The following is a 144,179-nucleotide window of genomic DNA, read 5'->3' as shown; positions in this document are numbered from 1 at the left end:
GGCCTCCCTATCCATCACCAACTCCCGGAGTTCACTCAGACTCATGTCCATTGAGTCGGTGATGCCATCCAGCCATCTCATCCTCTGTCATCCCCTTCTCCTCTTGCCCCCAATCCCTCCCAGCATCAGGGTCTTTTTCAATGAGTCAACTCTTCGCATGAGGTGGCCAAAGTATTGGAGTTTCAGCTTTAGCATCATTCCTTCCAATGAACATCCAGGACTGATTTCCTTTAGAATGGACTGGTTGGATCTCCTTGCAGTCCAAGGGACTCTCAAGAGTCTTCTCCAACACCACAGTTCAAAAGCATCAATTCTTCAGCGCTCAGCTTTCTTCACAGTCCAACTCTCACATCCATACATGACCACTGCAAAAACCATAACCTTGACACGATGGAACTTTGTTGGCAAAGTAATGTCTCTGCTTTTTAATATGCTATCTAGGTTGGTTATAACTCTCCTTCCAAGGAGTAAGCATCTTTTAATTTCATGGCTGCCATCACCATTTGCAGTGATTTTGGAGCCCAAAATAATGACGTCTGACACTGTTTCCACTGTTGCCCCATCTATTTCCCATGAAGTGATGGGACCAGATGCCATGATCTTTGTTTTCTGAATGTTGAGCTTTAATCCAACATCTTCAGTCTCCTCTTTCACTTTCATCAAGAGGCTTTTTAGTTCCTCTTCACTTTCTGCCATAAGGGTGGTGTCATCTGCATATCTGACGTTATTGATATTTCTCCCGGCAATCTTGATTTCAGCTTGTGCTTCTTTCAGGCCAGCATTTCTCATGATGTACTCTGCATAGAAGTTAAATAAGCAGGGTGACAATATACAGCTTTGACGGACTCCTTTTCCTATTTGGAACCAGTCTGTTGTTCCATCTCCAGTTCTAACTGTTGCTTCCTGACCTGCATATAGGTTTCTCAAGAGGCAGGTCAAGCAGTCTGTTATTTCCATGTCTTTTAGAATTTTCCTCAGTTTATTGTGATCCACATAGTCAAGGCTTTGGCATAGTCATGAAGCAGAAATAGAGGTATTTCTGGAACTCTCTTGCTTTTTCCCTGATTCAGCGGATGGTGGCCATTTGATTTCTGGTTCCTCTGCCTTTTCTAAAACCAGCTTGAACATCTGGAAGTACACGGTTCACGTATTGCAGAAGCCTGGCTTGGAGAATTTTGAGCATTACTTTACTAGTGTGTGAAATGAGTGCAATTTTGCAGTACTTTGAGCATTCTTTGGCATTGCCTTTCTTTGGGATTGGAATGAAAACTGACCTTTTCCAGTCCTGTGGCCACTGCTGAGTTTTCCAAATTTGCTGGCATATGGAGTGCAGCACTTTCACAGCATCATCTTTCAGGATTTGAAACAGCTCAACTGGAATTCCATCACCTCCACTAGCTTTGTTCATAGTGATGCTTTCTAAGGTCCACTTGATTTCACATTCCAGGATGTCTGGCTCTAGGTGAGTGATCACACCATCATGATTATCTGGGTCATGAAGATCTTTTTTTGTACAGTTCTGTTTATTCCTTCCACCTCTTAATATCTTCTGCTTCTGTTAAGTCCATACCATTTCTTTCCTTTATCGAGCCCATCTTTGCATGAAATGTTCCCTTGGTATTTCTAAGTTTCTTGAAGAGATCTCTAGTCTTTCCCATTCTGTTGTTTGCCTCTATTTCTTTGCATTGATCACTGAGGAAGGCTTTCTTATCTCTCCTTGCTATTCTTTGGAACTCTGCATTCAAATGTTTATATCTTTTCTTTTCTCCTTTGCTTTTTGCTTCTCTTCTTTTCACAGCTATTTGCAAGGCCTCCTCAGACAGCCATTTTGCTTTTTTGCATTTATTTTCCATGGGGATGGTCTTGATCCCTGTTTCTGGTACAATGTCACGAACCTCCGTCCATAGTTCATCAGGCACTCTATCTATCAGATCTAGTCCCTTAAATCTATTTCTCACTTCCACTGTATAATCATAAGGGACTTGATTTAGGTCATACCTGAATGGGGTAGTGGGTTTCCCTACTTTCCTCAATTTAAGTCTGAATTTGGCAATAAGGGGATAGGTTGGTGCAAATGGTTTTTGCATTGTTGAAATTTGCCATTGGTATTGAAATACATTCTAAATAAATGTGGTTATGTTATACATCATTTTAATGTACATTTATCACTATTTTTTTTTTTGCTAATGACTTACTACTACATGCTGCTTATTTTATATTTAATTTAGACTATGGAAAGCTCTTAAAGAGATGGGAATACCAGGCCATCTTACCTCTCTCCTAAGAAACCTGTATGTGAGTTAAGAAGCTACAGTTAGAACCCTGTATGGAAAAACTGATTGGTTCAAGATTGACAAAGGAGTATGACAGAGCTGTCTGTTGTCACCCTGTCTGTTTAACCAATATGCTGAGCACGTCATGAGAAATGCCAGGCTGAATAAGTTACAAGTTGGAATCAAGATAGGCAGAAGAAACATCAACAACCTCAGATATGCAGATGATACCACTCTAATGGCAGAAAGCAAAGAGGAACTAAAGTGCCTCTTGATGACAGTGAAGGAGAAGAGTGAAAGAGCCAGCTTAAAACTAAATATTAAAAAAAAACTAAGATCATGGTATCCGGTCCGATTACTGCATGGCACATAGAAGGGGAAAATGTGGAAGCAGTGACAGATTTCCTCTTCCTGGGCTCTAAAATCACTGCGGATGGTGACTGTGGCCATGAAATCAGAAGACAAACGTTTCTTGGAAGGAAAGCAATAACAAACCTAGATAGTATGTTGAAAAGCAGAAACATTACTCAGCTGACATATGTCCATATACTCAAGGCTATGGTCTTCCCAGTGGTCACATATGGTTGTGAGAACTACATCATAAATAAGGCAGAGCACTGAAAAATTGATGCCTTCAAACTGTGGTGCTGGAGAAAACTCCTGAGAGTCCCTTGGACAGCAAGGAGATAAAACCAGTCAATCTTAAGAAAAATCAATCCTAAATACTCATTGAAAGGACTGATGCTGAAGCTGAAACTCTAGTATTTTGTTCATCTGATGTGAACAGCTGATTCACTGGAAAAGTCCCTGATGCCGGGAAAGACTGAGGGCAGAAGGAGAAGAGGGCATCAGAGGCTGAGATGGCTGGATGGCATCACCGATGCAATGGATATGAACTCGAGCAAACTTTGGGAGATGGTGAGGGGCAGGGAGGCCTGGTGTGCTACAGTCCATGGCTTTGCAAAGAGTCGAACATTATTGGGCAACCGAACAACACATGGAAATGATGTTAGACAAAAACAAATTTGAATGACTTTCTTATTTGGGTTCAAACTGGGTCAAAAAGCAGCAGAGACAACTCACAGCATCAACAATGCATTTGGCCCAGGAACTGCTAATGAACAGACAGTGCAGTGGTGGTTCAAGAAGTTCTGCAAAAGAGATCAGTCTTAAGATGAGGAGCAAAGTGGCTTGCCATCAGAAGTTAACAATGAACCAATACAACATTGTAAAGTAAAAAAATAATAATAAAATAAAATCTGAAGAAAAAAAAAGAAATTAACAATGACCAACTGAAAGGATCATCAAAGCTGATTCTCTTACAACTACAAGAAGTTGCCCAAGAACTCAACATCAACCATTCTACAGTCATTTGACATTTAAAGCAAACTGAAAAGGTGAAAAAGTTTGATAAGTGGGTGCCTCATGAACTGACTGCAAATTGAAAAGATCATCATTTTGAAGTGTCACCTTCTCTTATTTTATGCAGCAACAATGAACCATTTCTCAATTGGATTGTAATATGCGACGATAAGTGGATTTTATATGATAACCAGCAACAACCAGCTCAATGTTTGAAGAGAATGAGCTCAAAAGCAATTCCCAAAGCCAAACTTGCACCAAAAAAATGTCATGGTTACCGTTTGGTGGCCTGATCTGCTACAGCTTTTTTAGTCCTGGTGAAGCCATTACATCTGAGAAATATGCTCAGCAAATCGATGAGCTGCACAGAAAACTGCAAGGCCTACAGCCAGCGCTGATCAACAGAAAGGGCCCAATTCTTCTCCAAGACAACATCCAATCGCATGTTGCACAACCAACACTTCAAAAGTTGAACAGTTTGGACTATGAAGTTTTTCCTCATCCACCACATTCACCTAACCTCTCACCAACCAACTACCACTTCTTCAAGCATCTGGACAACTTTTTGCAGGGAAAATGCTTCCACAACCAGCAGGAGGCAGAAAATGCTTTCCAAGAGTCTGTCAAATCCCAAAGTGTGAATTTTTATGCTACAGCAATAAACAAACTTATTTCTCACTGGCAAAAATGTATTGATTGTAATGGTTCCCATTTTGATTAATAAAGATGTGTGTGAGACTACTTACAATGATTTAAAATTCACAGTCCAAAGCCATAATTATGTTTGCACTGAACTAACAACTTGCCTAAGTCACAAGCTTCAACAAAATTTCCAAGCAATAAAAGATTTAATTAATGCCAATGAGGAGCTTATTCTGGAAGTAAAGACTATAGCTTTATCACCCACAACTACTATCATGTGTATTGTTGAGTGAGGCTAAGAAAAATTAAAGTTATGTGTGTGCTCAGTTGCTCAGTCATGTCTGACTCTCTGCAATGCCATGGACTATAGTCCACCAGGCTCCTCTGTCCATGGGATTTTCCAGGCAAGAATACTGGAGTGGGTTGCCACTTTCTACTCTAGGGGATCTTCCCAACCCAGGGATGGAACCTATGTCTCTTTCATCTCCTACAGTGGCAGGTAGATTCTTTAACACCATGCCACCTGGGAAGCCCAAATACTAAAGTTGGTCTCTGTTAAAGCTACTGTTGAGAGATGCAGGCTTCCTCTCCATATCAGGATTCAGAATGGAAACACCGTCTTCCATGTTATGTCCATATCTGTCAGCAGCCCTTTGGCTCCTCAAACTACAGCACTCACACTGCATAAATGATTGGTCTTTGGCTTTTCACAGCCTGGCTATCACTTTAGATGACAGTTTGGACCTGGGATACTATAGTCCATTGTACAGACCTCACATGTCAATGCAAAAACTATTGGGCTGTACTGTGACCATGCTGCCACCCACACTTATTCAGGCTTGATAGCACTATGGCCATATCCAAGCTAGCTGGTAAAATAACTCATCTTCATCTTGATGGCAAATTTTCTTACAATGCCTGAAGCAGCTCCTATTGGCTATTCTGAAATTTGCATAATATAGGAGGCAGTATACATGCCAGCCAGATTCCCTGACCATCAGGTGACCTCAACACATTTGATAAACATATTCATGAGGGAGAAGCATTTCAGTCCAACTGACCAACACAACCAGATTTTTACTTCAGTCACACTACTGACCTGAACTTTACTGCCAGTGACTAGTGTTCCTCTTTTGTTCTTGGCTTTGCACTGTGCTAAGCTCACACTGTTCCCTTCTACCTCTACTCCTAGAGTCCACGCTCTCACCTCCTCAGGCTATGGTACTTACACCCAATGGAAGCTTACCTTTAGCTCCTTTCTGAATTCACTGGAGGAGAGAATGGTATCTTCATCTTAGCTACTTGTCTAAAGCCTTTCCCTATCCATCTCCAGCATGCCAGTCTCTGCTGCACCATATTTTCTAAATCACACAAATGCAGCAACACCATGCCTACACTCAATATTGCTACAAATGAGTGTCAGTGTTTACAACAGGCTATCCATGCTATGGATAGCACCAAGATCAAATCCATACTTATTTATTATTTAGCTACATGTTTTAGGGAGCTGCTGATGGGTTATCTGAAGTTCTCTCTGGACCTAGGAATACTCTCTGTCTGCTCTGTTCTACTGGTCTAGGCTATAGCCCGATACATGCAACTTTCACAACCAACCTTCATTCTCTTCCAGATTTAACCATCTTCAATATTTTCCAACCCTGACAACTACCACTCCACCACCCATGAGCAAGTCCATATCTTCCTTGCTAAGCCCCACATTTCCACTCCTTCCCCCAGCTCCATTCCCATAATTTTCCCCATTCAGTTTGCAGTATCATCTTCACTCCCATTCCTGTCTCTGCTCATGTTTTTCCCCTTCTCTCAAGACCTACTTCATTTCATCATAGTAATCCCCTCCCTGTCTTGAAGGGTCTCTCCCATAATATATATTTACCACTCATCAAGCATACAGTCCAGGTCCTTTACTTCACTAATTGCTGAGTTTGACACCAGTCCAAGATAAGTCATCAGCTTTCATCATCTACTTCCAGTCAGTCTCATAGAAGAAGTTATCCTTGGCCAGTCATCCCCTTCTTAAGTACAACTCCATAAAACTAATCAGATCCTAAAATATTTATTTAAATTGCTCATTTGGTCTCTCTTTCTGATTTGTTTTACAAATTCTAAGAAAATTGCCTGCTTTGCTCAGAGCAATAAACCTACTGGCACTTCATAAGCAGGGTGTTTGCACTACCATATGCCTTAACCAGGATTCTCAAATCTCCAGTGGCTCTGGTTTCACTTTAATAACATTTGCTTGTTCCTCTGTTCTTACACACCACCATCAGGCCTTCCCTCTGATGTCCTATATATAAGGGGGGATGGGGGTGGCAGGCCACGTTTCTTTCTGGTCTCTCAGTTCAACGTTTCTTTTTCAGCATCAGGTACAAAAGAACTATTGCACATTATGATTGCCCTACTTACAGTCTTGGGGGAACACTGGCACTGCCCTGGGACCCATAATCCAGCCAGAAACAATAAATATTAAGCGCCCCCCACCAGACACATGCAGCAAGATGCCCATCCTTTGGAGGCCCACAGTGAGGAGCAACGCTTCCTGGTGACTTTAATGGCTGATAATTGCCTATTCTTAGCCTATTTACTGGAGAAGGCAATGGCACCCCACTCCAGTACTCTTGCCTGGAAAATCCCATGGGCAGAGGAGCCTGGTAGGCTGCAGTCCATGGGGTTCCTAGGAGTCGGACATGACTGAGCGACTTCACTTTCACGCGTTGGAGAGGGAAATGGCAACCCACTCCAGTGTTCTTGCCTGGAGAATCCCAAGGATGGGGGAGCCTTGTCTCTGGGGTCACACAGAGTCAGACATGACTGAAGTGACTTAGCAGCAGCAGCCTATTTACTGCCCAGCCAGAGAGGTGTTTTCTTCCTTAAAGGTATTTTTTCTTACATGTGGATAGACATAATGGGAAAAAGTTGCTCAAATAACTCAACAAATGAGACAACAGATAAGCATGTTAATAATATAATTTGCTTTTTTGAGCAAATACTCCAGACACCAGCTAACATTTTTTCACGGTTTTCAACAACTGTCTAAGGTGACTGGATACATTTGTCCAAGCTCTTTCATTTTCATTTGCTACAGAGGCATACGGGGCTTCCCAGGTGGCACTAGTGGTAAAGAACCTACCTGCCAATGCAAGAGACAGAGATGCAGGTTCCGTCTTTGGGTCAGAAAAATCCCCTGGAGGAGGTCATGGCAAACAACTCTAGTATTCTTGCCTGGAGAACCCCCTGGACAGAGGAGTCTGACAGGCTATGTCCGTAGGATTGCAAAGAGTCAGACACAACTGAAGTGACTAAACATGCATGCACAGAGGCACATGGCTCCTAAAATTATACCTAAACAAATTCAGAATTAGTTGAATAAGACAGTACAATTCCATCATCAATCGAACAGTGGGGTGAATTGTAGTAAGAGGTCTGACTCATTTTTTTATTTTTGACCACTGACAGCTTTAAAGCCCCATACTCCCTCTCTCCCCTTTGCTCCATATATAGACAAGCTAATAATGATTTTTAAAATCCATCAGTCCCCTTGGCGCCCATGGGAACTTCAAACCACACAAACCCTGGACACAGGAAGAAATTTTCACTCCAGACTCACATTTTATCCAGTCAAAATCAAGTCATCACACCACCACTTCCACTATGCTCTTGGCTTTATGGCAGAGATTGCACCTGTCCTACTGTTCCAAGAATTATTTTTTAAGTGATAAATTTTCTTCCAAATTCTTTTGGTATGTGTATCATCATTTGCCTCAATATCCAGTCCACTAATTAGGAAGGAATCCTTCTCATCTCCATGGGTGGATAGAACAGGATTAAACTAGAAATAAATCAATGAAATAAATGGAATTAAACTAGAAATAAAACTGGAAAATCTATAAATACTTGGGAAAAAAACACCATATTTCTCAGTAATCAACATATCAAAGGACACAAGAGAAGCAAGAAAATATTTTGAATTTACTAAAAGTGAAAGACAATATATCAGGTTTTTGAAGATATGCTAAAATGGTTCTTAGAAGAAATCTTATTACTTGAATGATCTAAGCTTCCTCCTTAAGAAACTAAAAAAAATAAAATAAAATAAACCAAAAGCAAATAGAACAAAAAGATAGTAAAAGAAAATAAATCAATGATATTGAGAACAGAATAAAAGAAAATAAATAAAATAAGATTTTTTTTAAGTTCAATAAAGTTAAAACATTTCTAACTATACTGAAAAGAAAAAAGAAAATACAAATGACAAAATGAAGAGACATCACTACAGACTCTAGAGATATTTAAAACACAAAAGAACACTATGAGCAACTTAGATGAAATGGACAATTTTTTCAAATTACCAAGTCTCACTCAAGGAGAAATTTATATGATACTCAAAAATCTACACAAATAATGTGGACATTTCAGTAATAGGAAAATGTTCACAAGAAAGACAGACCTCTAATTCATAGAAATTTTTATTTTTTACCATCATTTTTAAGTAGGTAATTTTTCTTTTAAATATTGACTATGAAATCAGAATGATAGAGAGCCCACATTGTCTTTTATTCAATAAGATGCTATATACTTTTTTAAAAGGCATTTCTCTATAACTCATTAAGGTAAGAAAATTTTATATCTAATTATTATTATAATTGACAAATAAGTTTTTCCTCAGGAATATTCTGTTTTCACTTCGTTTCCAGACCTGATTTTTTTAAAGTAAGTTGATCCTTTTTTAAAAACTAGAAGCTCATTGGATATTTTTATTGTCATCTAATTTGAAAAATTCCAACTAGCTATATGTAGATATGGATTTACTTTGCATTGTTTGCATGAAAAATAAATTCTTAATGTTCTTAGTGAAGTCTTTCATTAGATGAAAAGAATTTATTTTATAATTTCAATAAGGCTAAAGCTTCAGTTTTGCCAGTTTATTATTACTTTTGCTGCTGCTGCTGCTGCTAAGTCACTTCAGTCATGTCCAACTCTGTGCGACCCCATAGACAGCAGCCTACCAGGCTCCCCCATCCCTGGGATTCTCCAGGCAAGAACACTGGCTTGGGCTGCCATTTCCTTCTCCAATGCATGAAAGTGAAAAGTGAAAGTGAAGTCGCTCAGTTGTGTCTGACTCTTAACGACCCCATAGACTGTAGCCTACCAGGTTCCTCCACCTATGGGCTTCTACAGGCAAGAATACTGGAGTGGGGTGCCATTGCCTTCTCCTTTTTACTTTTGAGTTGTCCTTATCATTGGATGGCATTCTGCCTGGACCTCCAGAACAATATTCTTAATTTATCTCCAGCCACAAACTAGTGAGCAATGATGAATAAGAAATTTTCTGAAGCACATATTCTGCTATTCACTGACCCAATTACATTTTAAAGTCTCATGTAATACATCTTAAGTATTTTGCAGAAAGTTCTAAGGATTCTTTCCTCAGTTCAGTTCAGATCAGTTCAGTCACCCAGTCATGTCCGACTCCTTGTGACCCCATGAATTGCAGCATGCCAGGCCTCCGTGGAGTTCACTCCCGGAGTTCACTCAAACTCACGTCCATTGAGTTGGTGATCTTTCCTCAGTGAAAATAATTTAAAATCCTAGGAATACAGTGTGGGTAAAATATTTGTGTAATAAGCTCTACTGTATCAAGTGAAACATCACTATGGCTGGCCTTAGCTGGATTTCTTTTGCTTTTCTTTTCTTTATTTTTTGATTTTTGTTTTTCCATTCATAAAATTTATTCAGGATCTGTTAGAATCCTTTGCTATGTCACTGACAGACTATGATATAGTTATCATATAAATTAATTATGAGTTAGGTATTTTGCATTGAAAGTTATCTTGGTACTGAGCCCTAAGACATATTCCAAACAGGTCATGAAGTCTAATTAACCTTTTATCACATTCAACTACTTTAAGTTACATGAACTTGAATCTGTCCTCTAAATATAACAATATGATTTTGGCATCTCATTAATAAACATGACAGCATTTATTAACACTGCCATGTAACTAAAGTAAAACTTCATCAATTCAAATCTCAAGGAACCAGAAGTAATCAAGCTAGAACTAAACAGGAACAAATTATCTGACATCATATTTTAGCAGCAAGAGAGCTGAGAAGCTAAACAACTTGCTGCTTCTGTCAAACAATCTTGATTACTTGTCAGTGTGGAAGAAGTCAGTTGAGTATGGAATGAAAGGTTAATTTACTTGCACTCATATAACCTCTCCCTCTCTTCTTATTGACAAATAACCAAGGTCATTAACTTAAGTTTGCAAATCAATTTCTATGAATTCATGGCTCATAGAATCATGTACTTTAAATTATAAATATAATAGTATTTGACCTTATCCTTGCCAAAATATTCTATACTAGATTACTTATTTTTACTAGCAACAGCATTATTAAATTAATAAAAAATTGTATTTTTAATCTTTCATCAGAATTCTAAGCTCAAATATTTGCTTATTTGCTCTTCATTTATTCATTTATCAAATATTCCATTTTTCTCCCTCCCCTTCTCCCTTCTTTTCTCCCTTTGAAAATAAGACATTTAAAAACATTTTAGGTGCAATATAAGATATATTCCACACTTTCCTTTGATGTGTAACTACATAGCTTCAATTGCAAAGCGAACATATGATTTTCTCATTTTTATCAGGTGGGCATTAACACTGAGTATTTAGACAAAAAGAATTAAAAGCAATTAGTATTTATTTAATACACTGCGTACATATCCTCACATTTAAATCTCACAATCTTGTAAAGAAGGTATTTTCATCTCCATATTCTACAAATATAAACCTCACAGAAAGAGCACGCAGCTAGGGTTAAACACCAGTATTTTCACTCAGTTCCCCTTGAATCCAAAGTCAGAGCAGTGAAAAAAAGCAAACATACAGCTTCTCTCCAACAAATTTATTGTTGCTCTTACCCTATGTACTGAATATATTAAAAAACAAAAATTCCTTCCTTCCTTCCTTCTTTCCTTCCTTCCTTCCTATCTCCCTTGCTTCCTCTCTTCTTTCTTATATTAACCATGTTTTCTCTTTTCTGGTGCCTTGACATCTGGCGCCTTGCTGACCTTGGAAGGAGTCAACTGGTCTCCTGCTTAGGCAATTTTCGGAGACCTAAACAGCTCATCCAAGAGCATGCCTTTCAAATACAAATCAACCAATCCAGAATGTATACCCCCAACAACGTCTTTTGTCAGGATCCTACACTCTCAGGGTCACTATCAACTTGCCCTATCACTATCACCCCTGGGTCAAGTACCAGACAAACAGGGACAGTCCCTATACTCCAGAGTGTACTGAAGTTATTCCAACTAGCCAGGCCTAAACCGGCTTTCCCTGATGCACCTGCTCCTTCCCCCAAAGAAACCACAATAAAAGTTGTTGCCACAGCTTCCTCCCACCCTCCCCTCACCTCCTGAGGGGCCCAGTGCTTCCCTGTGCAGCAATCAAGGATGTAGTATATTCCCTCCACAGGCAGTATGTAACAAACTGTCTTTCCAATGGCAGTAGTCCGAACTGTTAACCTTACTGATATGAATAATAATAAAACTTATTAAACTTGTCTTTCTCTCTTCCTCTTCCTCCTTCTCCTCCTCCTTTCTCTTTCACTCTCTCCCTCCAACCTTCTCTCACCATTTTCATTCTCCCTCACTCTCTCTTCCATGTGTAGAAACTAGCAACTATTTAAATAATGTGACATCAAGTTAGCAACATGCTGTACTCTTCTGGCTGCACTATGTAAAATGAATTTTAGCAAAATGAGTACTATAAGTTTTGGATGGACATATGTTCTTTCATATTTAATAATCTTGAGTGTGAAGAAACACTTCTGCAATCTGCCTTGAGTTATCTGAACATTAGATGAGCAGGTCAGTCTTTAAATATCAGTTATATTTTTAGAAATAAGGAAAAATTATTCATCAGAACCCTTAAACAACAGCATATGTTCTTTCCTTCATATTAACTATAGACAAATACCAAGTTTAAATGTAAACTCTGTTTGGCTGCTAAGAAAAATATGGGTACAAATTTTTGAAATGGTGCCAATCACACTCTACCCTCAATGTAGAAAATATAACAGAAAAAAAGAAACTGCTGAAATCAAAGAACCAAAGGATTAATTGACTTTAAAATTATTTTCTCAGCACCTGAAGAAAAGTCATTTCTATATTAGATTTTTTTCTTAATTAAGTGGAACATACTTGTGAACTTTATTTTATTTGGACTAAACATCTTTTAAAACGTGGGTTTTAGCTTTTTTGTGTTTATTTAGTTTTGTTCCATGGATTTTCTGTTTTCACTTAAGCTTTAGTCCATTAGGTAGGAAGTTAAGCATGAGCAAGGAGAGGTGGGCTGACTGAAAGGGATACAAGGTGATGTATAAACCCCATCCCAGACACACCCAGAAGAGCTGACAGATATGCTACAAAATAACCACAGTGATTTTTTTCAACTCCAGCACATGTGCCCTAGGCTCACAGTGGATACAAACTAATCAAAGGAGCTTCTTAAAGTAACCTTTGGCATCTGGAAACCATTAAAGGTTAATAAATATCCTGTACATATATACATCTGATTATAATAGACTGAATTATGGGAAGACACACACAACACAGCTTGCTGTTACATTACTTGCAGTTGTCAACTGGCCAGAGCATATGCCTATTTGCATTTCCTTTCACTGACTTATGGTGAGTACAAGCCCTATTTTGCACAGGGCACAAGGAAAAAGAGGAGGCAGGAAGTATAAAAAGGGGGAATCCAAGAGGGATCACCAAGACGACTCCTTTGGGAATGGCCTGCTCCCATGTTTCGGGAGTGTCTAATAAAAGATATGTCTGCTTGAGCTAAACTGAGCTGTAACTTGTCTGTTGCTTTACACCCAGTAGTCTGTTCCAAATTTTTGTTGTCACGTGACAAGAACCAAGAAAGAGAAATAAACTGACCTGACAAGTCCATATCTGAGTTTCATTTTTTATTTATGTCTTCTATATTGCCCTCTCTTATACTATCACTTATTTTTCAATTTTCCAATCTCCTAATTTCCCTGTGTGCTTGTGATCCATTTACCCACCCCTTCCTTTTCTTGTGGAGCAGATACTATTTCAAACGCATTCATTTTCTCTTTTATTCATTTACCAAAATTTTTCTTGATACTTATCATCTGCCAATAATAATGAGAGGCCACAAGTTCACAAGAATGACAAAGATCATTTCTGTTCCAGAGAAAATGAGAAAAATAAAAGTCAATAATTAACTAAAAACGTGAAAGTTGTTGTAATGAAAGTATATAGTAAATATATGACAATAGTGGACAGCCTACCAAACTCAGAAGATACAATGAGGGAGGTTTTCAAAAAGGTTTTGCTGTTAGAGTGGAGAATTGTAGAACAAATGATAAATTTCCATGGGAGGAAGCAGGAGAAGGATATTCATGACACCACCAGAATTCTCCAACACAGCATTTCATTTTTTTTTTTCGCTTTCATTTTTATATTTACATGCTCATCCTAAAGATACAGGCTTCTGAATTGTAGTCACAAATTCTAGATTTTTATTTCCTGTCTTTAATTTGATTTCTAATTTTTAATATAAATTTATTTTAATTGGAGGCTAATTACTTTAAAATATTAGATTGGTTTTGCCATACATCAACATGAATCCACCACGGTGCAAAGCAATGATGATACAATATACAAAAATTAATAAACAGAAACCTCAATTAAATAGAATTGGGAAAGCAGAAGGATGAGCTCTCCCACCCTACCTTGAGAGCAGAGCCCAACAGGAAGAAGAAAGACTCCTCTTTTTCCTGCCAAGGACTCAGCCAATGGGAAGCCATGGACCCTCTGCTTGCTGAGGCTTCCAAGGTGGCATCCATGGTAAGCAACCTGCCTGCTAGTGCAGGAGACGTAAGAGACACAGGTTCGATCCCTGGATCAGGAAGATCCCCTGGTGAGGGCATGGCAACCCACTTCAGTATTCTTGCCTGGAGAATCCCATGGACAGAGGACCCTGGCAGGCTGCAGTCCATGGACTCACAGAGTCGGACACTACAGATGTGACTTAAACACACACTGTTTGCCATCGCCCTCTCCATCGCCTTTTCCCTTTGATAACAGTATTCTCCTTTCCTTGCTGTGTGGAGATTGGCAGGTAGCTGTTGCAGATCCTGAACTGCAATTCTCTAGTGATCTCAAATAAACCCATCTTTGGTGCAGAAATATCTGACAGTCTATTTGTTTGGGGCCAACAAATACAAGCGCAGAAAGGCTGCAATGCTGCTAATACTCAATTTACCCTCTTTCTACATCTGCCTGAAAAACAGAAAGTAGAAAACTTCTGCTGACCTGTCCCATATTCTAAAAGTTGCTTCTCTGGACTATCCCTCCAAACTCCTTCACCGCCTTGGTATCTGTTTGGGTTCAGCCCAGTGTTGGCACTGGCACAGAACAGGAGTGTTGAAGAAGAAAGGCGTATCACTTCCTCCCTCCCTGTTTAATTCAGCACCGCCTTTCTGGCCGTAACTGCATCCCTCCCTGATGGTGGTAGTTCCTCCCTCTTCTGTGTTTCCAATTCTCACTGGACTCCAGTTTAACTTCTTTCCTCCCTTGTCTCTTTGGCCCTAGCAGTGGCAATGGCTTCCCAGTGTTTCTACTTCTGGGGGCCAACCAATCTTTATTTGTTCAAATCCCAATTGTACCTCTTCAGATGTAGTACTTTCAATAAACACTTTTCATTTTGGTTTTTATTTATTTATTTATTTTTATTTATTTATTTTTTTAATTTTACTTTACAATTCTGTATTGGTTTTGCCATACATTGAGATGAATCCACCACAGGTGTACATGTGTTCCCAAACATGAACCCCCCTCCCACCCCCCTCCCCACAACATCTCTCTGGGTCATCCCCGTGTACCAGCCCCAAGCATGCTGTATCCTGCATCAGACATAGACTGGCGATTCGATTCTTACAGCACTATTAGTACAGCCACTATGGAGAACAGTGTGGAGATTCCTTTAAAAATTGCAAATAGAACTGCCTTATGACCCAGCAATCCCACTGTTGGGCATACACACTGAGGAAACCAGAATTGAAAGAGACACATGTACCCCAATGTTCATCGCAGCACTGTTTATAATAGCCAGGACATGGAAACAACCTAGATGTCCATCAGCAGATGAATGGATAAGAAAGCTGTGGTACATATACACAATGGAGTATTACTCAGCCATTAAAAAGAATACATTTGAATCAGTTCTGATGAGATGGATGAAACTGGAGCCAATTATACAGAGTGAAGTAAGCCAGAAAGAAAAACACCAATACAGTATACTAACACATATATATGGAATTTAGAAAGATGGCAATGATGGCCCTGTATGCAGGACAGCAAAAAAGACACAGATATGTATAGCGGACTTTTGGACTCAGAGGGAGAGGGAGAGGGTGAGATGATTTGGGAGAATGGGAAAATAAAAGCAAAGTGAAAAGACAGCCTTCCGAATGGGAGAAAATAATAGCAAATGAAGCAACTGACAAACAACTAATCTCAAAAATATACAAGCAACTCCTGCAGCTCAATTCCAGAAAAATAAAAGACCCAATCAAAAAATGGGCCAAAGAACTAAATAGACATTTCTCCAAAGAAGACATACGGATGGCTAACAAACACATGAAAAGATGCTCAACATCACTCATTATTAAAGAAATGCAAATCAAAAACACAATGAGGTACCACTTCACACCAGTCAGAATGTCTGCAATCCAAAAATCTGCAAGCAATAAATGCTGGAGAGGGTGTGGAGAGAAGGGAACCCTCCTACACTGTTGATGGGAATGCAAACTAGTACAGCCACTATGGAGAACAGTGTGGAGATTCCTTAAAAAATTGCAAACACTTTTCATTTTGGTCATCTGAGTTAAACTGTATTTCTTGTTGAACACTCTGACTAATAGGGTAATAAAATGTTTAATAATGCATGAGCTTTAAAATAACAATTATTTTCTAAAAATCTTGTTTTAACCAGGTTCAATAAAATTTTGGCTTTTTATATGTTTGTATAAACAAACAAATAAAAACCAAAAAAAAAAAAAACAGGAAAAGTGTGATGAGAGATAAGCAATTATATATATTTTTTTAATACCTGAATTCAAGACACTATTTCTGGATTTTGGAGTCAACCTTGGTTATGAACAGAAGTAAAAGGGAGGTTGATGTTTTTAAAATCAGAACTAAATACAAAGTCTTGGAGAAGGAAATGGCAACCCACTTCAGTATTCTTGCCTGGAGAATGCCATGGACAGAGGAGCCTGGCAGGCTACAGTCCATGGGGTCACAACAGTCGGACACGACTGAGTGATGAACATGCATGCAAAGTCTAGTAGAAACATTCACAGAAATACAGATTGTTAGTTCCCTAGGTGGAGGGTATTGTCAGTGTACAAAGGGAGCAAGGCACCAAAGGCAAGAACTTTCTGAGAGAAATTATTCCCGTGTCCCTTTCTCTTCCCTGCCTGACCTTGGATAATAATTCCTTGTCCTGTTCACCCAGAAAGTCAAGAAACAGCCAAGCCATCCAGAATTGCTCAAAAATGATACACCAGAAAAATACAGAAAACTAGTTGGGATGAAAAAATAGGCTCTTGGTGCCCCAACACCGTCTCAAACTCTGTTCAGGAAACTTCATTTCCTAGAATCAGAGGGCCAGTATGATGGTAAAATAAATCAAGCAGACAAGACTCAGTTCAGTTCAGTCGCTCAGTTGTGTCCGACTCTTTGCGACCCCATGAACTGCAGCACGCCAGGCCTCCCTATCCATCACCAACTCGCAGAGTTCATTCAGACTCGCGTCCATCGAGTCAGTGATGTCATCCAGCCATCTCATCCTCTGTCGTTCCCTTCTCCTCCTGCCCCAATCCCTCCCAGCATCAGAGTCTTTTTCAATGAGTCAACCCTTCGCATGAGGTGGCCAAAGTACTGGAGTTTCAGCTTTATCATCATTCCTTCCAAAGAAATCCCAGGGCTGATCTCCTTCAGAATGGACTGGTTGGATCTCCTTGCAGTCCAAGAGACGCAACACCACAGTTCAAAAGCGTCAATTCTTTGGCGCTCAGCCTTCTTCACAGTCCAACTCTCACATCCATACATGACCACAGGAAAAACCATAGCCTTGACTAGACGGACCTTTGTTGGCAAAGTAATGTCTCTGCTTTTCAATATGCTATCTAGGTTGGTCATAACTTTCCTTCCAAGGAGTAAGCATCTTTTAATTTCATGCCTGCAGTATCATCATAAATAGTACTCCCTGAGATACACCATCAAATCTGTTCCCCAAATACAACTGCAAGAATATGGGAGCATCCTGGGCTTTTGCCTCACTCCAGATACATAATACCAGCCAAGGAAATAGTAACTGATAATAACTATTAATAGTTGAAAATTAAAATAAAAATAACTGATGAGATGAAAAATCCCAAGGGTGTTTGAGCCTCCATGAGTGTATAGTGAATATCTGTATATTTATATAATAAAACATTATGAGTTCCAAGCATTATGAAAGAGAAATAACAAATTGAATAATCTACACCACAGAAAGCAGAATTAATGGCCCAGACACAATAACAACACAACTTAAGCATAATAATTGCCTCTACAGAGATAAAAGGGTGTATTGAAAATATAAAACAAAAACATTTGTATGTTTTAAGAAGAATCAACTATAGTTATGAAAAAAATACATAATTTTTCAAATAAAAGAGTCAGTGGAGACACTGAATAGAAGAATGTTTCCAGCTAGGAAATGCACCACTTACTGATACAACATGTCAAAAAATTCTTCTAAATACATCTGGGATAAAGAGATGGAAATGATGTATCAAAAAGAAAAAGGTAAGTAGGAATGAAATACTTGCTTTTATACTTATTTAAAAGCCCTGTCAGAAGGAATGGGAAAAGGGAAAAAAATGTGAAAAGGCAAAAATACTTGAAAAATAATGTCAGATAATTTTTCAGAGTTAAAGAGTCATGAAACCTCCAATTGAAAGGGTTTATAAAGAGCCAAACAGGACAGATGACAGATTCACACATACACACACAGAAATAAATATAGTTTAGTAAAATTTAAAAATGTCAAATACAATTGCAAAACTTTGAAAGCATCCAGGAAGCAAAAACATTTATATACAAAAGAACACAGTAAATGGAAAAGGTGTGAAATAATACTTGGAAACTGCTGACAATAAATAAGAACTTTGAGCCCACAATTTCATAACCAATTGGAATATCATTTAAAATAAAAGTGAACTAAGCATATCATCAAGTACATAATTATGAATAATAAACTTATTGAAATAATGATTCTCCATTTTCAAACACTTTTAGAAAAATTGTACTCAAAAAATTTGACATGAATTTTGGAAGTCCCTTACTCATAGAAAGTTAAAGATTGAGAAAACACATTAATAAATGTATGCGTCTATAAATTAGCAACAACTAAAAAATAAGATAAAATAGTATAGCAACAAAAATTCAGAACTGAAACTCCACATGACAGGAAAAAATCAAAGGGAGATGAAAATAGACCAAAGCATTCTCAATTTGAAAAAAAAGGCATATATTTTAATGATTTTAAGAAATACAGAGGAAAAAAGTAAACATAAGATGTGTCTTATTATGAGAAGAGGAACTACCAATGAATAGAAATGGAAAATAGTTGTCAAATTAGCAAAAGAGTATTCAGGGCAAGCAAACAGAAAATAAGAAAGAAGTAGTTTTAAAAGTACATTAAATAGAATGCATGATATAAGATATCAGAAATAAGCTCTACTACAAAACCAATACAGAATTGAAAACTAAAATAAAAAATAAATTAATTTAAAAAAAAGAAAAAAAAACAAAAGTAATGATAAATCTCTACTAATTTAATTAGTCAAGTAAAGAAGGATTTCTTTTAAACACCAAAATTCAGGAATAAGCTACCTATAATAAAGAAATTTAAATCAAAGAGACACAGAAAGAGTAAAAAAAAAAAAATCGAAAGAGATATACTGGCAATAATGAAGTCAAATAAAAAAGACATGAAAGTAGAAAAAACTTTATAATAAATAGGAAAGTTGCATAGTAATATTTCACATATAGTTACCCACATACAAAATCTCAAAGAGAATGACCTTACATGTCAGAAAAACTACACATTGTTTTCCAGCATATATGACATATTCACAAATGTCCTTAATAGACTAATTCTCAAAGAAAGTATCAAAATAAATTTCAAAGATTGAACATCATATAGACTATGTTCTTGTTCTACAATGCTCTAAAATTATAAAATTGATAATAAAAGCATAACTATAGAAATCCATGTACACAGTAACTAAAATATGTATTAAATAGCCCTTGCCTTAAAAGAAAATTCATCATCTACATGTAGATGGTTAAAGTATTTGCTGAAAGGAAAAGATGATATTGTGATTTATAATAAGAAATATATACATCATCTTACTCATTTCTGGCACAGAGCTCCTAAAATCCTTGGGCTTTCTTAAGTGATGAGAGCACAAAAATATGTTTTATTATATTAATAAAATGATTTTTGCCCCTCTGCCTTCCCCAGGCACCTAAGAATGGGAACTGATTACAAGAATCAAGCAAGTGACTAGAGGGTTGGAACTTTTAGTCCCACCTCCTGACCTCCAAGGAGAGAAGAGGGGCTATAGGGTGAATCAATGCCAATGGTCAAGTTTAATCAATCATGCCTATAAAATGAAGTCTCCATAAAAACACAAAAGGATGAGGTTAAAAAAGTAACATAATCTTTGCACTGAGTTATGATCATAACAATCTTAAAAAATGATCAGTATTCTCACCCTTTGACAATAGACTGAACTTTCACATATACTTAAAAGTCCCTAGTTTCACTGCTAAGTCACTACCCACCCCCAAGAGTCCTTTAAAGGCAGGTACTCACAGAGGTCGTGCAGTCCCTAACTCTGATCCTGGCTTATTCAAAAAATCCCACTGCAGAGTTAGGGAGTACCACAGTCCACTCTAGGCAATGCTGCTACCAGGACTGAGGCAAGAGAGGCTCACCTGGAGCCCCACCTTCTTTACATCAGCCCAACCTCAACAAAGGTCTCTCTGCTCCTGTTGTACTCCAGGTGTGGCCTGTAAGGTCTGAAGTCCGCCTTTTGTCTTTCTGAAATGTGTTGTGATTCCCCTATATTGGTTTTTTATTGTTTTTATTTGAAGCAGTTCCTAAGGTAGACAGTCATGACTTAGAATAAGCTTTGATCCAAAAGAATGTATTAATTTATTTTTTTAAGTCTTGACAATATTTTCTTCTGGGAAACACAAAATCTGTCTAGTAAACTTACTTTTCAAATAATGTTTCCAATAACATTTTTATTTAGTTTCTAATGAAAATTCGGAGAAGGCAATGGCACCCCACTCTTGCCTGGAAAATCCCATGGACGGAGGAGCCTGGAAGGCTGCAGTCCTCACGGTCGCTGAGGGTCGAACACGACTGAGCGACTTCACTTTCACTTTTCACTTTCATGCATTGGAGAAGGAAATGGCAACCCACTCCAGTGTTCTTGCCTGGAGAATCCCAGAGACAGGGGATCCTGGTGGGCTGCCGTCTATGGGGTCGGACAGAGTCGGACACGACTGAAGTGACTTAGCAGCAGCAGCACACCCTAACCAGATCAAGCTGTTGGATAGAATGTGCAAAATATTTTTTAAGGTATTACTGGCAACATTTTATTATGAAAATTATCAAAGAGAAAAGCTGAAAAAGTTTCCAGGGAAGACCCACTAACTAGATTTTACAACTGACGTTATAGTATACTTGATGTATCATATATCTATTCCTCCAGCCATCCATTTCATCTCTCTATGCATTTCAAAGTAAATTTCAGACACTGGCATACCTCCTCCTAAATATCTCAGCATGTATGTCATTAACTAGCATTCAATATTTGTCTACCTTTCTATTTTGTCTTTTCAGTTGTAATATACAATGCAACATGCAAATCTTGGATATATCACTCAATGAGTTTTGACAAAGGTGATCTTAAGTACTGCCAGAGGTGTAGGGAGTCTATAACTCAATGTTCTTTGGAAATAATCTGTCACAAATCCATTTTAGACACAGAAAATCACCCATAGCTTAATAAATGGCACAGAAGGACTCTCCCAAAATACATGTTTACTACCACATAGAAATGACTGTTGAAATTCAGTTCTTTTAAAGCAGAACATAAATGTAACTTTGGCCTATCCCAAATTCCCCCACTGGAAACTTTTCATATTATGCAATTGAAAATACAAGTATGTAGAGATAATCCCATTAATAGATACATAGATGCAGGGTACATTATTGCCTAATCTTTCGCTGCAATCTAATTTGGGCTTTTATTTACTTAAATCAATCTATTACTCCCTGAGTTAAACTAGGCCCTCAACCCAAGAGGGTTGATTTGTTTAAAACTGAAAGTTTGGAATGGGGACCTAGCTCAATGGTTCAGAGTCTTCCATGTCCTTAATACATTTGATTCTATCAGATATTACTCTGCTTGCCTTAATGAATAATTCAGTTAGAATGCTTTGCTTACCATATATCAGATGTTTCTTGTTTATCAAAAATTTTAAAAATAAATGGCAACTGCACTTAGAAGAGAGATTAATTCTTGATTTCAGTAATTTTTCTGGAAAACTTTTACGCTCTCAGGGTAGGTTGACCATCTGTAAAGTGTTGTTTGTTGCACTGCTTGTATTTTAGCCCTAGATGAATATTATCAAGGAGCCCAAACCAGTAGTATAAGAAATTTAGCTGCCATGTAAAAATGTACTAACTGGCACAGGGCTCCTGTTTCCAGTGTCCTGACCTTTGCTTCTGACCTAGGGAACTAACAGAGCAATTGTTGGGCAAAATACAATAAAATAATGTCAGTTTTCTCTTTACAGCTACAAAACACCCAGTGGCTATAATGGGATCTGCCCACTTTACATGTGTGGAGAAGGAAACATACCACCACCTCAAGTACAGAAATTTGGTAGTTATGCATTATTGAACCCCATAGTAGAGTTTATCTGTGGATTATCACAGGCTTTCTTTCCACAGAGCTATCAATCTGGCAGCTTTCAAAAATACTTCATTTGTGCTAAGAAAAATACCCTAAAAGGCATATTAGCAAGATATAAAACTTAAAAGAAGCTAAGTAGGCTTGACTATAATCAACAATGAATTATTTGGAGTATCTTCCTATGAATTACACTAAAAATCAGCTGCATTATACTGCAATTAAACAATAAAATAATGAAAGTATTTGTTAAAACTTTATAGATGAGAAATCTATGTACCTGTTATATTCTATTTTTGAATTCAGCTCAATTTTTCTATCAAATTACATAACGTTTCATATTATCACTTTTAAAATATTCATCTCTGGCAAAGAAAAGGAGGAAACACAGTAAACATTCTTTTTGAGAAGGGTGCACTGAGTAAAATGTTCCAAAACCAGCTATAAATGAATTAGCTCAAGGGTAGAAAATTCAATTTAAATAATAAATTAGAAACATATCAGAAATTGGACTCTTATGTTCTGAGGTAAGCTTTAAAAACGTATTTCTCCCAAGCCTGTTAATATGGCAGTGGTGTTATTCAATCATATTTAAAGTTAAACTGCAAATTACTTTCCAAGTATATATTTGATTTATATGCAGTCCATATTTGTCAATTCTCTGATAAAATTAATAGTGGAAATGTTTTACTGATAGCCATGCCAGTAGATGAATCAGTCTGAACACTTTAATAGCTTAACCTCTGATTAAAACTACTATAATCAATCCTTGACACAGAAATACATCTTGATTAAATATTTCAAATAATAAGACAATAGGGCCAGGCAATTGATAAAGCTTTAATTACACAGCATTAGTAATTTTTGCAACATAAACTTATAGGAAAAGGTTTAAATAAACTAGAGAGATCATCTACCTTCTCTGTATTTTATTAAATTTTTTGAAATGTTTTGAAGAATGTTTATAATATGAAGCTAACCATACAATAGCAACTGTGATTTCTCTCCTACAGGAAGCTTCCCTGGTAGCTCAGTCGGTAAAGAATCTGCCTGCAATGTAGGAGACCTGGGTTTAATTGTTGGGTGGGAAAGATCCCCTGGAGAAGGGAATGGCTACCCATTATGGTATTCTTGCTTGGAGGATCCCCTAGACAGAGGATCCTGGCAGGTTACAATGGGGTTGCAAAGAGTTGGACATGACTGAGCAATCAACTTTTCTCTTGCAAGTGAATGTCAAAAATGTAATGCCTATGCTAGCTAAGTGACTGCAGACTAATAGCCCAAATCATCTCAATGCTGGTTGTTTAATACCATGTGTATTCTTAAAAATATATCATCCCTCAGTAATTTTAGCACAGATGTCCTCCAAAGAGATTAAAGTATTATTTACTATACTTAGGTTTCTTTGGCTTTCATAAGGATGTTTTTAAGAGTTTCCTGTTCTACTTGTTTTTGAGAAAGAAAGATCATGAATGAAGGCTTCAGCAGGAAAATAAACAACAAAAAATCATTCTCTATTTCTGAAAGCATACCTAATCAGTTACATTTTAGGTAAAGGCTGTTAGGAAATATTTGTAAGAGGAAGATAACTCTTTCACCATTCAATTTTATCATCAAAGTAGAGAGCTGTTCTGTTGATAAGCAAGCACTCACTATCCTATATAACAAGATTGAAAGGAACACAGGCAAGCAATTAGATACTTAACAGATTCTAAAATTCTGAATATAAAATCCAAGAGTTCAAAAACAATTGTGGAAAGTAAAAAGAATTAATGAGAAATGACTAGTTGCAAACACTAGACAATCCCAATAGAGAATCACTTTAAAAATGCTAGGGAATGGTTCAAAATGGTCCTTTCTGTATAGGAAGATGAAGGAAAGCCCAATGGAAACACTGTTCAAAGTTGGACTCTGTGTATAAATACCAGAAGGTGCATTAAGACCCATGTTGATTCTTAGTGGGTCAAATAATGCCCAAAATTCTCCAGCAACGCTTCAACAGTACCTGAACTGAGAACTTTCAGATGTTCAGGCTGGATTCAGAAACGGCAGAGGAGCCAGAGATCAAGTTGTCAACATCTGTTGTATTGTCAAAAAAGCAAAAGAGTTCCAGAAGAACATCTACTTCTTCTTTATGACTACAACCAAAGCCTTTGACTGTGTGGATCACACAAACTGGAAAATTCTTCAAGAGATGGGAATACCAGACCACCTTACCTGCCTCCTGAGAAATCTGTATGCAGGTCAAAAAGCTACAGTCAGAACTGGACATGGAACAACAGACTGGTCCCAAATCAGGAAAGGAGTACGTCAAGGCTATATACTGTCGCCTTGCTTATTTAACTTATATGCAGAGAACATCATGTGAAATGCTGGGTTGGATTAAGCAAATGCTGGAATCAAGACTGCTGGGAGAAACAGCAATAACCTCCGATATGCAGATGACACCACCCTTATGGCAGAAAGCAAAGAGTAGCTGAAGAGCCTCTTGATGAAAGTGAAAGAGGAGAGTGAAAAAGTTGGCTTAAAGCTCAACAGTCAGAAAACTAAGATTATGGCATCTGGTTGCATCACTTCATGGCAAATAGTTGGGGAAAGAATGGAAACAGTGACAGACTTAATTTTCTTGGGCCCCAAAATCACTGCAGATGGTGACTACAGCCATGAAATTAAAAACGCTTGCTCATTGGAAGAAAAGCTATGATCAACCTGCTGCTGCTGCTGCTAAGTCGCTTCAGTTGTGTCCGACTCTGTGCGACCCCATAGATGTCAGCCAACCAGGCTCCCCCGTCCCTGGGATTCTCCAGGCAAGAACACTGAAGTGGGTTGCCATTTCCTTCTCCAATGCATGAAAGTGAAAAGTGAAAGTGAAGTCGCTCAGTCATGTCTGACTCTTAGCGACCCCATGGACTGCAGCCTACCAGGCTCCTCCATCCATGGGATTTTCCAGGCAAGAGTACTGGAATGGGGTGCCATTGCCTTCTCTGATGATCAACCTAGACAGTGTATTAAAAAGCAGAGACATTACTTTGCTGACAAAGGTCTGTCTAGTCAAAGCGATGGTTTTTCCAGTAGTCATGTATGGATGTGAGAGCTGAACCATAAAGAAAACTGAGTGTCAAAGAATTGATGCTTTTGAACTGTGGTGTTGGAGAAGACTCTTGAGAGTCCCTTGGACTGCAAGGAGATCCAACCAGTCCATCCTAAAGGAAATCAGTTCTGAATATTTACTGGAAGGACTGATACTGAAGCTGAAGCTCCAATATTATTGCTACCTGATGTGAAGAACTGACTCTTTGGAAAAGACCCTGATGCTGGGAAAGACTGAAGGTGGGAGGAGAAGGGGATGACAGAGGATGAGATGGCTGGATGCTATCACCGACTTGATGGACATGACTTTAAGCTTCAGGAGCTGGTGATGGACAGGGAAGCCTGGTGTGCTGCAGTCCATATACTGGCAAAGAGTTGGATGCTACTGAACAACTGAACTGAACTGACTCTTAGCGAAACTGTTAAGTTTCTCAAGCACTATCCTTTATATATACATATGTGTGTGTGTATACATACATACGTATATATATATACACACACATGCATATATATATGTTAAGGATACCCAGGAAGAGAAAAGGTCAGGTGACTGTGTTGAGCTGGGTTACATGGCAAAGGGAAAGGACAGCAGCAGAGGCTATGTGACCAGTTTATACCATATGCAAATAAAGTCTGAACAGCTGCAAGGTAACTCTTTCATCAATCCTTGGTGTTGCAAGTGCAAGTGAAGTGCTCAGTTGTGTCCGACTCTTTGCAACCCCGTGGACTGTAACCTACCAGGCTCCTCTGCCTATGGAATTTTCCAGGCAAGAATACTGGAGTGGGTTGCCATTTCCTTCTCCAGGGGATCTTCCAGACCCAGGGATCAAACCCAGGTCTCCCACATTGCAGGCTGATGCTTTACCATCTGAGCCATGGGGAAGCAACACCTTGGTGTTGAAACAAGTCTTAATCTCTGCCCCCAGAAAAAGTTGAGTAGAATAAGTGTGATATATGATTCATGCATCTTCATCTAGTTTCCCAAAACTTAATACAATTTTTACAACTTTAAGTAATATCTCTTGAAAATTACTGTTTTCAACCTTGGTTTTGACAACAGCACATGAAACTCAAACTTAAATTCTGGCTTGTGAGACATATATTTATAATCCAGGGCTACTAAATGTATTGCCTTGGCATCATTATACTTCTGAACTTGAACCAAATACATGCCATGACCTATACTGGATGCATTTTCATTTTCCCTTTGAATAACACGTCTGCTATAGTTTGGGCAGATTTGTGCATTTGGGGTTATTGATATGCTTCAGAAAAGCCAAAGATCCTCTGCATTGAGATGAACTTCCTTGAGACTACTTGTGAGTCACTACATATGTTTGTGGGCAGCTGGGTTCTGTGGCCAAATCTGAAGCACTACTTCAAGCTGGTGTATACTACCATATGGAGAAATGGTTTCCAGCCAAAACATTTAATTAACAGTGAATTGAGATGACCCTGCCTTCGCGCTGCCACATGGAAGTGCTGAACCACAGTGACAAAGCGAAGACGAGTGTACTTGCTACTAGACCAGGTCTCTGCCCCTTTCCATCTGGTCACGATAACACCCGATCTTTTTTTTACCATCCTCTCTCACTCCATCTTATTGCACTCCATATGGAGACACGCAGTAGATACACGGGAAAAGATATATATTTGGGAGCAAATATAATTTGGTTGGCAAAATTTGCCTCTTATAGGACCAAACTGAGACACCTTACCATTAAGCAAAAAATAGGGAAACGTGAAAACCATAACCTTGTTTTCTTAAGTGCAGGTGTTTTGTGGCTATTTCTATTAATGCTTTTTGAAAGGTTGCATCCATTAACACTGAAAATTCCATGGAGATATAAGGCAATGTATTAATAAGAGGAAAGAAAAGGGGAATATACCCAAAACCATACAACTGCCCATTTCTTGACATTTTTCCAGTTTTTGAAACATAATCAAAAACATGATAAATTTAAAATGCAGAAGTTATGGAACATCAAGAAGAACAAAACATCCATTATGATAAGAAGATCATTTCACGGAAGAAATCCCTAAAGTAATATCAAAAAAAGAAAATACTTATCACCACAGGTTACATTTAATAATACTACCAACAAAAAGGAGAGATCAGCCTTAACAGCTAATACCAAAGGCAGAACATGTCTCAGTAATGAATCCCAGGATATTTCCATGAACAAAAAGAACCAGAAATAACAAATGTTGTCAGTGCTAACAAAGAAAAAAGGGACAGTTCAAAAGAAGAATGTCTCCTTTAATTAACAGCATCAACCATTTTAGAATGCAAGGTTAACAGCACCACCAACCAGATCTGCATTGTCTGAAACACTTCACATTTTGTTAACCGATTTCCTACCTTAATCCAACTTTTGAAAAAAACAATACTGGACATTATTATGATCAAAGAGAATTTATTGGACCTTAAAATTTTTTCCATCTCTTTATATCTGATTGTCAAATCGACCTATATTTTTCATGATCCAGGAGGCTGCATGTAGTCTTTGAAACAAAGCATCATTAGTTCTTATACCAATTCCATCTGTTTAATATTTTTAAAAACAGTAGAATGTGATTTCCTAGATGCCTCATAACCTAATTAAAAGGTATTTAACGCAGTCATTTGTTTTTGAATTACAGAATGTCAAGTAATATTTGCTTGTCTTGCTTTTCTATTTTCACTACAATGAAATTTCAGTAAGGGCTTTCCAGGTGGTGCCACTGGTAAAGAATCTGCCTGTCAGTGCAGGAGATACAAAAGACTTGGGTTCAATCCCTGGGTCAGGAAGATCCCCTGGAGGAGAAAATAGCAACCCACTCCAGTATTCTTGCCTGGAGAATTCCATGGGCAGAGGAACCTGGCAGTCCATGGGGTCGCAGAGTTGGACATAACTCAGTACACACATCTCACCAGAATGAACTATGCATAAATGTTGGGTAGGCATACTCTGAGATGATGACAACATTTTTTTTCCCCAAGTTTTTCTGGGAAATTACAAGTAAACAATCTAAAAAGATGGTTTTCATTAAAAAGGCATTGTGGTTAAATATCAATTACATGCAGATACACTCACAGTTTTGGGTAAACGGCACATTTTAACAGCAATGATCAGAGATGTCTGTCTGCTTCAATAACCCTATTCAGTGAGTGGGACTGGTGTTCCTCTCAGTGGGAGCTGCCATCTAACAACACTTCACAGTAGGGGCCCAGTCGGATGATACAAACTAGGACGGAAAAGAATGTCTTTATGTTCAAAAAGATTCCAAGCTCTAGTGAAAGAGTCCCATGATTTATCTTTAGAGACAAGCACTTTGTTAACTGAACAAGTTCTAACCAGATGTTAATTGAGCATAAAATTACAAAACTTGGCTAGCACCATGGCAGATTGTAAATCCACTGGATAGAAGCTAGGTTGACCTCTGTGTCCTACATGGCACCTAGCATGATTTGAGTGGTCTATAAATACTGAATAAAAGGAACTGGGAAGTATTTGGAGTTCAAAATTAACTTCTAAAAAGAATATTCCATAGCTAGTCTTATATTCTTCTCACTAGTATGTTACCATTAGTGATTGTTACCATATTCTGCCACTTACAAAATACTTTTAAGATGTGTTAATATAGCTAATCTTTGCACCAAATACAAGCTAAGTACTATTTTCCTTATTTTCCTATAAAGAACCTGAGACCCAGCAAGCTTTCCCAAAAAAGTGTGATATGAACTAGTAAAGTTATTATGTGAACCATACATACTATGTGCTCAGAAATTTCTCTGAGGAAAATCTCTCAGAGATAGTCCCAATGCCCTTTTTGATCTATTTTGATCAGTAAATTCATACACATACTCAGCTAGAGTTGGGTCAGTATTAATATCAATTAACCCACATATTATATTTATTTGATCCCCAGAACAGTACTAGATGCTTTTAAAGAATGTAGGTCTAGATCATTTTCTTAGCTATGTTTATAGATAGGCCCAGGACTATGACAAAGACCCTTCAAATATCCTTACTGAACTCTGTTCATCCTTTTTGCTTCTTAGCTCTTAATATACATGTTGAGAGTCTTCAATACCCTCAGCCTCCAACCCGCCATCATCTCCTCTCTTTGAACTAATTCCCTATTTTGTAATTGCAACCACCATCCTTCTACTGAAATCGCTGCTTTAAAAGCACTAGCAATCTTTGAGTCAACAAGTACAAACATCTTGTCTTGGTCCTCATCTTTCTAGGCCTTTCTACATCTTTTAACACTTGTTGATTCCTTCTTGTTAAGATTTTCTTTTCTGAATCCTCTGTAAAATGTTTTTGTTCCCTGTGGTTCTGCTGCCTACCTGGTGGCCTTGCAACTTTGCACCCACAACTGTAAACTCTCTACTCAAGATGCTTCTTTTGAGCTGGATAACCAGCTTCAAATTCAATAGAATAGAACATAACTTGTCCTCTACACTAAAGACTTCCTTCCTTTCTGACTTGCCTATTCTAACAATAGGTTTATTATCATTCCAACAGAGTAACTGAAGACTTTGTAGTTTCTCTTCTGGCTTCCAAGAACCACAATTTTTTTCTTCACAGTTGCTGACCTTTTTTACAACATCGTTTGAGCACATCTTGTTCAAATTACTATGCCAAAAACACAACTTAGTGGTACAATCTTAAAATCTCACTTACAACTATTCAGAGTGCTCCTGTCCACTTCTCACTCCGATTACCTAGTAGGAATCTTTTAACAGTCTTCTGACATCTTTGGAAAAATTCCTTATTTCATTCAAGACAGCATGACGTAAATAAGGAACTTTGATATTTCAGATTCTCTCCCCTTTGCATTTATGCCTGAATTCACAGCTTCTTTAAATTAGAATGCATTAATCTCACATAGGCTGCACTAATAAATCATTCTGAAAGAACCAGAATAAATGCTAATTTCCCACGTGGTCTTCCCTGATTTTCCAAATGAAAAGATACATCTCTTCCCTATAAAGTCCTTTAAAATTTGGCTATACCATTCACATATTATAGATTTTTCTTCCTTTTTGAATTATTTCTCAATATGCATCTGTGTACCTATCTACTAGGTTACTTTATATAGGTCTATTTTTATGCAGGCCTATGTATCTATCCATCATTTTATCATTATCTTTCTTTAAAATATTGATTCCAGAATGTTATACACTTCTTAAGGTGAAGAATTTCCATTCATGCTTACTTTTTTTTTTACACATTTAAAAGCACCTTACATATAATAAACTTCTAATTTGATGTCTAAATAATTTAATTGTGTTTGAATCGGGAGAAAAATGTTTATGAAGAACATTAAAAGTGGCAGAATTCAAAGGGCATAGAAACACAAAAGGCTCATCAAGGGGATCTGAACACTAACATCAGAAAACCCAGAAGAATTCAGTTCTAAAAACTAAGGATCAATGACCAATCTAGACGTCAATGAGCCTACGGATGAGTAGAAAAGGATAGACAGAAACAGAAGTCATGTGAAGGATTCAACAATCAAAGAGGAAACACGGTCAGGGACAAGTCCAGAAATTCTAAATGAAGAAGTAACATGACAACGTTTCGAAGCTAGCCGAAGAGCCAGTTCTCTAGATCAATACCGGCTAGATCCAGACTTTGCCTATGATTCTTCCTTCAGCCTTGTGCTCTTATATCTTGACAGTGTCACAATTCAGGGAGACCCTTAAAGCATCAGTTTCTTCTAAGCATCCTTCCCCCCACCCCTCCCATATTTCTTCTGTTAGCAGAACAGGACTGCTAACAGATACATGTAGGATGTGGTTCTGATGCCAGTTCATGATGTGGTAACTACACATAGGGACTGAGGACACTGACTAGAGCCCAAAGCTGGGGTCAACAGTACCCAAAGGACACAAGTGACATGAAACTGTAAGTGAATTTAGCCACTGATTTATCCTTTTAATGGTAGAGCATATACCAGACATTGAGCTGAAGTCCATATATAGAGCAAAATGAGTCAAGCACGGACTGCTCTCAGGGAGCATGCAGTGTGTTGGAGGATCTTCGCAATAAATGGACCCACACAAAAATGTGCAGCTAAAGGCTGAAAGTACAATAGAAGAAGCAATCAAGGATGCAGAAATACGAGATGGGTGAGTGGGGCAAGTTATTGGTGTTTAAAGAAACTTCTTCAAGAAGGTGATAATTGAGCTGAGATAAAATATGAAAAGCTCTTTGATACAGGAAGCATGTTCTAGTTAAGAAAACATCATGAGCAAAAGTGGGAAAATTAGTTCATTCAAGAAATCTAAACAAAGCAACTCATTTGCTGGATGGTGAGGCAGAGGGAGTATGGCTGGAGATAAGACTGGCCAGACAGGGAATATTCAGATATCTGGATGAAAGAGACGGACAATCACAGAAACAATTAGAATTAGCAATAAAAGCCAAAGCACCTTTACATTTATATACCAAAATGATGTGAAGCTGACTTTTAGGAAAATTGAGTTGTCAGAATTCAGGCAGTCTTTAACTAAACACATTACATGACCTATAAACTCTGACCTTACATTATATCAGACCACATTACATACTCTGACTGTATTGTTATCACTAATAGTAACTATAAATACTTTATTTTTGGTTTGGATAATGGCTTATGAGTCACCAAAACCAAATGCAGTCTCTCCTTACCTACCTCCAAAACTTTCAGACTTGGTCTAATTTAGATGCACTCTTCAGTCACTTTCTTTTTTAACTACAAATTTCTCTCTCCAGAAATGACATTCAGTTAGCATCTTTGCTTCTGAAACACATTCTGAATTCAGGGTCACAGAGATGTCATTTTTAACACCACATTCTATCTCAGAGGAAATTCTGAGTGTCTGTTGGGTTAATTGCTTCCAAAAGAGAGAGAGAAACGAGATGTTCCAATAATATGGAGGAGCAGTTACTCCTTTACTTGTGAAGTATGTTCAGCTTTCCGCCTTTGGGGTTGCATTTCTCAGAGAACAAGAAACGCATTCCCTCTCTGAGGCCACAGGAAAGCCAGGGAGGACACTGAGTCCAAAGGCACGGCGAGAATCCAGAGGACCTGCAAAGCCTTCGCTCTTCTTCCTTGAGGGGCAGCATGTTAATCATTAGCACACTGTCTTTCCCCCTTTGACATTCCTGCCATCTGCCTGGGAGGGAGTCTTGAGCAGTTGAGATCCTGGATGCTCTGATGGCTTGCTGACATTGGCAAGCTTGGTCTCCTGGCCGACAGCTCTCTTTCTGAGAGATTGGTTTTCACCCTGAATAGAGAGCTAGAGTCGAACACATAAGTGTCCAAGAAAAATGATACTAAAAATTCCAGAAAGCTATTCATGCTGCAACCTCCAGGAAGAGCAGAAACTAGAAGATTTCACTGAGGATCATAAATTAAACGAGGGCCTTAAGTCAAACCACTAGGCAGCAGCCAACTACTAAGGTTCTCATTTTTAAACTTTACTTGGTGTCAAAAATTCTCTCAAGAAAGAAATCATTTACAGTGCATTAACTTTGGAGAAATGACATCTGTTCTAGATTAGAGTCTGGTGTTCCTTCTCAGTCTCTATGGTAAGATGGGATAGGATTGTATTCACTTTATATATTATATTTTGTGTTCCATATACACATTGGGGCCCAATTTTAATCCTTAATTTGTATACAGGCATGTTGTCTGGATATCATCATCAAACACAATGGTGGAACCACAAGAAATATAACTAAATAAGGTTTCTTTCTTTTCTTTTTTTCTTTTTGCTGAAAAATGTTTGGTTTTCTCATTAGTGAATGGAAAGGAAGTGTGATGGGGAAATAAGTCCTGATGTACAGTCCAGAGAACTCCTCTCTGGATCCTAAGGACAATAACCTGGTTTTCTCCCAGGCTCTCTGGGGCAGAGGGAGCAGGCTACATTTCCCTGGGATTCGAGAGATCATGTGGGACACAGCACTGGAAACAGGATGGCATCACACAGTCAGTGAGCTTCCACTGCTGCTGTGCTCTGAGGGTGGTCCACCTATCTCCCCCATCCTCCTCAAATGTCATCCGCTGACATGGATGGCTCCCTGTAGGAGCATGTGCATGGCGTCTGTATCTCCCCACTGGAGGTCATTATCTTTCTCCTGGAGCATGCTTCTTTGCCCTGAGGAAGGTGATTCTGACGCACGCATCATCCCTATTTTTAGAGAATCCTTGGGGGAGTGCACTTTTTGCCCATTCATGACAGAATCCAGCTGTAATATCTACTCATGCATATTCTTTACGTCATCTAGCAGTAGCCCATTAAATGCATTATTTATTAGCTTGCCCTTCTTGCCTGTCTTACTTCTCTACTTCCTTATTATGCTTCCTAAGATCAGCCTCCAAATAAACTCCCTATGTCTACATCCTTCATGTGTATCTTCTGGAAGAATCCAAAATGAAACAGTTACCTCTAGGTACTCCTCTTTAAAATCATCAGAGGGCAGTCCTTGCCCAGAGATCGCTTTTCTCACGAACAGTACATGGTAGTGATGATAACGGTGAGCACTGGACATTGACAGGAGATGTGCAGGAGTGGAACGAAAATGAATCAATAGGGACTTCCCTGGTGGTCCAGTGGCTAAGACTCAGCACTCCAAAGAGCAGGGAACCCAGGTTCAATCCCTGGTCAGGGAAACTAGATCCCACATGTCACTACGAAAGACCCTGCATGCCACAACTAAGACCTGGCACAGTCAAATAAATAATTTTTTTAAATGAATGAATGATTCAAGAGTATATATGAAACCCTTTGCAGCTAGTTTCAGGAACGTTAGAGAGAGAAAGTAAAAGGAAGCAAGGCCTAACTATGTTATGAAGTCAGGGTACCTCTGAGTAGAGTGATTTATTACTGTCAGAATAAAAGCACCGTGAGAGCTGAGGGGTTTGTGTTCAGTGCTGTGTATTCCAATAAAAGCACCGTGAGAGCTGAGGGGTTTGTGTTCAGTGCTGTGTATTCCACCTAAAACAGTGTCTGACACATGGAAAGTTTCCAATCAATATGTATCGAATTAGTGACTAAAAATGACCACTTTAGAAAATGAAGGTGGATGAAGAATGGGAAAATTGCAATACTGTTTACACATATGTATACATATGCACGAATTCTATACATTACACATAAAAGCATGCACAAATACACACATGGAAACTATGGCTCCCCAAAACACAACTTTCATTTTTAAGCAGCATTTAAATATAACACATTTTGAGCCTATATGTTTACCTACATTATTTATGCTTCAATACTGCTATTACAAATACATACACACTCATACCCCCACACTTAATGTTAATACAAATGTGCACACATATGAAATTCAGCTTATCTTTTTTCCAACTCTTCTTACTGAGCAAGAACTAAGGCCTTAAATGCCTTTGAAGCCCATCTCTGTTGGCACCGGAATCCAAAACATGCCACCGAATTTCTTCTTTGCCATTTTGTCTCCTCCCTTCCTCTTAACCATCCTGTGCAAGGTCCTCCTACACCCCCTCCTCAATATCCCAGCTCTGGAGGAAAATATGAAAATTACTCTTATCTGAAACACTTACAGTGTAAAAATGTAAAGTTGTAAACAACACTGTATATGTTTCTGTAACCTAACACTTCTAATGAACTATTATGGAGCTCAATCATTTTTTCTTCTGTTCTTGGTTAAACGGCTGCCTACTGCTATGTAGAGTGAACAGAGGACTCTAATTCCAGTTGCTTCTGATGGCTGCTTTGTGTCCCACTGGGTCATAGGCACATAGGGGAACAAACAAAGAAATGTATAACTGTCTCATCATGAGAAGCCCAGATCACAAAATAACCCATAGCTTCAATTTAGAAAATCATGAGAGCATTAGGTCCTGCAGACCTTATAACCTCTGCTATTCCTATTGCCATCAGTTCCATTTTGTTAGTTGTACGCTATCTTCCAAAGAGAGTCATATTTCCTCTGAGTTAGAAAGATCATTTCATTGTCACGCTTGTTCATCCTCCCTGGAGCAGGAAGTGGTGTAATATTTGTGTCTAAGCTTTAATATACTATTTTCTCTTTTTTTTCTTTTTATGGTTTCAACCTTGACCTCTGACTTGAGAGGTCACTGTTTTAATCACCAGTGTTTCTCCAGATCTTAAAGCAGAAGTTACATGTCCCATACTTATGCAGAATGACCTTGGTAAGCTACATATGCCACCTATTAGCAATCATTTTTGTTTGACATGGTATAACCGTACCCAGCATCAAATCAGAACCCATAAACCAATAAATTGTTTTGCTACTTGACTGTTAGCAGAATGCTAAGAATGCTAAAGCACATCTCGAGCAAAACTAAGCTGAAGTTGCATTTAAAGCAAGTTCCCTCAGTTAGGGGGGAAAAAAACACTAGATATATTAATGCCCTTCTTAGAAGATGAGTTCATCCTATCTAATATGCATTAGAAATAATCTACTCATTTGATGAAAGGTTTGTGAGGCATGAATAAAGGGCCAGGCTGCTTGTCTACAGCAGCAATTAACAGAATCACACAAAGCCCATTTCAGTGGCCTATTTTCTCAGGCCAGCCATCAGTGTAATTATCTACATTAGAGGAGTTTTCTGAGCTTGAGAAGAGGTTCACAAGTCAAAGGGAGCTGAAGTTCACTCTGGAATTTAAATAACTGTTTGGTTTTAATAATTCTTCATCAAATAATCTCTAAGGTATCAAGAGAAATTATTCCCTCTGGTCTCTATAAGGAATCATCATTTTGGTGTTGCACTGGCATCAACACAAGGTGGTACGAAATCACTTCAGCATTTTTAGGCAGCCTCTCCAATGGGATTATGCAGATCACATTCTTGGTAAAGAGGGAATAATTGTGCCCAAATTATGAGCATGGGCGTAGGCCAAAAAGTGAAGTTCTCTGCCCACATTTTGATGAAGGAATTATGTACCAAACAGGTGATTCACAGGTTTACAAATGCAGTGTTACAAAAGCAACTTTCTCTCTTCGCCTTATACTCATTTTTCTTACTGTGAAACTCACTGATCATTAATATGGCTAACAGTGGAGGAGTCACTGTATAATTCACAAAAATAATGAATTAATGAATATGCACATACAGCCCACACATATCACTTACACATGGTATTTATATGAAGATACACCAGCCATGATGTATACATTTATATCTATTTATCTTATTTCACAGGGACGGTCCTTTTGAAAATGATGGGGAATGTTAGAAGGTCACAGTGAGATTTATATACATTCCTGTGTGTGTGCAAGTGTATGTATATGTGCAATTTTCCTGTTGATATCACATCCCTCCTTTAACATCATTATAGTGGCTCAGCATCAGTGAACACTGAAACTGCCCTTATTAAACTAGTAAAAGAGACCAATCTTTTCGTAGATTAGATGATTAGATTTAGACAGGCTTTTTCCCAGGCATTTCAGATCAGCAACAGAAAAGCCTAAGAGAAAGATTTTTCACTGTTCCTATTATAAGTATAATGAAATGAAATATACTTCTGGCCAATTTCAACAAAGTGCAATTGGTATTTATGTAGGAAACTGGCATGAAACTAGTCTTTTAATGATGCACTAAGTGAGGTCTTAGCCCAAGACTTTAAAGTCCTTGAAGCCCTATGAAAATCTGATTCCTAGAGTAACTGCACTTATATTAATTATGGAGAAAGGACACCCTGCCACACACACCTCCACCCCAGCTATACTTCAAGCATCACTGAGTTTCACAGTGTGAAAACTAGCCAAAAGATGAAGAAAGAGTTGCTCAAATCTTTCTTTACCCTCTACATATTGGCCCAAAGGTGCCCTTTTTTTTAGATGAACTGAAGGATGAAAAGTGATGATGAGGGGATGGCTGATAATAGTGGATATCCATATACTGCTGAAATTATTCTGATCAACATATCTAAGAGATAGGGAGCATAATGTACACTCCTGTACACAGTGAGTGGTTTATTTTGAGATGCAAATTGATCTCATCTTTGATTACCAATGGTAATTTATGGTGAAAGATATTACAATTCAATCACAGACAAGGGAGTAGTCATTCTGTAGCTCCAGAGAACTGATGCTTTTTCAAAATGCCATTGCTAACACTATTGTGTGCATTCAACAACAAACCAATATCCCTGCCACATTTACAAAGAATTCATGGGGAAACATGGAACTCACTTCTACATGCCAGGTAAATGAACAGAACTGAGACTGGCAGACAGAAGTACTTCTGATTTCCAAAGCTCATCTCCATGACTGAACTCTCATGTGTGTGTGTGCACATGCATATATATGCACAAGCACACATGCATATACTTGCACAAACACACATGCAGAGCTAGGTTTACCTAGTGTTCCCTGAAAGTTAATTTAATCCTTTTCTACTTCCATCAACATTCTCTGCTTAGTTGGTTATTAACATCTTTTCATTCCTATTCACCCACACATGTACCAGCACACAAACAAAAGTAACTGGAGTGCATTTTGATCATTTCCACTCTCCTGATGCCCAAGGCAGGACTGACTCAACCATGATTATCAAAATTAGTGAGAGAGGTACAATGAGCACACCAGCCTTGCTGGAGTTCAACAAGACATCAGATTTTCAGGGAGCAATAATTAAAGCTTTTAATATTTTTCAGATCTATCAAAAAAGTTGTTTCAAAAAATGTAATATAAACAATGTTTTGGATGATGTGACCATTGTTCTTCAATTTATTTTCTAAGAGAAAGTTTGACAATGACCATGTGATGGTCCATAGGCTTTTGGTCAGTGGATCCAGCCCCACCCATCAGTGGGCTGACATCAGCTTTGAGATTTCTAGGTCCCTGCAGACAGCCATGTCAGGAACCAGCCCTATGCACCAGCAGGTCAACAGTATATCACAGAACCAGAGTCCTGCAACCAGCCATGATAGAAGCTGGCTCTGCACACCAGTGGACCATCACCAGCCCTGGGACTCCCAGGGCTCTTAACCAGTTGCCTCTTAACCCAGGCCTGCCAATCAGCAGATGCCACCTCCACATAAAGCAGGGCCTGGCAACAAACCTGACTGGGAGCCAACCACTCCTATCAGACCAGCCACTTAGTCAGCCCAACATAACAGGACCCAGGTAGCCCCATAGGTGACATCTCTAGAACATACAGCTCTGGAAATGACAGCAGAGTGCTCTGCTGAGGTACACAGGACTTCTCCCACAGCAGATCACTTTTCCAAGGTCAGAAAATGTAATCAACCTATCAAACACACAGAAATAAAAACAGCAAATCAGGAAAAAGGAAGAAACAGAATATGATCCCAACAAAGGAACAAGAAAAACCCCCAAAAGATCAAAATGAAACAGAGATAGGCAATCTACCCAATAAAGAGCTCAGGGAAATGATCATAAAAATGTTCAAAGAACTCAGGAGAAAATTGGATGAATGGAGCAAGAAGTTAGAAGTTTTTTAAGAGTTAGAAAATATAAAGAAGAACCAAAAGGAGATGAAAAATACAATAACTGTAGTGCAAAAGACACGTTAGATATCAATGGTAGATCAGATGATATAGAAGAAAGGATCCATGATCTGGAAGATGGAGTAGTGGAAATCACTGAAGCTGAACAGAAAAACAAAAAAAGCAGCAGCAGCAGAAAAGAGGAGAGTTTCCTGGTGGCTCAGACAGTAAAGCATCTGCCTGCAATGCAAGAGACCCAAGTTCAATCCCTGGGTTGGGAAGATAGCCTGGAGAAGGCAATGACAACCCACTCCAGTACTCTTCCCTGGAAAATCCATGCATGGAGGAGCCTGGTAGGCTCCATGGGGTCGCAGACATGACTGAGCAACTTCACTTTCACTTTCAGGACAAAATTAAACACTAAAATTGACATTATAGAAGAAGGAGAAGAGGAGGAGGAGAGAGGAAAAAGAGAAGGAAGAGAAAAAAGGAGACACAGGGAGAGAGAGAGGAAAAGAATGTATCTGAAGATATAATAGGCAAAAACTTCCCTAACCTGGGAAAGGAAACAGGCATCCAGGTTCAGGAAGTATAAACAGTCCCAAACAGGATCAATCTAAATAAGACTACACCAAACACATTCTAATTAAAACAGCAAAATATATATATATATATATATATATATATATATTAAAAGGTCCTGGATTAAATTTACATCAAAATAAACATTACAATGAGAATCTGAAGAAAAATAATATAGTTTGAAAGAAAATTTGAAAGCTGGGATACATGAACTCTAAATTCAAAAATCCCTAAATCTTCAAATAACAATGTGACAATAGGCACTTAGCGTGTAGAATCTTACTTTTATTTATTTTTTTACCCTATATAGAACAGAATCACTAGTCCCTATTTTATTCATTCTTCATTTCATTACAGGACTAATTGTGAAGCTAAAACAATGTGAAAATATGTGAGAGAAAAGGCATGCACAATATATTGTATACCCTGCCAATCACATGTACACAAACATACAAAAGGATAGTCATGATATTTCTGATGAATTGTAGCATTTCAATACCAACTCATCTTGTCTATTTTTATATTTTTTTATTCACTAAATCTCATTTTAAAACTGTTTGATATATCCTGACAGATGTTCCAAGAAAAAGTAAAGAACTCCTGTCCAAAAGTTCAGGACATAAGAAACCCTATTCCTTCTGAGATATTTATCAAGCATACTAGCTAAAGTCTGAGAAGCCCTATAACCTAAAAAGTGTTTCAATTTTGATTCTCTCAGAGTATCCACATTTCTTTGACTTTGCAACATGCTTTTTGGATGTGCTATTCAGTTACATCTCATCTGATATCGAACTGCTAGGTCCCATCGGACAGTTTATGAAACACTGACCTACATTATTTCTACCATTCTCACTTCCTACTTTCTCTCTCTGTATGACTGTATTATGGTAATAACAAATGCACCTGACTCAGTACATGCAAACTTTGTTATTTTTCCTGTAGAACTGAAGCAGGAGGCAGATAGGTGCCCCAGGGTAAAGCGATTAGAGATTCATTCCTATGAACTGAAACTCCAAGACAAGCATACCAGAACAATTAAGGGAGGAGGCTGGAACTTGCTCAGACCATGTATTACTTGTTCCTGAAGTCAGGGGACCTCCCTGACCACACATGTGCAGAAAAGGAATCTTGGAGGCCAAAGGGAAGTTATGTCAAGGGATGTTCTACCCAGATGACTTTTCAGTAAAATCTATCTTGGGTAAGAGATGCATGTGCATACATGGGAGAATCCTGAGATATACCAAATATGGACTGGGAGCCAGGCAAATCAAAATGACTGGCTAAAAGAAACCCAGAAGAAACACTCCGTAAAAGTAATACAAACTGCCTCGAGGGTGCGACTCAGGGACTCTTCCTGAGTTCCCCATGTGTCTGTCCACACGTACTGTGCTCTTTTCCTCCTAATGAATACTTTACTTGCTTTGCTACTTTCCATCGTTGTGGGAATTCTTTTCCACAAAGCCGTAGGGCCAGGAGTCTTGTCACTGAGCACTGGTCTAGCAGCCAGGATCTAGTTCTTTTACCACCACAACCCAACCCAGTCTCTGGCTGGGAACCTAAGCCCTCCTCCAGGCATTGCAGGCCGAGGCCACCAGAGATTAGAACTACACTGTCCAAAAGAATAGCCAGTAGTCCCTGGAAATGTGCCAGTTCCAAATTGAGATTTGCTCTAAGATTTGCTCTAAACACATAGGGCTTCCCAGGTCGCACTAGTGGTAAAGAACCTGCCTGCCAATGCAGCTTAGACATTAAGACACCCCGGTTTGATTGGGAAGGTTGGGAAGATCCCCTGGAGAAGAGAATGGCAATCTCCACTCCAGTGTTCTTTTCTAGAGAATCCCATGGACAGAGGAGCCTGGCAGGCTATAGCTCATAGCCTGACATGACTGAAGAGAGTCATGACTGAAGCAACTTAGTATGAAACACATAGCCAACTGTAAAGGCTTAATGGAAAAATAATTGAGAATATCTCAATAATTTTGTATAGATTACATGTTGAAATGATAATATCAGATTTATTGAGTTAGATAAAATATATTATGAAAATGATTGTTCAGTCACTCAGTTGTGTCTGACTCTTTGCGACCCCATGGGCTGTAGCACGCCAAGCTTCCCCATCCTTCACTAACTCCTGGAGTTTGCTCAAACTCATGTCCCTGAGTCGGTGATGCCATCCAACCATCTCATTCTCTGTCGCCCCCTTGTCTTCCTGCCTTCAATCTTTCTTAGCATCAGGGTCTTTTCCAATGAGTTAGCTCTTCACATCAGGTGGCCAAAGTATTGCAGCTTCAGCTTTAGCATCAGTACTTCCAATGAGTATTCAGGGTTGATTTCCTTCAGGATTGACTGGTGTCATCTCCTTACTATCCAAGGGAATGTCAAGAGTCTTCCATCAATCTACCTGGTTCTTTTTTTTAGAAAACTTAAAGTAACACATGGTTTATATTTTTGGCTCATTATATTTTTAGATGTTCAAGCTGATTTTAGAAAAGGCAGAGGAACCAGAGATCAAATTGCCAACATCCGCTGGATCATCGAAAAAGCAAGAGAGTTCCAGAAAAACATCTGTTTCTGCTTTATTGACTATGCCAAAGCCTTTGACTGTGTGGATCACAAAAAACTGTGGAAAATTCTTAAAGAGATGGGAATACCAGACCACCTGACCTGTCTCTTGAAAAACCTATATGCAGGTCAGGAAGCAACAGTTAGAACTGGACACGGAACAACAGACTGGTTCCAAATAGGAAAAGGAGTACGTCAAGGCTGTATATTGTCACCCTGCTTACTTAACTTATATGCAGAATACATCACGAGAAATGCTGGGCTGAATGAAGCACAAGCTAGAATCAAGACTGCTGGGAGAAATATCAATAATGTCAGATATGCAGATGACACCACCCTTATGGCAGAAACTGAAGAGGAACTCAAAAGTCTCTTGATGAGAGTGAAAGAGGAGAGTAAAAAAGTTGGCTAAAAGCTCAACATTCAGAAAATGAAGATCATGGCATCTGGTCCCATCACTTCATGGGAAATAGATGGGGAAACAGTGGAAACAGTGTCAGACTTTATTTTTCTGGGCTTCAAAATCACTGAAGATGGTGACTGCAGCCATGAAATTAAAAGACGCTTACTCCTTGGAAGAAAAGTTATGACCAACCTAGATAGCATATTGAAAAGCAGAGACATCACTTTGGCAACAAAGGTCCGTCTAGTCAAGGCTATGGTTTTTCCTGTGGTCATGTATGGATGTGAGAGTTGGACTGTGAAGAAAGCTGAGCACCGAAGAATTGCTGCTTTTGAACTGCGGTGTTGGAGAAGACTCTTGAGAGGCCCTTGGACTGCAAGGAGATCCAACCAGTCCATCCTAAAGGAGATCAGTCTTGGGTGTTCATTGGAAGGACTGATGCTAAAGCTGAAACTCCAATACTTTGGCCACTTGATGCAGAGAGCTGACTCATTGGAAAAGACCCTGATGCTGGGAGGGATTGGGGGCAGGAGGTCAAGGGGACAACAGAGGATGAGATGGCTGGACGGCATCACCGACTCAATGGACGTGAGTCTGAGTGAACCCCAGGAGTTGGTGATGGACAGGAAAGCCTGGCGTGCTGCAATTCATGGCGTTGCAAAGAGTCAGACACGACTGAGGGACTGAACTGAACTGAAAGTTTTGATACTGCATTCAAGAGAATTAATGGAATTCTGGACTCCATATTTTCTTTTTTGAATTCAATTCTGTTTAGTCACTCAGTAGTGTCCAACTCTTTGCAACACCATGGACTGCACCACACCAGGCTTCCCTCTTCATCACCAACTGTTGGAGGTCGCTGAAACTCATGTCCATCTAGTCGGTGATGCCATCCAACCATCACAACCCGTGTTCCCTTTCTACCCCTGCCTTCAATCGTTCCCAGTGTCGGGTGCTTTTTCAATGAGTCAGTTCTTCACATGAGGTGGCCAAAGTATTGGAGCTTCAGTTTTGGCATCAGTCCTTCCAACGAATATTCAGGACTGATTTCCTTTAGGATGGACTGGTTGCATCTCCTTGCAGTCCAAGGGACTCTCAAGAGTCTTCTCCAACACCACAGTTCAAAAGTATCAATTCTTTGGTGCTCAGCTTTCTTTATAGTCCAACTCTCACATCCATACGTGACTACTAGAAATACCATAGCTTTGACTAGATGGATCTTTGTTGTCAAAGTAATGTCTCTACTTCTTAATATGCTGTCTAGGTTGGTCATAGATTTTCTTCCAATGAGCAAGCATGTTTTAATTTCATGGATGCAGTCACCATCTGCAGTGATTTTGGAAAAGACTCTGATGCTGGGAGGGATTGGGGTCAGGAGGAGAAGGGGACGACAGAGGATGAGATGGCTGGATGGCATCACTGACTCAATGGACGTGAGTTTGAGTGAACTCCGGGAGTTGGTGATGGACAGGGAGGCCTGGCATGTGCTACGATTCATGGGGTTACAAAGAGTCAGACATGACTGAGTGACTGAACTGAACTGAACTGATACTTTTATTACTATTGGACATCATGGCTATAAAATGTTTCTAAAAAATTGTAAAATTCCAACAAAATATAAAGAAGAAAATTATCACTTTTAGTTCCATCATATATGGACATTCACTTTGAATCTTTCAGTGAATTTTCTGATGATTATTTCTCTGTGTATTATTATTACAGCATATCAGAATTAGGACCATGGTAAGTACACACACATAGACAGGTAGGTAGGTAGGTAGACAGATACATAGATACACACATGGGTTGATTCTTAGATAATAGATGGAGATCTACTAAAACCATACTTCTGTACTTTATTCTGAAGGCTGTTCATGATGTCAGACTACACACTCTGACTTTTTCCTCTTCCTTTTGTTGAGCATAAAGTCTTGAGTACAATTAACTTCAGGTCACAAAATCATCTAGGAAACAACCAGGATACCTCTGAAGTGAGTCTGGTTTTAGAGGTTCCTGGTGACCTTGGAAGAGAGGAAGACCATCTAGGCTCAAACATAAACAGGATAAGTGAGGAAGAATTCTGCTGATTTGCCTTTTGTCTAAAAAAAGGAAAAAATGAAACCATATATAAACTTATAAACCGAACCCCAGCTTGCCGCTGCCATTTATTTAACGAAGTTTTAGAAAGGCAGAAACTTTACTACAGTTGGTGATTTATTGCCAGGGGAGTTCAAGGAAACTCCCTTATGTGAGCTATTCGTTTTCTTGTTCTAAGCATCCCAAATCATCTCAGCAGGAGGGGATGTGTGTCCCTGACCTTGGTTGCTTTCTCTGGTTTGGGTTTTCATTTGCTAAATAGGTCACAGCACACTGTTTATTCTGGCCCACAGCTCTGGCAACACAGTGGGATTCCCTTTCCTGGCCCTGCCCTCTCCCTTCCTTCTTCTCCAACCCCCACCCTCTGGGACTTGCGGAAGCACTCAAGCAGTTTAGACCTGGCCTATGTCCACAGCAACAGCCAGTTTCAACTGAATGAGATCCTCTATGATTCTACTCAGTCTACCAAGCAGGCAAATGAATGGAAAATAATCACGTTGGAAGTCTGCCATTGCAAAGATTAGATAACTTCCTTGTTGACTGGATTTTTTACCTTCCAAACTATCTGTTTCAAGTGTAAATGGTTTTTCCTTTTCAGCATTATTTTTATAGCCTCTGCCTTCCCTCAACTTTTTCAGTTGTTCAGTCTCTGTCACACATTGCAGAGATAGTAATGGTATCAAAATAATCCTACTTTGTTTACATAAGGTTTTTAATCAAAAAGACCACCAACTATTTTGTGGATGATTGAGTCTTTTACTCCAGCTGTGAGGCAAGGGGAAAGGAGAGGAAGGTTTACATATAACCAGAAAAAAACCTCTGTATCTTCTTGATTCAACTTGCTTTTGTTTTGAATAAAACAATGTCAGTCTTCCAATCTTTTTATACAATGGAATCTCCCTTTCCTGCTTTCTCTAATTTTTATAATTCCATTTATCTCCTCTTAGTGCATCAATTATACTTTAAAAAAATTTAGTAGTTGCTCTAGAGTTTACAATACACATTTTTAACTAATCTAACCCACCTTTAAATGATACTATAATACTTCAAGTGTTGTGCAAGTGGTTTATAACAGACTATCTTCAATTTTTTTTCATCATTCAGTACATAGTTGCTGTTAATTTGAACAGTTCTTTTACATCAATTAAGAATAAGAAATAGATTTTGTTTCCATTTAATTATCCAATGCTCTGCTTTATGGAGATTGAGTTTGTGATCTGTATCATTTCCTTCTCTCTGAAGAATTTTTTTTTTTTTTTTTTTTTGCAGGGCAAGTCTGCTGGTGATGAATCTCCACAAAGTATGTGTTTGAGAAAGTCTTTATTTCTCTTTTATTTTTCCAGGGTAGCTTCTCTGGACATCAAATTAAAGGTTAGTGTGTTTTCCTTTTAATACTTTTTAAATATTTCACTCCATCTCTCCTTGCTTACAAAGTGTCTGATGAGAAGTCTCCTGTAATTTTCTCCTTTTCCCTAGTAAGGGATACCACCCTAATATAAGCCACTTTGCCATAATGATTATTCATAGCTGAAGGTAACAAAAACAAACAAACACAAGAAAAGATCTCTCTGCCCTCCCTATTCTGTCTAAAAGCAGGATGTAAATTGGTAAAGGTGTTCTCCCTCCCTTCTCTACTAGAACAGAAGTTAATCACAAAAGACAACACTAGACCCAGAGACTGCACCAAAGGAATCTACATAACAAATTTTAAAAACTAACCTTCATCTTTCATTAGTTTCCCTCTGGGTCTACCTTTCCACAAAATGCCACTCTATGAATTTAAAGTCCTTTTCCTTTGTCTTGTCACTTCTCTAGAACCCACTGTTCCTCTGTTAAGATGCTGTATAAGCCTAAGTTCTAACCATCGCTTTGAGTTACTCATTACTGAGCACCCATGGGTACATGCTCAATGCACATGTTGATAAAGTCATTTTTTCTCTTGTTAACCTGTTTGTTGTCAGTCTAATTTGTAGGGACCCAACCAGTAAGCCTAACATGGGTAGACAGAAAACAACTTTTCCTCCTCTGTACTCTTTAGATAAAGCAGGACTCAAACACTCTCTGGCTCCCTTGAGCTGTCTTTCATTGTCAGCAGTCTGAATATGACATGAGTGCTGCTTCTGCTGCTAAGTTGCTTCAGTCGCGTCTGACTCTGTGGAACCCCATAGATGGCAGCCCATCAGGCTCCCCTGTCCCTGGGATTCTCCAGGCAAGAACACTGGAGTGGGTTGCCATTTCCTTCTCCAATGCATGAAAGTGAAAAGTGAAAGTGAAGTCGCTCAGTCGCGTCTGACTTCTAGCGACCCCATGGACTGTAGCCTACCAGGCTCCTCCATCCATGGGATTTTCTAGGCATGAGTATTGGAGTGGGGTGCCATCGCCTTCTCCTAGTTATGTTGATTGTTTCTTCTTTCTCTTTCTGGTACTTACTCTGTTTTGTGCTGTCTGGACTTTCTGTATCTGCATTTTGATGTCTGTTACTAATTTTGGAAAAATATCACCCATTATTACTTCCAATATTTCTTCTGCTCTCCCTTCTTTCCTTCCTTCTTCTGGCATTCCAATTATAGTGATACTTGTAGTTGTATCTTAGGTTGAAAATTGTCTATTGACATATCATCAAATTCACTGATTCCTTCCTTGGCTATGCCATCTAATGATGAGTTTATCAAAGGAACTCTTCATTCCTGCTATTTTGCTTTTTCTAGTATTTTCTTATATTCTTTCCTAAAGTTTCTTTCTCTCTTTTATCACTCATTTCTTCTTGAATATAGCCTACTTTTCCATTAGAACTCTCACCACATTAATCTTAAATTCCCTGTGTCTTGGCATGACTTGTAATTATTCACTAAAAGTCAGACATGCTGCATCAGGTAATAGGATCCAAGGTAAATGGGCCATCAGTGTGTGGATTTGTCCTAATCTGTTGAGCACTGGGGCTGTGTTTAATGCTTGCTATAGCTGTAGGTACCAGAGTCTTCAACACAAGTATCCTTGGTTTTGTCTCCCTGTTACAGCCCTTGGGTTTCCCTGAATATTTTCCCTCACAGTCTGTCTTGTGACTCAACTGCAATCCATTGTTATCATATAACACTAGAACTTATTAGTGTGGTGCTAAGTTGTGACAGACAAGGTTTTTCTACAATCTTATAGAAAGATTATAGAAAAGTCTTTCACTGGGCCTGTGTCTCGGGGCTGTGATATTTAGAAGTATATTGCCAGGGGTATAAGTTTTGTTTCATTTTGTTTAAGCCCTCCATCCCCTACCCTCTTCTCTGACTTCAGTGTTTCTAGTTCCTTAAATCTCTAGCCCCTATTAACTATGAGTCCCGGTCCTTAGGTAAACAGAGAGCTAGAGGAAACCAGCATGGGAGGAAGGCCCTTATTTCCACTGTGTACAGTTGCCAGCTGTGTACAAAGAATGGGTCTTTGCTATGAAGAACTCTCTGGGTGTATATCATAATGATATTTTTTCCCTCTGTTGCCAGAGGCTTGCGGGGGTGGCAATCTTCCTCTGATCCTCACTCACTAGCACACCCCGGTAGGACTCCTGGAGGTAAAGGCCACAGAAGTATGGGGGGCCCTAAGACTGCACCCATCCAGTCTCATGCTGTCCATACTCAGACTCTAGAGATTTTTTTCACAGTTACCCTTTAAGTTTTCCTCCCAGTGATGCCTGCAGCCACTTCTACTCGAGGTAAGCAGATCTTTGTTGGATCTGCTATTTCCCCAGACTCTGGGTTGGCACTTTATTCAGCAACCTCAGTTCACTGACACATCTGAGAGAAGGCACTGATTTTCAGTTTGTACAGTATTATCTTGTAAGGACACAGTGACAACTTCCAAGATTTTTGCATATCAGAACTGAAACTGAGAGTATCTCCATAATTGAATTTTCACATCTTATTTGTAGTAAGTTTATCCTTAGGAGGATACTTCATACTGTTTGATCACAGATGAGTTTGGGCAATGCTGTCATTCAGTAATGTTAATCATCTGTCAGGTTCTCTCCTACACTATATATTCATTATTCTCTGTTAAGCAAATATTTATTGTGTGCCTGTGGGAATAAGATATATCAAGGTCCTCTTTCCTTGCTATATTCACAAAATCCTCTGAAACTAAATTTCCAAGTCAGGCCATACTAAGGGCTGGCATATTAAGTTTTACTACTAATATATTTTTAAAGCAAGTATAAGACAGTCTTAACTCAGTAGTTGCCTGTTGATTAATAAGTCAAAGAAGACATTAGAGAAGCATGTTATTTTGAATATCCATTTCCACTAAATAGATAACCGAGTGCCATGAAAACTCTGGTGAGATGCTTATCATTTTTAGATTGTGGAGCCATAGAAAAATCCTATTAAACTTTGGGTTGACACTAGAAATATTAATTCAGTTGAATCAAAATAGTGCTTTTGCCTATTGAAGTTGTCAATTTCCATCTTAAGGAAGATGAACATTATAGATTAAATCAAGAAAAATCCCTCTGTCCAGGACATAATAACTAGATTCAACAAAGAGGAAAACTGAAGGTATCCCCTCTTTATACCTAAATGGTGAATTCATCATGATGTCAAATAAAATATTTGTTATGAATCTTCTATGATCTGGTGCTCTACTGTATTTAGAGATCAAGTCATTGTTCATTCTTGGTAAGTAAAGAAAATGCAAGTTTTAGTACTGTAAATAGTAGCTTTCTATATCTTTATATATATGTGGAAAATTCTGAGAGAGATGGGAATGCCAGACCACCTGACCTGCCTCTTGAGAAATCTGTATGCAGGTCAGGAAACAACAGTTAGAACTGGACATGGAACAACAGACCGGTTCCAAATAGGAAAAGGAGTATGTCAAGGCTGTATATTGTCTCCCTGCTTATTTAATTTATATGCAGAGTACATCATGAGAAACGCTGGACTGGAAGAAACACAAGTTGGAATCAAGATTGCTGGGAGAAATATCAATAATGTCCGATATGCAGATGACACCACCCTTATGGCAGAAAGTGAAGAGGAACTAAAAAGCCTCTTGATGAAAGTGAAAGTGGAGAGTGAAAAAGTTGGCTTAAAGCTCAACATTCAGAAAACGAAGATCATGGCATCTGGTCCCAACACTTCATGGGAAATAGATGGGGAAACAGTGGAAACAGTGTCAGACTTTATTTTTCTGAGCTCCAAAATCACTGCAGATGGTGACTGCAGTCATGAAATTAAAACATGCTTGCTCGCTGGAAGAAAAGTTATGACCAACCTAGATAGCATATTCAAAAGCAGAGACATTACTTTGCCGACTAAGGTCTGTCTAGTCAAGGCTATGGTTTTTCCGGTGGTCATGTATCGATGTGAGAGTTGGACTGTGAAGAAGGCTGAGCGCCAAAGAATTGCTGTTTTTGAACTGTGGTGTTGGAGAAGACTCTTGAGAGTCCCTTGGACCGCAAGGAGATCCAACCAGTCCATTCTGAAGGAGATCAGCCCTGGGATTTCTTTGGAAGGAATGATGCTAAAGCTGAAGCTCCAGTACTTTGGCCACCTCATGCGAAGAGCTGACTCATTGGAAAAGACTCTGATGCTGGGAGGGATTGGGGGCAGGAGAAGGGGACGACAGAAGATGTGATGGCTGGATGGCATCACTGACTCGATGGACGTGAGTCTGAGTGAACTCCGGGAGTTGGTGATGGACAGGGAGGCCTGGAGTGCTGCAATTCATGGGGTCGCAAAGAGTCGGACGCGACTGAACTGAATTGAACTTAACTGAACACATATGTGTGTATGTATATACAAACATCTATTCAAAAAACATAAATTTCATCATCTCTTAGAGTAATAAATTGTATTTACTTTTTGGAAAGAGTTTATAGGGAAGTAAAGTCTCCATTTACTTATTAAACAAGGCTATGAAAAGCAATTCCCAACTAAGGGCAAACTAGTTTTGCTATGAAGGTTCATGCTTGCCCCAGAGTTTAGAATGGTAAGCCAGGAACTCAAGGGGTTTTTTCTTTCCCCTCTAAGTTACCTTCATTGATACTACTCTAAAAAAATTTGGAGGGAGTAATTTTTGCAATAGTTTTATCTCAATAACTCTTTTAAAGTGCTTGAGGGTATGGGGAACAAAACTGTCAAAATGTTGAAGCGACTCTTGTTGATTTAAGTGTAATTGATCAGGAGCAATAAAAGAAAGAGCATGATACAAAAGACAAAAGGCCTGAGGCTATTTCAGGTATTGTTTCTGGCTTACTGTACAAAACAGAGAAAGTCTCACACACTCACTCAGTCAAGGTTCCCCACTGTTCTCTACTTTTAGTATAAACAAAAGATAGCTAGTTTCTTGATGGCAGGTTTCCAGTCTTAATTGGGTTCACAGTGATATTTTAATGGTCTCTAGGGCAGAGAAGAATTGCATGGCATCTCTCACCTCCAGTCACCAGGTTCTCTGTAACTTAGTCTTTCATGGCCAAGGACTATAATAATTATTTCAATCTACATTTGTGCATGCGTGCTTAGTCATGACTCTTTGCAACCCCGTAGAGTATAGCCCACCAGGTTCTTCTGTCCATGGGATTCTCCAGACAAGAATACTGGAGTGGGTTGCCATTCCCTTCTCCAGGGGATTTTTCCAACCCAGGAGTTAAACCTGGATCTCCTGCATTACAGGTGGATTCTAAGCCAGCAGGAAAGCCCCAATTTACATTCAGCATCTCAAAATTGAAAGGATTCCATGAACAACTAAACAGCAAGTTATTTCCTGAAGTGTTTTAGTATGGATAAAATAATAAACTATAAAAATACAAATCATTAGTAAAGACTTTTTCTTCCTGGAGAACTGTATTCAGAAATTAATGCAAACATCTAAGGTATGCAAGTGTGCTTTTTCACCCATCATGTTTGTATGTATGTATCTGTGCATTCCACTGCTAAAGGAGACATGCAAAATAATATCAGATTTGCTACTATCTATAGTACTGGTTTCTTCCAAGAACTGTGTGCTTGCAGGGTTTATTCAGGAAGGTGATTGCCCAAAAACCACATCACAGTCATATCTCATCACCTTCAGCTGAAATAATTTATAATTCAATCTTACATACAGGCGTATTAAATTAGTATTACTCACCAGAACTCGCTTATTAATAAAACAAGCTGAATTAGCCACTGGAGAACATATTTGGAAATTCAATGACAATTTTACATTTTTAATAAAGACTCAGAAATATTATTGCAAAGCAGGTGGTATAGAGAACTGTGGTCAAATTTGACATGCATTAATAATTAAAGTGTGGAACGTGACAGAGGTGAAAATTGATATTGATTTCTTTTCTCTAATATTTGGAGGAGTTCTAAAAGGTAAATAAAATGAGATAACAAGATATATCAAGTCTCACTGATTTCTTTGATCACCTCCTCCCCACATATCACTCCTTCGCCTACCATGTTTTGAATAATTCAATGCCCATAGTCTTTCCAGTTCAATGCATTATAAAACACACTCAAGCTGAGTTTCAATCATATTAGACTGAAGCTGAATTTTTTATGAAGGATTATTTAAAACAAAATGCGTCTTGAGCCCAACAGCCTTTGAAACCAAACAATCCTGGGAGTTCAGTAAGGAAATGTCAACACTGTGCAGAATTTTTCGATTCAGAAAATTAAAGGAATCCTATTTGATGTATATTAACCATATCAATATTAACAACCTTCTGCTGGATTTCAGCACTGATTTGAGAGCTGAGGTAGTATTGGTCTTGTGTTTTAACTAGTTGTGAAAGCACTGAGAGAGTTGTTCTTGGGTTGAACTTGACCTGCCTCTGGGAATGTTCTCTGTTCCATCATTTAGAAAAGCTTTATTCAGGTGCATTTTCCTGCCCTCATTCTTCTCATCTGCATCCCTTTGGAAAAAGAAAGATGTTCCATATAGATGTTAATACTGCAGATGCTGTTTGGCAACAGTGTTTTTCAGCTTCCCATCTTCAAAAAATTATATTGCTGACCACCCACTTTACTGAAAAGTGATTCATTTTACTGACAGACACCTGGACTGAGATGTGGGAGGTGGGATGAAATGGGAGATTGGTATTGACATATATACACTATTGACTATGCATAAAATAGATACCTAATTAGAACCTTTGGTGGAGCTTCCTAGGTGGCTCAGTGGTAAGAATCTGCCCGCCAATGCAGGAGACACAGGAGAGGGGGGTTTGGTCCCTGGGTCAGGATGATCTCCTGGAGAAGGAAATGGAAATCTGTTCCAGTATTCTTGCTTGAATAATCCCATGGACAGAGAAGCCTGGTGGACTACAGTCCATGGGGTTGCAGAGAGTCAGACAAAACTGAGCAACTGAACACAAACACACATAAGAACTGACTGTATACACAGGGAACTCTATTCAATATTCTATGGTGACCTAAATGGGAAGGAAATTCTAAAAAGAGGGGATACATGTGTACCTATAGCTGATTCACCCTGCTTTACAGTACACACACAACACTGTAAAGTAACTATACTTCAAAAAAACATTTCTTAAAAAGAGAAACCAAAACAAACAGGTCATTTCAAACTTCCTTTTTAATTTTCAGTCATAGCTCTATGTTGCAACCCTACTTGTTTAAAAGTTAGATCATGAAAGTTCCTTCCTATGACCTTCAAAATAATTAATCAAAATAGTCTTCAAGAGGCGATATAAAAAGCAAGCAGAATATTACTAATTATCAGTCTTTCTCTTGAGTTATATAGTATCTTGTAAATTCAAGTAAAAGAAACTTAAATGGACAGTGTCACAGTAGCCAAGCATACCAGCACTGTTATCTCACCATTCATTAATTTTCTCTTCCAAGTCACCCTGACCCTTAGACTACTGAGAATGTCTTTTTAATTAATTTTTAAGGTTCTCCTCTATTTGAATTGAAAATGGTCACAATTTTACAAGTAAAATTAAAGAAAATACATGAAAGTAGGAGACCATCTGAGATATTCTAATTAGGCATTAAATACATGTAATTTTAAAACATACACAGACAAATACACACAAACACATATATACATGCACTGGGATAAAGCTCCATCCTTCCTGTCAGCTGAACATAGGTCCACTGTTTTAGAAACAGGGAATCCATTTCACAATGTAATTAGGGAAAGTGGGTGGACCATTTCTTTTGAATATAATTCCATGTAGCCACTTTTAAAGTTGTTTGAAACTTGCTCCCTTCTAGCAATCTACTCCAATACCGTGTATGTGCTCACGTTCAGTTGTGTCCAACTCTTTGCAACCCCATGAACTGTGGTCCACCAGGCTCTTCTGTCCATGGAATTTTCCAGGCAAGAATACTGGAGTGGGTTGCCATTTCCTTCTACAACACTGTGTAGTCCATCTAATTAGCTTCCTTCTAAAGCCAGATGAGAAAGAAAAAGTGAGGTGAAGAACTAAGGTAATTGACCAAAAAGGTGGAGGAAAAGGAACAAAAACAAATTCCCAAATTTCATTTTCCCCCATATTCTCTGTACTTTGCAAGAGAAAAATATTTGGGTCATCTGAGTTCTTTTCATTCTTGGGCTTCCCTGGTGGCTCAGATTCTTAATCATTGTTGGTTCAAAGTGTGAGAAATAAAAAGGTAAAAAAGAAAACAGAGAGAAGTGATATGAACCTAACAGAAGCACAAGATATTAAAATAAGGTGGCAAGAATAAACAGAAGAACTATACAAAAAAGATCTTAATGACTCAGATAACCATGACGGGGTGATCACTCACCTAGAGCCAGACATCTTGGAGTTTGAAGTCAAATGGGCCTCAGGAACCATCAGAACAAACAAAGCTAGTGGAGGTGATGGAATTCCAGCAGAGCTATTTAAAATCCTGAAAGATGATGCAGTGAAAGTTCTGCACTCAATATGCCAGCACATCTGGAAACTCAGCAGTGGTGACAGGACTGGAAAAGGTCAGTTTTCATTCCAATCCCAAAGAAAGGCAATGCCAAAGAATGTTCAAACTACCAAACAATTGTACTCATCTCACACGCTAGCAAAGTAATGCTCAAAATTCTCCAAGTCAGGCTTCAACAGTACATGAATTGTGTACTTCCAGATGTTCAAGCTGGTTTTTAAAAAGGCATAGGAATCAGAGATCAAATTGCCAACATCCGTTGGATCATCGAAAAAGCAAGTTCCAGAAAAATATCTATTTCTGCTTTGTTGACTATGTCAAAGCCTTTGACTGTGTGGATCACAACGAACTGTGGAAAATTCTTAAAGAGATGGGAATACCAGACCACAGATCTGGTCAAGAAACAACAGTTAGAACCAGACAAGAAACAACAGACTATTTCCAAGTCGAGAAAGGAGTATGTTAAGGCTGCATATATATACCTTACTTAATTAACTTATATGTAGAGTACATCATAAGAATTGCCAGGCTGGATGAAGCACAACCTAAAATCAAAATTTTGGGGAGAAATATCAATAACCTCTGATATGCAGATGACATTACCCTTATGGCAGAAAGCAAAGAGGAACTGAAGAGCCTCTTGATGAAAGTGAAAGGAGTGGCTGATTCATGTCAATGTACGGCAAAAACCATTACAGTATTGTAAAGTAATTAGCCTCCAATTAAAATAAATTAATTAATTTAAAAAAAGAAAGTGAAAGAAGAGAATGAAAAAGTTGGCTTAAAACTCAACCATTAAAAAAAAACAAAGATCATGGCATCCAGTCCCATCACTTCATGGCAAATAGATGGGGAAACAGTGGAAACAGTGACAGACATTATTTTGTGGGCTCCAAAATCACTGCAGATGGTGACTGCATCCGTGAAATTAAAACATGCTTGCTCATTGGAAGAAAATCTATGACCAACCTAGACAGCATATTAAGAAGCAGAGACATTACTTTGACAACAAAAATCCATCTAGTCAAAGCTATGGTATTTCTAGAAGTCATGTATGGATGTGAGAGTTGGACTATAAAGAAAGCTGAGCACCAAAGCACTGATGCTTTTGAACTGTGGTGTTGGAGAAGACTCTTGAGAGTCCCTTGGACTGCAAGGAGATGCAACCAGTCCATCCTAAAGGAAATCAGTCCTGAACATTCACTGGAAGGACTGATGTCAAAGCTGAAGCTCCAATACTTTGGCCACCTCATGTGAAGAACTGACTCATTGAAAAAGCACCCGACACTGGGAATGATTGAAGGAAGGGAGAGAAAGGGAACACAGAGGTTGCAAGGGTTGGATGGAATCACCGACTAGATGGACATGAGTTTCAGCGACCTCCAACAGTTGGTGATGAAGAGGGAAGCCTGGTGTGGTGCAGTCCATGGTGTTGCAAAGAGTTGGACACTACTGAGTGACTAAACAGAATTGAATTCAAAAAAGAAAATATGGAGTCCAGAATTCCATTAACTCTCTTGAATGCAGTATCAAAACTTTCAGTTCAGTTCAGTCCCTCAGTTGTGTCTGACTCTGTGCGACCCCATGAATCGCAGCACGCTAGGCCTCCCTGTCCATCATCAACTCCCAGAGTTCGCTCAAACTCACGTCCATTGCATTGGTGATGCCATCGAGCCATCACATCCTCTGTTGTCCCCTTGACCTCCTGCCCCCAATCCCTCCCAGCATCAGAGTCTTTTCCAATGAGTCAGCTCTCCGCAACAGGTGGCCAAAGTACTGGAGTTTCAGCTTTAGCATCAGTCCTTCCAATGAACACCAAGACTGATCTCCTTTAGGATGGACTGGTTGGATCTCCTTGCAGTCCAAGGGCCTCTCAAGAGTCTTCTCCAACACCACAGTTCAAAAGCATCAATTCTTCAGCGCTCAGCTTTCTTTATAGTCCAACTCTCACATCCATACATGATTACTGGAAAAACCATAGCCTTGACTAGACAGACCTTTGTTGGCAAAGTAATGTCTCTGTTTTTCAATATGCTATCTAGGTTGGTCATAACTTTTCTTCCAAGGAGTAAGCATGTTTTAATTTCATGGCTGCAGTCACTATCTGCAGTGATTTTGGAGCCAAAAAAAAAAATGTCTGACACCATTTCCACTGTTTCCCCATCTATTTCCCATGAAGTGATGGGACCAGATGCCATGATCTTCGTTTTCTGAATGTTGAGCTTTAAGCCAACTTTTTCACTCTCCTCTTTCATGTTCATCAAGAGGCTCTTTAGTTCTTCTTCACTTTCTGCCATAAGAGTGGTGTCATCTGCATATCTGAGGTTACTGATATTTCTCCCAGCAATCTTGATTCCAGCTTGTGCTTCTTCCAGCCCAGTGTTTCTCATGATGTACTCTGCATAGAAGTTAAATAAGCAGGGTGACAATATACAGCCCAGACGTACTTCTTTTCCTATTTGGAACCAGTCTGTTGTTCCATGTTGAGTTCTAACTGTTGCTTCCTGACCTGCATATAGGTTTCTCAAGAGGTTGGTCTGGTATTCCCATCTCTTTCAGAATTTTCCACAGTTTATTGTGATCCACACAGTCAAAGGTTTTGGCATAGTCAATAAAGCAGAAATAGATGTTTTTTTGGAACTCTCTTGCTCTTTCCATGATCCAGCAGATGTTGGCAATTTGATCTCTAGTTCCTATGCCTTTTCTCCAATAAGCTTGAACATCTGGAAGTTCATGGTTCACATAATGCTGAAGCCTGGCTTGGAGAATTTTGAGCATTACTTTACTAGCGTGTGAGATGAGTGCAACTGTGCAGTACTTTGACCATTCTTTGGCATTGCCTTTCTCTGTGATTAGAATGAAAACTGACATTTTCCAGTCCTGTGGCCACTGCTGAGTTTTCCAGATTTGCTGGGATATTGAGTGCAGCACTTTCACAGCATCATCTTTCAGGATCTGAAATAGCTCAACTGGCATTCCATCACCTCCAGTAGCTTTGTTCATAGTGATGCTTCCTAAGGCCCACTTGACTTCACATTCCAGGATGTCTGGCTCTAGATGAGTGATCACACCATCATGATTATCTTGGTCTTGAAGATATTTTTTGTACAGTTCTTCCATGTATTCTTGCCACCTCTTCTTAATATCTTCTGCTTCTGTTAGGTCCATAACATTTCTGTCCTTTATCGAGCCCATCTTTGAATGAAATGTTCCCTTGGTATCTCTAATTTTCTTGAAGAGATCTCTAGTCTTTCCCATTCTGTTGTTTTCCTCTATTTCTTTGCATTGATTGCTGAGGAAGGCTTTCTTATCTCTTCTTGCTATTCTTTGGAACTCTGCCTTCAGATGCTTATATCTTTCCTTTTCTCCTTTGCTTTTGGCTTCTCTTCTTTTCACAGCTATTTGTAAGGCCTCCCCAGACAGCCATTTTGCTTTTTTGCATTTCTTTTCCATGGGGATGGTCTTGATCTCTGTCTCCTGTACAATGTCACAAACCTCAGTCCATAGTTCATCAGGCACTCTATCTATCAGATCTACTCTCTTAAATCTATTTCTCACTTCTACTGTATAATCATAAGCGATTTGATTTAGGTCATACCTGAATGGTCTAGTGGTTTTCCCTACTTTCTTCAATTTAAGTCTGAATTTGGTAATAAGGAGCTCATGATCTGAGCCACAGTCAGCTCCTGGTCTTGTTTTTGTTGACTGTATGGAGCTTCTCCATCTTTGGCTGCAAAGAATATAATCAGTCTGATTTTGGTGTTGACCATCTGGTGATGTCCATGTGTAGAGTCTTCTCTTATGTTGTTGGAAGAGGGTGTTTGCTATGACCAGTGCATTTTCTTGGCAAAACTCTGTTAGCCTTTGCCCTGCTTCATTCCGTATTTCAAGGCCAAATTTGCCTGTTAATCCAGGTGTTTCTTAACTTCCTACTTTTGCATTCCAGTCCCCTATAATGAAAAGGACATCTTTTTTGGGTGTGTGTTCTAAAAGATCTTGTAGGTCTTCATAGAGCCGTTCAACTTCAGCTTCTTCAGCATTCCTGGTTGGGGCATAGACTTGGATTACCATGATATTGAATGGTTTGCCTTGGAAACGAACAGAGATCATTCTGTCATTTTTGAGATTGCATCCAACTACTGCATTTCGGACTCTTTTGTTGACCATGATGGCTACTCCATTTCTTCTAAGCGATTCCTGCCCACAGTAGTAGATATAATGGTCATCTCAGTTAAATTCACCCATTCCAGTCCATTTTAGTTAGCTGGTTCCTAGAATGTCAACATTCACTCTTGCCATCTCTTGTTTGACCACTTCCAATTTGCCTTGATTCATGAACCTGACATTCCAGGTTCCTATGCAATATTGCTCTTTAAAGCATCAGACCTTGCTTCTATCACTAGTCACATCCACAGCTGGGTATTGTTCCTGCTTTGGCTACATCCCTTCATTCTTTCTGGAGTTATTTCTCCAGTTACCTCCAGTAGCATATTGGGCACCTACTGACCTGGGGAGTTCTTCTTTCAGTATCCTATCATTTTGCCTTTTCATACTGTTTCTGGGGTTCTCAAGGCAAGAATACTGAAGTGGTTTGCCATCAGATATGACATAAATCAAATCCCTTACAATTACAGAGTGGAAGAGACAAACAGAATCAAGGGATTAGATCTGATAGACAGAGTGCCAGAAGAACTATGGATGGAGGTTCATGAGATTGTACAGGAGGCAGTGATCAAGATCATCCCAAGAAAAATAAATACAAAAAAGCAAAATGGTTGTCTGAGGAGGCCTTACAAATAGCTGAGAAAAGCAGAGAAGTGACAGGCAAAAGAGAAAAGGAAAGATATACCCATTTGAATGCAGAATTCCAAAGAATAACAGAGAGATAAAAAAGCCTTCCTCAGTGATCATTACAAAGAAATAGAGGAAAACAGTAGAAAAGGAAAGACTAGAGACCTCTTCAAGAATATTAAGATACTACAGGAACATATCACACAAAGATGAGCACAATTAAAGACAGAAATGGTATGGACCTAAAAGAAACAGGTGATATTGAGAAGAGTTGGGAAGAATACATAGAAGAACTATACACAAAAAAGATCTTCACCACCCAGATAATCATGATGGTGTGATCACTCACCTAGAGCCAGACATCCTGGAATGTGAAGTCAAGTGGGCCTTAGGAAGCATCACTAAGAGCAAAGCTAGTGGAGGTGATGGAATTCCAGTTGAGCTATTTCAAATCCTGAAAGATGATGCTGTGAAAGTGCACTCAATATCCCAGCAAATCTGGAAAACTCAGCAGTGGCCACAGGACTGGAAAAGGTCAGTTTTCATTCCAATCGCAGAGAAAGGCAATGCCAAAGAATGTTCGAATTACCAAACAATTGCATTCATTTCACATGCTAGTAAAGTAATGCTCAAAATTCTCCAAGCCAGGCTTCAATAGTGCATGAACCGTGAACATCCAGATGTTGAAGCTCGATTTAGAAAAGGCAGAGGAGCCAGAGATCAAATTGCCAACATCCACTAGATCATTGAAAAAGCAAGAGAGTTCCAGAAAAACATCTACTTCTGCTTTATTGACTATGCCAAAGCTTTTGACTGTATGCTGCTGCTGCTAAGTCGCTTCAGTCACGTCTGACTCTATGTGACCCCATAGACAGCAGCCCACCAGGCTCCCCTATCCCTGGGATTCTCTGGGCAAGAACACTGGAATGGGTTAGCTATTTCCTTCGCCAATGCATGAAAATGAAAAGTGAAAGTGAAGTTGCTCAGTTGTATCCAACTCTTAGTGATCCCATGGACTGCAGCCTACCAGGCTCCTCTGTTCATGGGATTTTCCAGGCAAGAGTACTGGAGTGGAGTGCCATTGCCTTCTCCAATTTGACTGTATGGATCCCAACAAACTGTGGAAAATTCTGAAAGAGATGGGCATACGAGACCACCTCACCTGCCTCCTGATTAATCTGTATACAGGTCAAAAAGCAACAGTTAGAACTGGACATGGAACAACAGACTTGTTCCAGATTGGGGAATGGGTACATCAAGGCCATATATTGTCACCCTGCTTATTTAACTTATATGCAGAGTACATCAGGAGAAATGCTGGAATAGATGAAGGACAAGCTGGAACCAAGATTGCTGGGAGAAATATCAATAACCTCAGATATGCAGATCACACCACGCTTATGGCAGAAAGCAAAGAACTAAAGAGCCTCTTGATGAAAGTGAAAGGGGAGAGTGAAAAAGTTGGCTTAAAACTCAACATTCATAAAACTAGGATCATGGCATCTGTTCCTATCACCTCATGGCACATAGACAGGGAAACAACAGAAACAGTAAGAGATTTTATTTTGGGGGGCTCCAAAATCACTGCGGATGGTGACTGCAGCCATGAAATTAAAAGATGCTTGCCCCTTGAAATAAAAGTTACGACCAACCTAGAGAGCACATTAAAAAGCAGAGACATAATTTTGCCAACAAAGGTCCCGTCTAGTCAAAGCTATGGTTTTTCCAGTAGTCACCTATGTATGTGAGAGTTGGGCTATAAATAATGCTGAGCATCAAAGAATTGATGCTTTTGAACTGTGGTGTTAGCCAAGACTCTAGAGCAAGGATATCCAACCAGTCCTTCCTAAAGGAAATCAGTCCTTATATTCATTGGCAGGAGTGAAGCTGAAACTCCAATACTTTGGCCACCTGCTGCAAAGAACTGACTCATTTGAAAAGACCGTGATGCTGGGAAAGATTGAAGGTGGGAGAAGTGGCCAACAGAGAATAAGATGGTTGGATGGCATCACTGACTCAATGGACATGAGTTTGAGCAAATTCTGGGAGTTGATGATGGACAGGGAAGCCTGGCATGATGCAGTCCATGGGGTCGCAAATAGTAGGACGGGTCTGAGTGACTGAACTGCACAGAGCTTATCAATTCTTTCTTTCATGGATTGTGCCTTTGGGGTTATATCTTAAAAGTTATTGCCATACCCAAGGTCATCTAGGTTTTCTCCTATGTTATCTTCTAGGAGTTTTACAGTTCTGTGTTGTACATTAAGGTCTCATTTTGAGCTAATTTTTATGAAGGATGTGAAGTGTGTGTCTAGATTCCTTTTTTTTTTTTTTAAACGGATATTCAATTTTTTTAGCCCTATTAGTTGAAAAGACTATCTTTGCTCCATTATATCCCCCTTTTTTTTGGTCAAAGATGAGTTGACTGTTTCATGTAGGTTCATTTTGGGGCTCTTTATTCTGTTCCAGTGATCTATTTGTTCTTTCACCAATATCACACTGTCTTGATACTGTACCTTCAAAGTAAATCTTCAAGTTTGGTAATATTCCTTCAACTTTGTCCTCATTCAATAAGGTAATAGATATTCTGGGTTTTTTGCCTCTTCATATACCATCTCACACCGGTCAGAATGGCTGCTATCAAAAAGTCTACAAACAATATATGCTGGAGAGGGTATGGAGAAAAGAGAACCCTCTTACACTTGGTGGGAATGCAAACTAGTACAGCCACTATGGAGAAAAATGTGAAGATTCTTTAAAAAACTGGAAATATAACTGCCATATAACCCAGCAATCACACTGCTGGACATACACACTGAGGAAACCATAACTGAAAGAGACACATGTACCCCAGTGTTCATCACAGCACTGTTTACAATAGCCAGGACAAGGAGGCAACCTAGATGTCCATCGGCAGATGATCAGATAAGAAAGTTGTGGTGCATATACACAATGGAGAATTACTCAGTTATAGAAAAGAACACATCTGAGTGAGTTCTAATGAGGTAGATGAAACTGGAGTCTATTATAAAAAGTGAAGTCAGAAAGAAAAACACCAATATAGTATATTAACACACAGATATGGAATTTTAAAAGCTGGTAACGATGACCCTATATGCAAGACAGCAAAAGAGACACAGATGTAAAGAAAAGACTTTTGGACTCTGTGGGAGAAGGTGAGAGTGGGATAATTTGAGAGAATAGCAAGGGAATATGTATATTACCATATGTGAAATAGATGATTAGTCCAAGTTCAATGCATGAAGCAAAAAACTCAAGGCTGGTGCACTGGGACAACCCAGAGGGATGGGATGGGGAGGGAGGTGGGAGGGCGGCTCAGGATGGGGGACACATGCACACCCGTGGCTGATTCATGTCAATGTATGGCCAAACCCATCAGAGTACTGTAAGTGATTAGCCTCCAATTAAAATAAATTAATTTTTTTAAAAGACCAAAAAGAAATTTTAGAATCAATGTGACAATATCCATAAAATAACTTGCTGGGATTGTGATTGGAATTGCACTGAATTTCTACAGATTACATTGGGAAAAAACTAGTATTCTGGTAATACTGAGTATTCCCATCGTGAACATGCAGTCTCTCTTGATTTATTTATTCTTTGATTTCATTCATCAGGGTTTTGTAGTTTTCCACCTATTGAGGAAAACAATAGAGGTTTTGTACATGGTTTTATTAGATTTATACTGAGGTTATTCATTTTTGGTGGTGCTAATGTAAACAGTGTTTTTTTTTAATCTATTCCCTTGTTCATTTTTTGTATATAGGAAAGCAATTACCTTTCATATATTAACTTTTATCCCGCCACCTTACCAACATCACTTATTAGTTCTAGGAGTTTTTTGGTCAACTACATCGATGATCATGTCATCTGTGAACAAAGACAGTTTTACGTCTTCCTTCACAATCTGTACACCTCTTATTTCCTTGCCTTGCCTTATTGCATTATCAAGGGCTTAAAGCACAATACTGAAGTGATAATAATGGGAGACATCCTTGCCTTTTTTTTAATCTTAGTGCAAAAACTTAGTTTCTCTCCATTAAGTATGACATTAGCTATCGATTTTTTATAGATAATCTTTAACAAATTACGAAAGTTCTCCTCTATTAACATAAGTTCCTAGATTATTGAGATCCTAACAAATTTAAACTATTAATTAGTCTTATCTAAGTGTGTTTTTTATACATGGATATACCACAGCAGACCTGAGAGAATGGATCATGAATGGTAAAGCCTGAACTTACACTTCTTTTTTTATATCCTAGTGACCCCATCACTCAATAAGTGTTTACAGTTTATGTTTTTATTAATTTGATATAATTCATTATATTCATTCATTCAATAGATTCTACAGCAAAGAGAGATTTCTAAGGAAGTAGGGTGTATCAGTGGGGTTGCAGGTTATTATAAGAAAACTATGAGTGAGTAAGTGAAAGTCGCTCAGTTGTGTCTGACTGTGCAACCCCATGTACTATACAGTCCATGGAATTCTCCAGGTCAGAATACTGGAGCAGGTAGCCTTTCCCTTTTCCAGGGGATCTTCTCAACCCAGAGATCAAACCCAGGTCTCCTGCATTGCAGGCAGATTCTTTACCAGCCAAGCCACAAGGGAAACCCAAGAATACTGGTATGGGTAGCCTACCGCTTCTCCAGCAGATCTTCCCCACCCAGGAATTGAACTGGGGTCTCCTGCATTGCAGGCAGATTCTTTACTAACCGAGCTATGAGGGAAGCCCAAGAAAAATGGAGAAGGTGATATTTGAGAAAAGACCTATGAAAGAGAATGGACGAGTAATGTAGATACTGAAGAGAACTGCAATTTAGGCAATGTGAACAGCAAATGAAAATGTCTTCTACTGTATTTGTTTTTTTTTTTTTTTCCAACACCAAGGACTAAAGAGTACAAGGTGTTTGGAAAAGAGCAAGCAAGGAGAAGAGGTCAGAGAAATGAGTCCAAGTATATAACATGGAGGGTAAACATGCAGCACCTTTCCAGCACTGTAAGAACTTCAGCTTCAACTCTGATGACAGGGGAAGACATTGAAGTCATGTAATTCATCTGATTTGTATTCTCAAAGTGTTCTCTGGCCACTATGTTAAGGACAGTTTTCAGGAGGATAACAATCAGGATGAGAGACAACGAAATCTTAATCCTGAGTGGTAATAGTAGAAGCAGTGAGAAATTGTCAAATTCTGGCTCTGTTTCTAAGATAGGGATAGGGATGACATATCTTGCTTGTGTATTGGGATGTGAAAGGAGAGAGAAAGAAAAAAAAAATCACAGATGAACCACATTTTGTAACTGAATACCAGGAAGAATGGAGCTGTCCTTTTCTGTTTTGGAAAGTCTACAGAAGAACATGTGTGTATTTGATTGGAAGTTTGGGATGTCTATTAACTAAGACAGAGATATTCTGTTAAGTAACCAGGCTTGTCTGGTGGACCCAGCTTATAAAGGACAACTATCAACCTATCTAACCTGTTCAATTTGAAGACCAAAAAAAGACTGTGGGGCATCAGTATGAAGAGGGTCGTGTGTGCGCATGTGTTATTTGTTTTGACTCTGTGATTAGGCTAAAGTAGCACTTATTCACAGAGAAAGCAATGGCACCCCACTCCAGTACTCTTGCTTGGAAAATCCCATGGACGGAGGAGCCTGGAAGGCTGCAGTCCATGGGGTCACTGAGGGTCGGACACGACTGAGCGACTTTACTTTCACTTTTCACTTTCATGCATTGGAGAAGGAAATGGCAACTCACTCCAGTGTTCTTGCCTGGGGAATCCCAGGGATGGGGGAGCCCAGTTGGCTGCCGTCTATGGGGTCTCACAGAGTTGGACACGACTGAAGCGACTTAGCAGCAGCAGCAGCAGCACTTATTCAGGGCTTTCATCTTTGGCAACTTTTTCTTACCAAAATGTATTTTTATTAGGTTGACAGCAAATGAGTATTTGCCTGATTCTTCATATCCATTGACCTATTTTCCTAGTTTGTACAGCCACAAATTTGGTTGGTATTTGTTAATTCCACTCTTAAATTTGTACACACAAATTGATGTACACCACATTGAAGATAGATTCCACCTGAGTGTGCTCAAAAGAGCATTAAAGGCTGTCCACAGGAAGGGTATGATCACAGGCTGATTGACAGTATCAGTGCTGTAGATGGATCTAACGGGAAATACCTACGGTTCTTACGCTTTCCTGCTCCTGATGATGGTCAATAGCAGGCTCTGAATCACAACGGTTGAACCCAGCAGGAATAGTGTTCCACTATATAAGGCATGACTATGCCTAGGGGCATATATCTTATCTAGCATTTATCTTCTTCTTTTATGCTACACAAATATAAGGACTGTCACTTTCTGAGAAAATAAATGTTCTCTGGCTATGACAGAGTCAAAGCAGATGACAACTTAGAAACATTTCTGAATTATGTGATTTGGGTTCCTTGACCAGGAAAAAAAACACTGTTTTTCATTTTCTCTCCCCACATTTAAACAACATAAAATAGTCTAAACTATATGACCAAAAAACAGAACTACTAAATAACAGGTCCTGATCACTGTTTTGAGATAATGCTAATGACTACAAACAACTACCAGAATTTACTAACTATAATCCAAACATTAAGAAAATATGTGAACTCATTCATTTCTTATAATAATTCCATGAGATTGGTACCATTATTTATCACCACTGATGAATAAACTCAGTTTCAGATGAAGAAAGTGAGGCACAGAGAGGTTAAAAGTAACCAACCCATAGCTGTCCTAGTCACTATGCTGGTCTGCTTCATTGACTACTGTCACATTTATTTAATTGGATTTTACATTCAGATAATTTTTCCTGGTTGCAAGGAAGTTATTTCAAAAGTCCAGAATGCAATGCTTGAAAGGCAAATCTGAGCCCAAATCTGAGAACCCTATACCATGTGATTCTAGATATCTAAAAACACTGGGTATCTATTCTGAGGCTTATGAGTTAGCATTTAAAATAACAGGTCCTATTATAAGTGTGCAAATGGAATTCTAGGAGGGAATCTGTTCAAAAGGTGCTTTAAATTCCTTCAGTGGCAATGAAAAGGTGTCAAGGCATTTCCTGTAACATTAATTGAGCCAATTTGATTTTGGTGGGTAAATACTGAACTTTGTTTACAAAACTTAAACCTGAAATTACTTTGTAAATACTCTGTTATTACTCTACTCAAAGGTAGCGTTGTTATATCCTTTAACAAATAAAAATGTTAAGATACAGTCTCAGTTAGTATGGTATAGATAAATCACTTGCAGTCTTGGGTAAACCTGTACCTTAATGAGTGTTTTCAGTTTTGGGAAGACATGAATTCACAATTGCCATTCTCTATGTATATTCAGTTCAGTTCAGTTCAGTCGCTCCATCGTGTCCGACTCGACTCTTTGCGACCCCAGGAATCGCAGCACGCCAGGCCTCCCTGTCCATCACCAACTCCCAGAGTTCACTCAGACTCATGTCCATCGAGTCAGTAATGCCATCCAGCCATCTCATCCTCTGTCGTCCCCTTCTCCTACCTGCAATCCCTCCCAGTATCACAGTCTTTTCCAATGAGTCAACTCTTCACATGAGGTGGCCAAAGTATTGGAGTTTCAGCTTTAGCATCAGTCCTTCCAAAGAAACCCCAAGGGCTAATCTCCTTTAGAATGGACTGGTTGGATCTCCTTGCAGTCCAAGGAACTCTCAAGAGTCTTCTCCAACACCACAGTTCAAAAGCATTAATTTTTTGGTGCTCAGCCTTCTTCACAGTCTAACTCTCACATCCATACATGACCACTGGAAAAACCATAGCCTTGACTAGATGGACTTTTGTTGGCAAAGCAATGTCTCTGTTTTTCAACATGCTATCTAGGTTGGTCATAACTTTTCTTCCAAGGAGTACTGACATATAAACTAATTCCAGGAAGATAAAGCTATTTTACATAGATACTTTCATAAAATGATGGCACCACTCAGGAATACTTTATAACCTAAAATGACTGGACAGTCAGTAGTCAGTGAACTATCCTAACACTGACTCATCTGAGAGGTCCTTTACTCAATGACCTTCCCTGCTATCCTTCTCATTTTGGGATTAAGAACTATGCACAAAATCTTACTTAATCTAAGGTTCACCCTTTAACGCTTCTGTCATACAACTCATGACTTTCCCCTTCATATGCTACCAATGCCAAAAAGTACTTTGGGGTCATGGAACAGGTATTTCTAAAGAGATGAACAGCTGTTCAAAAATCACTAATTCTATAATAAACATATGGGGAAATGAATTGGGGACATGACTGGAATCAACTGAACATGTGAGGGGTCAGCAGGGCAGATATGTATGTCTGTATGTGTCCTAAATAATAATGTTCTCTATGAGATAAAAAGGCTATTATTGTCCCTAACTTTAATCCAATTAATATCTAGGAATATACTTCAAGACCATCTGAATATATGTGCAAGTACATTATTTAGCATTGTATATTATTTGTATTATCTTCTCCCTTCTATTCATGGGAACATGTTGCCTTTAAAGTTTAACCTTTCTTGTTGATTCTATATATGGCTGAATGTTCACACAGTAAGATAAGTTCTAGGATTTCTTTCTCTAATACCATTGATATGAATTCCTATTACTTAATTTCCTTTTGATGGATTTGCAGATGACAGTCCAACATAGTTCTGCCAATGGAAATCACAGGAGAACCAAATATGGAAAAATCTTAGGGACACTTACAGTGTGTTTTCATGGTCTGCATCAGAATTCTACAGAAGGCTTTTGGCTAAACCAGCAGTGAAATGAGAATGGAAAGTTAATGTATCAGTTACTTGGAGTTTGATATATATTTTTTTCTACTATGTATTAGAAATTACATAAAAATCAGGAGAAGAAAAATGATTAAGAAAAAAGTATAATTTTTCAAATTAAAGACATTTGGCACTTACCTAGACTCACCAGTGCACAGAATGTAAGAGCTAGGTGGTGAGAACTAACCTTGTTCCAATTCCCTCATTTTATTGATGAAAAGCTTTGAGACTCAAAGAAGGAAGTGACCCTGCCAGAAGCATCCCGTGCATCAGGGATGAAAGGGAGACCTCTTGGCTTCTGTAAAGCCATGTCTCTGTGCACAAGGTACTAAAGCATTAAAGTGCCCCTTTGCCTCAAAACATGAAGCTTAATCACAGGGTTTGGAGTTCTTGTCTCTTTCTTTGTTTTGCCTTATTTACATCCTCAGGGGTCTTAGTTTTTAATTGTTTTCTTGAACTAGATATACAAGACATTTATTTCCTTTAGCCCCCCTACCTTTTTTTTTTTTTTTTTTTTTGGATTGGAGGTTGAATTTTTAAGAAGTTGGGTCAGGATATTGAACTCCTAAAGGTTACCTGATCATTGGCAAAGAAATCAAAATAATTATAATGCCAATTTCCCTGGGTATTCCCTATGTACTTTAGGGGTAAAAATAGTATTTGTGAACTGATTTCAAAATGTACAAATATTGCCTATGGCATATAACCTACTGGTTAAGAGCACTGACTCTGAAATCAATTTGCCTGGATCTTTTCCCCAGCTACACCTCTTATTAGTGGTGGACTTTTAGGAGTATTTTTCTTTGAAAAACGGGGGGTTAAAAACCTCACCCATTTTATAGAGCTGTGACATGGAATTAAATACATGTACAGAGCTTAGAAATCTGTGCTGCTCTTCAGTCTTTTCAAGTGAATATATTATTGTTACTATTATTATTGCTCCATAAGCTGTCCTTGAAAAAATTTGCCAGTAGCTCTCTTTTGTTTTTCTTCTTGTTACATATTCTCTACATCCCACTTAAGTTTCTCACAAACCCTATGAGGCTGTTTTCAGATATTTTACACCTCTGTACCTGTTTGTCACAGCAAAAAGGGAAAGAGTGTGGATCGGCTTGATCAGCAAACTAGGACTTTGATTTTCTCTCACTCATACACATTGGTGAACAGACATGAAAAGAACGACTCCATGGAGCTTTCAGTTTGTAGCCAAATATCCAGGTTCTGTGTAACTCTACACTATTACGCACAGATGTCAGTCCTTTAGGACCCAAAAGAATGTCAACTAAGCTATCATTATTTCAAGGATATGAAGTATGCTTTTTGTAAAGGTGAACATACAAAAAAAAAAAAAAAGGGAGAGGTGTTTTGTATCCCAACTTTCTGAGAAATGCTCATAGCTCTAAGATGTAGTTGACAAATTCCCCAGCAGGTAAAGCTGTCAAAGTTACTGTATATTTCACCATAAATACATTTTTTTCCCCAGCAATGGCAATAATGCTGTAACTATACTGTTCAATCCCTCACAGCATCAGCACTGACTACATTAAAAGGGTAAGTTAAAATATCTATCTGATTGCTTCTGACATAACCTCAAGATTACTTTTATTTCTATACTCCTATACTCCATCAATTATAATGTAGAACATGAATACACATTATTTCTAAATACTAACAAGGGTTATAGTAATAAGTGGCAGACAGTCAAGGTGAGTTTTGCCATAGTAGTGTGCTAATTTTGTTACAAGCATGAATGTAAACCCAAAGGATGTAATTTAAAGAAATTTTGTCCGGACTATCCTCTAGCAACTAGAACAAGGAGACCGAGAGAAGATGATTCTGAGTAAGTCAGGTTTTTTTTTTTCCCCTGCTCCCCCTAATTACAGCTGAATAACAAGGAGCAAACTCCCAGGGAAGGCAGTGATCTGTTTGAAGACAACTAGGAGTGTACCCTGGTGAGTGTCTTTTGTATACAGTTACTCAAGCACAGACTTGTTGATTACCTGTCAGGGATGCTACAGAAGGAAGAGTTTTGCCACAGCTGTGAGATGCAACAAGATCACTTCCAACTCTAAAACCTACAAGTGCAATTTAATCACCAACCCTAGCCATCATTAAGAATGACCTCAAATAACTCCAAATCCATGCATCTACTCACACATTCTTTTCACAACCAACAGACTTTGAATGATGACTACATGCCAAACATTATTCTAAGACACAGAACAAAGGATAACAAAGGTAACAACCTCTATCATTGTGGGGCTTTTGTTCTTTGGGAAGAAATTTACCTAAATACAAATAGAAAGCAGAGATAATATTTATTTTTATTATTATTATGTGAAATAAATAAATAAGATAATCTGATAAAGTTAGGGTAGCAGGACAATCAACGACCAAATATCTTTAAGAAGCGAGTGCCATAGAAATGAATCATTTACAGAGAATTTTTCTGGAAATGGTATTTCCAAAAAATGGGAACAGCAAATATAATGGCCCTGAAGCAAGATGAAGCTTAACTACAATCAAGGTACAAAAAGAAGCTAAAAGTTTAGGTCAGGAGATAACCACACAAATTGACACCAGCTGGTCCCTAACTTCATGTCTACATATATTCTTGAAATGAGTTATTTGTGTATATCATCCAAAAAAAAGTTGAACTGAAAATCACATTGGAAATTCTGAGTGAGATTCTTGACAAAGCCACAACCCTATTAAAGATCATAGCCATCATTCTCAAAAGGTTCACTCTGGCAATCACTTGCAGGCATTTAACAGGGGTGTTTAATATCCTCCCGAAAACATTGGGCAGGAAGAACAAACCTTCCAGCATGCCTGCAATGTGAACCTAGTGTCTCACAACTGAAAATTGGCTTGAGCTTACCCTGCTGGCTGCTTTGCCAGCAGTCCAGCATTTAAAACCTTGAATTCCTGTCCGTTCTTCTGTAGTTGTGTTTATGTCTCTCACTTAAGCAGTTTTCAACACACTTCTGTGGTTCTTTTGATATAGTGAATGTGCAGGTGTATGTCTGACTCTGCCAGGGACTGTGTCCAGATCTGGTCTTTATTGCTAAAACAGACATCTTTGAGTATCTGAATCACTGTATATGCCATATTTACTCTTGTGTAGGTAGGCCAATTTTCCTCCAGCTAAAGATATAATTTAAAATTATTTCTCCCTGCTTACTCCTCCACTTTCTCCCATTGCCTATGATAAATAATTCAGCTCACAATTCCAAAAGTGCTGTGAGTCACCCAGCCCATCTATATTCTTTCAGGGTTATAGAGAAGGTCAAAACATGCAAAAAAAAAAAAAAAAAAAGGAGCCTATATGGAACAGACTTAGAGAAAAACTGGAAAAATCTCAACAGATCAAAGTTTTTTGACTGAACCAAATTTCACTTTTATTTTGATCTCATTTCCTGGAAAAGGCACACAATTCAGGAAGACTAGTTGGGCAAGGGAGTGAAAAATTCATTGCAGCTAGCCTGCTTCTCCTCTGAAGCTCCAGTTTTGAAACCTTTGCAATTATGAACTGGAAATCCATGTGTTACATAATGCATTTCTGGAAAAATGCCCAAGACACATATATGCTCTATGAAGCTCTAATACTAACATTAATCTAATGAATGGTATATTAGAAAATGATTTGTGTACATCCTAATGGAAAGCATATTTTCTAAGCGAAGCTTGTAGACTGAAATGCAAAAAATAATCCATCCCCTAAACACAGCTTCCAGCTACCACATCAACCAATAAGATAAGTTGGTGCACCTTTGCAGAATGCTGAATGATTGCTCTGTTTTCTGTCGCCGAGGGGAAAGCATTTTCCAAATCTCATGCAGGTGTCTGAGAGAGACTACCTAAAAGGAAAGAAGCTGAATTCTCCTTTTTGAGCCCCTGGATGACTTTTTTTCATATATAAGCTTATTTTTTTTAAATATCAGTTCATTTTTCAAATGCAGCAAAATCCAAGCCCCTGTTTATCCCAGGGGGTTAATTTGGTTAAAGCTGCTACATCATATTGTGACTGGCCTCATATTTTACTCGAAAAGGCATAGCATCTTTTATCTTTTATTTATAGTGATCTTCATATTCATTTCTCAACTGAGGCAGGTATTTCAGGGAGAGCTTGCATTGATCTCTAATCTTTTTTTCTCCTCTTTTTGTAACGTACACTTTTGGCCCTTAAGAAATAGCTCTGATAGAAGTTTGCATTTTTTTTTTTAAAGGAAAAGCAAGAGTTTGAGATCATGGATTTTTTTTAACCTGCTGAAGACAGAATCAGACTTTGTCACCCAGTAGGTGATATGGCTTTAAATAAAATCTGCATCCCACTATTTTTTTAAAGTGCGTTTGTCTTCAAGAGATGGAGCTTGACCTGACTCTTTCATGTAGCTGACTTCTGATTATTAACAGGTGAGAGTGAGGCCAGGCTCTAAAGAGAGGCTTAAATGATATAGGAGATGAGAAATTAAATGCTCCTTGCCAACTACAAATGAATTCATGGGTATAACCTAGAGTCAAGACCAATAGATTCATAAATGCATTTTAAGGAATCTAAATCCCATCTAGTTGTCCTGAGAAGCAGCCAGAAGGGATTGCAAATCGAGGCATATACCTAACTCAGCTGTCTGGCAATAACAGCAGCCTCGTCTCTCATGTCTCAAGTTGCCAGTGTGTGTCTGCATGCTCAGTCGCTCTGTCATGTCCAGCTCTTTGTGACCTCATGGACTGTAGCCTGCCAGGCTCCTCTGCCCTTGAGATTTCCCAGACAAGAATACTGGAATGGGTTGCGAGGTCCTCCTCCAGGGGATCTTCCTGATGCAGGGATCGAATCATATCTCCTGCATCGGCAGGCAGATTCTTTACCACTGAGCCACCCAGGAAGCTGCCAGTACTGGTAAAGTTTAAAACTGGAGACCCTGGGGATTCAGAGTCACTTTGAGTTGAGCTATGCAGATTAGTGCACACAAATTGAGCATGAGAGCCAGCAGCTCAATTTAGACTTACAGATGCAAATATAATTAACACATGACTTTTCAACAGGTCGCTCCTCTTAGGGCCTTATTTTCTTGACAGCCAGCATTACCCTAATCAACTGGCATTTTTCTTTTCTTTCCCAAACTCCTTTCTGGACTCCACGTATCTTTTTGAGTCTGATCATCTGTTCCATTTTCTCTTCTCTAGGAGAAACATGGCTAATTCCCTCTGTGAAGCTCCAGAATCAGAGATACTCTGCAAATGATATGTCAAATGTTATTGTCATGCTGCACATAGATCTCTGGTCTTGAGTGTATGTTAAGAAACACACTTGTCTTTTACTGCTTCTGGCGCGATCACAAATTAGCGCTCTTCTAAGGGGAGCCCTAGAGAGCACAAAAATGGGAGTTTTACGAAGAGACTTTGTGATAGGAGATAGCTTGATAAAAAAGATTGAGCACAGGAATTGGGGTCCATTAGCAGCTCTGTTGCTGACTAGCTGCAAATATTTGAGCAAACCATTTAGCAATCTCATCCTCAGTCTCCTCATGTAAAATGAGATGTGTAGGGTTAAATAATTTCTGCAATCTCTTCTAGCCTTAAAACTCTACAACACAGAGAAGAGAAGGAACACTGTTTTGTTAACTCTTTCTCTAGGAAGAGATCCTTCTCACATTCCAGCACCACCTCTTGTTCTCAGACTGGATTTTCAGCAAGGTGGTGGAAGGCCTGTACAGGGTTAATTTCTTCCTCTTGTGGTTTAGATTCCTCTGGCACATTGTGTCCAGCCTTAATATTTTACACTGTTAGCCATATCATCTTTTATCTTTTATTTATAGTGATCCTCATATTAATTTCTCAATAGCAGCTGATGCGGCAGCAGGGACAAGTCATTGATCTTCCAATTTATCCACTACTCTTACATATCCTGAGATTGAGGCAGCCTGGGGAGATTGATGGAGCCCTGATACCTGCCCAGGAGCTGGGTGTTCCTCATGCATGAAAATCAACCACAGGAAACCGAAATTCAACAATTGGCAGCAATATCAGCCACCTCTCTAATAAATATAACAGGGCATTCTTTAATCATTGAAAGGGGTGTCTGGGATTCGGTAATGAAAGCACTCCTGCACAAGAGTGCCAGTGCACCTCTGGGATGGCCAGGTGGTGGTAGATTTGGGTAGAGGGAGTGGAAGTGGGGAGGCTGTTTGCAGATACCAGCTTCTCACATGGCAAATATTCTTATTACTTGAGTCTCAAGCAAGTCACGAGTAAGCATATACTCCTTCACTTTTGTAAAGCAAAATATTTCTTATGAAATTTTTTTAATTCTGCAAGAAAAACAACAGATCCTTCTCAGATCATGTTAACGCCCAATGATGACAAAAGAAATGGTCCATGGAGCTGCATACACTCCACTGGTCACAGAGACCAGGTGAACAGTTGTGCCCAGAGCTCTGAGTCATTTGCAGGCCCTCATAGGGACAAACCACTAATTGATTCTTAAGGGAAGGTCTCCATTCCTTGACACAGCTAAACAGTGGCTTCCATCAAGCCTCTTCGTGGTCTCAGTTATCTTGAGCTGCTTACCTCTTGCCCCTATCTGCTCCTCAGCTAACCTGTCCTGCTTGAGATCAGTGTTGCAGACCTATTCAATCATCAGCTTTGTGCCTGTCTGGATAAAAACCCATCCACTGAGGCTTGGTACTCTCTTCTACAATCTGTAGCTGGGGAAACAAGTACTAAATGTGGAAGCAAAGTTTCCCATGTTAGGCCACACACATGATGCTGAGGAGGCAAGTCAGCAAGAAGTCAACAGGTGGGGCAGATGTGGAACTATGTACAAGCAGAGCGTGCCCATCACTAGCCTGTAAAAATATCCCATTCTCTTGGTTATTTCTCAGCATGCATACTACATAGACACACATATTACCTCTGCATTTTTAAAAATAATAGAGTGACTAATAATGTCCTCCAGCAATAAACTGGAGTGTCAAGCTGATCAGAAATTTCAGGCACAGAATTGCCAGAAACAATTCTAACAAACTGTGTTATAAAGATTTGGAGTATACATGGGGTTTGGGCAATGTAACGATTTTCACAGACAGAGCCTCACAAAGGTTTGTGCCTGGTGTGTACCTTCTCTTCCTCTGATTAAAAGAAGCTGAGTGGATTCTTTGAGTGTTGAAATCATAATAAGCATATCCAATGACTTTGTCTCATACGGAACCACTGTTTGATATAAACTCACAATAAAAATATATATTTCTTCTAGCAGGTTTGAACACTTTATATGCTTTTGTTCTTTGGATTCTCTTTGCTCCTTGAATTTAAATACAATTTTCCCTTTTGTTATCTAATCAGGCTTTATAGTTATTTATTTTTTGTTACTGTTGTGCTTAGTTGTGTCCAACTCTTTGTGACCCCAAGGACTATAGCCCACTAGGCTCCTCTGTCCATGCAATTTCCCAGGCAAGAATACTGGAGTGGGTTGCTATCGCCTTCTCTAGGAGATCTTCCTGACCCCAGGGATCGAACCCATGTCTCCTATGTCTCCTGTACTGCAGGCAAATTCTTTACCTGCTGAACTATCAGGGAAGCCCAGCAGTTATTTATCAGTATCAATAAATAAAAATTCAAGTGGAAACTGGTTCCTCAACAAAATATAAGATATATAAAATGTAATATCATCTTGTACAAAGCATAACAAACTCATTGAAAATGATGCGCATGTTTTATGGATAGCATCTCACCATGTTATTATTAGCAGTATGGTAGAAACAGGAGTAAGAACATTACAATAGTAATAATGATATTGTGTGTTGCTGCCACACACAATCATCTTCAAAACGTCAGTAAGTACACGGTTTCCCTTGACCTTCAAAAAAATCCTGTACAGTAGACAGGCCTGGTATTCTGATTCCCATTTTGCAGATGAGGAAACTAAATTCCAGTGATATTAACTGATTCACCCAACTAAGGAGACAAAGACTCAGGCTTTCTAAGTACTAGTCTAGACCCCTCCCCAGGAACTGGTGAGACATAAAGTAACAACATTAATAATCAAAAAAGAAACCAAGAACAAAACATCCCCAGAACTCTCCTGCTAAGAAGAGTTTGAAAGTAGCTATTGTTACAAGGTAGCTATTGTTACCTAGAGCTTATCAGAAACCAAAGAGCTCTGGGGTTCAGTAAAATGTGTCAGTTCAGGAAGTGAAGTGTCAGTTCAGTTCAGTCGCTCAGTCGTGTCCGACTCTTTGCGACCCCATGAATCGCAGCACGCCAGGCCTCCCTGTCCATCACCAACTCCCGGGGTTCACTCAGACTCACGTCCATCGAGTCAGTGATGCCATCCAGCCATCTCTTCCTCTGTCGTCCCCTTCTCCTCCTGCCCCCAATCCCTCCCAGCATCAGAGTCTTTTCCAATGAGTCAACTCTTCGCATGAGGTGGCCAAAGTACTGGAGTTTCAGCTTTAGCATCATTCCTTCCAAAGAAGTCCCAGGGCTGATCTCCTTCAGAATGGACTGGTTGGATCTCCTTGCAGTCCAAGGGACTCTCAAGAGGCTTCTCCAAAACCACAGTTCAAAAGCATCAATTCTTCGGTGCTCAGCCTTCTTCACAGTCCAACTCTCACATCCATACACAACCACAGGAAAAACCATAGCCTTGACTAGACGGACCTTAGTCGGCAAAGTAATGTCTCTGCTTTTGAATTATACTATCTAGGTTGGTCATAACTTTTCTTCCAAGGAGTAAGCGTCTTTTAATTTCATGGCTGCAATCACCATCTGCAGTGATTTTGGAGCCCCCCCAAAATAAAGTCTGACACTAGATAATTACAAAATGGAATCTGTAAAAAGTCATAGAATTCGACATTTGCTTGAAAAATAATTCATATTTGGGAAGTAAAGGCCAGATATGACTTGAAACTGTTTAAAAATATAATCCCTAAAGAAGTATCCTGCCTACCTGTGTTTTATAGCCTTAGCTTCAGAGTTTATGTGAACTATTTCTTTGGCTGTTCCCATCTAAAATATTACTTTCTATGAGACAGACGCACTGCAAGTATATGACAATTTTATGGAAGAAGAGTTCTAGAGGATTTGGGGTCCATACACAGGAAAATCACTTAATAGTAAGCACATAAATGAGGAATAATAAAATGTGGAGGGTCAGGATACTTGATGTCAGTCATGAGGAAAGGGGGCTTTTTTGGGTCATAACTCTCCCTGCTGGTAGACTCTGTAAATTTCTAGGTGCTTGCTCAACACTGGCTTTATGCAGTAAAGTTGAGTCCTGGTGGTGTGGGCAGGGCAGGGGGTGGGGGTGGTGGCGGGCAGGGAGGGAAGTCAGCCCCTTCTTTCCACCTCTGAGAATCAGGATTATCAGCTGAATGATTTAGGTAGCCAGGAGATTCTACAATAAAAGTTCAACCATGTTAGCAAATCTTTGAAAAAAGTGACCAATAAAAATATATAAAACGGTTGTGTACACATGTGCAAACAGTTCAAGCTTACTGCACAAACAATTCTTTGTTTTTATCTACATGCCCTTAAGATGCAGACTGATGTTACCAAATGAATAAATCTTAAATATGGCAAAGTAAATCAAGCCATATAGAGGAGACAAAAAAAAGGGGGGGGGGCAAGAGACAATACAAATTCGAATAATGAAAAAACAAGCTTGATACATCTTTAAAATAGCCAAGAAGTCCCTGAAGAAGAAAAAAAATGAAGAATTCTAAGGCAGAACAGCAAGAAAGAGTATTTACCAACACTAAGAATATTAATAAGAACTTGCATCACTGGTTATTTAGGAACTCAGTAAATTTTCTTTGCTTTATCTGCACTATACTAAAAGCCACCTAACATAAATCCCAGAACTGCTGAAAAACATGCTTGTCAAACCCTTGCAACAGCTTGGGACTCTGTTATATAAACTTTGGGATACTATTAAACTTGAAGTAGAAAGCCTTTTGAAAATACATGTCCTTATCTGTTCTGGCATATTCATCCCCTGTAGAAGAGTTATGTGATTCAAAGAACATTAAATAGTAAAATTAAAAAAAAAAAAAAAAGCAGTTGAGAAAACACAGCACTTCAAAAGGCTTAAATCTGGAAGCATTTCAAATACAAGGTTAGGATTACCAGTACGGTTTCCTAATCTCCTAATTATTTGAGAATGAGGGCACTTTTATGTATTTCTCTGTTTGGAATCACTGGAAATATCAATTAAACATAACAAATTAAGAGACTCTCCCTTGGGATGTGAGATCATCTTATACACATGATGGCCTTCTGCTAGTGGTTAGTGATTCTTTAATCAATCCAGAGAGGTTTCCTAAGCCCAAGAAATTTGGTAAAATGATTTAGGGCTCACTTAGAGATGCTGCTATCATTAGAACTACATTTATCTTTGGAAAAAGGGATGATTTCTATATATAAGCCATGCTGTTCATAGTGATACCAAGATCTCTCAACTTATATAGAGAACATCCAATTTTATTCCACTTCTGTTCTTGCTACCCTTCCACAGTCCTTCTGTGCACAAAACATTGAGAAGGCATCTCACCAGAGTCACAGCAGCCATATGCAAACCACTTATCACCAGATACCGCTGTTGCCATTGGGTGTCATGGCAACCAAAGACATGTACTACAGCCTCTGATGGGTAATAGTGAGGCTATGATCCTCAAGCATCCTCAGTGAAGCCACAGATGTTCTGGGTACATGTGAGGTAAATTTTATTTTCTCCTTTTCTCTAATATGTTGCTAGAGAGATATCAAAAACTATTGCTGAAATTCAATGAATATGGTTTTATTACTTTTTATTAAGAGTCCTGTCTCTTTCAAGAACTGGGATGTATGTTTTGAGAGAGATAAACTATAGAAATATTCAACTGACAGAGATCATAATGGACTTAACTTTTCTGTTCTTTTGTACATTTTTGTTAAGACAAACTTCTGTTCTTGCCTTCTATTAAGGGTTCTATTAAAATAAAATTAACAATAAACTGCACATACTTAAAGAACATAATTTGACAAAGTTCTGAAATATATATATATACCCATGAAACTGCCAACACAGTCAAAAAAAGGAACATATCCATCACTTGCAAAAGTGTCTCCATACCTCATTCATAATGCCCCTATTTTCTTTCCACATTCCATCCCTCCACATCCCCAGATGACCATTGATAAGCTTTCTATCGTTATAGAAGTGTTTCCATTTTCTAAAAATTTATATAAATGGATTCATACAGTGTTCACTCTTCTGCCTGGCTTCTTATACTCAGTGTAATTATTTTGAAAGTAATCCATATGTTTGTGGATATAATAATGGGAATATAATAACATTTTGCTGAGTGGTGTTTCATTGTATGAGTATACAACAGTATGTTTATTCATTAACCTGTTGAAGGATGCTTGATGTTGTTACAATTGTATTAAAAATAAAGGTGCTATGAAGATACATGTACAAGTCTTTGTATGAACAAATGCTTTTATTTTTCTTGAATAAATATCTAGTTATAAAAAGGCTGGATCATATGGTAAGCTCTTACCATCTTTAACTTTCAAAGAAATACACAAACTGATTTCTGAAGTAACTGTACCACTTTCCTGCCAGGCTGGATGAACTGCAAGCTGGAATCAAGACTGCCAAGAGAAATATCAACCATCTCGGATGGTATCATTCTAAAGATGATATCATCAGATGATACCATCAGATGATATCATTCTAAAGTTAGAAAGTGAAGAAGAACTAAAAAGCCTCTTGATGAGTGTGAAAGAAGAGAGTGAAAAAGCTGGCTTGAAACTTAACATTAAAAAAAAAAAAAAAAAACACCTAAGGTCATGGCATCTGGCCCCATCATTTCACAGCTAATAGAAGGGGAAAAAATAGAAAGAGTGACAGATTTTATTTTTCTGGGCTCCAAAATCCCTGTGGATGGTGACTGCGACCATGAAATTAGAAGATGCTCATCCTTTTGGAAGGAAAGCTATGACAAATCTAGACAGCATATTAAAAAGCAGAGACATCATTTTGCTGACAAAGGTCCATACAGTCAAACCTATGGTTTTCCCAGTAGTCATGTACAAATGTGAGAGTTGGATCATAAAGAAGATTGAGCCCCAAAGAATTGATTGATTTCATATTGTGGTGCTGGAGAAGACTCTTGAGAGTCCCCTGGTCAGCAAGGAGATCAAACAAGTCTACCCTAAAGGAAATAAATTCTGAATATTCACTGGACAGATTGATGCTGAAGCTAAAGCTCCAATACTTTGGCCACCTGATGCAAAGAGCTAACTCACTGGAAAAGACTCTGATTCTGGGAAAGACTAAGGGAAAAGGGAGAAGGAGGAAGAGAATGAGACGTTAGGTAGCATCACTAACTCAACGGACATGAATTTGAGCAAACTTCAGGAGATAGTGGAGGACAGAGTAGCCTGTCGTGCTACAGTCCATGGCTTTACAAAGAGTTGAACATGACTTAGTGACTGAACAACAGCAGCAACAACAAGCAGTGTATAACACTTCCAATTTTTATACTGCCTCACCAATACTTAGTGTGGTTGGACTCCAGTTCAACAGGTGTGCAGTGGTGTCTCCTGTGGTTTTTTCCTTTTAGCTAATAATTGATTACACTGAGCAACTTCATGTGCTTATTTGACATCCATACACCTTGGCAGGATCTCTTTTTAAATATTTTTGCTCATTTTTCTTTTAAATTTTCTAATTACTGAGTTTTGAGTTCTATTTGTGTTACAGATACAAGTTTTTTCAAATTTATAATCTGAAAATGTTTTCTTCCAATCTGTAGCTTTTCTTCAAAGATGAAACTTAATTTATCAGTTTCTTTTCTTTTATGGATATTATTTTTGGTGTCATCTCTAGGAAATCTTTGCTTAACCAAGGTCAAACAGATTTTGTCCAAGTTTAACAGATTTATGTTTTGATCTATTTGTAGTTAATTCTTTATATGGTGTGAGGGAGGGATCAAAACCCACAGTCTTGCATATGGATATCTATGGATATTACCCATGTACTACATGTTTCCAGTGCCATTTGTCAAGAAGATTATTCTTCCTCTTCTAAACTGGCTTTGCACCTCTTCTGTAAGTTAATAGTCCTATATGTGTAGATATGTTTCTGGGATTGCTTGACTGACCCATGATATCTGCCTTTTGGTTATAATGTATCTTTTGCTGATTTCTTTTCACTTGCTCATTTAAATAGTCTCCCAGTAATAGAGCCTCACCATTTTACTAGACATACTTAAGGTATACCTGAAATGCATTTGGTAAGTTGATGGAATTTTCACTCAAACTTGAGTGCAAAATTTCCAAAGTTACTTTTGAAATGTTGAGATGAAAAATTATGGATTCTACAGCCTTCCCAATTCAATCTAATGTATTCTAATTCATCCCAGGAAGCTATTTTTCTACATGTATTGGTCTGTAGAGTCTGGGGAGTATGTGAGTGGTATACGCAGGCTATCCTAAAAGATCATTATAGAAGGCAAAGGGAACATTAGATAAAATAGGTGGGAAAACTCTTATGACAACTGTTAAAACATATCAAGTTTTTTTTTTAATATTTCAGTTCAGTTCAGTTACTCAGTTGTGTCCAAATCTTTGTGACCCCGTGAATCGCAGCACCCCAGGGCTCCCTGTCCATCACCAAACCCGGAGTTGATTCAGACTCACATCCATCGAGTCAGTGATGCCATCCAGCCATCTCATCCTTGGTCGTCCCCTTCTCCTCCTGCCCTCAATCCCTCCCAGCATCAGAGTCTTTTCCAATGAGTCAACTCTTCACATGAGGTGGCCAAAGTACTGGAGTTTCAGCTGTAGCATCATTCCTTCCAAAGAAATTCCAGGGCTGATCTCCTTCAGAATGGATTGGTTGGATCTCCTTGCAGTCCAAGGGACTCTCAAGAGTCTTCTCCAACACCACACTTCAAAAGCATCAATTCTTTGGTGCTCAGCTTTCTTCACAGTCCAACTCTCACATCCATACATGACCACTGGAAAAACCATAGCCTTGACTGGTCGGACCTTGCTGGCAAAGTAATGTCTTTGCTTTTCAGTATGCTATCTAGGTTGGTCATTACTTTTCTTCCAAGGAGTAAGTGTCTTTTAATTTCATGGTGGCAGTCACCATCTGCAGTGATTTTGGAGCCCAGAAAAATAAAGTCTGAAACTGTTTCCCCATCTATTTCCCATGAAGTGAGGGGACCAGATGCCATGATCTTCGTTTTCTGAATGTTGAGCTTTTAGCCAACTTTTTCACTCTCCTCTTTCACTTTCATCAAGAGGCTTTTTAGTTCCTCTTCATTTTCTGCCATAAGGGTTGTATCATCTGCATATCAGACTTTACTGATATTTCTCCCAGCAATCTTGATCCTGCTTCTGCTTCTTCCAGCCCAGCATTTCTCATGATATACTCTGCATAGAAGTTAAATAAGCAGGGTGACAATATACAGCCTTGACGTACTCCTTTTACTATTTGGAACCAGTCTGTTGTTCCATGTCCAGTTCTAACTGTTGCTTCCTGACCTGCATATAGGTTTCTCAAGAGGCAGGTCAGGTGGTCTGGTATTTCCATCTCTTTCATAATTTTCCACAGTGTATTGTGATCCACACAGTCAAAGGCTTTGGCATAGTCAATAAAGCAGAAGTAGATGTTTTTCTGGAACTCTCTTGCTTTTTCAGTGATCCAGCAGATGTTGGCAATTTGATCTCTGGTTCCTCTGCCTTTTCTAAAGCAGCTTGAACATCTGGAAGTTCATGGTTCATGTCTTGCTGAAGCCTGGCTTGGAGAATTTTGAACATTACTTTATTAGCGTGTGAGATGAGTGCAATTGTGCAGTACTTTGACAATTCTTTGGCACTGCCTTTCTTTGGGATTGGAATGAAAACTGACGTTTTCCCATCCTGTGGCCACTGCTGAGTTCTCCAAATTTGCTGGCATAATGAGTGCAGCACTTTGACAGCATCATCTTTCAGGATTTGAAATAGCTCCCCTGGAATTCCATCACCTGCACTAGCTTTGCTCGTAGTGATGCTTCCTAAGGCCCACTTGACTTCACATTCCAGGATGTCTGGCTCTAGATGAGTGATCACACCATCGTGATTATCCGGGTCATGAAGATATTTTTTGTACAGTTCTTCCATGTATTCTTGCCACCTCTTCTTAATATCTTCTGCTTCTGTTAGGTCCATACCATTTCTATCCTTTATCAAGCCCACCTTTGCATGAAATGTTCCCTTGGTATTTCTAATTTTCCTGAAGAGATCTCTAGTCTTTCCCATTCTGTTGTTTTCCTCTATTTCTTTGCATTGATTGCTGAGGAAGGCTTTCTTATCTCTTCTTGCTATTCTTTGGAACGCTGCATTCAGATGCTTATATCTTCCTTTTCTCCTTTGCTTTTCGTTTCTCTTCTTTTCACAGCTATTTGTAAGGCCTCCCCAGACAGCCATTTTGCTTTTTTGCATTTCTTTTCCATGGGGATGGTCTTGATCCCTGTCTCCTGTACAATGTCATGAACCTCATTCCATAGTTCATCAGGCACTCTATCTATCAGATCTAGTCTCATATCTATTTCTCACTTCCACTGTATAATCATAAGGGATTTGCTTTAGGTCATACCTGAATGGTCTAGTGTTTTTCCCTACTTTCTTCAATTTAAGTCTGAATTTGGCAATAAGGAGCTCATGATCTGAGCCACAGTCAGCTCCTGGTCTTGTTTTTGTTGACTGTATAGAGCTTCTCCATCTTTGGCAGCAAAGAATAAAATTAATGTGATTTTGGTGTTGACCATGTGGTGATGTCCATGTGTAGAGTCTTCTCTTATGTTGTTGGAAGAGGGTGTTTGCTATGACCAGTGCATTTTCTTGGCAAAACTCTGTTAGCCTTTGCCCTGCTTCATTCCGTATTTCAAGGCCAAATTTGCCTGTTACTCCAGGTGTTTCTTGACTTCCTACTTTTGCATTCCAGTCCCCTATAATGAAAAGGACATCTCTTTTGGGTGTTAGTTCTAAAAGGTCTTGTACGTCTTCATTGAATCGTTCAACTTCAGCTTCTTCAGCGTTACTGGTTGGGGCATAGACTTGGATTACCGTGATATTGAATGGTTTGCCTTGGAAACGAACAGAGATCATTCTGTTGTTTTTGAGATTGCATCCAAGTACTGCATTTCAGACTCTTTTGTTGACCATGATGGCTACTCCATGTCTTCTAAGGGATTCCTGCCTGCAGTAGTAGAGATAATGGTCATCTCAGTTAAATTCACCCATTCCAGTCCATTTTAGTTAGCTGATTCCTAGAATGTCAACGTTCACTCTTGCCATCTCTTGTTTGACCACTTCCAATTTGCCTTGATTCATGGACCTGACATTCCAGGTTCCTATGCTGCTGGGGTCCTGCCCTGGTGGATCCAGGGAATTCAAAGGAGAGATGGCGTAGGCAAGGAAAACTTATTTATTTAGAAATATAAAAGAAATTAAGAAGAAATAGTATAGTAGGAAAATTTAGTGTAGACAAGATTCTGAATAACTTGGTTTATGGGGAAAGCCAATAAAACTTCAGGACAAGAAGTTTGCACCATCTACGTTAGGCCACCGGTGCTCGTTTGAATAGCGGAGGGTGCCCTGCCTTGGGCTCCCTCTCTCACGGGACTTAAAAGCCAGGGCTAGTTAGTAGACATGGCTAGCCTCCCCATTCCAGATGGGAATTCAGTCAGAAAAGGAGAGGGAGGGAGGGAGAGGGAGAAGGAGAGAGAGAGAGAGACGGGGGAAACCAGATTTCCAAGAAACTAGTTCAAGAGACTAGTCCGAGAAACTGGTCCATCCTTTATTGTTCGAAGGCTTTTTATACTTTTTGATTGTACATAGAGATCAATGGGTAATACAAAATTATGCAGTGTCAGCAGCCCTGACTCTTATTGAGACCAGGCTTTTTCTCTGCATACTTTGTTGTATACACAAGTCTTAGGTGATTTACATCATCTTATGGCCACATGGCCAATTAACATTTTATGGCCCTTTTCTGATAAGGGTTTGTCAACCAGAAGACTTATTTGTCTTAAAAGTGTTATTCTTCCCAAAGTCTGGTGCCACTCTCAGAAAGCACTAAATGAAGTTACATTCTCACATAGCAAGGACACAACAGTTTATAACAATGAAAGAAGTACAGTGATTTATAACAAAGAGAAAAGTAATTAACTTAAAAGTCTAGTGTTGCTATCATCAAAACTACTATATTCCTATTTCTGCATCCCGATTACATTGATTAATAGCCTCCCAGGTGCCTAAAAGATAAAGGATATGGAGGCCTGGCGGCAAACATTAACTCAACAAACTCTTCACCAAACTAATTCTTAACTCTAAAAGGCTCTATATCTTTAAGATGTTTAAGCTTTGTGCCTCTCATGGTTGGGGGGCTTTAAGCAATCCACAAACTGTAAAGTTGGGCAGACCAGTCAGATAAGTTAGAAAGCCATCAAAGGGGTTTTAAGCTGAGACTTTTTTTTTTATATGCAGGAGACTGTTAACTGGAGCTCTAAGTTAATTCCTTTTAGAGGCAGAAGAGTGGTTCAATAAGGCAGGCAGACTTTGGTTTTTGGGGGTAGATGTTCAGGAAAACCCAGGGGGAACCCCTGAAGCCTGACTCGCCTTGCCCATCAGGCCTCTCCGCATGACCTTGTCATGGGTGGGATCTCCCGTGCTGGCTCCCGGCACTACGCAATATTGCTCTTTACAGCATCCATCGGACCTTGCTTCTATCACCAGTCACATCCACAACTGGGTATTGTTTTTGCTTTGGCTCCATCCCTTCATTCTTTCTGGAGTTAGTTCTCCACTGATATCCAGTAGCATATTGGGCACCTAATGACCTGGGGAGTTCCTCTTTCAGTATCCTATCATTTTGCCTTTTCACACTGTTCATGGGGCTCTCAAGGCAAAAATACTGAAGTGGTTTGCCATTCCCTTCTCCAGTGGACCACATTCTGTCAGACCTCTCCACCATGACCTGCCCGTCTTAGGTGGCCCCACAGGCATGGCTTAGTTTCACTGAGTTAATCAAGGCTGTGGTCCTAATGTGATTAGATTGACTAGTTTTCTGTGAGTATGGTTTCAGTGTGTCTGCCCTCTGATGCCCTCTTGTAACACCTACCATCTTACTTGGGTTTCTCTTACTTTGGATGTGGGGTATCTCTTCACAGCTGTTCCAGCAAAGCGCAGCTGCTGCTCCTTACCTTGGACGATGGGTATCTCCTCACCACCACTCCTCCTGTCCTTGAACATGGAATAGTGTAAATATTTTTTTTAATATTTACATTAAGATAAATAAGCAAATTATTATTAAATGAAACACAAAAATTTAGAGAACATTTCAACCTGCTTATTTTGCCAGATACAACAAGATACTAGGAATAAACAGAAGAAATTTCTAGAACCATCCTGTCTTTTGTTTTTCATTACCATAGGGTGATTGGTTGTATTTTATTCAGTGTATTGTATATGTGGGTGTGAATAAGATGGAACTTGTCTCAAAAAGAAATGAGCAAAGAATATACATTGTCAACTTGTCTAAAACACTTTTCATGTTCTGACTCATTTTTCTTTGTATTGGCATTTCAAGATATTTTGATTTTTGTTTTTTTAATTTGACTATTATAAAAATCTTGATAACTTAAGTAAAAGCTCATGAGAATAATATAAACAATTGTAATGGAAAGTGAAAAGATGATAATAGCAATCAGCACTGCAATATTTCTTGTCAGAGTTCTTTATCACTTAGAATAGTCACAAATCCCATATTAATTTGACTTTTTGACCTTTAGTTTTTACTTTGCTGGAAGAATTTCTTTTGAGAAGCAATTTCTTTGTCTTTGCTATTATTTCTTTGCAATTAAAACAATTAATAACCATACTTTGATATGATTATTTTAGAGTGGTATAGAGGAGGATAATTATGCAACTATTTATTAATCTATGGGTTCAGTGAAGTTTAAAGACTTGATGTTCGAATCTTATGGAATGTAACCCCCTTTTCCAGAGGGAAATGAACATATTCACACACTTATGTCATTTAAAATAAATCAACACAGGTTCATAGAGGCACCTCCTATTCTATGCATGGTCAGGTACAGGGAAAAGGAGCAAGAGATATACCCAACTAAGCCTGAATATACTGAGAATTAAGATGAAAGCCTAAGGGGCTTCTCTGGTGGCTCAGTGGTAAAGAATCTGCCTGCCAGTGCAGGGGACCTGGGTTAGATTCCTGTCTGGGAAGATCCCACATGCCATGAAGCAACTAAGCCCCTGAGCCACAACTACTGAGTCTGTGCTCTAGAGACTGGGAACCACAACTACTGAGCCCACACACCACAATGACTACAGCCCACACACCCTCAAGCTCATGCTCCACAAGGAGAAAAACCACTGCAGTGAGAAGCCCACGCACTGCACATAGAGAGTAAGCTCTGCTTGCCACAACTAAAGTAAAGCTTGCACAGCAATGAAGATCCAGTACAGCCAAAATATAAATGCGATTATAAAAATTAAAAAATTAATGGTAAAACAATTTTATAAAAAGATGAAAACCTAAGATGGAAGTGAAAATGTCACCTAGAATTAAGGATACACTTAGGCAGAAAGTGAACATACTGAAAAAATGCAGAAAATGGTAAAGATTTCACAACAAAAATCTATTAGAACTAAAAAACTTGGCAGTGTGTTTGCAGAATACAAAATCAGCATACACACATTACTTGCACTTCTGTTCACTAACAATTAACAATCTAAAAAAGAAATCAGGAGAACAATTTCATTTACAATAGTATCAAAAATAATAAAATATGAATAAATAAATAAATATGAATGAATGAATAAATAAATAAATAAATAAAATATTAATAAACTTAACTAAAGACATGAAAGACTTACATGCTGAAAACCAAAAAATGTTATTGAAAGAAAATAAGGAAGACATAAATGGAACGATATCCCATGTTTATGAACTGGAAGACTTAATATGTTAAAATGTCCATATTACACAAAGCTATCTACATTTTATTGAAATACCTATCAAAATCCCCTATTTTTTCAGAAATAGAAGAAATGAGTCTAAAATGTATATGTAACCAAAAAGAACTCTCAATAACCAAAGCAATCTTGAGAAAGAAAAACAAAGTTGAAGAACTCACTTTTTTTTTTTTAATCAAGTTTCCTTGTTATGCTGGGTTAAAAATCTGAAGTCCTTAAATGTCCAGAAATAATCCTCCCAAATGTATGTTTTAATTCATTCTCAGTGGCAGGGCTTTCAGTGTCTCAGTGGACTGAGGGGTCCTTCCATGTCCACATCTTGGACTTCTGCCACTGACATTGGCCTGGTCTCTCAGGATCTCAGCTGTTCTATCAGTTTGTCAGGTCTTGCATCAACCATGCTTTTAATGATTTTAAAGAGTTACTAAGATTCAATCTGGGATTACAGCATTATGCCCACAATTTTAAAAATCTCCAAAGCAAGCCAGTCCCCACTTCTAGAATAATGAAACGAGGCACATTTTCATTCCCAGAATCCAGTACAGAAATTATCAAAGAACATAGCAGAAACTCAGTGGCATTTGAAAGAAAGATAAAGTCTCTCTGATTTTAGCCTCACTAGGATGTCCATTAATCTGTGCCATTTATCTGAAAGTCCTGACCTGCAAACTTAGAACCAGGAGGACTTTCCTGGCCTAAGGTTGACTGGTCGCTATGAACTTGCCATGTGCAATGCACAGCCCTGAGCACCTGTCACTCATGGACTCTTGAGTTATCTTTCCTCTTTGATGATCTGTTCACACTGCAGTACTGACCTGATTATGGGTTCTATCCAGTAACATTATACCTCCAGTTATGATGTGTAGATTCTATGGTCCTATGGTGCCATAGCCATTTTCACTGCCTCTGGCTATGGAACTGCATAGACCAAAGAAGCCTGCCTTTCAGAGAACAGTTCTTTCTCCAACATAACTGACAAATTCCGTGTCAGCTTGGGTCCACATGTAAGGGGATTAACTTGAGCCTATGGCAACCATCTGTGTCAATGCTGACAAGTTCTGTAAAACATACTTTCCTTACAACTAAGTCTTTGTCTCAGTCAAGCCTGCTTGGGAAAAAACCACCTGAAGAGTAAACCAAGGCGAGCAGCTGCCTGAGTATTTCCTGCCCTGAAAACTCCTGCCCATCCCAAAGTTTAAGAGCCAGGTAAAGTTCTCTTTATACTAAAGACCCTTCAGGTCCCCTATTCATTCTGCTCCAGGTATTCGCTCAGCCACCTGCAATTCCCTAGGGTCGCTTTTCTTTATGCTAGACCTTTACTTAAGCGGCTTGACAGAAACAGCCACTCTCCCATGCAATAAACTGCAGCCAACTGCAGAGTCTTATTGTTGGTGTAGTGGGTTGAATGATGAACCCCAAAAGGATACATTCATGTTCTAATTCTTAACTGTTACCTCACTTGGAAAAAGGGTCTTTGCAAGTTTCATTAAGAGATGGGATTCCCATCCTGTATTAATCAGATGGGTTCTTAATATGATGATAATTGCCCTTATTAAACAAGAAGGGCAGAGGGCAATTTGGACCAGATGAAGAGAAGATACAGAAACACAAAGGGAGTGAAAACAGAGACTAAGTGATGTGGCCTCAAGCCAAGGAAGCTACTAACCACCGGAAGCTCAAAGAGACAAGGAGTGGACTCTCCCCTAGAACACCTTTAGGGAGCGCAACCCTACTGACACCTTGATATCAGACTTTTGACCTCTAGAACTGTGAGATAGTACATTTTTATTATGTTAAGCCAAGTTTATGCTGATTTGTTACAGCAGGTACTGGAAACTAATACAGCATACATTAAACCTTTTCTAGACTTCAGCAGTTAACTGCTTTTAACTGCATAAGCCAAAGTATTTTCAAATAGTCAAAGGTCCCAACATCCCACCACACATTAAAGACCAAGACACAAGACTACCTTGCATGGAAGCACCGAAACATTTCCACGTGGACATTTTCCTCTCCAAAACGTGTGCTCCTTTCTCTTTATTCAGTGTTTCCAGGTAACACACCAAATGATGCATTTGTGCAAGTACAACAGGTACAACACCTTAATTACACCTAGGTATAGAGTTAATTAAGAAACAAGATAAAAGAGTGAAGATGGAGGTCAAAATATTCCTGGTATGACCTAACCCTGGCTTAACTGAATGAAATGATCCCATAACTGAACCCCAGAAATTACTAGTCCATAACTGAACTAGTAATACACAGGATGACAGAAACAGAAGACACCAACTCTCACTCTCAAGGGAGAAAACAGAATTAGTTAAGACAAACATGCCCTCTTAATTCTTTCCAAGCTTCCTATATGTCACTTGATCACCCTGGGGTGGAGTGAGTAAAGAAGCAGGGCTGAAATTATTTAGGATCTCTCTTGACAGAACTGAAACATCAAGATGGGAAAAGACTATCCCCTCACTCCCCACCACCACCACTCCCAGCATTAAAAAATAACAGCCTACATTTACAATGTAAAACAAATCAGAAACTACCTTAGTTCTGATTCACTCTTAGTATTACTAATAGCTAATCAGGAGCCTTGTGCAAAAACATCTTGATTAGTTGCTAATAAAACTCTTTAGAGGCAGAGCCCTCCGTATGCCTCAAAGGGAAGATGTAGACCTCTTATGCCTCAGGATTTTCTCACCAAAAAGCCACACAATGTTATTACTATTCCCGGCAAGTATAGCCTAGCCCTACCCTCATTCCTGCTTTACTTGGATTACCAATAAATATATAGATGGAAATAAAGAAGAGATATCAGGTAGAAATGCATAAAATGGTAGGTAAAACAATGTAACTGGAGTCAAGTACCACCACCATTCATTACAGTAGAAATGAACATTCAGCACCAACAGTAATGTTTTTTCCTGTTATACCTGGAAAGTGATGATAAGTCATATGTACCCACCTTTTTAAATTTATTCAGATCTCATTTTTATGTTAACTACTGCATACCAAGTAACATGCTAAAGCTGCATCAGTGGGTAAAGAAAAGGTAGTCGCTGGCCCCAAGGAATGGTGCCCAGAAGACGCCCGAGATATGTAGAAAATCCAACTACAATACAGTGTAGCAAGTGCAACAGTCAGGTACGCAAAAGTGTAATGGGAGCAAAAAGGAAAGTGTGATCACAACACTAAACAGAAGACAGCATAAAAGAGATAATATGTAAACTGAGTTCTGACAAATGAAGTGGGTTTTCCGGGTGCCCAATAGGGCAGAGGGAATTCTTAGAGGAGGGAAAAGCATAATTCAAGATAGTGAATTGTTCATATAATCCTAGAAGAGAAGCAGGGAACAACAGAAGAAATACTTGGACACAGGCATCATGAATATTTGTATGTTTCATTTTGGCAAAACCATTCTAATGGAAACTTTGAAGATCAACTATATAGATGGGATAAACAGAACTAGTAATTACTACAGGAGACACTAGAACCAATTTCTACTATAATCTACCAGAAAGAAACAAAATTATTTCAACGACAACACGGTATCACAGAAGGAGCTTTTTTTTTTTTTTTTTTTTTTTTAAGTGTATTAGGTGTCACTTAAAATTTTGACTCCACACTGTACTTGCTTTGGGACCTTGAACGACACTCATAACTTCAGCTAGTCTCAGTATAGTGAGTGTATGTGATTACCTACATCTGTACCTGCAATGCGATCTTAATGTAAATTCAAGTTCAGGTCCAAGCCTAGGTTCTCTGCGACTCCTGTGGTTAATTCAAAAGCTCTCTCTCTCTTCTTCATTTGGCTTCTCTATGGAAATATCATGTCTATGACTTCTTGGTGTCTTTTGTTGTCTGTTTTTTAAATTGAAGTATAGTTGATTTACAATGCCATGTTAGTTTTAGGTGTACAGTTCAGTGATTAACTTATATATACGTCCTTTATCAGATTCTTTTCCATTAATAAGTTATTATAAAATATTGAGTATAGCTCCCTGTGCTATACAATAGATCCTTGCAGGTTATCTGTTCTGTGCCTTCTTAGAATTACTGTAGTGCTTGTTGCCTGTATCATTTACATGCTTCAATCTGGCCTGTACTTAAAAAATGTGTTCATTGATTTCATATTCATTGGCTACATTTCAGACACCGTGTTAGCTGGTGGTTCCAGATGTTAGTAAAATATAGACGTTCCTGATCAGAAGGTCACAGTCTCTGTGGGAAAACAAACAAAAATAAACAATCTGTGTCTCAAACAGTTGTGTACTTCCCAAAGAGAACACACCTAGTTGGTACAGTAAATACATGTATCACAGATAAATGTATCAATAGTTATTTGGTGTTAATAATTTCAAATAACTGCTTTTCTATTTTGAAGAAATAATGACTATATTTCACCAGGAGCTCAACACCCCTCTGAGACTGAGGGCTTCACTTCCATCCTCACTCACCACATTGCTTTCTTATATGAAAATAGACAACTGTGTACATATTCTCTATTAAAAGGATTATCTGGCATGAATTTCTGACAGCATGAAGAAAAACTCAAGAGGTTCAGAATTTTAGTTCTGAGATGCATCCAAAAGTTCAGATGCCCTAATTCATCTTGGTTGACTGGAAAATAGAGCTATAAATCTCACAAGAGCAGATGATCTTTTAAGAATTTCAAAACTTCCTACTACTAATTAGAAATACTAGAAGAATAGCTTCTTTTAAAATACACAGATAATATGCTTTATAGCTTAATATCCAGCAGCCTATGTTTCAGTTAAGTGAGCTTCAGGAAAGAGGGAAACTTGTGGTTTAGTTGCATTTACTTTGGAGCCTCTGGTCAAAACATCTACTTCTGTGCTCAGCCACGTTTTCATTTTTAAAATAGAGGCAACTCTAAAAACATAATTACAGAGATGGTGCACAGCTTCATGTGTCATTGTATTCATTTGTTTCAGAATACCAATAACATCGAAGCTACTACTGCAAAGAGTGGGATGTTATTTGGTGTCATCTAAGTCAACATTCAGAAAACGAAGATCATGGCATCCAGTCCCCTCACTTCATGGGAATTAGATGGGGAAACAGTGGAAACAGTGTCAGACTTTATTTTGGGGGGCTCCAAAATCACTGCAGATAGTGATTGCAGCCATGAAATTAAAAGATGATTACTCCTTGGAAGAAAAGTTATGACCAACCTAGATAGTATATTCAAAAGCAGAGACATTACTTTGCCGACTAAGGTCCATCTAGTCAAGGCTATGGTTTTTCCTGTGGTCATGTATGGATGTGAGAGTTGGACTATGAAGAAATCTGAGCGCCGAAGAATTGATGCTTTTGAAGTGTGGTGTTGGAGGAGACTCTTGAGAGTCCCTTGGACTGCAAGGAGATCCAACTAGTCCATTCTGAAGATCAACCCTGGGATTTCTTTGGAAGAAATGATGCTAAAGTTGAGACTCCAGTACTTTGGCCACCTCATGCGAAGAGTTGACTCATTGGAAAAGACTCTGATGCTGGGAGGGATTGGGATAGGATGAGAAGGGGATGACCGAGGATGAGATGGCTGGATGGCATCACTGACTCGATGGACGTGAGTCTGAGTGAACTCCAGGAGTTGGTGATGGACAGGGAGCCCTGGCGTGCTGCGATTCATGGGGTCGCAAAGAGTCGGACATGACGGAGCGACTGAACTGAACTGAACTGAATGCAACTCTGTTGAAATAAAGAAAAGGAAAGGGGTCTAGAATAGCTATAATTTTCCTGAGAACACAATTATTTTATGGTAAATCTGGGACAAGAATTCTGATCTCTTTGATCCCATTCCATTCTTCTTTCACTGGGATCTGAACAACCCAGAGAAATAAATGTGTTGTGTTCTATGTAACTGGTGCAGGACTTGGCAAGATTGGAATTGTAACACTATGTATGAAAAATTATCTGGAAATTCTTAAAACTAAGTGAGATACATCCCAGGTATATAGAACACTATGTTTTATGAAAATTCTGTGGAATGAACTGAACTGGTAACTGAAGTGTGTGTGCTGTGCTGCAGTTTCAAGTAGGTAGGGTGAATTCAGCACGAAATTCATTCGGCTGAATTTCATTTAGCATGAAAATTAACATCCAAACAAACTCTTCATTGCTGAAAGTGTCCAAAGCTGCTAGCTTCATCTTGTAGCTAAGGCATCTGAAAGAATCAAGCTAAAGGACTTCTAACCACCCAAAAGTCTCATATCGGACTCAGTAAGTATCATTATACATTATGGGTATTTTTCTGAGTGACAGAGAACAATATCCTGGCTGAGCATCCCTCTGCCATGACACAGAGATGATGGTCTCAAGCTATCTTGAAGATGTTGGAGCCCACTTTATCCATTGCTAATATTAACAGAGGACAAAACTTAACATTCTCTTTGCTCTGTATTTGTTAAATCACTTCTTGCCCTCGTTAAAATGGATGGCCCATAATTGAGTCTGTAGTATGTGTATCATTGGAAGCTGAACACATGTTTGTTGGTTTTATTAACGTCACAGGTTTCTGCTGCTGCTACTGCTGCTAAGTCACTTCAGTCGTGTCTGACTCTGTGCGACCCCGTAGATGGCAGCCCACCAGGCTCCCCCGTCCCTGGGATTCTCCAGGCAAGAACACTGGAGTGGGTTGCCATTTCCTTCTCCAATACATGACAGTGAAGAGTGAAAGTGAAGTCGTTCAGTCATGTCTGACTCTTAGCGACCCTATGGACTGCAGCCTACCAGGCTCCCCTGTCCATGGGATTTTCCAGGCAAGAGTACTGGAGTGGGGTGCCATTGCCTTCTCCGCACAAGTTTCTAGGGAGTGTCTACTCAAAAACTAGTTTGGTTTCACAGTTGCAAAAAAATTATGATATAATTTTGAACAAATTAAGTTCATTATAAAGGAGATACTTACTATAACCCTGTCCTTGAGAGGCTCTTGTAAAACACTAAATAAAGTAATAGAGTCATGCACACATGCATGGATTTTCAGTGATATCTGTGCACACTTAAAAAGAACTCTACACAATATATTATAAAAATCTTGACGCTGTGTGTCCCTAGTTCCCAGCTCTCTCATTAAAATTATCTAAATTAACAAGACCTTATCTATTAGGATAGCTATCAGAGTATTCCAAATTCTACTTCTTGTAGTACCCTGTCCCAATCATTTGCCTTCCTCTTTTCATTAGACCTCATCCAGAAGCCCTGGAGATTTGTTCATTAATTTATGTACATATTGAGTTATGTACAATTTCTTAATCCCTTATCAAATTTCAAGCACCATTCTTCAGAATGTTTTATAGGTTGATGACACAGCAGTAATCAACACATATGAATATACCCTCTCTCCAATTGAGGGGGCAGACAAAAATATACAAGCAAATATAAAAATATATAAATATGTAAATAAAAATTAAATAGATGCATAGAATAACTAGTATATCAGGTAAGTGCTAGAGAAAAATTAGAAAGCATGGTAGGGAGATGGAGATGGCTGATAGAAGGTACCTGCCACTTGAAATTAAGTAATAAATGAAGGCTTTATGGGGAAGATAAAATTTATCAAGGAATTTAAGGTGGCTGTGGAAGGGAGCAAGGTGCATATCTGGAGAATGAATATTACCAGCAGATGGAAAGAAAAGGAGGCAAGAATGTGCCTAGAGTATTCAAGGAACAGAAAGGATGTCAGTTTGTGGGAAACAGAGTGAGCAAAGTAGAGAGGAGAAGGAACAAGTCAGGGAAGAAACAGAGGCCCAGATTTCTAGGCCTATGGAGGCACTCTGAGGACTTTGCTTTCCTCTTGGAGTAAGTCACTGAAGAGATCTGAGCAATACAATCTGATTTATGTTTTAACAGGATCTCTCTGAATGCCCTGTTGATTAGAAACGGCAAGAGAGTAAGGACAAGCTCCGGAAGACCAAGAGTTGACTCAAAGACATGATTTACGAAAAAATGCACCTCTTACTCAGCGACAATGGAGAGCAGGGACTGGCAAATAATTGCTCACAAATCATTGTAGCTCAGCCTGTTTTTTTATGACTGGTGAGCTAATACTGAGCTTCACATTTTGAAAGGCTGCTGAAGAAAGAGGAGAAGAAGCTACAGAAACTGTATACAGCCCACCAAGTCTAAGATACATATTTAAAAATCCAGAAAATGTTTTCCAACACCTGATGTAAAGCATCTAGCTGGCAGTAGGTCCACAACAAAATTGGGAGGAGGAATACATGAGTGAATTAGCTGCTGAAAATATTGTAAAGTGACAGGTATCAAGAAACATTTACAGCTTCACCCTTAACCTTCAGAAATGATGTTATTTTCATTGAGCTGTTGAAAAGTATAATCTAACTTTCAAAACAACAAAGCAGAAAGCATCTTCTCACATAAACAAGGTCATAAATCACTATCAAGTAAAACTGAAGTAGCAACAAATCAATTACAAAAAACATTTTTATGAACTTTTAAACTTTAGAAAGCATTTGTGTGTTCATTATTTAATGTAATCCTCAAATAAATTCCATGAAATAGTTATTATTTTCCCATTAGAAATTAGGAGAAGGCAATGGCAACCTGCTCCTGTACTCTTGTCTGGGAAATCCCATGGACAGAGAAGTTTGGTGGGCTACCGACAATGGGGTGGTAAGGAGTCAGACACGACTGAGCGACTTCACTTTCACTTTTCGTTTTCATGCACTGAAGAAGGAAATGGCAACCCACTCCAGTATTCTTGCCTGGAGAATCCCAGGGACGGAGGAGCCTGGTGGGCTGCCAGCTATGGGGTTGCACACAGTTGGTACACGACTGATGCAACTTAGCAGCAGCAGTAGCATTAGAAATTACCACATACTAAGTCCTTAGTGATTACCCACGAAAAGCTGAAATCTTGAGTTGTTACACCTATTAATGCCAAGGGCTTTTTTTGTTTTTTGGTTTTTTTCCTATGGGAATGTTGGATGCTAAAACTGACAGGGATTCTCAGCTCAAGATGGCAGACTAGGAAACATATTTATTTTCTATTCCTTCTCAAACCATATTTAAATAGAAGTGTAGAAATACCAAAGTTAATAAGCCAATAAAAGCCAAGATGTTGTGGAAGTCATCAACTATAGAAAGATTTCAACATATTTCTAGAAGGCAAAAAATGAAACAGAGTGATGAATAAAATAATTAAGGAAAAATTGTCCTAAGAAGGGTCTGCACAAAGCCAGTCAGCTTTTGGTGAGTTCTGGTTTTAGTAAAGGGCGAGGAAAGACAAGGAACTGAAAAACAAGGAAATTAGACTTATTTTAGGGAAAAAAGTTACTTGAATGAGCTCCAGAGGCCATATTAATTCAAGGATTACAATGGATTGTTGGTAAGCAAGACAAGAAAACAAGGAAGAAACAAAAATCAAGAGATTGTTCCTTACTGAACTTCTCAAACAAGATCAAGGAATTATGGTTAAATGCCATGGCTGTAAATCATTTCTGCTCCTAGAGAGGTCAGGTAGAGCTTATGATATTTCTCGCTTTTTTCAGACATAACTCAGGTCTGAGAAAAAGCTCTTGTGTCCTCCAATCTCGAATCTTTTTGGGGATGGAAGTCCAAATTTGCTCTGACATACTATAAAAAGAATCTCAAGAGCAGAGGGCAAAACTAATTTATAATATATGAATTATGTCCAGTGTTATTTTAAATAGATTTTAAACTAAAATATATAAATAAAGTTTCACTGATCAATACAATTCTGGGTTCTGAAACCTCTACATGTCACATGTCTGATGTGTAACACACAATGTCAGCCCAGGAGAAAGAAAACACTCCAATGAAGTAAGCCAAAGAAACAAGATTGAAACTCAATAAAGCCATGTTAGACTGGGGTGTTTAAGTTCTTTCCTATTATTTTGAAGCTTCTACCTTGTGAATAAATAACATGTTTCCCTTGTCCTAGACACCCAAGAGTGTGTCTTCTCTCCTGGGCATAAGAATCTCTAGAATTATACATAGTAGTAAAGGGTGGCCCAAGCTGACATGCTCACAGTGACCAAATTGTACTGACTATTTTAAACTGACACAGGGCTCCACTATGAAGCTGCAATAAATGATGTATTTGCTTTCTAAACATGAATGAGTTGTCTTACTGAACATACTCCAGGAAGACCATCCATAGAAACTGGCTTCTAATCCATACAGAATAATTCACTGGTAAATTTCTTTCAGGAAAGCCCACGATTTATCTAGACTATGATCTTTACATATCTGGATCCTTCAAACTAGACCAAAGGGAAAACCTCCGCTGGTGCTATGCTGACAACTGGTGGTCCCTAACCTGCATCTTCTGAGATCAGAACCCAGGCAGTAGGCAATCAATTCACGAATTGAGCAAAAGAAAACCTTCTACAGGGTAGGATATAGGCTCATTATAGGTATGACACTTAGGGCTAAGTGCCATAAGGAGTACAAGAAAAGAACAATAACACATGAAGCATGTATGACAAGGAGGCACCACAGCCCAGAGCAGGCTTGGTTCAAATCCTGGCTAAGCCATTACCATCTGCACACCCTGAAGAACAGTCTAAAGTTTAACTGTTGTACCAAATTTCTAAAAAGAAGTGAAGAAAGAGCCTTACCTGCCAGGAAGGGAGGTTGTGGGGTGCAGCATCCGGCCAGGTGAGGGCTCTGCATTCCCTGCCGGCTGGAGATGATGGCAGAGGAGCAGCAGTGGAGAAGGTGCTCCTGGCTCCAGGCTTCGCAGAGAAGCTGGGAAGGTCCCCATAGGTGCCAGACCGCCCCCCGACAGGGTTGGTGGCTCCTGCACTCGGCTTTGCACAGGCCTCTGAGACCCAGGCAGGGAAGGGCTGACCGATACAAATGCAGGCACCAAGGTGGCTGCATGATGAGGTGCTAGACAGGAGGAGCTCTGGAGGAGAAGGCCCCCACAGTCCTGAACAGTCTCTGCATGGTGGCCCATCTGGTGCCAAACACCTGCCACCCACAGTGGGAAGTCGAGGCTGCTAGCGAGCTCAGGAGAGGTCATGCGCTGGGGCCCCGCCCTTTGCCCCTGGCAGGCGCACAGCACAGTTTCTCTGTGACGCCTATACCATGGACACGTCACAAGCGCCAGGCTGAGGAATCCTTCCTCCAGTGCGTGTTTGACCGTGAGAGGAGTCAGAAGCTAGGGAGACGCTCTCCCAGTTTCACACTCTATTCTCAGGGCGTTTGGCGCACAATCTGTCCTATATGGGCATTTTACTGTGTAAATTTGTTTCCGTGCTCTGCCGGCAACACCCACCGGGCCGTCGTCGCTCGCTGGTTTTGCCCTCTCGGGATGCCATCACATCTGGCCGGGGCCACCCCGCTGCTCCGGCTCCTGCTTTACACCCTGTTCACAGGCTGCTCAACCAGGGTCGGGTGCCTTTATCATCCAGCTTTTACATCGCGCCAAAAGGCGGTACCCCATCCAGCAGGCTGGGTACTCCCCTGTGGGCATCGTACCCCTGGTGAACTTGAGGAACTCGCCGAAGAAGAAGCCCGTCTTGTCCACTCGTAATTCCATGATGTTCGGACCTTCGAGAACCGTCAGAATTCCACCACCTGGGCGCAAAATTACTCTCCTGCGTTCACTACCTGAGCTTCCTGCCCAGGTAGTCGAGGTTGGGAAGCTGGTACCAACCAGTCACCTCACACTTCCTTGCGCAAAGGAGAGTGAGGCGATGGTCCAAGAAGAGCCCAGGGAAGGCATGACAAAGGAGGAAGGTCACACAGAGGCCGAAGGAGAGGACAATGGAAAGAGAAGTCCGTACTGCAACAGGGATATAACAATGACACCCAGGCCCCAAGAGACCAGCGGGGTCCTCACGTCCCTCCAGTGCAGTCCTGAGCCTCCAAACCCCCTTCTGGTGCACCCAGAAAGCAAGTTCAATAAGAAAGCCCAGGTGCCTCGAATGAACTCTTCCTCCGAAAGCCCCGCCATCTGCTTAGACTGCGTTGCTGGAGACCGCCAGCCTCCCTCGCAGCCTGGCCCCCTGGCCACGGTGCTCTCTGCCCCAAGTCCGTGCTGCAGCCTGCTGCCCGAGAGGCCAATAGAAGTGCTGGGTGAAGACCACACACCCAGCTCCCCAGAGTCACTGATGTCTGGGAAGCCGCTGCGGCGTGAACAACCTTCAGACACCCCACGGAGCAGCTCTTCTCCCCTGGGATCTGCCCGCAGTAGGCACCCCCTCAAGCGGAAGACACCCCTGCCACTGGTTCTGCCCCTGCCGCCACTGCCACCACCGCTGCCTCTGCTGTGGGGTCGCAGTGACCTTCCTCCACCTCCGAAGCTTCCAGGCATGACTCTCGCCAAAGCCTGGGGCACCCTGAAACAAAACATGGAGCGTCAGCGGAACAAAATCCTGAAGGATGCAAGGAAGATCATGCGACGCCGCAGTGCCCCTCCGCCTGCCCCAGGGACCACAGGCTCCCTGGTCAGTCACATTTTGGAGGTCCCTCCTACCACCACCCACTTGGCCGACCTGTCCTCCAGATTCCCCAGTCTGGCTGGCCTTCCACCTTGCCTGACACCTTATATGGATCAGGAGGCAAGAAACACAGCCCCTGTGTCCTCTCATTCTGTTGCTGGGGCAGATTCTCTTCTTCCTCCAGTTTTCAATCCCATTGTGGGAATTACCCTTAAGGAGGATAAAGGCACTCAGTGTTCAGTCGGAGCAACACCACATTTTATTTCTGACCTCTCCACACCTCTGAGCACCCCAACCCTCTCCTTTCAGGCACCCTCCTACAAAAATGAATCCCCAACAGCCATGGGTGTAGATTCTCCCCCTCCCATCACTCTCCGTTCTGAGCAGCCCCTCACTTCTACTGCAACCTCTTTTACCACCACAGTCATGGCATCTGCAAGTGCGCCCTCTCCTTCAGATTCGGGGATCACTGACATGGACACTACTCCTCCTTCTGAAGCTGTAATTTTTCAGTCTCCCCCAGGTATTGGGGTGGAGCAGACACACACTGCAGAGAGACCAGACACCACCATCCCATTGGTGCTCATGGTCTCCTGCCATGATTCAATTTTTAACTATCCCTTTGCCTCCCAAAACAACCCTCAGCCCACATTTGCGACCACTGATGAGCAAAAGAGAGCCTCTGTCTTGCCCAATCCCCCATCTGGGGCTCCAGCTGCCATCTTTCCCAGGCCCCCACCTGGGGATCAGGCTGCCGTCTTCCCCCGGCCTCTAACTGGGGCTCCAGCTGCCGTCTTTCCCAGGCCCCCACCTGGGGATCAGGCTGCTGTCTTTCCCAGGCCCCCACCTAGGAATCAGGCTGCCATCTTCCCCCGGCCTCTAACTGGGGCTCCAGCTGCCATCTTCCCCAGGCCCCCATCTGGGGCTCTGGCTACTGTCTCCCTTGCCTCCCCCCATCTAAGGCTCTGGCTGCTGTCTTGCCCAGCTCCCCACCTAGGGCCCCGGCTGATATGTCCCTTGGTCCCCCATCTACGGCCTTGAGTCCTGTCTTCCCCAGCCCCACTATCAAGGACTCCTGCCGGTGTCTTCCCCATCCCTCCATCTAGGGTTCTGGCTGCTTCTCCCCTGGGCCCCCATCTACGGCTTTGGGTCCTGTCTTCCCCACCCCCACTAGGGCTTTGGTTGTTTCCCTCAATCCCCAAATCCTGCCTCAACCAGCCCCCCAACTATGGCTTCAGCTCCTGTTTCCCCCAACCCCTCATCTATGGCTTCAGCTCCTGTTTCCCCAGCCCCCCACCTATGGCTTCAGCAGTTATCTATGCTCCAGCAGACGGCATCTCTACAGATGTCAAACCAGTCTTTGACACTGATGCTATGCACACAACACCTTCTCCTCAGACTGTTATTTTTCAGTCTACCTCTGACTCCAAGGAGAACCACTACCCATATTACATGGTTGTTCTTGGTTCTGAGAACACAGCACCCAGTGGTGGCAATGCTTGGACCCAAGCCTCAACTTATTTACCTGTGGATTTGGTCAACAGAGGTACCCATGTTTCAAGTGAAACCCAGAAGCTTGGACCCAGAACTCACCATTCAGCCCACATCTGGGGCCAACAATAGGAAGAAGCCTAACAAGTCTATTCCACTGGGAAACCCATTAGCCCTAGAACAAGATAGAAAGCTAACTTCTTCTGCAGTCCAGCCACCCAGAGGAAGCATAATGGATTCAGGTTTGCCAGATCCCCTGTCTGCCACCACCACCATCAACATGCAGCCGGCCTTTGTCTACAACTCAGGTATTTTCCCCAGGGATGTATCTGCTACTACTGGTTTTGGAGTGGATACCACAGTGCCCAGTACTGGTGCCCAGTACTGGAGACAGTAGCTTGCTGTCTGCTAGTACCATATCAGGCCCACTGTTGATAGGACCTGCAGCCTCTGTGGGAGGCTGGTGGGAGTTTTGAGGTTGGTGTGAATGCCCTAGGCCTCACTTATTCAGAAGCATCTGGCCCACCTAACTTTTGGACAGAACTGTGTGGGGCACCCAGCACCACTTGTGTTCCTACTGTGGGCCAGATCACCTGGGAGTCACCTCATTGCAGCATGGCTGCTGCAGTAGGAAGGGCAGGCCACCATCCCAGCATCCAGGCACATATCTGCTTTCAACTTGAATCCAAATGCCTGGGTTCTACCTGAGCTGAATCCAGGTGGTAGAGTGATGGCAGGGGACACCACCATCCTTAGGGTTAGAGGTCGGGGTGTTACCACTTCCCATCGCTGCACCCAGGACCCACATGAGTGTAGAAAATCTACAGTTAAAAATCCCATCACCATGGAGAAGAAATTTGTGTCAAGGGACAAGTCAATTTCCACTTTCCACCAGAGCAACAATGCATCCATTGGATTTGCAAGTGTGAGACCCGCCCCTGGCTTGGAACCCACCTGTCCAAGATGCAAGTGGTGGTGGTATAGGAGGGAACAACATCATTTCCAGGATTGGAGGACCTGGTATCCACACTTCCCATCAGTACAACTGGGGCCCACCTGGCCAATACACCATGGGTGGAACACATGGGAGGTACAACATCTCATCTAGGATGGGAGGCCCCAGTGTCAACACCTGCCATTGGACTTGAACTCATATATGCAAAGCACAGAGGGGGTGTTGGGGGACAGCCCCACACCTGCTATGACTGGGTACACTTCTGGTGTTCCATTCACACAAAGCACCCAGGCCTCCCCAGCCCAAAACCCACACAGCACGATGGGGGATAGCACCATATATATTTAGAGAGGAACTTCTATGCTCAGAACACCTGGGACCCCAACTCAGGGCACCCCTCTGACTTTGGAGGAGCACAGTGTTGTGTTTAGCGGCTCCTGTTCAGGGAAGTTGTGTCTGTGCTCTGGGTCTGCTACTTTCATCACCTGCCCAGGATTTCACTGGAGCATTAGCGAACTCCTTTCTTCTCTGAAGAAACTCAGTGAATAAAGAGCATATCTTGTTCTGCAGGTTCTGTGCAACGATGAATGGGCTTTGCTGGAAAACGACTCTACCCACTTAAGTGAAACTGCTAACCTGTTTTCTTCCTACAACGAGCCAAAGGACCACACTCTCAGCGGTGTGCAGGAGTATGTGTGTGTTGTATGTGCATGGGTGAGGAATGTGGGTCTGTGTGTGCTTCAAGGTGAGAAACACATGAGCCCAGTTCAGAACTACATACCAGACTTGAGACGTTCCATTTGGAGGATGGAAAATAACCTACATGTATCATCTGCTGTGACATCCCTGGTTTGACTGTAAACTTAGCCAACCCAAACTTCTGGCTATTTTCCCTACACTTGGAACTGGCAGAGTGCCCACTGCTATCTTTAGCTGCTTCCTCTCCCCCATCCATTTGCCTCAATGGGCTCTTATCTTTCCCAGATTCATGTACAAATATGTATATATGTAATTTATATATATATATAAACTTATGCTTATTAATCTACTACTGTTTATGTGTCTTTACTCATTGATATATATGAGTCGTGATGTGTTGAGGCAGACTTGAGGTTGCAAAATTTTCTGGGTCCCAGTGACTGGGTTGTGGAGCAAGGCACACATTATGACCATGTGTGCTGACTCCTGAAATCTGCTTTGAGTGTAAGGAGTGACAGTCCAGGAAGAACTAAGGTCCAGAGGAGGGAGAGACAGGGCAACTCATCCCTACTTCTCTATATCTCTCTCTCTCCCCACCCCTCACCACCCCGCACTACTCTAACCACACTAGAGGCTAGATAATCCCTGATGTGTGAAGAGGAAACACACTTTATGGTTTTAGTTTTTGAAAATGTTTAAATGTCTCTTTTGTGCATCTTTTTATCCAATTGAGACTTAGGCCAGTCATCTTTGTGCATTCCCACTTCACCCAGAGAGGATGGATTTTGTATCCAGGTAGATGTGTCTGGCGAAACAAAGAGTCCACGCCTGCTCTGTAATTGTTGAAAATTTAAGTTTACTTCAAGTTTATCATTCTGTTTAAAGTATCAGAAAAGATTCTCTTCAATAACTGGCTTGGCTCTGAGATAGGCTGCTAAAATACCAAACATAAGAGTTACAACTCTGTCCAGTTCTTGCAGACCCTAGAGTTCTGCTGGGCCTCCATTAGGTTCAATGAAAGCAAAATTCCTGACTCTATGTAGCCTATCTTTTAGTCAGAGGGGAGAATAGAAATCAATGTAAAGTATCTGACAAGTTGGTGGTGCGGTTTAGTCGCTAAGTTGTGTCAGACTCTTTGCAACCCCAGGGACTGCAGCCCACCTGTAGGCTCCTCTGTCCACAGGATTTCCCAGGCAAGAATACTGGAATGGGTTGCCATTTCCTTCTCCAGGGGCTCTTCCTGACCCAGATATCGGACTAGGTCTCCTGCACTACAGGTGGATTCTTTACTGACTGACTCACCAGGGAAGCCTAGTAACAAACACAATAGAGATTAAGCAGTATATGGGAAATGCAGAGAAACAAGGTTTTCAAGTTAAACAGTAGACAGGATAAGTCTTACTGGGAAGGTGGAATTTGAACAGTGTAGAGGGAGGCAACTGAATCAGATATCTGAGGAAAAAGCATTCCAGAAAATGGGAATAACCTCGCCAAGGCCCAGAGGAAGGATACCAGTGTCCTCAGGGAAAAGCTAGTAAACAATGTGGCTTGAATAGAGTCAGAAAGTGGGAAGGGAGAAGGGAAAAGGAAAGGAGGATGGAGAAGATGTGGATTGAATTGTGGCATCATCATTGATTGTGACATAATTGATTGTGTGATCTCAAAGTTAATTCAACTTTCAAGTGTTTCAGTGAAATCAGTGATTTTCCTATGGCCAATTTACCTCACATGAGTTAAGAAGGATAAAATAACACAGGGAAATGAATTATAAGCCACAATTATTATTCTACACATAAAGACAGATAGAACAAGATATAGAGAGTTAAGACTGAATTCTTTTGTCCCCCTCCACAGATTCATATATTGAAGCTCTATCCCCTTATGTGTGATGGAATTAGGAAACGGAGTTTTTAGGAGGTAACTAGGTTTAGAAGAGGCCATGCAGGTAGAGCTGTCATGATGGGATTAGCTCATAGAAGAAACAGAAAAAACACTAGAGCTTTCTCTCTCCACCATGTGAGGAGGACACAGCAGAAGATGGCCATCTACAAGCCAAAAATGAAGGACTCACCTGGAAGCAGATCTGCCTTGATCTTAGACTTCCCAGAAGTGTGAAACGTCTGTTGTTTAAGCTAGGTAGTCTATGCTATTTTGTTACAGCAGCCTGAGCAGACCAATACAGGTAGGTGAGTAGGGAAAGGATGATTGATGGATACATAGATGGAGATAGAGCATGCATATGTATACTTAATGAATTACTTCAAATGTCTTCACTAGGCAATTCAAATAGGAGAGTCCCATTTTAAAGGGAGCATAAAAGTGCTTGCTTTCATGAAGTATACAGAAGGAAAAATATGGTAACTCCAGCCTAAAAATGCACAGCACTGAGCCTAATGCAATACTTCTGAGATTAGTCCCACAAAAACAAAGAACACCATCACAGAGAGCCAGACAGCCTCCTCCCAGCACCCTGCCACCTGATTCATTTACTCTAAGTTGTTTGTTACAACTCCAGAGGATCAAAGCTCCTGCTCCCTGACTTCAGAGACTCTCCTTCCCTTTGTTGTCAGAACGGCCTCCCAGAAGCAGGGTTGAAATCCAGTTTGCTTCTAATAATTCCACACCTTCTCTCGGCCTTGCTGGCAATATTACCAGGGACAATTTTTAAATTTTAAAATTTATAATGCTTTTCATTAAAAAAAAGAAACCTTCAAAGCAGAAAAGAACAATTCTGATAAGGCAAGTACTTAACAAATGTATGAGATGTAAAGATGACTTTGAATTTCACGTTTAAATGCATTTACACAGTTGAAGCTATTTCTAAACAAATAGAAATATTTTTATGAAAATAATATGTGGACATGATAGCATTTCAAATACAGAAATTCAACTTTTCTAACCACAGTTCCCCTCTCCAGAGACAGTTTTTGGCCACATGAATGTTACCCCCATAATTCTAAACGTTATGTTTATCTGCTGTAGCCATTGTAGATCGATTTTAGCGCCCTAACATGAGGCAGGAAGATAAACTCCTACCCCCACTACTTCTCATCCCTCTTCCTTTCAATACATCATATTCATTTCATTACTTATGCCACTTCTCTTCTGTAATGCCATGCAATTTTTGCTGGCTTTTACTGAAGGAAGAAGTGGTAGCATAGTGGCTAAAAGCCTTGGTTCTGGAGATGGACCACTTGGCTTGGAAGCTTTGTTCTTCAGGTTGTTAGCTCTGCAATCCTGAGCAATTTACTCAACCTTCCTGGGCCTCTGTTTCCTCACCTGTACAATGAGGAAATGGATGATAACCACCACTGCATGGAGTTGCTCGTGATGATGCAAATAATAACACATTTGCAGCCTTCACTGTCCAACACACGGAAGGTCTCAGGAAATATCAGCTATAGTACATAGCTACGGTATTCGCTTTCATTCTAATCTCGTCATTTTCTTTATGCCTGAGACTGCTTGTGCCCCCAGTTCTGTCTTTCCCCTTGTACAACTCACCTTTTGTCAATAGCATATTTGCTTTGTTGACCTATGATGATAATATTTACAATTTATCATGCAATCACAACACAGTGTCCTGTGTTTTATTTACAGGTTGATGCTATGGGTTGAAAACCAGTAAGTTAAATTAACCAAGTTCTGCTCAGTCCTGGGGACAACAGTATGGTAGAACTGTGTTTTCCTCTCTGTAGGCATGATGCTCCTACTTCTGTCTCTAACATCAACTGTTTAAAGTCATGCTGTATTTCGGTTTGCTTTTTCCTTCAACTGCTATTTTCTCACAAAATTTCATTACTTTTCCTAAAATTTGACCCACCTTCTTTTGTTCTCCTTGCACCATTTTCCCAGAATAAACTATTTTTTAAATGTTCAAACTGAACACTGTTTCCTTGCCTGGATCCCCTCCTTTTTCAGAACACTTGTCCCTCCTCCTCCTCAGTTTGGAAGCTGTAAGACCAAAGTAAGGATAAGATGCTGAAAGAAAAGAGACCAAATTGCCTTCAGGTTAGTGGAAATAATGACTAATTACTAATCATGAAAACTGCATAATTCTGGCCCCATCACTCTTAATTTCCTTGCTTTGTGGGAGAGTTAACAGTCTGGATTTCAACAGTACTTCAGGTAATTATGAGCCAGGTAGTCCTTATTTCATATTGTGCCCAATACTGGTCTAGGCCACAAGTGAGATCTCACCTAGGGCCTCTTATATTTCTTAAGATTAGAAATTTTGTGTGGAACTTCAGGCTAAAACTCTACTTATTACTAAGCAGGGCATTTTCCCTGCATATATCTCTCAAGAATTAGAAGGTGGCTTGTGGAAGATTTGAGCATTTCAGACTCATGGATGCATGTCTTCCTTGTGCTAAATATTTTCTTCTTAGAGATCCAGAAACAGCCCTTGACTGTGAGGAGCCCACCCAGGCCCTCCCTGGACCAGTCACTGCTGTGTACCCAGGGTGATGGGATGCAATGGGCTGCCTGAGCAGCAGTTTATACTTTACCTGAGACAGAGCTAGGCGTGGTCCTCTCAGCAGTCCCGGGACAGGAGTGTTGCCCTCAGATGCTCCTTTCAGGCTCAGAGAATGGCACAGGTGCTAAGTGTTGGAGCCATAATATGGATCTCCTGTGTTTGTCCAAGGTTGAAAGGCTGGGAGAGACAGAAAAACAAAACAAACTTGAAAAACAAACCCAGTCTTGAAAAGTGGTCTCTCTGAGGTAAATGGTACCTTTGTCTTAAATTCCCACTAAGCTGGAGATCATACACCTTTGTTTTTCAAGTTGGCAGATAATTGTTTTACAATGTTGTGTTGGTTTATGCCATACAACAAAGCAAATCAGCCATAATCATATATATATAATTGAGCCTGCCTCGGCCCTCCCGCCACACTCCTCCAGGTCATCACAAAGCACCAAGTTGGGCTCTCCATGTTATACAGCAGCTTCCCACTAGCTTGCTATTTTACACATGATAGTGTTTATATGTCAATGCTACTTTGTAATGACATGGATGGACCCAGACACTTTCTTAGAAGTAGGTTTACAGAAGATGGAGGACAGATGAAAGTTTATGCCCAAAGATATGGGGATTTGGTGGGGGGGGCGGTGGGGGACAGTGAGGTAAAAGGTGCAAAACATAGGCTCTGTCTATTTTTAATTTGCTACTGGACTAGCCCAGGCTGTTGTACAGAAATTTGGAAACACTAAATGTGGTGAAATAGCCACATGGACAATTGTTCAAAAATACTTTTCTGTTCCCCTTGAAACAGAATGATTTTACTGATTTCATCAAATATATACCTCAAAGTTATGACAGAAAGTTGAGTAAGTTATGTGCTTGGAATTGCATTTATTATTATTACAAAGCATAACTACAGTGCTTATACTGTAACAAGTACTATTTTAAGTGCTTAGCAAATATTAAACTCATTTAATCCTCACAATTGCAATCTTGGGTAGGTATTATTTATAATACTATTGTTTTTTCGCATTTTAGTATAATTATACTATTTTATTTATTATTTTACTATCTTTAGTATTATTATAATACTATTTATTTTTTTGAAACTGAGGCTCAGAGAGGTTAAAGAGCCTGTCCAATGTCATACAGTAAGTAGATGGCAAAAAACCCAGGATTAAAACCAAACCATCTATACATTCATCACTTGGCTATGTCACCTTATTATGAGTTGTGTTTAAAGAAGGGACTAAAATGACAAGGCTCAACTAAAAGGAAAAGGGAGAAATGAGAAAATGAGTGATCCTAGAAGCTAGGGGGAATTTAGGCTCAGGAATTTCTGGTGATGAGGTTCTGGAACTAAGAACAAGAACTTACTGGGAATATTAATTTGGGGTAATATCTGAATCCATTGAGAAATGACTTTGTTTTCTTTAAAATTTATAAAGACCAGTTGGATGAAGAGTCATGAAGGAAAGGAAAAGAATAAGGTGGCTTAAGTGACATCTTAAGTGACCTCTTCCCTCTAATTAAGGCTTCCTGGGTAGCTCAGTTGGTAAACAAACTGACCGCAATGCAGGAGACCCCAGTTCGATTCCTGGGTTAGAAAGATTCCCTGAAGAAAGGAGCCAGACTACCCACCCCAGTACTCTTGGGCTTCCCTGGTGGCTCAGTTGGTAAATAATCCATCTGCAATGTAGGAGACCTGGGTTCAATCTCTTGGTTGGGAAGATCCCCTGGAGCAAAGCATGGCAACCCACTTCAGTATTCTTGCCTGGAGGATCCCCATGGACAGAGGAGCCTGGGGGGCTACAGTCCATGGGGTCACAAAGAGTTGAACATGGCCGAGCAACTTTTATTTTCCTTCTAATTAATAGAGGTGAGAGGACCTGTAGAGAAGGACAGAGCTCTCTCTACTAGCTGTCTAGACATGTTACCAGGATGAACAAGGAGATAAATGGCGACCACAGTACTGGATTTGATGATCCCGCAAATCCAAGGATTCAGGTTTTTAAGAATGGCTTATGATGGCATACCTGCTGCATGCAGATATGCCACTAAGTGTGCTTCCAGTCACACATTTTAACTGGGGTAATAGTTCCTAAGAGGTACACATTTGTTCGCTATGGCTGCTGTAATATTACTATAAACTTGGTTGCTTAAAACAAAACACATTTTCTTATGGTTCTGGAAGACAGCAGTCCAAAACCAGTTTCATGAACTGAAATCAGGAGTTTGTAGGACCATTCATGCCCCCTCCAGAGGCTCTAAGAGAGAAGCTGTTTCCTTGTCAGCATTCCTTGGTTTCTGGCTGCATCAATCCAAACCCACCTTCATCATCACTTTCTCTTTGGAGTCAAATCTCCCTCTACCTCTCTCTCATGAGAACACCAGTGATGACTTTGGGCCCATCCAGGTAACCCAGGATAATCTTCCTGTCAATAACCTTAATTTAATTCCACTGGCAAAATCCCTTCTGTCATTTAATGTGACACTCACAGGTTCTAGGCATTAGAATGTGGACATTCAGGGGCAAGGGTATTATTCAGTCTACATCAAGATAGATACTGTTATTTTTTCTCAGATGCAGGAAATGAAGTTTAGGGAAGCAATTTTTCCCAGGTTTTACAATTTCCAGAGTTAAGATTTAAATCCTGGCAGTCAGAGTTTAGGACACACTCTAAACAATTTCAATCTGTGTCCTTAACTACTGCATACTCCTTGGTTAAGAGTCACACATAGGTATGAAGACCCAATTGAATAAAACATGATGTACTGTCTCCTCTTTCACTTGTGTATTTCTGAATCTGGCCCAGAGCAGAAGAGTCCAGAAAATTGTTAAGCAGGTTTACTAAGAGAAAGCATTTACTGTTTGATTTGCATTGAGTAATGAAAGGTTGCTTTTTTTTTAATAGAATATGCCACCAAGTAGTGTTATCACCAGTTTATATATTTAAACAACCAAACAACAACAAAAAGCTATAGATGCAAAGGTGTCAGGGACTTGTCTAAAGGCATCCTGCTGGAAAAAGAGCTGGTACCAGATGCCGAGACACAAATTCAGCCCATCCAGTCTTGATTAAGCACCTACCTATTCAGAGAGACTGTGGCTCACCACCCAGCACCTGAGTCTTTATATCCCAGCTTCAAGATGGAAATTAGTTGAGGGATCACAGACATTTGTACTAATCACTAATTCATAATCTGCTAACCCCTTCCTTTGTGGGAGAGAACTTGGCATTTCTAAAATCCTTTTCTGCCTGAGAGCGAGCAGAGCAGCCCTTGCTCCTCTGGCCATGACCTACTGTGCTTTGAAAAGGTGATTTGGCGAGTGCAGCTGCAAACGCATCTCCAATATCACACATCTATGGAAAATTCCAGTCAGGTTTTAGACCCAGTCACAGTACATTTTTCTGAGGATCAGTAATGATTTGCTGAGGATCAGTAATGCTCTCCGTATGCTAGCTGACAAGGGCATGATCTCTGTGCTTATTATATTCCATTTGTCAGCTTCTCTCTGACACAGTTGTCCGCAAGATTCCTTAGGAATATTTGAGTTATTTAGGTACTATTTCAGGAGTTGCTCCTGCCTGTATCCTCTCATTTCTTAATCAACATTTCCCAGGTGAGACCATAAGTAATTCAGCTGAGGTGCATTCTTCACTACTCAACTTCATTGGAATCTACACCCTGTACATCTGAATCCCCATGCCCTGTAAGTTTCACATGTGTGACATCACATACTCCCCATCATCACTACTTTCAGCAGTCAGGACCACAACGGTGACTAGCAAGTTCATCAGCCTTTCCATTTCTTTCCCTTTTGATTGTTTAAGAGTGATTTGCCAACACAGGAACACACCCCTGAGCTTCAATATACAGGCAGCTCAAAGTTACTCCAAAACCATTGACGTCTCATTACTGGTCACTCCACTGCACTCCAGAGAGAAGAAACCCAGCTCCACCCACCAGAACTCCAACATAAGCCTCTCTAACCAGGAAACCTTGACAAGCCACTGATACAACCCCACCCACAGTGAGGAAGCTCCATAATAAAGAGAACTCCACAAATTCCCAGAATATAGAAAGGGCACCCCAAACGCAGCAATATAACCAAGATGAAGAGACACAGGAATACTCAGCAGGTAAAGGAACAGGAGAAATGCCCACCAAACCAAACAAAAGAGGAAGAGATAGGGAATCTACCTGAGAAAGAATTCCGAATATTGATAGTGAAAATGATCCAAAATCTTGAAATCAAAATGGAATCACAGATAAATAGCCTGGAGACAAGGATTGAGAAGATGCAAGAAAGGCTTAGCAAGGATCTAGAAGAAATAAAAGAGTCAATATATAATGAATAACACAATAAATGAGATCAGAAATACTCTGGAGGCAAAAAATAGTGGAATAATGGAGGCAGAAGATAGGATTAGTGAAATAGAAGATAAAATGGTAGAAATAAATGAATCAGAGAGGAAAAAAAAAACAAATTAAAAGAAATGAGGACAATCTCAGATACCTCCAGGACAATATGAAACACTCCAACATTCGAATTATAGGAGTCCCAGAAGAAGAAGACAAAAAGAAAGACCATGAGGAAATCCTTGAGGAGATAACAGTTGAAAACTTCCCTAAAATGGGAAAGGAAATAATCACCCAAGTCCAAGAAACCCAGAGAGTTCCAAATAGGATAAACCCAAGGCGAAACACCCCAAGACACATATTAATCAAATTAACAAAGATCAAACACAAAGAACAAATATTAAAAGCAGCAAGGGAAAAACAACTAATAACACACAAGGGGATTCCCATAAGGATAACAGCTGATCTTTCAATAGAAACTCTTCAGGCCAGGAGGGAATGGCAGGACATGCTTCAAGTTATGAAAGAAAATAACCTACAGCCCAGATTACTGTACCCAGCAAGGATCTCATTCAAATACAAAGGAGAAATCAAAAGCTTTACAGACAAGCAAAAGCTGAGAGAATTCAGCACCACCAAACCAGCTCTCCAACAAATGCTAAAGGATATTCCGTAGACAGGAAACACAAAAAGGGTGTATAAACCTGAACCCAAAACAATAAAGTAAATGGTAATGGGATCATACTTATCAATAATTACCTTAAACATAAATGGGTTGAATGCCCCAACCAAAACGCAAAGACTGGCTGAATGGATACAAAAACAAGACCCCTCTATATGCTGCTTACAAGAGACCCACCTCAAAACAAGGGACACATACGGACTGAAAGTGAAGGGCTGGAAAGAGATATTCCACGCAAATAGAGACCAAAAGAAAGCAGGAGTGGCAATACTCATATCAGATAAAATAGACTTTAAAACAAAGGCTGTGAAAAGAGACAAAGAAGGACACTACATAATGATTAAAGGATCAATCCAAGAAGAAGATATAACAATTATAAATATATATACACCCAATATAGGAGCACCACAATATGTAAGACAAATATTAACAAGTATGAAAGGGGAAATTAACAATAACACAATAATAGTGGGAGACTTTAATACCCTACTCACACCTATGGACAGATTAACTAAACAGAAAATTAACAAAGAAATGCAAACTTTAAATGATACAATAGACCAGTTAGACCTAATTGATATCTATAGGACATTTCACCCCAAAACAATGAATTTCACCTTTTTCTCAAGTGCTCACGGACCCTTCTCCAGGATAGATCACATCCTGGGCCATAAATCTAACCTTGATAAATTTTAAAAAATCGAAATCATTCCAAGCATCTTTTCTGACCATAATGCATTAAGATTAGATCTCAATTACAGGAGAAAAACTATTAAAAACTCCAACATATGGAGGCTGAACAACACGCTTCTGAATAACCAACAAATCACAGAAGAAATCAAAAAAGAAATCAAAATATGCATAGAAAATAATGAAAATGAAAACACAACAACCCAAAACCTGTGGGACACTATAAAAGCAGTGCTAAGGGGAAAGTTCATAGCAATACAGGCATACCTCAAGAAACAAGAAAAAAGTCAAATAAATAACCTAACTCTACACCTAAAGCAACTAGAAAAGGAAGAAATGGAGAACCCCAGAGTTAGTAGAAGGAAAGAAATCTTAAAAATTAGGGCAGAAATAAATGCAAAGGAAACAAAAGAGACCATAGCAAAAATCAACAAAGCCAAAAGCTGGTTCTTTGAAAGGATAAATAAAATTGACAAACCATTAGCCAGACTCATCAAGAAACAAAGAGAGAAAAATCAAATCAATAAAATTAGAAATGAAAATGGAGAGATCACAACAGACAACACAGAAATACAAAGGGTCATAAGCAATTATATCAGCAATTATATGCCAATAAAATGGACAACTTGGAAGAAATGGACAAATTCTTAGAAAAGTACAACTTTCCAAAACTGAACCAGGAAGAAATAGACAATCTTAACAGACACATCACAAGCACGGAAATTGAAACTGTAATCAGAAATCTTCCAGCAAACAAAAGCCCAGGTCCAGATGGCTTCACAGCTGAATTCTACCAAAAATTTCGAGAAGAGCTAACACCTATCCTACTCAAACTCTTTCAGAAAATGGCAGAGGAAGGTAAACTTCCAAACTCATTCTATGAGGCCACCATCACCCTAATACCAAAACCTGACAAAGATACTACAAAAAAAGAAAACTACAGGCCAATATCACTGATTAACATAGATGCAAAAATCCTCAACAAAATTCTAGCAATCAGAATCCAACAACACATTAAAAAGATCAGACACCATGACCAAGTGGGCTTTATCCCAGGGACGCAAGGATTCTTTAATATCCGCAAATCAATCAATGTAATTCACCACATTAACAAATTGAAAAATAAAAGCCATATGATTATCTCAATAGATGCAGAGAAGGCCTTTGACAAAATTCACATCCATTTATGATAAAAACTCTCCAGAAAGCAGGAATAGAAGGAACATACCTCAACATAATAAAAGCTATATATGACAAACCCACAGCAAACATTATCCTCAATGGTGAAAAATTGAAAGCATTTCCCCTAAAGTCAGGAACAAGACAAGGGTGCCCACTTTCACCGCTACTATTCAACATAGTTCTGGAAGTTTTGGCCACAGCAATCAGAGCAGAAAAAGAAATAAAAGGAATCCAAATTGGAAAAGAAGAAGTAAAACTCTGTTTGCAGATGACATGATCCTCTACATAGAAAACCCTAAAGACTCCACCAGAAAATTACTAGAGCTAATCAATGAATATAGTAAAGTTTCAGGATATAAAATCAACGCACAGAAATCCCACATTCCTATACACTAATAATGAGAAAGTAGAAAAAGAAATTAAGGAAACAATTCCATTCACCACTGCAACGAAAAGAATAAAATACTTAGGAATATATCTACCTAAAGAAACTAAAGACCTATATATAGAAAACTATAAAACACTGATGAAAGAAATCAAAGAGGACACTAATAGATGGAGAAATATACCATGTTCATGGATTGGAAGAATCAATATAGTGAAAATGAGTATACTACCAAAAGCAATCTACAAATTCAATGCAATCCCTATCAAGCTACCAGCGATATTTTTCACAGAACTAGAACAAATAATTTCAAGATTTGTATGGAAATACAAAAAACATCAAATAGCCAAAGCAATCTTGAGAAAGAAGAATGGAACTGGAGGAATCAACTTGCCTGACTTCAGGCTCTACTACAAAGCCACAGTCATCAAGACAGTATGGTACTGGCACAAAGACAGAAATATAGATCAATGGAACAAAATAGAAAGCCCAGAGATAAATCCACACACATATGGACACCTTATCTTTGACAAAGGAGGCAAGAATATACAATGGAGTAAAGACAATCTCTTTAACAAGTGGTGCTGGGAAAACTGGTCAACTACTTGTAAAAGAATGAAACTAGATCACTTTCTAACACCACACACAAAAATAAACTCAAAATGGATTAAAGATCTAAATGTAAGACCAAAAACTATAAAACTCCTAGAGGAGAACATAGGCAAAATACTCTCAGACATATATCACAGCAGGATCCTCTATGATCCACTCCCCAGAATTCTGGAAATAAAAGCAAAAATAAACAAATGGGACCTAATTAACATTAAAAGCTTCTGCACAACAAAGGAAAATATAAGCAAGGTGAAAAGACTGAAAAGACAGCCTGCTGAATGGGAGAAAACAATAGCAAATGAAACAACTGACAAAGAGTTAATCTCAAAAATATACACCAACTCCTGCAGCTCAATTCCAGAAAAATAAACGACCCAATCAAAAAATGGGCCAAAGAACTAAATAGACATTTCTCCAAAGAAGACATATGGATGGCTAACAAACACATGAAAAGATGCTCAACATCACTCATTAATTAGAGAAATGCAAATCAAAACCACAATGAGGTACCACTTCACACCAGTCAGAATCTCTGCGATCCAAAAATCTACAAGCAATAAATGGTGGAGAGGGTGTGGAGAAAAGGGAACCCTCCTACACTGTTGGTGGGAATGCAAACTAGTACAGCCACTATGGAGGACAGTGTGGAGATTCCTTAAAAAATTGCAAATAGAACTACCTTATGACCCAGCAATCCCACTGCTGGGCATACACACCGAGGAAACCAGAATTGAAAGAGACACATATACCCCAATGTTCATCGCAGCACTGTTTATAATAGCCAGGACATGGAAACAACCTAGATGTCCATCAGCAGATGAATGGATAAGAAAGCTGTGGTACATATACACAATGGAGTATTACTCAGCCATTAAAAAGAATACATTTGAATCAGTTCTAATGAGATGGATGAAACTGGAGCCGATTATACAGAGTGAAGTAAGCCAGAAAGAAAAACACCAATACAGTATACTAACACATATATATGGAATTTAGAACAATGGCAATGATAACCCTGTATGCAAGACAGCAAATGAGACACAGATGTGTAGAGTGGACTTTTGGACTCAGAGGGAGAGGGAGAGGGTGGGATGATTTGGGAGAATGGCATTGAAACATGTATAGTATCATGTAAGAAACAAATCGCCAGTCTATATCCGATGCAGGATACAGCATGCTTGGGGCTGGTGCACGGGGATGACCCAGAGAGATGTTATGGGGAGGGAGGTGGGAGGGGGGTTCTTGTTTGGGAGTGCATGTACACCCATGGTGGATTCATGCCAATGTATGGCAAAACCAATACAGTATTGTAAAGTAAAATAAAGTAAAAATAAAGATTAAAAAAAAAAAAAGTGACTGTGCGTTTCAATTTTTTGCAAATCTCAGTGGTCCAGAGACAATACTAGAATTCTGCCCTGGAGAAACACACATTCTGCTAATTGTTCTCTCTCTCTTGTAGAACAGAAAAGAAACTCATCCATCACAGTTATTCAAGGTGTACCTGTGTGCATTGCTAAGGATTTGGATAAGACTGGTAATACTCCTGGCGTGCTGCGATTCATGGGGTCGCAAAGAGTCGAACACTACTGAGTGACTGAACTGAACTGGTAATACTCCATATTTCCTACTGGAAGATACTTTGCATTCCATAAAATTAAATCCACACCATATGAGAAATTTAGTCTAACCTTTCATCTATTGATTCATGAGGTTTGGCTCATTGAGATTTCCCCCTTCATTCTATTGTGAAGAAAGGGAATTTCTGGCCAAAGACATCATCACATATTTATGTTTCCAAGTTTGCCAGTTATCTTTAACTCTATTTGGGTTGCCTTTTGCTATGCAGAATTCTTTCATTTTTATGAAGTCAAAGCAACTCTCTTTTTCTTTATATCTCAGTTTCACATTCTGCTTAGAGAAAGACTTCCTTATAACAAGATATGAATTCTCATCCTATAGGCCTCTAGGTAGTTACTTCTTACCATGGAGCATTACTCAATGTATGCTATATAGGCAGTCCTCACTCTGAACAGTTTGCTCATGCATGAATTTCAGTTACCATTATTTAATTAAATAATGCCTGTCCCCCAACAGAACAAATTTCAGATACCAGCATGTATTAACTGTGAGGAAGTGCCAAACTTCACAGCTGTTATCAAGTTCACAAACCATCGCAGTAATGATAGATGTATATCACAATTAGAGAACAATCAGGCCCCATCTTTCAAAGTCTCTGGGTGCTGGGTCACTGTGCATGTTCACATACAGAGAGCAAGACCCATGGAATGTTTAGACCTGAACAGCTTCATTTCCAGGTATTTTGGAATTTTCCACCTCTCTTTTTACTATTGATTTCAAGATACTCCTATCATGGTCTGAGAATAGAATAGACTTCATATGATTTCTGCTATTTTAAATTTGTTAGAACATGCTTTATGACCCAGAATATAGTCCATCTTGGTGTATATGCCATGTGAGCTTGAAATAATGTGCATTCTGCTGTTGTTGGATGAAGCAGTCTGTAGATGTTTATTACATCCATTTTGTCAATGGTGTGGTTGAGTTCAGTTATGTCTGTGCTGATTTTCTGCCTGCTGGATCTCTCCATTTAGGATAGCGGGGTGTATAAATCTCCAACTATGATCAGTTCAGTTCAGTTCAGTCACTCATTCGTGTCCGACTCTTTGCGACCCCATGAATCACAGCATGCCAGGCCTCTCTGTTCATCACCATCTCCCGGAGTTCACTCAGACTCATGTCCATCGAGTCCGTGATGCCATCCAGCCATCTCATCTTCTGTCGTCCCCTTCTCCTCCTGCCTCCAATCCCTCCCAGCAGCAGAGTTTTTTCCAATGAGTCAACTCTTCACATGAGGTGGCCAAAGTACTGGAGTTTCAGCTTTAGCATCATTCCTTCTAAAGAAATCCCAGGGTTGATCTCCTTCAGAATGGACTGGTTGGATCTCCTTGCAGTCCAAGGGACTCTCAAGAGTCTTCTCCAACACCACAGTTCAAAAGCATCAATTCTTCAGCGCTCAGCCTTCTTCACAGTCCAACTCTCACATCCATACATGACCACAGGAAAAACGATAGCCTTGACTAGATGGACCTTAGTCAGCAAAGTAATGTCTCTGCTTTTGAATATGCTATCTAGGTTGGTCATAACTTTTCTTCCGAGGAGTAAGCGTCTTTTAATTTCATGGCTGCAGTCACAATCTGCAGTGTATCTGGAGCCCAAAAAAATAAAGTCTGACACTGTTTCCACTGTTTCCCCATCTATTTCCCATGAAGTGATGGGACCGGATGCCATGATCTTCATTTTCTGAATGTTGAGCTTTAAGCCAACTTTTTCACTCTCCTCTTTCACTTTCATCAAGAGGCTTTGTAGCTCCTCTTCACTTTCTGCCATAAGGGTGGTGTCATCTGCATATCTGACGTTATTGATATTTCTCCCAGCAATCTTGATTCCAGCTTGTGTTTCTTCCAGTCCAGAATTTCTCATGATGTACTCTGCATATAAGTTAAATAAGCAGGGAGACAATATACAGCCTTGAAGTACTCCTTTTCCTATTTGGAACCAGTCTGTTGTTCCATGTCCAGTTCTAACTGTTGCTTCCTGACAGGCATACAGATTTCTTAAGAGGCAAGTCAGGTGGTCTGGTATTCCCAACTCTTTCAGAATTTTCCACAGTTTATTGTGATCTATTGGGTGCCTTTCTTTCTCCTTGCAGTTCTGTTTTTGTCTCACTAATTTGATGCTTTGATGTCAGGCACATACACATCAAGAATTGTTATGGCTTCTTGGAGAAGTGACCCCTTTATCGTTATGGAAAGCCTTCTTTGTGCCTAGTAATTTTCTGTGCCCTCAAATCTGCTTTGACTGAAACTCATACGGCTTCTCAAACTTCTTTGAATTAGTATGATATCCCTTTCCACAACCTTTTGCTTCTAAGTTATATGTGCCTTTATATTAAGATTTAAAGTAGATTTCTTATAAGTGGATCTTGTTTTTAGATACTCTGTGACAATCTTTTAATTGGTATCATCATTGGTATTTAAAATGATTATTGATATCATTGGATCATCTGATACTGTTTCACATTTATTGCCATTGTTCTTTGTTCCTACTTTTATATTCCACTCTTTTTCTGCCATTTGTGATTTTAATCAAGTATTTTACATGATTCAGTTTTCTCCTTGAAAAGCCAGACACAGTATACTGGTGGAATTAACGGCACTAAACAGATCTTCAGTGATGTGGTGCTGTAGAAGCATCTATAATCTTATGATTAGGTCTCAGTCTTATAATGAGCATGTGTTCCTCAGCACTGAATTTAGGAAGTGCCTCTCAACATTTTCTCTCACTTTAAGTGAGACAAAATGTCTAGAAGGGACTTGGGTAGGGTATTTCCTTTCCCTCAGGTCAGTCAATCTCAAAACCCAACAAAACCCAATAGATTAGACCTCTGGTAAAACAGTCCCTCCTGAGGGCAGGACTTATTAAATGATGGAAGTAAAGTCTGATGCTGTGAAGAGAAGTACTGCAAAGGAACCTGGAATGTTAGGTCCATGAATCAAGGCAAACTGGAAGTGGTCAAACAGGTGATGGCAAGAGTGAACGTTGACATTCTAGGAATCAGCAAACTAAAATGGACTGGAATGGGTGAATTTAACTCAGATACCATTATATTTACTGCTGTGGTCAAAAATCCCTTAGAAGAAATGGAGGAGCCATCATAGTCATCAAAAAAGTCCAAAATGCAGTATTTGGATGCAATCTCAAAAACAACAGAATGACCTCTGTTGTTTCCAAGGCAAACTATTCAATATCATAGTAATCCAAGTCTATGCTCCAACCAGTAACACTGAAGCTGACGTTGAATGGTTCTATGAAGACCTACAAGACCTTCTAGAACTAACAACCAAAAGAGATGTCCTTTTCATTATCGGGGACTGGGATGCAAAAGTAGGAAGTCAAGAAATACCTGGAGTAACAGGCTAATTTGGGCTTGGAGTACAGAATGAAGCAAGCCAAAGGCTACAGAGTTTTGCCAAGAGAATGCACTGGTCAGAGCAAACGCCCTCTTCCAACAACACTCTACCCATGGACTTCACCAGTGGTCAATACCGAAATCAGACTGATTATATTCTTTGCAGCCAAAGATAGAGAAGCTCCACAGTCAGCATAAACAAGACCAGGAGCAGACTCTGGCACAGATCATGAACTCCTTATTGACAAATACAGACTGAAATTAATAAAGTACAGAAAACCACTAGACCATTCAGGTGTGACCTGAATAAAATCCCTTACAATTATACAGTAGAAGTGACAAATAGATTCAAGATATTAGACCTGATAGTGCCTAAAGAACTATGGATGGAGGTCTGTGACATTGTATAGAAGGCAGTGATCAAGACCATCAACAAGAAAAGAAATGCAAAAGGCAAAATGATTGTCTAGGAAGGCCTCACAAACAGCTATGAAAAGAACTAAAAGGAAAAGGACAAAAGGAAGGATATACCCATCTGAATGCAGAGTTCCAAAGAATAGCAAGGAGAGATAAGAAAGCCTTCCTCAGTGATCAGTGCAACAAATAGAGGAAAACAGTAGAATGGGAAAGACTAGAGATCTCTTCAAGAAAATTAGAGATACCAAGGGAACACATTTCATGCAAAGATGGGCATAATAAAGGACAGAAATAGAAGATAGTAACAGAAGCAGAAGATATTAAGAGGTGGCAAGAATATACAGAAGAACTATACAAAAAAGATCTTCATGACCCAGATAATCATGATGGTGTGGTCATTCACCTAGAGCCAGACATCTTGAATGTGAAGTCAAGTGAGCCTTAAGAAGAATACCCCATACAAGGCTAGTGGAGGTGATGGAATTCCAGTTTAGCTATTTTGAATCCTAAAAGATGATGTTGTGAAAGTGCTGCACTCAATATGCCAGCAAATCTGGAAAACTCAGCAGTGGCCACAGGACTGGAAAATGTCAGTTTTCATTCCAATCCCTAAGAAAGGCATTGCCAAAGAATGCTCAAACTAAAGCACAATTGCACTCATCTCACACACTAGCCAAGTAATATTCAAAATTTTCCAAGCCAGGCTTCAACAGTACATGAACTGTGAACTTCCAGATGTTCAAGCTGGATTTGGAAAAGGCAGAGGAACCAGAGATCAAATTGCCAACATCCTCTGGATCATCAAAAAAGCAAGAGAGTTCCAGAAAAACATCTATTTCTGCTTTATTGACTATGCCAAAGCCTTTGACTATGTGGATCACAACAAACTGGAAAATTCCTCAAAAGATGGGACTACCAGACCTTCTGACCTGCTTCCTGTGAAATCTGTATGCAGGTCAAGAAGCAACAGTTAGAACTGGCCATGGAACAACAGACTGGTTCCAAATTGGGAAAGGAGTACATCAAGGCTGTATACTGTCACCCTGTTTATTTAACTTATATGCAGAGTACATCATGAGAAACGCTAAACTGGATGAAGCACAAGCTGGAGTCAAGTTTGCTGGGAGAAATACCAATAACCTCAGATATGCAGATGATAGCACCCGTATGGCAGAAAGTGAAGAAGAACTAAAGAGTCTCTTGATGAAAGTGAAAGAGGAGCATGAAATAGTTGGCTTAAAGCTCAACATTCATAATCTAAGATCATGGCAAATAGATGGGGAAACAGTGACAGACTTTATTTTCTTGGGCTCCAAAATCACTGCAGATGGTTACTGCAGCCATGAAATTAAAAGATGCTTACTCCTTGGAATAAAAGTTATGACCAACCTAGGGAGCTTATTAAAAAGCAGAGACACTCCTTTGCCAACAAAGGTCCATCTCATCCAAGCTATGGTTATTCCAGTAGTCATGTATGGATGTGAGAGTTGGATTATAAAGAAAGCTGAGCACCGAAGAATTGATGCTTTTAAACTGTGGTGTTGGAGAAGACTCTTGAGGGTCCCTTGAACTGCAGGGAGATCCAACCAGTCCATCCTAAAGAAAATCAGTCCTGAATATTCATTGGGAGGACTGATGCTGAAGCTGAAACTCTACTACTTTGGCCATCTGATGGGAAGAACTGACTCATTGGAAAAGACCCTGATGCTGGGAATGATTGAAGGTGGGAGAAGGGGACAACAGAGGATGAGATGGTTGGAGAGCTTCAGTGACTCAATGGGTATGAGTTTGAGTAAACTCCAGGAGTTGATGATGGACAGGGAGGCCTGGCATGCTACAGTCCATGGGGTCACAAAGAGTCAGACACGACTGAGTGAGTGAACTGAATTGAACTGAGGGCAGGCCTTATTATGAATAGTAGAATTTTCCGATGTATTTCAAAATTGTTCCTGTTTCCTCCCTCAGCCAGAAGAGGAGTTTACTTTGACCTTCTTCACCCAGTAGTGACAGCCTGGCAGAGCTCAAGAGACAAAACTCACAAAAGTATAGCGGCCTCCCTGGAATTTTTATCATATAGATGTTTGCACACTGAGCCTCTGGCAAATACATCAAATACAGTTCAGTTTTTCTTACCTCAGTATTGGTTTCCACAGAGATTTCTGCTCTTGCATTTCTGTTCCAGTAAGCTGTTATATTGTGTTTGCCTCTCCAATTTGGGGCATGGTGATTTTTCCTGTGACCTCACTTCTCTAATGTATCTAAGAATTGTTGATTTTTCCATTTGTTCAGATATTTACTTGTTAGTACAGAGTGGCAACTTCCAAGCTCCTTTCATGTTGGACTCAAAATTAGAAGTCTCATAAGTTTTTTTGACAATAGAATAAAACATGCTAATTTTCAGTATTTCTAATGTTTTAGGTTGTAGTCTCTTAACTAAGAATAAGGTTTACTATATTTTGAAAACTTAAAAGAATATACCTTTAAGTAAAATAAAAATTATAATATCTAAATATGTTAGCATTATTATATAATGACTTGCAATTGTCATCTAAAACAATTATATAAATCAAGCTCTACATTTAGTATTAAAAACATTTTTTAACTTGTTATTTTATATTGGAGTACAGTTGATTAACAACATTGTGGTAGTTTCAAGTGTACAGTAAAGTCACTTTTTTAAAGTCTATATATATCTCTACAACCAACAAGAAAGTTTCTAGTGTTTTCTCAGCAAGATTTTAAGATCAAGGAACAATAATATTTTCCACATTGGTCATTAAGATCAACTTTGCACAGTGTAATTTGTATGACCATTTTTGTAGTTCTACAGTAAGGATAGTCTGTACTTTATTTACCTTATATATTATTTCTTATATATACATGGATTCCTATACAGGTTTAATAATATATTGATGTACTATTATAGTTTAGTAGATTTTTTTAAAACCACTGAAACTTTGGAGTGTGTTTTGATATTGGATATGCACATTTCTCTCCTCATTCCAACTTTATCTTCCCTTAAAAAAATCTGCTTTATGGTGATAAATGCCTCTTGATCATTATAAATTTTTTAAAAAATGTGTTGCTGGTATCTATCTGCTAATATTCATTACAACCTAATATCGTAAAAGAAACGTGCTTCTGGTTAATTTTAGGGTACATTTCTAAATCTGATTTTTGTCTTGAGACTCTTAGCTTTTTTTAATAAATTGGAAAACAACTGATATCTTTCTGAAGTGTGGATCTTTGATTATATTTTCTAACCTCATAAAGCTACTTATATTTTCTACTCAAAATATGAGTCAATATTGGATGCATATAACTTATTCATTATCATCTAGTTTGTCCAGCTTTTCAAGTGTACTGGTATAAAGTTAGTACAGTATTCTTCTGTAATTAAAAAAATATTGCTGTATAGCTAGTCCCATCTCTATTGCATTTACCAAATATTGCTTATTTTACTAGTCTTTCCAAAGAACAAGCTTTCGGTATTGTCAAGTTTACCAGTTTTCTTCTCTATTTTTGTCTTTGCTCTTTATTAATTTTGTCCTTCCACTCTTTTGGATTCACCTTATTCTTTTTCTGTGTCTACTGTCCAACTCCTGTAGCTTCAAGAGCCATTTTCAGCAACTCAACCAGCTCTGCCAGCTGTGTCACGGCCACTTCATCATACACCATTAAAACTTAATCTCATACACTGGGTGCAGACTCAGCAGCCTTATTTTGCTTTCAGAATTGTTCCTTGGCCTTGATCCTTCTTCTCCTAAATTAGCCCTGTCATCAGAGAAAATTCTAGTGGGCCTCATCCCCATGCTGCTTATAAGGCTTGCCTTTCCTCCAGTTTCATAGTAAAAGACAAAGTATTTCCATCCTTTTTATTTATTTATTTGATATTGATCAAAAATTTTGCAACACTTCTTTGCAGTGTATTCAAATTCAGGAAAAAAAGCAAGTCTTCATGCACACAGGCTCACTGAAATGTCATGATTTTAAACTATGTATGACCTTGAAAATGACCTTTCCTCCAACATCTTTAACACATGGTCAATTTGTCACAAGCTCTTCCTCACTACCACTTCCAAAGGAAACACCATCATTATTTGAAGAGATGTCTACACTACCATATTCATTGCAGCATTATTCACAAGAGCCAAGATATGGAAACAGCCTAGGTGTCCATCAGTACACTGATGAATAAAGAAAATATGATGTATAGATAAAATGGAATATCACTCAATCTTAAAAAAGAAGAAAATCCAACTGTTTAAGACAACATGGATAAAACCGGAAGACACTATGCCAAGTGAAATAACACAAAGACAAATAACGCATGATGTCACTTACATATGGACTCTAAAATGTAACTAAAAGAACTCTACCACCACAGCACATTTTCCTCAGCAGAATCTAGTGGCCCCTACTATGAGCTGCATCCTTGTCTGTACCAGATTCAAACCACAGGGAAATATGTATCTACTGATGTATCTAGATTATATTTTACCTTTTTTTTAAAAAAAAAAAATCATTCCTTCCACTTCTGACATCAGAATCTCATTTTTTTCCTTCAGAGAAGTCCTAGTGATTCAGGTAGATTGCGTCTTCTCTCCAGGCTGTGTGACTAGGGCCTGGCTAGACACAGTAATTTTTATATATACTCCATATGTCTTTTGTACTTATTTCTCTTTTTTTAAGGAATATTTTATTGAAAGTTTCTCAATTAACAATGGAACAAAGTAAATTTGACTCAAACCTGTCCAATCAGCCTCAACTACTAGTGAAAGACCTCAAATATATAGGACAGGATAGGACCCTTAGGTCATATTTCTGCCATTATGGCAAAAAAAAAAAAAAAAGAGAGAGAGAGAGACAGACAGACAGACAGACAGACATAACCAGGCTGTCTCTTGCCCTGGGAGCTGGAGTGGTAGCCCTGGCTTCTGCTATTTAAGGCATCTTGGAGGGCAGGGTCTCTAACATTTTGCATGGTGGGTAAAAGGCCCGCCTCCCAGCAGAGGAATGAACTAAAGGCAGGCCAGCCTGTTCCCTCTTTTTGCCAAGAGAGCCAGGTGGCATTTTTACTTTCATGCCATGGTCTTTCCTGCCCCCAGGGTCTTGGGATAGATTCTCTGTTTTCCATTATTTTCCCTCCAAATTTTACTCTAGTTATTTTTTAATTGACATTAGCAATCCTTTATTTTGTTTGACTATGACACCATCAAACCATTCTTCTGAGTGGTTAATTTCAACTACTGCTTTTTAAATTCTAGACTTTCTTTTGATTGCATTTCACTGTGTTTGCTTAAATTGTGTATGTTGCCCTTTATTTTTAATAACTAATCATAATTTTAAATAATACTTTCATTGAGATATAATTCACTTTCCACATAATTTCAAATGTAGAGTTTAATGTGCTGTGCATTTACCACCACAATTTTAAATTTTTTGTCCACCTCTCTCCAAAAAAGAAAAAGAATCTATTATAAGTCACTTACTCCCCATTTTTCCAAACCCTAGGCAGCCACTAATATACTTTGTCTTTATGCTGCTGCTGCTGCTGCTATAGATTTGCCTATTCTGAACATTTCATGCAAATTGAATTATACAATTACTTAGCATGGTTTGAAGGTCCATCCATGTTGTAGGTCCATTCAAGAAACTACGTATCAGTACATGATTTCTCTATATGGCTGAACCACATTTCATGGTATGGTTATTATTGTGACTTATTTATCCATTCATCAGTTAGTGGACATTTGGGTTATTCCCACTTTGGGATTACTTGAATAATGCTGCTGTGGCTGGATTCATCTGCAAGTTTTATATGCAGGTCTAGATTTGTTTTTAAATCAATAGATTATTTTTGAGCAATTTCTGATTTACATAACAATGAAGCAGAAAGTATAGAGAGTTCCAGTAGTCATTTATGGATGTGAGAATTGGCCCATAAAGAAGGCTGAGCACCAAAGAATTGATGTGTTTTGATTGTGGTACTAGAGAAGACTCTTGAGAGTACCTTGGACAGCAATGAGATCAAACCAGTCAATTTTAAAGTAAATCAACCTGAATATTCATTGGAAGGACTGTTGCTGAAGCTGAAGCTCCAACATGTGCCCACCTGATGCGGAGAGCCAACTCATGGGAAAAGACCCTGATGCTGGGAAAGAGTGAAGGCAAAAGAAGGGGGTAGCAGAGGATGAGATGGTTGGACAGCATCACTGACTCACTAGACATAAATTCAAGCAGAAGGCCATGGGGTTGCAAAGAATTGTACATGACTTAGCGACTGAAAAACACAGAGAGTTCTTATACCTCCTGACCTCTTTAAACACTTTTCCTTATTAACATCTTATGGTAGTATAACATATTGGATATAGTTACTAAACTAATATTGACACATTGTTACTAACTAAAGCCCATGGTTTACTTTTGACTTCACTGTTTTGTACATTATGTGATTTTTGACAATAGTGTATCCATCATCACAGAACCACACATGGAAGTTTCACTGCCTTTAAATTTCCATGGTTCACCTATCCTTTTCTCCCTCTCACAACTTCTAGTAACCACAGATCTTTTCATTGTGGCCACAGTTTTGCCTTTTTCTAAATTTCATATAGTTGGAATCATGTAATATGTACATAGCCTTTGCAGACCGGCTCTTTTTCACTTAGCTATATGCATTTAAGATTCTTCCATGTCTGTTCATGGGTTCATAGACTTTCCTTCTTATTGCTGAATGCTACTCCCTTGTATGGAGCCAAGGAGTTCAGAAGACTACAAGCAAAGAAGCCAACTGGTTCATCTATTGGAAAACGTCTTGGTCGATTCCAAGTTTTGGCAATTAAGAAAGAAACTGTTATAAATACCCACATTCAGGTTTTTAATATAGATATAACTTTTCAGTTGCTATGGGCAGATACCAAGTAGCATGATGAAAAGATCACTGTATAATAAAAGTATGTTTACTTTTATAAGAAACTGTCAAATCTCACTAGCAACAAATGAGAATTCCTATTGTTCTATATCCTCACCAGCTTTGGTGTTTCATTTTTTGGATTTCAGCCATTTGAATAGGTATGTACTCGTATCTCATCGTTTTAGTTTAAAATTCCCTAATGTTATGTAACATGTAGCACCTTTTCATAAACTTATTTGCCATGTGTATATTTTCTTTGTTAAATCATAGTTGTTTTAACTAATGACTGAAAACTCCAATATCTTGTCCTGCTGTGTTGACTTATATTGTCTTTTTCTTTTGGGGCTCTTGACCATTTAGTCTTTTTCCTGGTATGTCAAATTATGTTTTATATTAAAACTGGGCTTATTTTAATGGCAACCCACTCCAGTACTCTTGCCTGGAAACTCCCATGGACAGAGAAGCCTGGTAGGCTGCAATCTATGGGGTCACTAAGAGTTGGACACGACTGAGCAACTTCACTTTCACTTTAGGAAACTATAAAGATACTTCTACTCTGGATGTTGTTATCTTTCTTTTGAAAAGATCTCTTTTTGCTCATAGCAGACAGTTACGATGGGGACTGGTAACCTTAGTCCGTTCTCAGTTTTTAGTTCATTCAAAGGGGTTATCGGTCTTTGTGAAGGTTGGTCTATTTCTGGCTTGTCCTTCCTCCATGGGTGCTCCCCTTTGAAATTACCATGTGAACATTCCCAAGTACTTGTACTGGTCAGGCTTTATATGCAATGGTTCCCTCCGCCCTGTTGAGACTTAACTTGTCATTCTCTTAGTTGTTGCTTTCTGCTTGAGCTTTTGCCACTTGGCTTCTCTGCTTGCAGTCTTTTGAACTCCTTGGCTTCTCAGCCCCTAGGCTGTAAGATCTGAATCAGCAAATGTCCCAAGGAGAAAAGCTGGGCCAAATATCAATCCTGTGTCTGTTTCCCTTCTCTCTAGAACTTGGCCCACATGTCTTTGTGTCTCTAACATTCTGATGACTTCAAACAGATGTTTTTCTACTTTATCCAGGTTTTCTAACATTTCTTCAGACTTCATCTGATCTTATTTTATTACTGAACTATCATCACAATTATCCCTAGAAAGAAAATTTTATGTTTTAAGTTACTTTATTTTCCATATTTACTCAGTTTCTATAGATACCTTTTACCTGATCCTTCCACCTTGTTCCTGTATTACCAGTAAGATGGAGGCTAAGAATATTGGGAGGAAATCACTGATGAATTATATATCTTGTTCTTTTATTTCTCCTCTCCTTGTCTACTCTGGCAGCCTATATTGGCCTTTCTTGATTTGACCCAGTTGCCCAAATAAGGAACCCACTCTGGCAAAGAAAGATCTGATTTCACTCTCAGAAATGTCTGCATGTTAGGATTAGCTAGATGATGAACACCATGCCAGATTTCTTTGGGCGAGACATTTGCAGAATTGTGCAAGCTCTTTAGTGTGCCTTCTGCCAACATTGTTCAGACTATTCAGATTTCCTAAGGTGCTAGAGGTCTAATCTTTCTACTTGCATATCAGATGAGCCCTTCTCTCTTTCCTGAGCTTATTTGTAGGAGGTCAGCCCTTGGTTTTTTCTTTGCCCATCCAATCATATTTGTTCATGAATTTCAAAAAGTCTTCAAGATCTCTCTCTTCCCTCCCTTTCTCTCTTTTCTCTTTTTTTAACCAATGCTGTTAAATATTAACTATATATTTGCATATCTCTTAATTACAAAGGAATATTAGATGGCTAAATCATTAAATATGAACCCCACCAACCTATGACTCACACAGCACTCTCCCCTGGGCCTAAGGTTGTGATATCCATTGGCTTTCTTATAATATCTTATATGTTTCTAAATTTGTAATGATTTAGCTTTAATTCCTGAGTTATGTGACAATAAAAAATCAATCAAATTAGCACTTTAGTACTGCAGCTTAGACCCAAGGACCAGAACCAAGGACTACAAAAACCTGTAAACCAGTAAGTTCCACGTATCCTTTATGTTTAACAAGTGCTGAGGGTGAATGGGAGGTGGGGGGAAAGGATGTTAACTTCATATCACAGATCCTTGTATGTAAATGAAAAAGAAAATGCCATAGCTCCTAGTTCAAGTCATTAAAATCTTTTTATATGAAGAAGAATAACACATAAGAAAAACAACATGCCCTATATGATGGGGTCAATGGATAATTAATTACGAGGTCAGGGAGGACAAATTAGACATGCTATGGGATTTCACCTAAAGAAGGGTTTCAAAAAGCACTGCCTTCTTCTCTGAGGACCTCTTAGATGAGGTAGGATTGAGTTTTGAATAAGTATATAAGAAGGGCAGCAAAGAGCCTTCAGGAAAGGGACAATACACAACATTAGGAGTGAGCACAGAGGGCTTATGGAGTAGGGAGCAAGCCTGGCTGAACATATGAGTACCACATGTTGGGGGACCTGAGGGAAAGGCTGGATGAGGTTAGTTAAATGAAATAGATTGAAGAGAAACAGAGGGAGAGACAGATGGAAGACTGTGAAAAGCTCCTAAAAAATGTAGGTCCATCTAGTCAAAGCTATAGCCTTCTCAGTAGTCATGTATGGATGTGAGAGTTGGAACATAAAGAAAGCTAAGCACTGAAAAACTGATTCTTCTGAATTGTGGTGCTGGAGAAGACTCTTGAGAGTCCTTTGGACAGCAAGGAGATCAAACCAATCAATCCAAAAGGAAATCAGTCCTGATTATTCATTGGAAGGACTGATGCTGAAGCTACAATACTGTGGCCACCTGATGCAAAGAAGCAACTTATTAGAAAAGACCCTGATGCTGGAAAAGATTGAGGGTAGGAGGAGAAGGGAGTGACAGAGGATGAGATGGTTGGATGGCATCATCAACTCAATTGACATGAGTTTACACAAACTCCAGAAGACAGTGAAGGTCAGAGAAGCCTGGCATGCTGCAGTCCATGGGGTCACAAAGAGTCAGACACAAACTGAGTGACTAGACAATAAGAACAACAAAAGGAAAAAATAAAAACAAACAAAAAAAGAGGTTGATAATTCATTAAGAAGAAAGAGAAGAAAAATAAAAATAAAGGAAAGCAGAGAGATACAATGAAATTTGGGCTTCTGATTAATGCTAGCTGGGAAGAATGTACCAGCATCACAGTTAAATCAGACGTGCAGGACTCCTAATCCATATTCTCTCTTACACATGGCAAACTCTAATGTGGAAAGGTTTTGAGGGACAAAGTTTCTTGGCACTTAACCCTGCTTCATTCTGAATCTCCTTCCTCTTATCCCCAAGCAAAATTACGGTTCAGTTCAGTCAGTTCAGTTGCTAAGTCATGTCAGACTCTTTGTGACCCCATAGACTGCAGCAGGCCAGTCTTCCCTGTCCATCCGAACTCCCAGAGCTTGCTCAGACTCATGTCCATCGAGTTGGTGATGCCATCCAACCATCTCATCCTTTGTCGTCCTCTTGTTCTCCAGCCTTCAATCTTTCCCAGCATCAGGGTCTTTTCCAATGAGTCAGTTCTTTGCATCAGGTGGCCAAAGTTTTGGAGTTTCAGCTTCAGCATCAGTCCTTCCAATGAATATTCAGAAATGAATATCCTATTCCTTTAGGATTGACTGGTTGGATCTCCTTGCTGTCCAAGGGACTCTCACGTCTTCTCCAACACCACCAAGATTTGACCAGCTGAGAACTGATCCTTTGTTATCTGAGACCTCACGATCTCACAGAGGTGTCAATTCAATTGTTGATACACTTGTAAGAATATATTTACTAAAGGATAAAGGATGGAGGGGCTTCCCTATTAGCTCAAGGGTAAAGAATCCACCTGCAATGCAGGAGACCTGGGTTCGATACCTAGGCTGGGAAGACCTCCTGGAGGAGGGCATGGTATAACCCACTCCAGTATTCTTGCCTGGAGAATCCCCATGGATAGAGAGGCCTGGTGGGTTACAGTCCATAGGGTCACAAAGAGTCAGACATGACTTAGCGACTAAGCACAGAGGATGGAGATAAAGTCATTTATAGTACTAAATGCTTATCATAGTCACTGCACCTCACCTATACTGTGTATCCTATTATATATAAAATATTACATATATTGGAACTAACTTTATTGACAAGGAAGCTAAAGCTTAGAGAAGTTTCACAATTTGCTCAAGATCACTCAAACACTTTACCATCTGAGCTACCAGTGATAAATGAGAGAGTAGCTCTAATTACCCAGAAACACAAGGCGTCCATTTGTTCAATACTTCAGAGTTTCTGAGAGCTGAAGGTCCACCAATAAAATACATGAGTCACATTTTCAGAGAGCTGTAACTCCAAATTTAAATTACAATTATTTTGAAATGTTCCCTGTAAGAGAGGTTGATAGGGTCAAGGAGTTTTGGAATAAATGGAAACAATTGGAAAGTTTTGTAGGAGTTACATCTTGACCTCTGGTTTAGAGGAAAGACCAGCAAATGTTTTGCCAAATGAAGTAAGAAAAGTTATCTCAGACAACTGACAGAAAAACCATAAATCATTAAAGAGTCATCCTCACTACTCAGAAACAAAAGGTCTTCTTAGGGCAACCATCCATCCAAATTTCCAAGGTTCCTCTGAAACACATGCATCTATGATTCAGAAATTAAAGTTTCAAATCATAACTGACAACTGCAGTGGCTATTACCCTTTGCCCTTAGAAACCACCACCCAAACTTCCAGGAGAATTGTCCTTACTGTTTACTCTGGAGAGTCTTAGCCCCTGGGTTTCAGAGATTTCTCTTTGTTTCTGTAAATTTCATTGAGGTGTAAAATATATACAGAAAAGTTCATGAATCCCGGTTGCTTTTGACATCCAGATCGCTCAAACTCAAGTCAGAGTACACTTCAAAGAGATCAAGAGTACTGTGATTTCTTTATCTTTTTTTTCTTATCATTACATTCACAACTTGCCATTCTGTTGTTACACACTATTTGTGTTTGCTGGTTTAATGTGAGTTCTCCCGTGGGAAAAGAGATTGTATTTAGAATTCTAAAAAATTCATGTTTCCAAACCTTAGAACTGTGGGAAAGCCTCTGGGCTTTGGCAAATTCATCCAGGTGAAAGATTTCAGCTTCAGATGTGAAAAAACCTTATTCCGTCCAGATGTTCCTACCCAATTCATCTTGCTTGATTTACCTTGAACTTCAAAAGACCAAGTATTAAACACAACTAATATAGGACAACTCTGTAATAAACATATATTTCATATATATTAAATATATTACATATATAATTCATAGAAAAGTATAACTATTAGAGCTACATCTCTCTTCTATCTGAAAACTATCTTTTTAAAAATTTTGAGAGTGATGGGTGGGTGGCAGGGAAGGTCAAGAGAGAGGAGATACATGTATCAGTTCATTTCAGTTCAGTCGCTCAGTCGTGTCCGACTCTTTGTGACCCCATGAACCGCAGCACGCCAGGCCTCCCTGTCCGTCACCAACTCCCAGAGTCTACCCAAACCCGTGTCCGTTGAGTTGGTGATGCCATCCAACCATCTCATCCTCTGTTGTCCCCTTCTCCTCCTGCCCCCAATCTTTCCCATGTATACCTATAGCTGATTCACTTTTGCTGTACAGAACTAACAGAATATTGTAAAGCAATTGTACTCCAATAAAAATAATTAAAAATTAATAGTGTAATTTTTTAAAAAATTTGAGAACATAGAACAGGGATCACTATTCATGAAAATTTTCATTCACATAAACAGTCAGTATCTTTCATATCCCACCTCCTTTATCCTCTGGTTTTAATAATATTCATTAATGGTAATTTTTACAGCTTTAAGAAAAGAGAAGGTAGCTTCATTATGGAAACTAAAAAGATAACTCCATACTCTCTGGTGGGTTTTTTTTTGTTGTTGTTGTTTTTTTGTAGATTTTTTTCCCTCATTCATAGAAATCAGAGTTGATGAACTAGTAGTAATGAATTACATAAAGCATAAATAAAAACAAAAAGCTGAGTAAATATGATATTTCTTAGATTGTAATGAGGGAGATAGTTTTTCAGAAGATTAAGATGTTATATATCATAAGAGACACCTAAAGTGAGTTGAAGTCAAACCAGTCTTTCATCCATAGATAATTAAAATGACCCCATGTTTCAAGACATAAGTCAAGGATTTTCAGGAGTATAGTAATCTTTAATGGCTAACCTTCAGGAAATTTTCTTTGCAACCTGGGAAAGGTACTGAAAAGAAGCTTATGGACCAAGAAGAGAATTTAATGGGCTCTTAACCCCTTTCAATTGAGGTACAAGATGTGGGATTAGGAAACGGAGCAACTATTTAAGTCTCTTCATTCTATTTTTCACTCAGCTCAGAAACAGTCCAGTTCGCAAAGCACAGTCACTTGAAATTGTATGTGCATCTTCATTCCTTTGAGTACTGAACTTTCACATTTATGAGAGTCTTCTATAGATATCTCTAGAAACTAAAACCTCGATTTCTTACCCGTAAATTACTGTATTATAGTGACATGAAAAAGAGAGATTTTTAATGTTCCAACAGTATCACAGAATATTACATTGAAATAAATGAACATTTCTGCTGGGCTGAGAGTACTATAAAATTAAAATGCCAACTGTAAATGGTAAACGGGTTAATTTCTTGACCTTGGCTATGTTTAATTGTTACTAATGGATATTATATTAATTAAACATGCCTCCTCAATAATTATACGAAGAAGCTGCAAAGCTTTTAAGACTCCTGTAATCCAGCACCCTCTGGTTACTTGTTTTCTAATTCGTTCATTTTAACTAATTATGCGAATTAGAGCAAATAAACATGTGAAAAATCTCTCTGAGACTCTGACCTCCAAATGTTTTGAGTCAGATGGAACAATCCCTGTTCTAGCTCAATTATTCAATTTCTAGAGTAGATTAAAGGATTAAAAAGAATGATTTATTTACTTGTGAATAAGTAGATATATCTTGAGCTTTCATACTTTTCATGGTGACTTCTCAAGCACTAAGTATTGTCATCCTGATCAAGTCCAAAGAGGATTAAAATAAGATAAATGCATAATGAATGACTATACCAATTTTTACCAAAAGCTCCATATAGGATCATATTATGATAATGCCAGAGAAGAAAAAATAAGACAGTTTTGCATGTACTGTTTTTGGCAAACATTAATGACCTCATAAATATTATAGTACACACGAGAGGAACATCCTGCGTTTTATCTTTTTTAGAGTAATGAACTTAACATATAGGTCTTATATTTTTTGTTGTTTATGTTGTGTACTTCTGTTTAACCCCTTTTTCTTTCTGTTTAACCCTTTTTCAGGGCCATATTTCCCACTAAGGATATGAGGGCAGATTTCTTTTAATGCTTCCATGGTAGAATATAGAGAGAATTACTGGATACCCACCCTCTCCAGGTCACCTAGCAGATAATGATCATTATCCCAACTTAGATTTAATGGTGCATTATCCTGCCCAGTGTCCATAAACAAAAAGGCTGGCATGTTTTTTTCTCCTGTGGAGTAATGCACAGTGGGAAAATGAAAGCGTCCCAGGTAGTAAAACTTCCCTTAGCCCAATAACTGAATCAATATTTGTGGGAAGCTGATCCAATGCTTTTTATTGTTTTCCTTTTTTTTTCCCTTTCGATTATAAAAACATAGTATGCCCAGTGGCAAATTTGTAAATTTTAAAAAATAATAGTCACTCATAACTCCATCACTGAAAAGATCTTCTATACATATTTTAATATAATTTCTGCTCCTTTTATTTTTTTAATGTGTTTGAGATTATAATATATACAATTTGGTACCTAGTTACCTTGCTTCCATTAATATTGCAAAGAGCATTTTCTGATGTAATGAATAGCACCTGAATAACATAATAACATTAATGATTTTAGGGCTATCCAACAGCCCACTATATTTAATGATGTATAAATCTCTGTTAGTTCCTCTAATGTTGTACCCTGAGATTAATTTCAGTTTTTTGTGGTTACATATAACATTGCTCTACATATAAACTTTGCTAGGAAACAGTGTATTTTGATATTGTTGAATAGGGAATGTCTTTATATATTTAGTGCAGATCCTGGACATATGATAATTTTCAATATTTGGCCACCCTGGACAATTTGAGCAATTAAATATATATAGAAACAAATTATAACCATTGAATAAAATAGAAAGTCATGAATACATGCCAATATAAATAAACAGATGAATAAAATAATGTGGACTAGGCTACTCTTATAGTTACAAATTACCTCCTGATATAATACCTATTACAAAAATGGAAAAATAGTAAGTTTAGAATGGTCAGTAGCATTTTAGTCAACTTATTGAAGGTAAACACTACCAGTAACAGAACAAAGGAATAACATGTGCATCTGATAGAATGGGCATATAATGAGAACACAACACTATTTCTGAAATACTTCAGCCAATGATGCATTAACTTGAAACTAACAGGAACACCCCAAATTAATAGATGTTCCATGAAATAACTGATTTATAGTTTCCTGTAACTGTCAAGGTATGAAATACGAAGAAAAAATGAGGAACTGTTCCTAATTGAAGGAAAATGCAAAGACATAACAAATAAATGTTACATGTCAAACTCACTGGAATCCCTTTGCCAACTGAAGAAGCTTGAATGAGGTCAACTATCAGATCTATTAATTTCTAGACTTTGTTTTCAGGAAATATAATCATAATATAATCTGAAAATAATAATTTAATGTTTCCCTCTTTTCAAATCTTTAACGTCTTATGCACTAGTTGGAACTTTCATGTTTTTTTTCCTTAAATAGTCATGAAAATAGAAGATATTCTTATACCATTTATGACTTTAAAAGACTATCTCTGACGTTTAACTGTGAGAAACAAAAGAGTATGTATTCTGTTTGTGGCATACTGAGAATATACTTTTACATTTCTAGATTAATATTTTTCTATCATAAAAAGAGACCAACTGTTTTTCTGTATCTATTAAGATTAATGTATGATTTTTCTGCTTTGGGCTATGTGATGTGATTAGGTATATTAGCATATTTACTTATAGTAAATAATTTATACACCCTGGAATAAATTTTCACTTGGTTGCAGGTAATTAATAGTTAAACATACTGCTGAATTAGATTTAATAATATTTACCTTCAATACTTCACTTGTATATGAGAAACGTATCTATTTTTTTTCATTATGCTTTTCATTCAGTGTTTTAGTATGAGATGATGCTAACAAAATAGGATAACATTACATGGTTTTCTATGCATGTTAGAACATGCTAAAACAACAGACATATCTCAGATTAATTTTCAAATCACTAGTTTATAATTTTATTTTTTATAATATATGCCCTAGATTAAGGTTACAGTAAAGGGCTGTATGACTTTGAGGCCTAATAGTCCCTGTCACAATGACTCAACACTACTCTTGTAGCACAAAAGCAGCCATTGACAATTTAAAAGTCAAAGAACATAGCTATGTATCAATAAAATGTTATTCACCAAAACAGGTGGTGGGCTAAAAGTGATCTATGGACTAGAGTTTGCCAACCTGTGCTTTATTTTAGATATCCATTTTAAAAAATCTTCAATGAATTTTAAATTTAAAAAAATTCCTTTTTTATTCTTTAGTATTTGAAGCATATAGAGACATTTTCTTCTGAGCACAACTTTGAAAATCTCTCATAAATGTTGATATGTAATATTCTTACCACTGACCTTTTTATATATTATATAACTTACATTCATATTTCCTTTTGGTCTAAGAACCAGTTAGGAAGATTATCAGTTTAATTTTTACCTGTCAAAAAACGAAAAGGGCTTTGAAAATAGGGATATGTATAAGAATAAATAAAGGAACACAATTAAGTGGCATTTTAGTACTGACAACGGCACACTGCATTCAATGCAAGTGTGAAAGGCTCAGATTTTAACCCATTGTCTTCTGTTACCAGAAGTAGAGCTATTTGGAAAGAATTACAGTACATAGATTATTAACCACAAGAGAAAAGTGCTAAATGATGTCACTGTGATGGCCATAGGATGTCTTTAGATTAAGAAATTCTCTGAAACCAAAAACAAACAAACAAAAAACTTCTACAGAAAGAAAGTCATAACACAGTCCTGCGAAACTTGGGAGATGGTCAAGTTATTGAGTATTATTCAATTTGTTTATTTCCCTCTTGTATTATGGTCAGACAATATTTTCTCTTAAATGGCTGCATTTTGCAGTATATTGATGCTTCCATTATAGCTCAAAATGCAACCAAATTTTTCTAGTGTTTTATAAGAGATGAGGGAAAGAATCCTACTCTGAAGGGTACTGGCTTACTTACTAGCATGTTTGTAGATTACTGATACCCCCAGGCCTGTTAGAGATACTCATCTATTAGACTAATAGAGTTTTGACAAGAAAATGCACTGGTCATAGCAAATACCCTCTTCCAACAACACAAGAGTCTACACATGGACTTCACTAGATGGTCAACACCAAAATCAGATTGATTATATTCTTTGCAGCCAAAGATGGAGAAGTTCTATACAGTCAACAAAAACAAGGCCAGGAGCTGACTGTGACTCAGATCATGAACTCCTTATTGCCAAATTCAGACTTAAATTGAAGAAAGTAGGGAAACCACTACACCATTCAGGTATGACCTAAATCAGATCCCTAATGATTATACAGTATAAGTGAGAGTAGGTTTAAGGGACTAGATCTGATAGATAGAGTGCCTCATGAACTATGGACTGAGGTTCATGACATTGTACAGGAGACAGGGATCAAGACCATCCCCATGGAAAAGAAATGCAAAAAAAGCAAAATGGCTGTCTGAGGAGGGCTTACAAATATCTGTGAAAAGAAGAGAAGTGAAAAGCAAAGGAGAAAAGGAAAGATATAAGCACCTGAATGCAGAGTCCCAAAGAATAGCAAGAAGAGATAAGAAAGCCTTCCTCAGTGATCAATGCAAAGAAATAGAGGCAAACAACAGAATGGGAAAGACTAGAGATCTCTCTTCAAGAAAATTAGAGATACCAAGGGAACATTTCATGCAAAGATGGGCTTGATAAAGGACAGAAATGGTATGTACCTAACAGAAGCAGAAGATATTAAGAAGAGAAGGCAAGAATACACAGAAGAACTGTACAAAAAAGATCTTCACGACCAAGATAATCACGATGGTGTGATCACTCACCTAGAGCCAGACATCCTGGAATGTGAAGTCAAGTGGGCCTTAGAAAGCATCACTATGAACAAAGCTAGTGCAGGTGATGGAATTTCAGTGGAGCTATTTCAAATCCTGAAAGATGATGCTGTGGAAGTGCTGTACTCAATATGCCAGCAAATTTGGAAAACTCAGCAGTGGCCACAGGATGGGAAAACGTCAGTTTTCATTCCAATCCCAAGGAAAGGCAATGCCAAAGAATGCTCAAACTACCGCACAATTGCACTCATCTCACATGATAGTAAAGTAATACTCAAAATTCTTCAAGCCAGGCTTCAGCAATACGTGAACCGTGAATTTCCAGATGTCCAAGCTTGTTTTAGAAGAGGCAGAGGAACCAGAGATCAAATTGCCAATATCCACTGGATCATGGAAAAAGCAAGAGAGTTCCAGAAAACCATCTATTTCTGCATTATTGACTATGCCAAAGCCTTTGTCTGTGTGGATCACAATACACTGTGGAAAATTCTGAGAGATGGGAATGTCAGACCACCTGACCTGCCTCTTGAGAAACCTGTATGCAGGTCAGGAAGCAACAGTTAGAACTGGACATGGAACAACAGACTGGTTCCAAATTGGGAAAGGAGTACGTCAAGGCTGTATATTGTCACCCTGCTTATTTAACTTCTATGCAGAGTACATCATGAGAAATGCTGGGTTGAAAGAAGCACAGGCTGGAATCAAGACTGCAGGGAGAAATATCAATAACCTCAGATATGCAGATGACACCACCCTTATGGCAGAAAGTGAAGAGGAACTAAAAAGCCTCTTGATGAAAGTGAAAGTGGAGAGTGAAAAAGTTGGCTTAAAGCTCAACATTCAGAAAACAAAGATCATGGCATCTGGTCCCATCACTTCTTGAGAAATAGATGGGGAAACAGTGGAAACAGTGTCAGACTTTATTTTGGGAGGCTCCAAAATCACTGCAGATGGTGACTGCAGCCATGAAATTAAAAGAAGCTTGCTCCTTGGAAGAAATGTTATGGCCAACCTAGATAGCATATTGAAAAGGAGAGACATTACTTTGCCGACTAAGGTCCGTCTAGTCAAGGCTACGGTTTTTCCAGTGGTCATGTATGGATTTGAGAGTTGGACTGTGAAGAAAGCTGAGCGCCAAAGAATTGATGCTTTTGAACTGTGGTGTTGGAGAAGACTCTTGAAAGTCCCTTGGACTGCAAGGAGATCCAACCAGTCCATTCTAAAGGAGATCAGCCCTGGGATTTCTTTGGAAGGAATGATGCTAAAGCTGAAACTCCAGTACTTTGGCCACCTGATGCGAAGAGTTAACTCATTGGAAAAGACTCTGATGCTGGGAGGGATTGGGGCAAGAGAAGAAGGGGACAACAGAGGATGAGATGGCTGGATGGCATCACTGACTTGATGGATGTGAGTCTGAGGGAACTCCAGGAGATGGTGATGGACAGGGAGGCCTGGCGTGCTGCGATTCATGGGGTCTCAAAGAGTCGGACGTGACTGAGCGACTGAACTGAATTGATTAGTATTGTGTTCTTTTCACTTTTCTTGTGTGTGTGTGTGTGTGTGTGTGTGTGTCCTTAGTCACTCAATAGTATCTGACTCTTTACAACCCCATGGACTATAGCCCACTGGGCTTCCCTATCCATGGGATTCTCCAGGTAAGAATACTTGTGTTGGTAGCCATTCCCTTCTCCATGGGATCTTCCTGACCCATGGATTGAAACTGGGTCTTCTGCAGATAGATTCTTTACCATCTGAGCCACCAGGGAAGTTCTTTCAACTTCTTTTAGATTTACACAGATTGTGTATTTTGATTATTTTATGTATTTTTATGTTGGTTATTTTAATGCAAGGAATAATGGTATTTATATTTTCTTGGAAGATTGTGTCCTTCAATAATGCAGTAGTATTGGTACATTTAATATGTTGGGCATTTATTTCTACCTGTTTGGCATTAATATTATGACTCTTTTATTTAAATGAGTTTGTGTCTCTTTGTTCATTCTTTGCTTTCAACTTCTGTGAATACTTTTTTTGCAATAGTATATACTTTTTTTTCTTTTCTATGGTGTAGTCATATAATCTTTTCTGTTAGTAAGAAGCAGGGATGTGAGTTTTTCCCTATTATTAAATGTATTTGGCTATTCTAATCAGGATCTGAGAGGGAGAGAGAGAGACACTAGCATTCATATAACCATGTTACTTTGATGTTAACTGATAATCTCCTTTATGCCATAAAATCACGCAGGTTTTATGGACTTAATTTTTTAATGTCTGAATGAAATTTTTAGTCTGAATGGCTAATTTTCGAGTCAAATTTATATTTTGTGTTATTTTTAGCATCTTCTCTGGGTAGATAATCAGTAACAGGGCTGAGGGTGGCCTAAAAGCACTGGATATGACTAAGTCCAAAAGCTTCAATGTTCTGGACTCTTAGACTCCATCAAATGTACATATGCTTCTACTATCAAGAGCATGCCAATGGCTGAGTTAATCAGATCTGTGACAGAAAGTGAATGCTTTTCTTGATGACATACTTTAAAAACACAAATTGTCAAGACCCCTGGAGACACTAGGATTAAACAAAAAAAAAATCCTTTTTTCCCCCTCATTCGAGTAAAACTAAAAGGAAGCTACTGGCTTCTTCTCCTCATGATACATATTTTTACTTACTTACTTTCCATAACAATGATCCAGACTCAGCCACCCTTTGGGGACTGTCCTTCTGATTGAAAATTCACAAAGCAGTCCTCAAGAAGGTTAGCTGTTACAAGTTTTATGGATAAGAACTGAGATGGTCTCTGGTTGTAAACTCTATGGCCATATCATCAATTTAGTGGCTCTATTCTCAAATTCTGTTGTAGCTGAATTATGGGGACTGAAGTTGTTCTGCCTCTGTCAGACCATATACCTCTAACCTTTCTGAACATGAAGATGTCTAGCTCCCACATTACAATCTCGAGAGACTGTGTTTTTTCCCTAAGTGTGTACCTAATTCTTATAGGAGCTCAAAAGATAAGAAATATATATATATGTGCTTCCCTTATGGCTCAGCTGGTAAAGAATCCTCCTGCAATGCAGGAGACCTGAGTTTGATCTCTGGGTTGGGAAGATCCCCTGGAGAAGGGAAAGGCTACCCACTCCAGTATTCTGGCCTGGAGAATTCCATGGACAGTCCATGGGGTGGCAAAGAGTCAGACAAAATATGAGCAGAAAGATAATAATTCATACTTACAGCCACAACTCAAAATAGAGAAAATTGGAAGGTTGTAGATTTACTATATTCTTTTATGACTTTCTGCTATCAGGCTATTTCTATCAAAAACAAAAACCCAGATGCATAAGCTGAATGTCACTAAGGCACACTCTCACAAGGTACTATAGTACTGAAGAGTTATGGAATTTTTGAAGAGAGAGGCTTTCAACAAAGGAATTGCATTGAGGGAGGCAACAAGCTATACAGTCCTGTTTTCCGTTTTGGAAAGGTCATTGCGGTGAACTCTTCCTCCTTCGTGTAAGGAAGAGGAAATCAAAATGAAGATTCCTAGACACTAACACTATAATCCTACTGCCATCATTAGCTTTCCCAGTCAGTCTGGGGGTGGGGGTGGGGGGTATGATCCACAAGTCCAAGATATGTTATATACAATAAACAGTAATGCAACAGCAGTATCAAATCTTTCGTCAGGCAATTAAACTTTATGCCAAGCTAATTCAATTTTGTTGCTGTTTTATTAAGTCCTATGGAAAAAAATCTGTTTTCTCTGGTAAATCACAAGTTTCACAACACATTTCTTAATACAAGCTCCTTGTTCTGCTATTTTGATATATTAAATATCCACCAACAAATTTCTAGGGTCATAAATCTACAGTGATAAAATTAATCCTATTGCTGAAGACAAATAAATATTTTATTGCAATTTTATGAGCTTTTGTTCCCTCTTCACTTGCAAGTAGATGTTGTTTAGTGGTATGAAGATATTTTGCTCCTGTGAAATGTATTGGAAATAATACAGTAGTAGTAGAATTCCAATCTATAAAACTGTTGTGAACCCTAAGACTGAGAACTCAAGCACATCTCAACCCCCCAAATTATCAAGACTAATCTGTCAACAGAAAATGCCCAATCACTATATTCAACTCAACTTATATCCCAAGGTCTTTTGCATTTCCAGTGGTAGACACCAATTCTATTTGTGACACTGTGTAAGTGTGAGCAAAAAATTTGAGTTGCAGGAGGGAAGAAAGAGCAACAAACCAAATTCTTAATGTAGTTCTTTGAATTCTCCAGAGGGCACAAACCCTGGAGGTTACCAGGAATTGCAAAAGTTTGGACAGGGGAAAGAAAGCTCAGGTATAAAGAGGCTCTGTGATGTACATAGAAAGTTTAATTTAGTCCACTTAAAACAGAAAACCTGTCATAAAAAATAGAAATTTAGTACATAAAGATCAGGTAACAGGATGGATGTAAGTTTGAGCAAACTCCGGGAGATAGGGAAGGACAGGGAAGCCTGGCATGCTGTAGTCCATGG

The 144,179-nt window shown here is 39.2% G+C and overlaps 1 protein-coding gene across 1 annotated transcript; it reads left to right on the top strand.

Moving 5' to 3' along the window:
• The first annotated feature begins 99,339 nt into the window (after positions 1-99,339).
• LOC120866499 (nuclear pore-associated protein 1-like) lies at positions 99,340-101,600 on the top strand. Its single transcript, XM_040244628.1, is given in 2 exon segments — positions 99,340-99,541; positions 99,544-101,600. Coding segments are annotated over 2 exon segments (2,259 nt in total).
• Positions 101,601-144,179: the final 42,579 nt, after the last annotated feature.

Source organism: Oryx dammah, unplaced genomic scaffold (genome assembly GCF_014754425.2).
Source record: "Oryx dammah isolate SB20612 unplaced genomic scaffold, SCBI_Odam_1.1 HiC_scaffold_1, whole genome shotgun sequence".
Classification (NCBI taxonomy): Eukaryota; Metazoa; Chordata; class Mammalia; order Artiodactyla; family Bovidae; genus Oryx; species Oryx dammah.
The sequence above is the reverse complement of the archived record's forward strand: the minus strand, read 5'-3'. Positions and strand labels throughout refer to the sequence as shown.